At 38.9% G+C, this 144,179-nt stretch overlaps 2 protein-coding genes across 2 annotated transcripts in view; both read right to left on the bottom strand.

Annotated features, from left to right (window-relative positions):
- Window positions 1-12,418, bottom strand: part of CSGALNACT2 (chondroitin sulfate N-acetylgalactosaminyltransferase 2) — a gene marked incomplete at its 3' end in the record, with an annotated part of 14,691 nt that extends 2,273 nt beyond the window's left edge. The window contains exons 1-5 of the mRNA XM_080347940.1: window positions 11,746-12,418; window positions 4,410-4,626; window positions 3,769-3,870; window positions 1,913-2,091; window positions 228-322 (exon numbers count right to left, since the gene is read on the bottom strand). Coding sequence (XP_080204066.1) covers window positions 228-322; window positions 1,913-2,091; window positions 3,769-3,870; window positions 4,410-4,626; window positions 11,746-12,403 — 1,251 coding nt within the window. The 5' untranslated portion in view covers window positions 12,404-12,418. The remainder of the gene's footprint in view (window positions 1-227; window positions 323-1,912; window positions 2,092-3,768; window positions 3,871-4,409; window positions 4,627-11,745) is intronic.
- A 30,142-nt stretch (window positions 12,419-42,560) lies between these two features.
- On the bottom strand, window positions 42,561-124,367 carry RET (ret proto-oncogene; the record flags this gene model as incomplete). The annotated part of the gene is made up of 20 exons (XM_080348295.1): window positions 42,561-42,718; window positions 44,642-44,789; window positions 46,354-46,453; window positions 48,294-48,431; window positions 52,397-52,467; window positions 55,307-55,429; window positions 55,538-55,752; window positions 57,253-57,360; window positions 60,954-61,101; window positions 62,226-62,482; window positions 64,013-64,132; window positions 67,859-67,969; window positions 68,866-68,991; window positions 70,127-70,385; window positions 74,718-74,917; window positions 75,373-75,574; window positions 77,322-77,563; window positions 78,040-78,333; window positions 79,942-80,193; window positions 124,322-124,367. 20 exons carry the CDS (start codon window positions 124,365-124,367, stop codon window positions 42,561-42,563), a joined length of 3,318 nt encoding a protein of 1,105 aa, XP_080204421.1.
- Window positions 124,368-144,179: the final 19,812 nt, after the last annotated feature.

Raw genomic sequence — 144,179 nt, 5'->3', positions numbered from 1 at the left:
ACTATAGTTGCACCTTTTTTTAAATCTAAGTAGAACTCCAAGGTTACCTAAGAATGAGTTTTGTACAGTTTGATCAACTTTTAAGTGCTTTGCCCACAATGGACAGAAGTGCTCAGACATGCACTGCCAAAGGTCATAAGATATCCTCAAAGACTATTAAGTTACACTTAGTTTTGTTTTAATACAAAGAACAACTAATTATATCCAGAATAAATCATGCTGCTTACCAATTGTTGCTCCACAGGGGGTGGTATATCTTGGTTGGCATAGACAATAGCAGGATTATAAAGGCTGAATACCACAGGATAAAAAACCTTTTTCCCTGGAAGTCAAAAGGTAGTTGTTACTCACTGCGGGCATATTTTCCAAAGGCAAGAGAAAACTACAAATACTCTTTTTTTTTTTATGTAAAATATTAGCTATTAGCCATTTAGTGAAAACAAATATAAAGTCTAACTGCTAGGATTTCCCAGTTGGGTAGTTCATAACATCTAATGGGGCAGAGCTCACAGGATTTAAAAACAAAACATGTAAACAGATTAATATATCCTCCATAGGTATACATTTATATATAGTTATACATACTTAAATCCATATAAAATACTATACGTATATTACATATCACAATATCACATTAGATTACAGTGAAAAATCCTTGCAGTAATAGTATGCAGTAAAAGTAAAAAATAAGCAAGTCCAAGTAACTCCTTGCACAGCTTGAATTTTGAGCTTGCCCCTTTCCACAAGCATTTAAAGCACATGTATCCAGGGTGTCCTGCAAGCGCATTAAGCGATTATGCTGTGACACGTACTCTATGTCTACTACAGAAGGCAGATAAATTTTTCAAGGATCTCTTGCATTGCCAGTGGTGCAAAGCTATTGATAACAGCACAAGAATACTCAATACCTGATTTGGGCATGAACTCTGAACACATGAGAAGCTTTTTCAGATCTCACTTAAAGCGAGGTGACAAACTGTCCATATGAATTGTCAAGTAATCTCTCAAACTCCTTCCTAGTGAAAGCTCACAAGACATCCCTCTCCAAAGTTCCTCCAATTACTTATACAACTCATTTCATGAAGCACAGAGATAGAAATGAAAGAAAAAGCAAGAAACAGAATCTAAATATGTGGCTTATAGTTTTTTGCTTGTTTGTTTTTTAACGTGAAAAAGTAGTATTTATTTATTCATTCCAATTTGAGATTTGGAGAAAATGGTTTCTGGCTGAAATCTATTTAGAATAAGAGTAAGCATTAAAAACAAACAAAACAACAAGTAAACAAAATGTTTGACGGAGGTGGGTCTTAATTAGCATGCTTGTTAACTTAAAGCTTTAGCCTTCTTGGCAGAAGGTTGTAGAACAAGCAAGCTTCATACAAACTTGAGAAAAATAGTTCAGAAAATTTCAGAGCTTAGGATGTAAATGTGGAACATTAGCTCAGTCTCTGTAAGGAGCACATTTTGCAACACATTTGTATGTGATGTGTCTTGGCCACCCAAGTGTGAGAAGAGAAACAAAACTTGTTAGAGATTTCAGCATAACAAAAATCATCTTCCACCATGAAGTGCTGCATTGAGTTTTGTTACACAAATTTACAAGCAGTTTAACTGTTAAAGCAATTAAACTGTCCACCTTTGTTTTATGCAGCCAAATCTTAAGAAAATGTGAAAATTGTACTTAATGTACAAAAAAGACAATGCGTTCTCATAAAACAAGCTACATCAAGACAAAGTTACATCTCTGTCTAAATTCTAATGTCTTTTGTGAACATAGTATTTTTCATTTTCCTAGGTGCATGGTATTGAATAAGCTCCACCAGTCAAGTTAGTTTCCTATATGCTCAACACAGGTCAGCTTAAGCCAAACAAGATGATGAGACTTGGTTACCGCAACGGTAAATGGACATACCAGGCTCAGCATTTAAGCGACAACTGTTGAGGAACTCAGCTGTGAAATAAACATCAACATCACAGAAGAACATCAGGACCTCGCCCTTTTCCCAGGCTCTGGCGCCCATGTCAAGTCCCCGGCCTCGGTTAAATTCCTCATTCAAAGAGACGAGCGTGTAATTGTGGAAGTTAGTTTCTCTAGAAGAAAAAAAGCCAAAACCAAAATAAATCCATGGGGCAAGGGGAGGGACAGGGCAGGGCAGAAGGGTCCATTTATACTTTTTCAGCATTTTACAGTAGTTTCGTTCTGGAAATTTTTCAAACAGTTATATCATCAGGATGAGAAAGAAAAATATCTGTTCCACTTAGTTGTCTATTTTAAGCATCAGAGTTTAGACATGGTAGGAAGATGGACCCCAGCCTTAATTCATAACTTCACTTTGCATTTAATCATTCAGACAGATTAAAAAAGTCTGTCGGCAACTGATGTGAATTAAAGTGGTTTTTGAAGTTACAATGCCATATAAAATTTGCCCCCCACAAACTAAGAGATCCTGACTAATACAGAAATATCTCTGTCTTCACTAAGTAGAGATGAGGGCAAATGGGAAACCAGAGTTCTGGCACCACCAAACTTAGGAGGCAAAAATTCATCTGTCCAGTGATGCCACCATAACCCAGTTGGTTTGCTTCTCCTCATTATTTCATACCAGCAGCATACATGCCTGTACTCATCACAGAAGAGGGAAGAAGCAGCAAAGGGAGACTGGAAATACACCCAGGGTATATCCTCAAGCAAAGTGTCTACTTCAGAGACAATTCAGAGGGCAAAGCTTGCAGAGAACAGCAAAGATGCCCAGCAGTAGCACCACTAAGATGAAGAACCAGATAGATGCCCAGTGAGTTTGCAGCACTGAATCTGACTCAATGCTGTGAGAAGGACATCTCACAGGGTGCGTGGCAAGCAGCTGAGAGGCCTCAGCAACAGAGGTGGCCACGCTTGGCAAGCTGGGTGCCAGGGAGGCTCAGAGGGAGGAAGGCAGAAGCATTCCTCCCTTCCCAGATGTCTGTGCACATCAGGCCAACTCACCATCACATTTTAAGCCAGTGACAAAACAGCCTGTGCTTAACGCCTTCACTGAGCAGAGCCTTGGCTGTGCTGCAAGATGGGGCTACTCGGGGCCAGTTTGTCCTTGGCTAAGGAGGGTAACAGGCTCCCAGCTGAGGGATGAGTACAAGAGCTCAGGCAGAGAAGGAGCCACTTAGTATTCCCAAGCCTTTCTTCTGGAGCAAAAAAAGAGCAACATTTGGGCATTTTACATCCATGCTACTGTAGTGCTATTTACTCAGACAATCATGATGAAAGTGTGTTTAAAGCTCTCTTACAGCCCAGGGTTAAGCATGGGCCCAGTTACGTAGCACCTAGAGGACAGAAGGCAAACCTTAACTTCTCAGACTCAGCAGCGCACCAGCCTACTTTGACTACATTTCTTTTACTTATCATTAAATTGATTCTCCCGTGAAGGAACTATCAAAATGCACATCCCAGATCCAAAGAACTTTAATTCTGATCAATATGCTAGTATGACTGAATATTCACTGTAAAACTCACCCCTGTTGTTTTCTGGACTGTCAGATAGACACCTCAAAGCCAATACTGTTAGTCTTTTTTGGCCTATAAACTTGAATTTTAGTAGTTTTCAGGAGACTTTTGCAACATAGGCTGTAAAATGCCAACCAAAAAGTAGTGTGCTGTGAATGAAGCTTTCTTTTCCTGTTAACACGTAATGAACAATAAAATTATTCTTTTTAAACAACATTTTAATTGCCAATCAATATTGTTGGTACTAACCGACACTGGATTGACACACTTACCTAGCTACAGATTCTAGGATGCTTTTTACTTCTGATAGTCCATCTTGTCCAAAATACACCACTGTGAGGTGAACACGCTTATCCTGATGAATACACACATCCCTATAGGCACAAAGATAAGCTGATATTAACAATTACTTGCAACACAACAGAAGCTTCAGGTACTTAAAAGCTATTACATTTAAAAGTACTAGCAGATCTAAGTATTCTGGTCAGACTTCAACTAGCTTCTATAGAAAACAAGGAAAAAAAGGTTTTTCCCTCTTCTTTCCCCATCTTTCCCACTTGAATCAGAAGGTTCCAATACTGTGTGTCTCATTCCAACACCTTATTTTATAAACAGGAGCTAAAAAGATGATGTAAATACACAAATGATGTTCAAGATCACCTGCATCCAGGTTCACAGTGGCCCTGGCGTTTGGTTTAAAAGGGGTTTTGTGCAGTTTGATAATCTCCTAAATCCTTTTAGAAGGAGTATTTTCTCCATACAAAAGGTTCAATTACAAACATCCCAAGGCAGTTGCACATAATCTTGGAAATTAGTTCTGTCACAAATCCACAAGAACAGAAATTCATCTTGAAAAGGAAACAAAATACTGAAAATCAGCAATATAGCTCACTATATAATCTCATGCACCTACCTAAAGTTTTGCATAAATTGTGCAAATGCCTCGGTTCTTCCAGCAAGAGGGACAATAATGTTAATGATTGATCTAGAAATATCGACCGTTTCACTCTTCACTTTCATGAGAGGTCCAAAAGGTCGGAACAAGGTGACATGCCTGTATTCCATGCCATCCATCTTCTTATAAAACAGCTCATACTGTGTCCCTTTATCTCTTTCTGTACGATAGTAACCTGAAGAATAAGTCACACAAGTAATTTGTAAAGTCAAAGATGCCAGCAATTTTATTTCAGAAACACTGTTTTTCCTGAGAACTATAACAAAGTGAAAAATAAAGCTCTGGGGCAAATGTTTCTGGGTTTTTCCTAAAAAAAAAACCAAACCAACAACAAAACTCCCCCCAAACCACCACCACCTACCACAATCACCCTCCTACCCTCTTAGACCAGAACTAAAAGAACAAACCATCTCAAATATACTCATTTCCCCTGCTTCTTAAGATAGGTTTTATGGTCATACATCAGCTTCTCAGGCAGAATTAAAGTTGGGTCTTCCCAACAAAAAGGGAATTCAGCTATTCACTATGGAAAGGGATGGCTGAAATCTAACACTGCCCATTCTTAAGCCCTTCTTCAGTAAAGGTCTTCCCCTGAGATAACCCACAGTAAAAGCTGAGATAATCTGGCCAGCAATCGACACAACACAAGCTCTGGGCAGAACAAATGACACAATAACTTGCTTCACAAAGCTTGTAAAATCTGAAATGTGATCTCTAAATAAAAAAAAATCCATGCAATAAATGCTGGAATGCTTATAAACTCTTTTCACTGCTGACCACTAGCTACAGGGCTTTCTATCCCATAAATAAGGAAAGTAGCATTTTACTGCAGCTATGGTCCTCTGAGGACATAAGCAGAAGTTTCCTACAGAGCCGTTACACTGAGAAAACAATACCAGTTCTCTATAAAGAAGATTACCTATTTAGAGACATTTTACTCCCAATGAGTAGGGAAATCTATCCCATTCAGAACAAACATTTAAGTTGGCTGATCACTTTCATTTAAAGACCAATAAGGAAGCAAGGCAACAAGCTAATTTTGCACCACAAAGGAAAAGACCAAGACTCACCTGTGGCTTTGACTGAATTGAGCTGCATGTTGGTTATCCTGAGAGTATGAAATGATGACAGGAATGATGCCCCAACAGAACTGGTCTATGTTCATCCCACCTCAGCTCTCCTTTCTCCTCCACAAGAAAAATCTATATTACAGTGAAGCAGCATAAGCTACACTATAAACCAAACAATTGTGCTGGCAACCCAGACCATTAAGAATTATATGAACAGCTGCATATCCCAAAGTGTGATGAACACACCTGCCTGCACATGCAACTAGTGTGTTCCCTTCACTCAGATGGGCTGAACTAACTCTTCTCCTGCCAGCCAGCCTCCAGGGCAGTTCCTGTAGCCCCACTTCTGAAATCCACTACCAGCCTCCCACTAAGAAAGAAAGTGGCAGGGAATTAGATAAATGAACCGTCCTGGTGACACCGAGGATTGCCTCACGCTCAGTATTGATAGTGTCCTTTTTGTTACTGTCTTTTTAGCAACTGAAATCCGGAAGCCTCAAGGTATGTGAAAGGAGCAGCCCTCGAGAACACCTTGGATTTGTCTGTCTCGGGAATTAGAAAGAAGTGATCTTACAGCTTACAGGTGTGTACACCACCTTGCCCCAACTTTTTTCCTCTATATGCCAGGCTTCCCTTGCAAAGAGTCCTTTTCCCAAAATCTACCTAACTCCCTCCATGTTCCTCTGCTCCATCTGTCCTCCACAAACCAAATGCAGTTTCATTCACTGTCATCCCCTCCTTCTGCCCCGTCCTGTATCTGCCTCTCTTTTACAGCAAGCTCCCTGCCCAGTTCTCCTCCAATATTCAGGAACTTCTTGTGGGCACGTGCATTTGCAGACCTGACAGCAAACCTTGACAACCACCACACAGGGTCTGGGGGAGACAGAGTGTAGGAGAGCAAGCTGGTGCCACCACACTAAGTTAATAGCGACTGAATCTAACATTTCAATTTAAACTCTACTTTACCCTTTGAACAAAGTTTTGCCATGCACTCTTTTAAGAGATAGAAATATTTATTCCTTTGTAAACACAGAGCTACACAAAATACACACCACACTGTAACGCTCAGGAAAAGCATGACAGTTTCAAATCAGTATTAATTACAAGTACTGAAAGTGTTTCAGTCAAACAATGAGAGTCCACAGTGCTGACTGTTAGAAGCAGAAAAAGATCTTAAATCCTTCTCAATCCTTTTCACCTCAACTCTTTGTGATGTGTAGTTCAGCAGTGTAGATTGAAAACAGCTTCTTGGGTATGGGAGCAGCTGCTGCACCACAGTGTTTGCACACCATGCCCTCATGTGATATATAGCAAATACCTTGTGCCAGTACCCCTACACAAATTAACATTCAGTATTGTATGATATATTCCTTTCTCTAGTATCCAATACCTGTTTACAGATGAAGATACCACTTACAATACATGTGAAGTTTTTAGAAAGCACGTCACAATTGGCCAACTGCTTACCTTTAATCAAAGAATAAGCTTAGATGACAGTCTACAACAGAAGGCTGTGGTAAAGAATAAAATTTTCTAGATTAAAGTAACTGCAAACAACCCCGCTGCTGTGACTTCATAATGACCTTAACACGCAAGCCTGAATTTGGGTAGTGCCTTGCCAACATTCAGTTGCTGGAACATAAGATTCCAGACTTTTAAATCTCAACAATGTGCCAGTGCCACACTTCTTTTGAACAGTAAGCTTGTGCTCGAGTTGTTCTTGCTATGAGCTAACCTCCATAGGTGATCTAATTTGAATACTTTTATGGGATTAAAGCTTCTATACACAGAAACCAGAATTGAGAACAGCCAAAAAAAGAACCCACATCTGTTTTACTTCTTAGTGTATTCAAGTTTTTAACACTTGGACTGACTCATGCAATGAAAACTGGTATTGCACCTTCCAACTAGCATAGACTGGCTGTCATCCAAAACAGAGGTCTATAAGCAAAGAGGTAAAAAGCAACAGAAATAATTTATCAGCTGTTATTCCTGGTCCATGAAGCTTTACTCCCTTTGCAGAAGTTATATTTCTCACCAAAATAATAAAAAAAAAGAAGTAGTAATCTAGGAATAGCAGAGATCAATTAGTATCAAAGCAAAAAGGCCGTTCTTGTATTGCTTTGAATACTATTACTCTTTTTACAACTACCAAGAAAAATGTTTGGACTATGGAATTTAAGACATATGTCCTTTTCTTTTTGTGTATTAAAATTCTCTGTTGAAGTTCCCAGGACACTGGCCAGTTTCTGGTCTCATGCAGAACACAGTAAAGAGGGGGTGTGCATGACAAACAGTCCAGACTGTTTTGTAGATGGCAAGGACTCTTCCAGAGTTTTGACTTCGAGCTTCCAGCATTGGGATAAATAATTTTTACAAGCCAAGAATGGGTGGAGAGTCTTCCCTTGAGATGCAGACCTAAAGGTAGTTTCTGGCCTTTGCCCAGTTCCAACTGGAAACACAAGCAAGAGAAATGGACCCAAACAGCAGCACTTCAATTTAGTAACAAGACCTTCATTAGAGATTAGCTAACTGATAACTAACTTCTGAAAAATATGCTAATGCCTCTGCTTTCCAAAGGTTAATTTTAAATGTCTATCCAATGGAAGAGCTTTTAATCTCTTGATAAAAGAAACCCATTACACAGATAAATGTAACCCAAATAAACCAGTTACACTGATAGTAAAGTACAAATGTCCTTGAAGGCTCCTCAATGAGTTTTGCATCACTATTCAAGACTTAACAGGCTTCAGAAGAAAGGGGACAGACAGAGGTAGTACTATCACGCTCTTTCCATCTTATCTTGTTTCTCAATATTATCAAACACTGATCTCAAATTTATTTTTAGTCCAGGGCTACCTTAGAATGCCCAATTCAGCAACTAGATTCATTGTTTGTAATCCTAGACACCTTCATTTGTGAAATGTAATATCACAACTTTTATCCTCTCACGGGATGCTCTTCATCCAAGGGGAAGAGCATACTCCTGTTTCTCCTATGCTTAAATTGAATGGAAAAAATAAGAAAAAAAAACTTTGAAGTGTTTCTCAAACAGCAACTGCAGAACACGGCATTTTTAAGGTCAGATTTTTGTTCTGTTCATATTAGAACTCTGGAAGATACATTCTGGGTTGTAGCAAAACAAAAAAGATAACAACGCAGCAAATGGAGCCCTATAGTCCTAAGAAACTTGCTGGTTTTCTCCTCATCAGCAGAGCAAGTCAATTGAGCCTTGTGAAAAATAATATGGAGCTTTCAGAAAGTATCTTTGTAGTTGCAATGCATACTTGCAAACCTTTTTTTCACTTGGTGTTATTTCTCAAAGCCTGACAATAGCCATGATATGGCTGTGGCAGCTCTGCCTAATCACAACTCCAAAATAGATTTGGATCATTACTTTGTCTTGCAACACTAGAAAAATAACATCAGTTTGGATAACGCTCAAACAGGTTGCTCCCTACCATAGTTACAGCAGAAGGCAGATTACTTTAAAATTCATCTTGTTAGTCTTTGTTGTCACAAGTGACTCCAATATAGATAAATCCTAAAATACAATAAGAAAAAAACTTTGATGCTTCCACAAATCAAGAGAGTGATATTTCACTGACTGGGCATGGGCCATGTAAATGCTGGGGAAGAACTTCAGATGTATCCAGTGGAGATTAAGAGATAGCATTAGGTGAAATTGTCTATAAGAAATGAGATTCTAAACTTATTTAAACAGCCACAAAATTCTCTAAGGATTTACTAATTCCCCTAGAAGCACATACCACAAAATATTACATAGCTCAAGGTTTAGTCTAGTATTTCATAAGTCTAGGAACAGAGCTGAAATAATTCCCAGAACCAAACATCTACCTACATGAAAATTTACCCTGTTGTGATAGGAAGCTAGAACGCTTCTAGCATAATAATGTCTTTCTAGTTTAGCTTGTACTTGTAGCACAGTTTTGCAGGCAACCTTTTGCATATGCATATGCATTAGTTTTGAGAAAAAAAATTCCTGGAAGTAGGAACAAAAGCAAAATCATTTTATCTATATCAAGCACAAAATATGATGGTCATATATTATCTAATGCAGTATCATGTTTTCTCTTTTGCCCCAGAAAAAAAAAAGTATTCCACGCATCAAGTTTCTCAGCTTCCTGTTTCAAACTACATAAAACTCTGGTCTTAGTCCCAAATCACTTATTATAAAATAATCTATTAGCAATTGAAGAGGATATAGAACCTAAATAATTTTAGTTCAAGCCAACTTTAACAAACTGTTTCTCTAAATGAGCAATACTAATCCAGCAACAATTCAGTCGTGTTCTTAGAACAGTTATAGGACCTCCTGTGACTCCAGTAGATCCATCAAGCCTGCCATGAAACTTGAACCCATCAGCTTATGATAGCTTAAGGGAGCAGTATTTTGTAAATGGGAAGGCCTCAGGTTTCCAACTGGACTTCCATACAAACTGACAGAGGTAGAGAGCCCAGTGACAGGGCTGCAGGATGGGCACCTGCAGGTAGGGCTACTGCCAGTTCAATTTCTCACCTCTAAGTGTTAAAACAATAGGAAAGAAAAGGTGTTAAATGTTCAGAAGCAGCCTTTTTTTCACTGGCCCAGTGTCAATTAGCCAGTAGTATTTGCATATACAAAAACACAGAACACCAACACAACCCACAACTTTTGTGTGAAAAAAGACACTGCTTCTTATCACTATGGCTAGTTGCCAACACACCCATATGAGCTCCAGCATAAAAATAGTTTTCTTTTTCTATAGTTCCTGTATGCTTGAAGAGACTGCCTTTACAGTAAAAGGAAAACAGTTTTATTTCCAAAAGCAATTATCAATATACTGGTGTGAACAGCAAAGAAGTATGAAGTATTGTTCTAAGTTCCAGAAGCTGCTTTCTTGGAGGTCTGCAGTCGTTAAAGGCAGTACACTGAGAAAAATAAACAGCTATTCCCGTAATGGTAAAAAAAACAGTCCACTGGAGCATAAGCAGTATCCAAAATAGCAAAGGAAAAGCAGCTGCACAGTTAATTTAAAAAGAAAACAATTAAAAGGCTGCAAGAATGACTACCCCCAGACAAAATTACACGGTTTTCAGTTAAAACTGTACAAGGAGCCTAGCACAACACTGGCTGTGCTATACCACACAATTGAGTGGATGCTACACCCTGCCCCATCTTCTGGATTGAAGAGCAGCAATTACATTAAACTTTAAACACAGTAGCTGTTAAAAGCAAAGACTTCTTGCACTACAGACAAATTACATCATCTTAGACTGAAAGAACTGATTATTTCAAGGCCAATGGTACCTTTCTCCAGCATGTTTGCTTAACAGAGCAGACATCAGCACTGCTGAGATCCATAATCCCTTTTACAGTAATGATCTTATAACATGGTCCAACTTTTTTTTCAATGGCAGTATCAACTGTATTTAATACTGTAAATACAAAAGAGAGGTTCTAGGGCAGTTTTCGATAATACTTATCTCCATCAGCATTACACCCTACCTTAAGGGTGTCACTAAGTGTTGAAAGCATAACTGCTATATTTGCTTTTATAATAATATGTGTTCAGTAATTCAACTTGCACTGAGAGAGAACTGAAGCAAAAACAAGGGAATAGTTGCACATCTTACCACATCCCATAACTAGTAATACCACGAAGGGTCTGTTCAGGACACTAAGTTCTTCAGCTGGCATGACCAGAACACAGTAGCCTACTAATGCTCTCCCTCCAATATAAATATGCCAACTCCGAGAGAGTCAAAAGCCTGAATATTAACTAAAAGTAGCATAGAGATGAGCAAAGAAAAACTCTGTAGCTTCATACTTAATTGTTTAACTACACTGGAACAAAAGATGAACCAATTTCTCTCGCCCGCTGCCACCAAATTTCACTGGAAGTCTTTCAGTTATTTAGTACCATAACCAGTTGGATCACGCTGACTTCAGCTATAATTAGTTAGGAATGCCTCAGTATTTTAAGCAGATAGTTTCCCACAACCACTTGTGGTGAGCCCTTCTTCTGAAATGGATTTGCTTCCTACTCCAAACACAACATAATGAAGCAGTAATAATCTCATCATTAGAAATAAAGGCTCTTACTGTGTAATTACTGTTCAAGACTATACTCAAGTAGGTAAGACCCCTAAAAACACAAACACCATGAAATGCCTGTTAGTGACATTCTGTTAACGGGCTGGAAAGCATGTAAGGAACATACCTTCTATGAAATCATTTTCATTATACAGCTGCCTCTCTCCTACTCCATCATCTTCATCTTGTCCATCTTCTTCATCTGGATTATTGATAACTTCTAGGCCAGCCTCAATAACTTCCACCAATTCATCTCGTTTATCCTTTCTAACTGGTTTCTCTTCCGGATGCCGAGTGAGCCCCATTTCCAACTGGAATACTTTCATGGACGTAAAGCTTTCAAAAGGAATGACGCCATATTCACTAGGTAGTTTGGCCCCCATGCTCACCTCAGCTTTGTCAATCTGGGAATGAAGAAACTCTAAGAGATCATTGGATGCTTGCTCTTTGGTGCCCTGGTAGTTCACACCATTGACCTTGGGGCTCTTCTTTTCCTGCAGGGATTTCAATTTATCACTCATTTCCTGAAGCTCTTGCTTTAACTGCGCAATCTGACGCTTGAGACTGGTAGCTCGGTTTTGATAATGCTCTTCTTGTTCCTGCAAGAGAGCTTGGTAGTATTCTTTGCCCATGTTTTCACCTACAACACCAGGTAAAGATCCATTGCCATCAGTTTGTGGAGCACACTCGAGCAAATACATGAGCAAGACTAAACTGAACAGTAAAGCAAGGCCCACTAATAGCCAACGAGTCCTGGCTTGAATTACTAAGCCTCTCCTGGGCATTCTGATATTATTTCCGTTTCCAATCCAAAAAGATGACTTATCTGCTCATGCCTTCCAGGGAACATCACCCCCAGAGTTCAAATCTTAGAAAGAGAGAGAAAGCATGACCATAATATATACTACGAGTTTTGATAAACTAGCTGATGAGCAGTTTTCAACCTTTGCCTTAATCAAGTGTCATTATAGAGACCTAAATCTGAAGTTCCTATGTCATCCATAACCATCAACTGCAAGTTTGGTTGACGCCATACAATTTGTTCAGGATTTTCTACTCCAAACAAAAAACTCTGCAGAGGGGGAGGAAGATGGAATACACCAGCAAGGAGTCATATTTCCATTTCCTAATTCAACCCTAGGTGGGTTTTAGCCTATTTGAAGTTCAATGAGGAAAGTCTGAAAAAGTAATTTTATAAGCTTTGAATTGACAACAATTTTCCCCCATTCCCCACTATGTGGGAGAGCAGTCTACAGTTTAGGAACAGAGTGTGGCTTTTCCTCTGGCACTTCAGTGTTTTGTTCCATTTCCCCTCCTTTCCTTGGAATCTGTGGTTTGAGTCAGCAAAATGAAGACAGAACCTAAAATTAAAAGAAAGGTGCACATTAGAACAAGAAAGCAGCTGGTAATTTGAAATATACATGAACGAAGTTGTAACAGATGGATGGAAAAGGCTGCTGGGGAAAGTGGTGGGAAAAGAAGAGAAAACATTACTTCTTTCCATTGCATTACCCACCAGCAACTCCCTTTGACAGAGTGTCTGAAAAACAGTAATATGGACAGCCTAATGAAATACATTTTTCACATAGCTAGCAAAACAGCAAGGGTTTTTCCAGTCTCATCAAGTTTTATTTGTTTTAACTCCCCTGTTCCTTCTTGGTTTTGTGGGTTTTTTGGTTTTTTGTTGTTTGATTTTCCTCCGTGGGAGTAAAACACCACTACACCCAAACCTATGCCCTTGCTACTCCTCTAAACTAAAAAAAAATCCAATTGGAAGCAGCAGCTTGTGTTTCCAGTTGTTTTTACTTTAAGTGAATATATTTTAGGGAATAATTATTCATTTATGAATAAAGTATTACAGATTTAAATATCAAAGTTCACAGAAACAGCATTTCAGAATAGGTCAAATTAAACAGAAATTCAAATTCAAACCCCAAATCCTGATTGACGAAAGGGACCCTCAGACTATCCATTCACTAACATTTCCACCTTTTGATTTGGTTAGGCTAGCATGAAGAGGTGCCGACTGTTTGTACAAGTTATCCTCTTACGCCGCTGACCAAACCAGCTCAGAAGATCAGGGAAAAAGAACATTTAGGCAAGTGTGGGAGACCAAAAATCCTACTCAGCAATGACAGTCAACTAAACAGTTTATGGGCCTCTTCAATGACAGCATAAAGAGCTAAGTAGTAAGCTCAATGCATGTTAGTTTACTTTCTAACATCAATAAAATACTTGCATTTAAAACTTGATTGTAGCAAATAAGTGAAGCTCATTAAAATTTATCCGAGGATCTATTAGTTCTACACCCATTTCTACTGTGTTGTGTAATTATTGCTAGGAAGAAGTTCTGGAACTTGAATAACTTCAGTTTAGTTTCAGTTATGAGATTAGAAAAAAAATGACCCACTCCAATATTCCTTATACATGGGCTGGACAGATTGTTGTCTAAAACTGCCAGCAGCCACCTGCCCCATCTTCCTCCATCCTTGCAAATAAGTCACAGTATCATGATGCACTCCATGCACCTACAGACACCTTGCTATGTTTATTCCCCAGTTATATCCTTGCAGTATTTCTCCCTTCCTATCTGGCTTCCAGCATCAGGATGCTTCAGCAAGAACACCAGTATCATGCATCAGTGGTACTATGATATTCAGCATCCTCATTTGTGAGAAAGCTCCAACAACTGGGCCTGAAAGACTAAGTAATTTATTCTTACCACCAACACCAATGCCTGTGACAGCTGATCTTAAGTTTGCGTGAATGTCATACGCACTAAGTTTTGCCAGACTTGCAGAGCTTGGAGTTGTCCGGCTGAAGCCCACAGGACTGCTTGGAGCAGTTATTAGTTCTTCTAGTGCTGAAGTCCCTGCCTATGACTCTGTTCATGAATAAATTAAACCCATTATGTAGAAATTCTTAATACAGCAGCTTAAATGCAATTGTTACCTGAAACTGAAGCTTTTTGAACTCACATAAAACTAGTGGACACCTTGGTACAAAATAAGTAACAGTTTTATCAACTGAATTCCAGATGACATCTTTTTAAGTCCAAACGAGACAGAAGTTAGTCGCTCCTCACTGCACAAACACAACATCACATAAATGCAAGTTAAAAGCCTACAAAGAGTGATCAGCACCAGGTGTATCCTCAGACTATCAACCAGGGTCCAGATGTGGTGAATCAAGGGAAACAGAAGAAAATACAATCTACAGGATAAAACCTGTTCACAGAAATGATGTAATATAATCCCAAGCTTTCTTTAGTGCAAATTTGCCTATATGATGTTTTTCTACATTTCTTGTTGAATTCTTTTTCTGTTAGACCGCAAGAGGTGAAGCCATGATTAATAACAAAGAACCATATGTTTCTTTAAACCTAGAAAAATGCTAGACTGTACTAAAGCCACTCCATGCAGAAGCTGGCACATTTAGATCAGTTAAGGCACATTGAAAAAAATTATCAAACTACCTGACTTGCATAAAATATTGACAAATTCAGTCCCAACTATTTTTCACTGCAGTGTTATTACTGCTGTCAAGAACAGCAATATTTTCGCATCACTGTGTACACAAACACAGCTACCATATACACAAACACAGCTACAGTATCACTACCGAAATCAGCTTTCCAGGTTATGAAGAAATGCTTTTAGTACTGGGTATAGAGTAGGAAACAAAGCTGTCGGCAGGACACAAAGAAAAAAGCTTTGTGTTTTTCCTTCACCTTTTTCCTCACTGTTAACAAGATAATTAAAGAAAATGAAAGCATGTACTAGAAATGAGGAGCTAATATTTATAGTTAGGTCTGTCTTAATAGATTATATGGGCTACCATGGCACAGCTTGAAAATGGGCAGTACAGACAACTGCAAAACAGATTTGATTCATCACTGAACCTCCAACTTAGAGCCACCTAAATTAGGCAGCCTCCTACCACCATGGGTTTTAAACAATTGATTTTGAATTTGCTTTAAGCAAAAAATAGATAGGCCTGAAGCTGGGACATTAGCCTAGTAGGCCTTTATGCAATTCTTGCTCTACCAATAAATTGCCCTGTGTCTCACTGACATCTTAGAAGCAAGTGACAACAGATTTCCTGATGTGTCAAGATGACACAATGTACCAGGAGACTAAGATTCCCTCAGACAATAGCAGGCAGCAACAAAAGAACAACTCTGTTCTTAATAACTTTCCTAACCGTGGCCAAATGTACACCATGATGGTAAGCATGGATCAAGAAAGCCAGCGTGCCTCCCCAGGAACTCACCATTTGCACTGCACCACCAGGAGAAGAACAAAAGATTATGAATAAATAACTACAGATTTCTGAGCCTTTCTGCTGTCACTTTACCTGCTAACAGCAGAGGGCTGGTGTGTGGGGCACTGCCTTAAGGGTGCTTCAGGAGGAGAAACAATGAGCCATTTCTGAAGCAAAAGAGCTTGCTCGTTGTTTTCCTCCTAGGCTCTAATTATTCCTTCATTAGTTGAAACCCTTTTCTAGTGAGCTAGTGACAATCTTATGAGCAAGACAGCCTTTTTGCACAGAGATAGGCTTTGTCTATTTATCTTTGATGGTTTTAATGTGACACCATAAAAAAAAAAAAAAGACATTTTTCTCAAGACAGCTTCCCTATGAACTTTAAAGGCAAGGAATGTTTGTACAACCAGATATGTTAAACAACATTTAAAATTTAAATTACACATAGAGAGCTGAAGGGCTCCGTTTGCTTAAAGCAGTGAGGACTGAGCCAGTCTGGACATCCTTTTTTCTTCCCCTCCCCCAGTATTTCTTCTGCTGAGAAGAGTCATCATAAAGGAGACAGACATATTTCATCTTGCATCCTTCAAGGAGTGAGTGAAGCCAGAAAGAACCTTAGTTCTCATCACATCAGAAAAGGAGGGTTTACAAGCCCTCTATTTTCACTATCTTCTCTTTTCAGGAAAGCACTAGTTTTCGCATATTTACAACTCAAATTTGATATGAATTAGGTCTGGAACAGCACTATTTTAGGAATTTCAGCAACTACTGCCAGGCTATAGAAGGTGATTACTGGAGAAAGCAGACTGTGAAACCCCAGAATTAGCAAAAGCACATAGGATTGCAAGAATCACAAAAGAAAAACTAATTTAGCATCACATAGTACATTCTAAAGTTTATGAAAAAGAACAATAAGTTTACCTGGAAATAAGTAATCACACAGAAGTCTTTGGGATCAGCATTCCAGTATTTTTAAAGATTAAGTTCCAAAGCTTTAAATTGCACATGCTGATATTTCACTTTAAGTCTATTTGCACTACTCCCTATGATGTCCACAGAATGAGACATCTGAAGCGTATACAATGCTTATAAAGATTTGTAAGTTTTCCAGAAGCAACTGGTTGTTATTCTTCTCTGCATTTCCAGGGCCTTATGTATATTCAACTATGGAAATGTTTCTGTTCCTTACAAAAGAGCTCATTGATTCTCTAAGGACAAGGGAATAGACCAGCATGCTAATTGAAAATGCTTTTATATTTGTTTTTATTGTACTAGCATTCTGTTTTGGTTTCTTCTTGCAAAGGATGAGTACATGTTTCTAAAGAGGGGAAACATTCACACTTTCAGCAGTGACCTAATTCAGTATGCACTTGCTTCATGCCAGACCATACAGACATTCCTCGTTTTAGTACATTCTGCTAGACATGTCTTTTTCATTCAGCATGCCCTAGATGGTCATAGTTTAGCTGCTTATGAAATTCCAGCTGATTTTCATAGTTATTTTATTGTTCATAATTTCATCCAGATGCCACAGATATTCACTGTCTCCCCCCCCCGCATACACACATACTTCTCTCTTTGGCAAGAAAACACAATGTCCAATATCATGCCTTGAGTACTCCATCTTATTCTGAAGAAGAGTGTCACTGAAAACAGAATTGCTTGTGAACATTAGAGAAACATTGCACACACAGTTATTTTCTTGCTTGCTGAAAGCAACACAAAGCAAGTTGGCTGACTTTGCTGTCAGGGACAATCTTTGCATACACCCTCGAGTGAGAAACCTCAAACCATACCTTAAGTATGCAGAAACACATCATCTCTGCTTAGTTATACCTTCAGAAAAGACACAAATAAATTTGTGAAGGGCTTTATTATGCAATTCTATTCAAATGAGTACCAGACAGATTTTTCTGCTCTTGGGAAGGTTAATAGAAAGCGAAGAGCAAAGAAGAGGAAAAGTATCCAAGATAAGAGTTAAGGACCATAGCTCTCACTTTCTACAGAGAACTAATCATTAGTATCTCACTCTCACTGGACTGACAATAAACAACACGGATTTATCATAATTCCACCATCTGATCTGCTTTGAGCTACAGTTCTGCCTCCCGAACACATGTGCACGCACACACCCCCACTAGACAAGACAGAAGATGAAAGCTACTATCAATTTTTGGAATTACATTCAGGAAAACCAGCAAGAAAGTGAAAATAATCACAAAATATTTTAGACCTTACCCATTTAACAACAAATTCTGAAGAATTTGAAAGCTATGCTTATACACATCACAACTGCTCCTCTGGGTAAATCAACCACATCAGGCACAAGCAGCAGCTTATTTTCAAATTTTTGAAAGGCTAGAGCTTTCCAATTATATACACTGTTCCAATTCACCATCACATGCAAGTTCAGTTTGTAAGCACAGATCTTCACCTTTGCTACTCACATTATCTGACAGACACTAAAGCAAATTTTTCTTCCAGCTACCTCTAATCATTTTCATCAACATTTCCTTGTGTCCTCCTCTGCCTTCCCAGCATTCCCATCACATGGCATGCTACCTTGGCATGCTCACAGGGACAATATTTACAGGGCAAACCCCATACAACCACTCACCAGCACTCCGCAAACAGGACAGTGCAATTTGTATAGCAAGTTAATTTTCCAGACATTGTAGATCTAAACCAGAAGTCCAAGAGTTAAAAACAAAACAAAAAACAACCCACAAAATAAAACAAGGTTATAAGCTCATGCCCATCAGTCATGCAGCAAACTCAAAGCCATACGGGAAATGAAATCGTCTGTGTTCCTGCAGCCAGTCTCACCTGGCTGCTCATCACCCAACAACCCAGGATAGCACTCAACTATCAATTTAGCATTGCTCCTACTCACTCACAGGTTTGGGGGTTTCTGTTTCCCTCTGCTAATTTTGTTATAAACTCCTATAGGTAAACACTGCCAAGCCAGAGTCCCACAGGGAGAGGCAGGGGCACCACGATGACTGTATATTGATCACTGAGAATCTTACTTCATTTTTAACTGAAGACATGGAAACAAAAAACTCCACAAAAAAAACCACCAAAACAACTACAAAAAAACCCTCATCACGCTCAACACAAGAAGTACCATGTACATTATGAACAGCTTGTTATGAATTATGAAGTGCACAAGCATATCTGCAATAGGTAACTTCAGACATTTGTTTAGTTCTTAAATGAGAAGGAAAAAAAATCCATGCCTTTGGCACAAGGATCATAGTAGTACTTGTAGTACACCAGGGCATGGGAATCTGCAGAAAAAAGTTACTTCGGTGATGGGTGACAACAATCACAATATTTATTATTCAAAAAATAACCCCTATGCAAATAGTTTATTTTACAAAAGCAACATTGGTGTGGGGCTTTTTGGGGGAGGCCAGCAGAAGTGCTTTGCTCCAAAACAAAAACAAGGCTAACCTTCCACAAGTTTCCACTGTCACATTACAGACTCCAGTACACAGGAAAACATACAGGGTTTCCTATCTCCCCTGTTTCATGCAACAGATCAACTCACTCTCAACACTAGTGAGAGGCCTTATTGATATGAAAATTCTGTCTCCTTCCAGGCTTTGATCCTGTTTATTAATTGCATCTTTTCAGGAGATGCAACTGAAGCAGCACACTCTATACTAACCTTCTTAAAGAAGAAAACATAGAAAAGAGTAGGGTTTCATTTTAATAGTGGAGTTCAACCATTGCAAGATCAAATCTACTTTGGATTAGCCTATGAAGAACAACCTATCAGGTCTTGCTCTTCACATCCTTCCCAAACCCTCTCTTGAAATTTCTGCCTCAGTTTCAACAAGTTCACAGCGTGTTTTTACAAAAGCAACACAGATGATCTGGGCTATGTGAAGGACCCATCCTGCCCCTGCACCACATAGTCCTTCCCCACCCCATGAACGTGACCAAAAGACCGGTCAGCACGCCAAGCTGACAGAACAGGAAATAATACAGGTTTTATTGTCTCCGTTCCAGTGCTGCAGCTAACACAGCAGCGAAAGCAAGCAGAAGGTGATATCCAGCAACCTAGAAATGGTGATGTTTTGGCCACAAAAGTCCCTGGAAAAAGCAGTCACGCTGTCATGCTCAAATGAACATTAATTACTGAAACAGTTTAAATGCAATTATTACATAATCTATCTTGAAGTGACAAGGAAAAAAACATGGCTTTTGGCTGAAATGGTTTTATCTCTCAGAAGTTACAGAAGCAAGCAAATGATCGTCTATTCTGGCACTTGTTCCTACACAAAACTAAATCCATTACATAGTTAAGTGAACAAATGAAAGAACAACATTATTCATATTATTTACTTTATACCTAATCCAAAGTAAGCAATGAGTTTAAGAATAGGAGCCCTGCTTTGGCTTCAGTGAAGTCAGAGCAAGCCCATTTGTCTGGAAACTGCTGAACTGAAACTGGATCTTGAAACCCAACCTCCTACACTTCAACTACACTGGTCAGTATTATCCCATTTCAGATAAGGTCAGGAAATAAAAATCAACTCATAGTCACTTTACTGTTTTTATGAATAGAGGCATCTGCGTGGGAAGAAAGAAGTTAGATAAAATGTCCTAGGTAAGACTAGCTGAAAATGTTTTGGTTTGTTTGCTTGCTTATTTTAAAAATATTTTTATTGAATAGCTATCCTGAAAAACTCACTACCTTCAGCTTCTATAAGACAAATAAACTTCTGTATTTTACATACCTTTTCTATAGTTTGTACTATTTGGTTTCTGGGTTTTTGCACTGCTATAGGCACTTTTCCCCTTTTTAAATCTGACAAAAACCCCACAACATCCAAATTTAGAGACGCAGGTAGTCTTCTCCTTATTGTAAGGGAATTAAAGGAACAGCACTATTATATGACTAGTATCCAACATGGTAGCAAGTTCAACCTAGAAATGGGAACAAAAGCACAAGTGCCTTAGTAGAATTATCAGGGAAGTATTCCCTACTGATATTCCTAACATCTCCTATGCAATGTTATTTTCCACATGAACATCAGGCAAGAATCTGACCTACTTTTAACACATGCTTTGCAATACCCATATTAACAACATACTCTCTGTCAGGGACTGCATAAATTATATAGGCAACTGTACCATGGCAGCAAGGTGTGTTCTCAGTCCAGCGCACACCACCCAAGCAACCTTACCCAATTGGTGGCATTTGCTATAATTTTTAAATGATAAGAGCTATATTGTTTTAAAGGAGGTAAAAATCCAGATTACGATGAAGATGTAGCAGTAGAAGTGAAAGCAGTGAAAAGTTAAATTCTCAAATGCACTTGACTTTCTTAAAAAGACTTTCAGACTTCTATTAATATCAGCCTCAAAAGCATAAAAGGCAATTGATTTAAATTTCATAAAAAAGCTTCATGGGACAACTGTGCACCAAGTACTACCACAGCAATGTTTTCAAATACTGCTTAATTTTGTGGGGGGTACCCTAGACCAAGTAATATTTGCATAAAAAGCTCTTCATTGCAAGTTTGAAGAGCAATAAAACTCCTGAAGCAACTACTGGAAGATATTTCTGTGCATTTTGTCCAACTGATAGTTTGGCTTGAGAGCTTTAAAATATCTAAAACCAGTTTAAAATACAACTTGATACAGAAATCCTGAGAAAAAATGCTGCCTTGAACATCAATCACCCCAAAGTTTTTCTTACATAAACATAATCGGGCAGCTTAAGTTCACATGTGGTATTGAAAACTGGGCTCAGTTTGCTATTCTTCAGTTCATGAATCTAAGATGGCTGGAGTAATACAACATACAAATATTTTTAGAATGATTTAAAAAAATCAGTGTAGTAGTTTAGGTTCTGCTTTCAGCACAACAAATCAGCCACGAATATATCACCAGAAGTGAAAGCTGGATGCCAAACAATTGAGAAACATCTGGTGCATTCCAGAAGCTCAGCTAGATGCACTTATGTCATCTGTAATTTTTCAAATTAACATTATAACTAAGTATTAACTTACACTTAAAGGACTAGCAACAGCAGGCTCCACTGGAAGCAGAGAATCTACAAGCTTGACAGAACTATCTATCTTGATATTCGTGGGGGGTTTTGTTTGGGTTTTTTGTTTGTTTGTTTTGTGTGTGTGTGTGTGTGTGTGTGTGTGTGTGTGTGTGTGTGTGTTTTTGTTTTGCTTTTTTCAAAAGTTGCCTTGAATAAAAAACGACAAACAAACGAAAAAAACAACACATGTTGGAAGAAACAAGTCTTAGTGTCACTTAATCGCAGAATCTAATACAACATTTTGGATTATAAAATTCAGGCATGTTCCAGACACAGAATGCTGAGGCAGAGTTTGCCTTGTACAGCTGCCTTCCCGGAGCATGGCTTCCACACTGTGCTGGGAGCAGGCAGGCACTCCAGTCACACCAGTCTCTGTCCAGCTGGTACCAACTGCAACTGATACTCTCTTCCTCTAACTTTGCAAATTGTTCATCTCTTCTTCAGAAGACTTCTATCCATATCAGCAGCTTCCAGATCATACAGAAGATGGAATAAACTACTGTCACTCAGCAGTCTTAATTTCCACTCTAGCAGAGCACGAGGAAGACATGTAAGCCATCTGCTGCCCCCAGGGCCGTTAGTAGCATCAACAGTGCTGACAAGCATCTTTTTGACATCTCTGCTTGGGGAAACCTTTAAGAGACAGCATAAGTGCTAACACAAGTCATCTGAAAGCTATCATCCAAAACACTCTTCCAGGATAGGTCTAATAGAAACTAATGACCTAGCCCTCCATATAATTGCAGAGATTCTAGACTGTGCTCAAGACAAGCATTCTGTATTTTCAGAGTGTGCTCCAAAACACAAGCTCATTTACCTCACTTCCTCTGCTTTAATACATTTCCACTGCTTTAATGCAGCAGTGCTCCATACCAGCTTCATTTGCTTCCTGTGCACCACTGCTCAACACCTGCCCTTCCAACAGCAGGACAAATTCAACCCAGAAGAACCGTTGAAGTAAGTATTAGTTACACTGTTTCTACACAGAAGATACACATAGAAAACATCAGAGAGGGACACTGCAGCAGCAGAAAATCTGCCTGGTTAGCTGCCTTGCTACAATTAACTATCATGTCTTAAATGTCATAGGATATACTCGCACCATCTACAAACAGCATAATTTGCAGCGCCTCTGTACAGCAGCACCTCTCACGGCTTTCTGCAGCTACACACCTGCAAGACAGAAACTGTCCTTCCATGTCTTTCTCTTGCAACTCGCATCTGAAAAATTATCATGGCCCTTTTTCCTTACAAGATTATCTGGGACCAGTTACCCTGATTTCCAAATCCTAATACAGTAATACAAAACTAGCCTAGCTTTATATACAACTTTTTGGAGAACTCAGGTGTCCTAGAAGTCTGACCTTTTATGAAAGTGCTGATCTACTGTCTTGGCAAAAAATATGATGATTAACACTGCAGACACATTAACATCCTTTTGTGGTTGATGTTCATTTGTCAAATACAAGAAGCAGGTACCTATGTAGTGATAAAGAAACCCTGAGTTGTTTAGCAATTTTGCTTGGAAATACTTAATATGTGCAAGTATTGTATTTCTAAGCCTCCCTTTACCTGTTCTGCATTGTATTGTTTTACCTTTGAACACATAAGAACCAGTCTTGAGTTATGTTCAGCTCAGTAGAAGCAATCTGTTGCCTGTGATGGCCACTAAATCTGTGGCAGGACTCATCTCCAGAAGATTCATTAGCCATGAAAGAACTTCACTTCTGTTCTACAACTGGAATATCTGTTTCCTTTAACAAAAATACCCCACAGTACACCAGAGAAGAGTAAAATTAGTCCCACTAGCTTTTGGGAGAATAAGTACCAAGTGTGTCTGCTCTCTCAACGCCAGTTCAGTCATCCCTACGTTGCCGAGACAGCTGCACTACTTCAGCTCTGTGTGTTTTTTCTTTAGTCACCTATGGTGTACTTGCACTCAGACTCCCTGTGATAAACGCTCTTAACCCTCCATGTATTGAAGTAACACGTTAATTGACAACCTAGGTAATTTCTGGCCATATTATAGAAGCTGATGGGAAGACTCACCTTCGACACCAGAAGGACAAGTATGCTGGCTATGGGATGCTGATCTGGGCTTTCCAAACAGCTGCCCTAAGTGACATCCCTACCACAAAGCCCAGTACCATAAAGAAGAAGTATCCTCTTCCAGGAGCTGCTTCACCAGTGAAACAGCACCATTTAGTACAGCGCAGGAAGAATGGACAAGAAAAACAGCAAGAGAGACCTGCCCTTTATCACCCACCCACTCCACCAGAGAAAGATTTGTTTAATACAACACAGGAAGAAGGTGAAAGAACAATACAAGCAGACATGCCCTTTCTGTCACCCATCAACACAACTTCCAACAAGATCTTCAAATGCACCTACCAAGGAGACTTGCTCAAACTCCACTCAGGCTGGGGAGGCAGATGGGGTCCAGACCAAGAACTCCCCAGGATCACCAAGTGCTGGAGGGTGCTTGTACTGCAGGCAGACACTAATGAATAAACAGGCCAATCACTATGGTTATTTTTGATTACAGTTGGAGATGATTAAGAATGGCAGGAAATGGTTAGATAAAAAAAGAGTAAATGCAAGATTTCCTCACACGGTAGTTTCCGCTCCTCAAGTCATATTTGGATGCTCTGAACTTAGCTTTGAAATGCTGATGTTCCATTGATGCTCTTTCCAATGCTCACATTGGCACTCACAGCACCTGCAATGGCTTGGCAGCTTTACCAACTTGCTAATATGAGTTTTGGAGCAGTTGGTTTGTTAATGGGAAAAGCCTCTAGGAACAGCTAAGGTAGAGCAGAGATCATTCCACGATACTCTTCCCACCATACTGCATTACGAAATTGTGGAGCAAGCATCTCCTACCAGCCTTATCATAGACAAAACAGAGTAGAATGGACAGCCTGGTGCCAGCCCAGCCTGAGTACAAGTTTCTCACATGTATTTTAGTGTGCCATAATTTCACATGCAGCAAAATATTCCAATGTTGGGAAAAACGCTCATTTTTCTTTCTCCTTGAACCTCTGATCTTTAGCAATTATATCTAGCTCACAACGATTATCTGGTTTTTCTTACTTAAAAAAAAAAGTTGCTCAGCTAGCAGTGGCCATCAGCAACATCAGTTTAGATCAGACTCACAACAAGGTGTAAGATACCCAAGAACTATCAAGCTGTCTAACCTGCCTGTCTACATTTTTAGGTATATGCAAGACACCCGCAGCCTTACTATAAATGTTTCTAAACTGGCTTAGATGAAAGAGCAGCTAGAGGCATCTAGAAAAGGCCTCAGAAAGTATCCTGTCCCATTCCTTTTGCACCTGAAGACACTCATGACAAGGCCAACTGCAATTTGTAGTACTGTTCCTGCTCTCAGAAATGTGTTTTTTCATGGTTTTGGTGCTTGGTTTTTTTGTTTGTGTTTTTTTTTTTAAAAGAGCTTCATACAAAAGAAATTAAGAGTATTAAAGTCATTGTACACTTTCAGATTTTTCTACTAAATAATAATATTAATGGGAGTGCTAGGCTTTTCTAATTATTGCTCAATGAAACAGCCCCAGCAGACAGTGAGAAGTACCCTTCTGCAAATTCTTCTTACAAGCCGTGGCTATAACTCAGAAATAAAACTATATTCCCATTCCCTTACAAAAGCTTTATATTTCTTTATGAACATATTGGGAGTTACGATCTCTTTTTCCCATTTCCAGCACTAAGCTTGCAAGAACATAATTTATTGCATAGATAAAGCACAGTATTTTTTTTTCTTTTTTACAAAAGGTATCATGCTCCTGAAACATTTTCTTCCCATTGTGCCCTTTGAGAACTCTTTTTTTTTAAATACTTTTTTTTTTTTAAAAAAAAAAGGATGCCTTGTGCTTGAAATCCATATCTGCTATTTTATTTTTCCAGAAGCAAGATTATTGTGATATCTTTCCATACTTTTATTCTGCAGGGCTGACTCTTTAAGAAGATAGAAGACGGATGAGCTAACTGAAAGCAAAGCACATTATCAGTTCCAGTGTCACCTAAATCTTTATCCAAAGCCTGAGTTTCATCCCACCTCCATGTTCCTGCTTCAGCATTATTTAAAGAGAAAATACTGCAAGTCGTGGAGCTTGCTTCATAATGACAGACCGTTTCAGAGTTAAGAAAATATTGTGCAATTTGTTTTCTGCAATAAAAAAAACCAAAAACCAGGACATCATATTTCTCATACCCTGCCTCCTCAAAATTTATTTTTTTCTCACTTAAAAGTTCAGGTCATTCTGCTAATCCCTTTACAAAGAGGTCCACAGAACACTTCTGGCAAGTCTAAAAGTAGCAGACTGTGGTGTATGGGTAGAAATTGTTGTGCCAGATACACTTGTGGGTTTTCCTGGCAACAGACCACAGCTACTTATTTAACTATGCCCTCAGATGCTGTTTCTCAGAGACTTGGGAAGACACATATCCCAGGGTTGGAACTTAAAAGCAAAGAATTTAAATTCAAGAATAACTTGGTGCAACTTCTACCATGATGCAGCAGCCTTAACAATAAAGTTTGGGGTTTTCTGTTTTTTTGGTTTTTTTCAATTTTCTTCTCCCTTTAAGCCTAAGCAAGATACTGAAACAAAGTCACGGGATCAAGAAGGGAAAGAAACATTCATGTTCAACTGATCATAATCACGCCAAAGTTTTCATGGGTTTCCTCCAGGAACAGAAAAGCTAAACAATTTCTATTTGTGCCATACAGTCCTGTACTTCAAAAATCATTGTCCTTCCTTCCATTCTCAGCTTACTGATGATTTAGGACAGCAGTGCTGCAGCAACACTTCAGTGTGGGTCTCCTGATACTTATGATAAGAACTTACTGGCAAAGAGTCTCCCATAAAAGCCTCAGGGTATAATTGAGGCCCACAGCTAACACTTCATCCACAAAAAGCATCTACCTCCACTGACAGTTGCTGGGAACACTTCCAAGCCACCATCTTTGACAGTGTTTAGGGACTCACTATCTAACTAATAAATAAAGGGAAGCCAGAAGTTTCCTTCAAACACACTGAGGCAGGATAGGGATTTTCACATAGTTCAGGCCGGAAAAGAAGAAATAGTCTTACAGGCTCTGGCACTGACAGTCTCCAACACACACACAAAAAAAAAGAGAAACAACAATTTTTATTATCAGACCTTAGCGCGAGGGATATTCACTCTGCCTTACTACAACCTCATTCTTTTTCACAGCCCTTCTGAGTCACCCATCAGAGTAACAAAATACACTTGGTCCTTAGCCACCGTCTACAAGCTTAGCAGAAGAGATCGATGTCTCAATGTCTGCCTAATAGAGGGACTTGAAGAGGAAAAAAGAAACCTCAAAGAAACTACAAAAACGCAGAATAAAGTGAATATTAATTAAATAGATCTGGATTATATTTTACTGAAAATATGCAGTATCAAGTTTAACTCTTTGTATACTCAGCTTTAAAAACTGTCCTGCAAATTGCAACACTGCTGTTTCTGCTTTAGTATTCCTCCAATAAATTAGTTAATTTCAGGATTAACAGACTGATAACAATGATATAATTTTATTTTCAATGCTCAATATCAAAATGTACCAACTTCCACAATTTACAAGAACATAGAATTTACTGAGCAAGAATCTCACTGACAGAAAGGAGATGTAAACCATAGTTAAACAAGCCTAAATATCCCACTGAAAACAAGTGCCATCTTAGCATCATTTCCTCTAGTCTGGGGAAACTGGAGGAGTGTTGGTGGAAGGACTTCAGCTTTCGAGCTCTTTGGGCAAGTTAAAAACCCAAGCAGCCCATGCACCGAAACCGGGAGATGACATTCTGACCAGGCAGCTTCGCACCCGGTCGTAAGGAGATGGGGGAGCTCAGCGATGACGCCTTCTCCGGAGATGTTAAACCTCACCGCATCTCCAATCTGTCTCCAGATATGCGCATCTCCAAAAACGCACTCGCCAGCGCATTTAGCGCTGATTAATAGAGTGGAAACGCAAGCGCGAGGAAGCAGAGAGATAAATTTTATTGTTGAGACAGCGGTAAAATAAAAACCGAGTGATGCCTGCAGGGCCCCGTGAGATAAAACCCGAGAGCGGTCTGCAGGGCCGCGCCGCAAGCAGGACGCGGAGCAGCGCAGCCCGGGGGCTCCCCACCGCCCACCCGCCCCGGCCCCGCTCCGCCAGCTGGCGCCGGCCTGCGCCCCGCCCCGTGCTCCGGCCGGGACACCGGGACGGACCCACCGCGATGCCGCGACCCGGCCAGGCTCCCGGGGCGCTGCTGGGCACCAGCGCCCGGCGGCAGGGAGGCGGCCACGGGCCAGCCCTCTCGGCGGGCCGCGGCCGGGGGAAGGACCGTGGAGGCGGGCGAGGAGCGCAGCGAGCCGGGGAGGGGAGCGGGGCCATGGAGCTGAGGAGCGAGAGGACCCGGAGGGACGCAGGACGGCCGTACTCACCCACCGCGGAGCCGCGGCCCCACTTCCTGTGAGCTAGGAAATGAGCGGGCGAGCCGCCCCCTCCGCGGCCCTTAAAGGGGCGGGCGCCGGCCGCCCTCCACCGCCCTCCGCCGCCTCCGGGGCGGGACCCGGGCTGGCCGCGCGGGGGCTGCGCTCCCCGCACCCGCCGCGCCGCGTGGGGCCGTTGCCGAGCGGCCGTTAGAGTGGCGGGGCGGGGCCGCGCGCCAGCTCCTCGCCCCGAGGCACGGGCGCCCCACGCGCCGCTGCAGCCCCGGAGTGCCGGGGGTAGCGGGGGCGCCTCGTCCCCCGCCCTGCGCGCATCCCCGGGCTGGGGGCACGTTGGGCTGGGGTGCAGCCGGGGAAGGCGCGGAGCACGTGGGCTGATGCGAGGAGCGTGACACGCACAGCCGGAGGTGACTGGCCGTGGGCAACGTGCAGATCTGCCGGGGAGCGCTCGTCTGTGCGGGCCGGTTCGACCCTGCGGCAGCCCAGGCCGCCTAACGAGCACGGCAGCTTGGACATGCCGGGAGAAGCCCCAGTCTGACCCCAGGTACAGGGGCGAGCGCTGCCAGGGCCTCTCTCGGCAGGCATGGACCCGCAGCGAGCTCAGCATCCCATGATGGCAACTGCCACGGGGTATAACGCGGGAAGCGGCCGCCCTGCTGAGAGCCTGCTTGCTCTGAGCGGCGATGGACCTGCCACCCTCTGTCACGCACAGCTGCTCAGTCTGGACAGGTGTTTCTGACGCTGTGGCGCAGCGTGCTTGTGCTCTTCTTTGGGTACGACTGCTGCTCTATGTAAGCGCGGATGGCAGTGGCTGCTGTGCCAGCCATGGAGATCAAGGGCCAGCAGAGATCCAGCAGCCACACAGCGATGATGATTTATCAAATGTCAGCAAAACTGTAGAACTGTGAAGTAGCCTGTATGCTGGAGACACAGGGTCTACAACAAGGAAAATTTACTGATAATTATTTTCTACTTACTCAAATATTTATTTACAGTTCTGCATTTCAGGAAGAACGTTTCATCATATTGCTCTTTGTTTTTCTTCAGGGCTTGACTTGAACCTAGGCTTAGGATCTCATGCACTTTTGATCTCTGCATGAAGGGTGGCCTATAAGAGCTTAAAAGAGTAATGCCAAGAACAGCTCAGGAAGTGGGTGAGCTAGTAATGTTATTTCATATATCAAATGCTTTTGACCCTGCTTGTGAAAAATGGAGTCGCATGCACTCAAAAGCAAGTAAAGGCTTATTCTGTAAAGACTTGCACCCCCCACTTGATGTCACTCTGCAGGTTTGCCTGTGACTGCTCACTAGCCTGAAAGGCACCAAGAGCTTTGCACAGTGGAGTCCTCAATGGCGTCAGCAGCAGAGGCTGCCTCCTCTGTTACGAATCTGTGCTGTCGAGGTCTGCTCCCCATTTAGCACAGAGCAACCCTTTGTCTTCAGGAAGGCGGAAACCCATTTGTTCATAAATAGCTACACCACGCAGCCTGGAGGCAACTGAGTATCCAAAGACCTAGTCTGTTCAGTTTAGATTTCAAATCGTCAAACAACAAAGGTGTTTCCATGGAATACTTAAATAAATGGTGATTTTAAACAGTTTTTCCATATGGAGTGGGAGCCCTCTTACGACTCTTTGCTGTCAGGCCTCAATTCACTGCTGTGGTCCATTAGCAGGGAGGCACACTTGGCTGGTGTGACCAGCCATCTGCGTGGGCATTTTCCAGTCCTTTGAAGCTTGTCACGAGGCTGGATCATCAGTTAGGTATCAGTCAGAAATATATTTGAAGAGCCTCACAGAGAATAGAGTTATCAGGTTTTAGATTTCCATGGGTGCTCTCCTGAAACTAGGTAAACATGGGTTCATTATTTTTTTTTAAACAGTATGTAAATATACTACTATTTTAAACCTGACCTCACACGAAGTTTCAGTGTTGCATATTACAGATGGCTGTTGCACACCCTTCAGTTCCTGCTTGTCCTCTGTGTTGTGATAAAAGAGAAGGAGTTTACTAGACACCCATGTTATTTTACTGATACTGGAGCCGGTAGTGTTCTGTAGACATAATATTATTTGGAAGTACAAGGAGATAGCAGAATAGAAATAACTGAAATTACTGATTTCATTAACTAACGTTGCAGTGTAGATCTCAAACAAACTCTGGCAACCCAGCATCACCCACTGGCTGGTCTACAGAGAGCAACCAGACACTTCAGGCTTCCCAGGTACCACTTTTCTGTGCAAGAGCTGGTTGCCAGTACTTTTTTAAGTGCCAGTTTCCACTATTTACCAGAGTTCGTTCACTTCCAGAAAGATATTTTTTTTTTTTTTCAGATTGAGAGAGGCAAAGAATAGGTTTCTTAAACTCTAGTAACAACAACTTGGGGTTTCCTGGCCATCTCTATGTAAGAGGTCTGCCACGACAGGAAAAACTTTTTTTTGCAGTGATGTTCTGTACAACTTCCTGACTCTTCTATCAGAAAGATCTATTCCAAGACTAGACATTCCTCCATTCATACCTCAGATCTCTATTTACACAGACAGATGTTATAGTTCCTTTTTGGTGTTAGTCTCACAGCCCTACAGAGGAGTTACCAGCTTGTTTGCGAATAAAGCAAGCAGCAAAACATTCACCAAATGTCTGTGTTTTAAGACACAATTCATTTCAGGCTGGGGATTCTCCCTAGAGAAATATTTGCAGACCTCCTAGCATCTGAAAGCAATTGGTGTGTATGCATATAAGTGACACAGTTTTGAATTTTATTAAAATATTATGAGAGGATGATTATTTTAGAGACACGGAGACAGACTTCAAAAATGTTTTGCTAAACCTTGGTAAATGGTGTCCTTAAATTAGTACATTTAGGGAAAAAGAAGTGGCTGGCAATAGCTGATTCAAAAAAGAAGAGTTTTCCAGAACAGCATTAGCTCCAGCCTCTAGTGGTTTTTGGTGGGTTTTGGTGGTGTTTTTTTTTTTTCCTCTTTTTCTTGCCTTTTTTTTTTAAAAAAAAGAAAAAAAAAAAAAAGCACGTGTGTGGGCTGGAGGGGAAAAAACAATAAGAAAAAAGAGAGAGGAGCGCATGTGAGAACACGACAATGAAGTGAAGGGGTAAAGTAAATGAGACCAAAGGAGAAAAGAAAAAAAAAAAGCAATCCTTCAACAGTGGATATTTTTGTTCTCTTATCCTCTTGAGCCAAAAAGAAATGTGTATGTAGAATAAGAAAAATGGTCTGTTATTTTGCCTGAAAATTCAGAGCTTTAATTGCCAGACAATAGCCATTAGTTCGGCTTGACACAGGGCTTTTTGTCAAATACCACAGCTCAGCCTTACTGATGGCATTATTCCAACACGATCCCATGTGAAGCCGCTTTCTTTATCCTTGTTTTAATTGTTGCGAATTATTTATAACAGATACTAAACCACACAGAAGTATAAAGAACTTTTAATAGCCTGAAGTAAACCATCCTACAGTATTTTAATCATTTTCATTTACCTTTTCTTCCCTTAAAATCTTCATTTTGAATTTTTATTCCAAACCACATTCCATAACCCTTTGTCAGTGTTCATATCCAAACACATCTTGTTACTGTGGGCTACGAAATAAGGGGCCATAGGGGAGGTGATGCACTACAGCAGCGTTAACCTGATGTCTGGCCTGGGGACCACCGACCTCGGCCTCAGGCTCTGCTGATGATGCTGTAGCGTGAGCATCAACCAGGTCACCAAAAGGCTCGCTTTGTGTGTCCCTCCCCAAGTAAAAAGGACACCCTTACTGTCTTATCATTATTGTGGGGCATCTACAATGAGTGTTAAAGGTGCTTGGAAGGTCTGCAAATTTTACCTCACTGCTTTAGAGGCTGAAATAATCTCCAGACCTATGATAGGTTTAGGAGAGACAGGGCATATGTAAATTTACTTTGTACTAACATACCACAGGAACTCTACCATGCAGTAATCTTCCTGCATTTATTGTTACTCTTCCCTTTATTTTGCATTATTGCGACATTTTGATTTTGGCAATGCTTAGACTTTTGGCCTCTACGTCTTTGAATGTTAAAGGACTGCATTTATTCATGGAGGGGCTTGGTATCAAATAAATCCTATTTTTTTGGTTATATAATGTACTTTTGGATGCAGAAGCATATAATTTATGTAACGTGTGGGAAATGAACTGCTGTAGATTTTTTCTGCTGTTTTGGGATCGCAGTTGCTAAATTACATCCTTTCAGAAATTCCAGTAAGAAAACAGGCAGCAGAGACTGTATCAACCAACTTAAATTCATGAGAGTCCTTTCATACATTAAAGCAGGACTCAGTCATTTTTATACTCATTAATGAAAATAGAAGCCATTCCTCATTGTAAAGGACAATCAATACAATCATAACTATAAGTTAGTATACATTAGATTTATTACTTTACCTACTATCCAAAAAAAGCTTTCTTCTGGTGACAACAATACTTATTATAGTCCACTTGTTTTTACTTTGAATAGTGATAATTCAGTTTGATTGTTTCAATCAATACTATTGGTATCTGGAAAAGCATGTGGAAGGACATATCAGAATTGTTCAGATACAGTGTCTTAAACTAACTTTTTCTTTTTGAAATCAATGTATAGTTGCTGTTAACAAGTGTTTGCTGAGCACTTTGATGGTAACGGATGGATCCCAGAAGCATTGTTGTACAAGAGGTAGAGGCATCACTCGCATTTGTGCCACGGAGGAAGGGGAAGGCAGAAGAGGAGTTGCAAGGAGCCGAGTTAAGTCCCTGGGCCCTGCTCCCTGCTCAGCTGAGAGCAGAGACAACATTCTGCAGCGGAAGCTGACCATTTTTCCTGGCCACATGGCCTTATTTTTTCTGGCAGGCACAACGGGTTGTGCGCCCAGGGCTCCACCACTCACTTACAACTGCACCAGGGTATCACACCAGACTAACCAGTGACAAGACATATGGAAATTAATGCACATATGTAGTGCTCGAATTCTATATTGGTTTATTTCTGACTATTCCAAGACACCTTTACTATATAGTTTCTGTCTAATGACACTGAGAAGAAAAGACAATTTTGACACAAATATATTGACTGTAAAGCAGCTCTGAAACAAAGTCCAAGCAGCCCTGTTCTGAATGGAAAACAAATTAGGACTTTCACTAGAGGACTCAATATTATGCAAAACATACAAAAAAATATGACACATTCCAGTTTTTCTTTCCTTCTCTAGTATTGCAAAACACTAACCTGTTAAAACTATAAAGTAATGGATTTAAAAATCAATCGTACTAAATGACTTTTTAAACTGTAGATTTCACTGTCTAGGATGCAGAAAGATAAATAAGTTACATCATTCTATAGATGAGATTTAAGCCAGCCAGTCTTTCATGAGCATTCCTTTTCTGAGAAGATTACAGTATAAATTATCAAAGTCTTTTGGTTGGTTACCTGGTTGGATTCCTTTTCGTACTTGAAAACCTCATGCATAATATGTCTTACTGTATAATCTGTTGTACCCACTGGGCCTGTCCAGCAGTCAAAAAAAACACCACCACCTTCCACACAAAATAAAGACAAAGCTGAAGGGCAGTACAGTACAGACATGATCATCCATGCTGACTGATTAGCAAACAGTTAGTACAAAGGCAGTGTTCATTTCTTTATACAATAAACAGGACCAGAGACGAAGAAACTTATCATGCGTTCATTGTCTGCACTGCACTGGCCCATTTTTGGCAATATTTATCTCCTCCACTCCAGTTCTGGAGTTTATTTTGCCAGTGTTAGCTACAGGCTTGTCAGGAACTGCCCTCAAAATATCTCCCTCCGAGTCCAAACCGCAGTCAGTTAATTCGTAAAATAAGTTATGTTTGTTTCTTTCGTTTCTGGTACCACTCGTTGTGTCTACATGATTAAAATATTCTTAAATGCAACATTTTCCATATTTGTAAGCTGTTCTTCCCATAAAATGACATTGAAATAATAATAAAATCACGTTATGACTTAATTTTTAGTACTTCTCTATAAAGTATTTACAAATGTTCTCACAGCGTTGAAACAGTGTAAGACAGGGCTAAAGAAAGATGGAATGTACATTGTTCTCTTGTCAAGGGGGAAGCCTACTGAGTACCACAGAATATCAACAGACAAACAGGAAAAAAATGCCACACCTCAACTGAGCAGTTGAAAACACTGTGTTTAGATTTTTCATGGAAATTGGCATCTGTTCCTGTGGCGCATAAAAACTACAGCTGATTTTGAGAAACACGTGAAAGCATGCTGTTGGGACTTCACTATTATTGTTACAAAACCAGTGGGTAAAGATGAGCTGGTTTGCAAAGTCAGGATCAAACGTCACTGTGCTGCCTTCATAGTGGTCTCACAAGCTCCTCTTTAATTTTTGATTTGTAACAATTGTTTTATCTTTGTTAAGAAAAAGCTTTGCTAATAATCTTTCAATGGCTCTCATCTGTCAGTAGAATGGAGACCCAAATTGAATCAATTCAAAGCAAGATTTTGCATTAGCAATGCAATCATAGGACAGCTGAATAGCAAGACGCTTTGAAATTCACTTGAATTTGTTCCCATTTCTCAAGAGCAAGGAAAATTTGTTCCTGCTGCTCCTATTTTTAGAATGAGAATGATAAAGACCTGATCTGGCAGCCTGGGCCTCATTTAAATTAAGGAATATCAGGTTCATCAGTATTTACTAGAAAGAACTGAATAGTTATAAATGACACTTTTAGATAGTTTTCTTTCTCTTTAAATTTCAAGAATGTCAGTTACAAGTTCTTTGACTGTGCTAGACAAGCAGATTTGTATTATTTAAAAAAAACCAAAATCATATCTGTGACAAGATAAGGACAGAGATATGAAGTTTTAAAAACTGACTGTTTCTGCAATGCAGGCATCTCAGAAACTGTGTGCAGGCTGTGCTAAAGTTACTGAATATACTCAAAACATGAGGACCCTCATTACAAATGCAGACTGGTTTATTAAATTTGGCCTGATATAGCAAGTGAAAAAAATAGCTTAACCTGTGAAGGCAAACAGGCTGCTGATTATTTTGTGTGTGTTTGTGTGGAGCAAACATCTACAGTTTTGATCTCTTAGTTGCAAATAAATCTACTTGATTTATATATGTTTGTTTATATACGTTTGATGCCTTTTATAGCAATAAAGATAGTATGTGCTATTCACATGACTGCATTTCAAGGTCTAATGCCATGATTAGTATTCTGTTATGTGTTGCCTAATAAATATATAAGTATTATTTGAAATGCTAACTATTACAAGTAATCTTTAGTTTAAGGCCTAGCGTTTCAAAACATTCATTTCACATTTTGTAACATTAGTAAACCATAATGGAGACCCAGTAATAGCAAGTCAAAATGATTCAATAAACATTATTTCTGCTTGGTTAAAAAGTTGTCTCTGATGACAACTTGTTGCAATCTAGTTTGATTACTTCATTTATTTTTGTGCATGTAAAAATGGTGATGTCTTTCAGTATAAAATAAAATAGTAGTGTTTTTACAAAAACCCACATAATCTCTTTCTGCTCAGTATTCAGCAAGTTGTCACAGTTCATTTTAACAAACGATCCTGCAAGAGCAGCACTGGGTGAGACTTCCAACTGTCATGTTTTAAAATAAAAATCCTTATAATCAGCATAAAATTAATGCCTTTCGATTTGCTATGCCTGGACCAGGCCACTGTTCAGAAAGCCTCTCTGCACAGCAAAACCAGTTAATTAAGTGTTGGACCTATTTTTTCACTCAAGGCTAAAATCTCTCTCAATTATTTATACCCTGTAGCAGAAAGAATCATTCTTGTCTCCTGCTGTCAAATCAATCACTGACAGGCCTAACCAGACAAAAACTATATTGGAGAACAGTCAACTCTGCTTGCTTCTTGCTGGCTGGTTCTTAAAGCTGCATACACATTTAAAAACATATAATATAAATCTGGTCTTTATTTCCTGGATATTTCCATAGGCTTTTCCCACATCTCAGTCTTTACAATGTTCTTCCAAACTTTTTGATCATGTTAAGAAGATTACCCCTTAACCAGCTGTCTCAAGGAATGAGAGCAACCTTCTTGAGCAGCCTCCTCATCTGTCGTATCAGCCACCGCTTACTTGGGATTCCACCCTTCTGACATTTTCCAACTGCAGTAAGGTTGAAATGAAGTTACTTCAAGGCTTTTTGTTTGTTTGTGTGTGTGTGTGTGTGTGTGTGCGTGTGTGAAATACTCTTGAATAAATGGATACTGTTCTTGTTCTTGGTAGCAATTTGGTAAAGAGGTAGGATCAGTGCATCCTACTATTTTTTTTTATTTTCATTGGGCTATAGCTTACTTTTCCAAAAAATCTGACAGAGGAAGTGAAATTGTTATTTTTATCCCCAAAATAACATTAAATTTTCCCTAAATATAGGCAAGCAAGATTCTTAGCAAACTAAATGCTTATAATACAGGTTCATTTGATTTAGTTTTATTAAAAATATTTAAAATACTTCCACCCTTCAGCATAGTAAATTCAGACAGGAAATTGCATTGGCAGGGAGCTGTAAAAATGACACGTGTTGCAAATGGAAATCAGTGCTCATATTAAACTCTTCAACTACAATCATGTCAGGAGGAAAAGCCCTAAACAGTTGAAAAATTACATAAGGGCTTTAACAAGTACTTAAGCGACCTGTGAGATGCAGAAAGATCAAACTGCAACGTTTGATTGATACCAGGATCTAGGCTGAGTTTGTACAGGAATTCAAATCTGTGGCTCTATCATGGGCTAAAAAATTCAAGTCTATCAGTCCAAAGTTTCTTGGATTGTACTAAAAGAGACATCTATCGGCATCAGGCAAAAACTTAGGCAGATGCGTATGTGCTCCAAAGCTCTTTGCAGTCACCTGTTGACTCCTTGAGCAACAGACATAGTGCTAGTGTGGTGTGTAGTAACTCCACAACTACTTTGGGCACCAGTGTTGTGAATTATTAAAATCGTATGTCCTCACAGTATTCAATAACAACGTATTTTGCAAACATAATTCTAAACCTAAGGCCCTAGATATGTTGGCTTACAATCTCTTCTGTCCTCCACTAAGAGGAAATTATGAAATATATAAAAAATTAGTCATGCTACAATGGAGGTGCTTTTCAGCAGGAGACCTCTGTTTTTCTTTTGGTACATGCCAATACATTTCTGAAGTTAAGAAATAATCGTAATATCTGGTTCTGTTAATAACAAGGTCTTGCAAAGAGGGTGAGAAAATGAAGCTGATGTATCAGCTTCCCCCCCACCAAGTCTCTATGCTTTATTTGTATGTCACCTTGTAAATCCAAGAGGAAATTTACACAAAATGCTGGGCTAACCTCACTTCCCATAGGGACTTGTGCAGGTACCTAAGAGCTAGGCAAGAACAGTGACTGCTTTTACCTTCATACCCTACTCACATTTCAAAACACTGTTGTCTATACAGACATATTCAATTATTCTGACCATGCAACTAGTGGTTCTTTCCACTACATCAATATTGTGTTAAAATAAGCATCTTTTTATATTGAAATTTTGGTCCAGTATTTGCCCATTGGCTATACCTTCTCTCAATTAAAATGAGCAGAAGTTTATCAGGGAGGGGACCTAGGTCAAAGTTGAGTGCTTTGTGAAAACCCAATCCATTTGTATACTACAGAGAAAATAAACCCAAACAAACAGAAACACCTACTGCAAACATCACTATTTATTTAAAATATGCACATTACTTGCTATTAGTGTAATAGCTTGAACCTCTACAAAATTCTGTGCTTAGCTGATTAAATGGAAAGCTTTTTCTCCTGGCAAAGTAAAAATGCTCTTAATCCAGTTAAATGTTAATACACATTTGCTTGTATCAGCAAGGATAGAATCAAACTCTCAGTCTCATACCTAATGACAACACTCATTGCATTGTCATTGATTTCAAAAGTCACTAGTTTTTGACATGTAAAATACAACTGCAATGCTCTTAAATTGTTCATACTATTCTGGATTGGCCTGTAATCCATATGAAACAGCTTCCAGACAAGATGCAAGTTGGAGTATTATGAAACGTACCTTATTAGCCCAAAGTAAGGAGCTAAGTATTTCAGATGAGCTTAAGGGGAGGTGTACTTGGCTGTACTCAGGTAGGAAAATCGCTATATTTCATTTCAGAATGTTATCAGCAAAACTAACTTTTGTAACAGCTCAAAACAATTTGTTGTGCTGAGATACCACGCAACCCTTTATAAAACCAGGTAAAACTAAAAAAAACACACCATGAAAATAAAGGAGCTGTTAATCTTCTCAAAATGCATCAAGAATATATCTATATATATAGATAGATATAGATATAGATAGATATATCTATATTGCAACTGGAAGAGGCAGGTTGCTGTCCCAAAGAATTAGAAATACAAAACAAATATGAAAAGCAGCTTACAAGAACAACTCGTCTTTACTGAAGAACTCGATAAATACTGAAAAATATTTAATTCACCGTTTCTTCTAGGTATGCACTAGAGATGTATTTATGCTTACCTTCTAAATAACTGCTTCTAGATAGACAAGTTATAATATTGTGCTAGTGATGGGCAGACCTGGGTTATTGTTACTTTGTCCATATTTTGATAATATCTTTTGTACTCATGCTAGCAGACAGTTGGGATATTTTGTTTTAGGCCAAATATTTATGAATAAATTATTCGTGAATGATGTCACTAAATTCAGAGGGACTACTTAAATTATATGAAGCTAGATGCAGTCAACCTGAACAACTTAGGTTTCCTTATAGAGATTTTACATACTTTCACACAGTGTTAGGGAATCATAAGGTTCTATTTCAGCTTATGCTGAAAAAGAAGCCCTTCATCTAACTATGGACAATCTGCGCCTTGTTTAAGGGGAATGTTGCCTGGTGTAACCTAGGAGCTGATGCTGCTGAACAACATCTCTAGTATTCTGCTATAAATTTACCATTGTAGCTGCAGTGAGAGACACAGGGCTTTTAGGTAGCCTGAAGTTTGAAGGAAAGCATTTAAAATTCTAAGTGATTTTTTTTTTTTTGAATTTTCAAAAGTTATAGTAGAAATACGCTTTTTAGATATACTTTGAGGCTTATATTATTCATACAAGATAGATTATAAAACATCAAGGAATAGAAACTTGCTTTTACTGCACATTTTTGAAATTACTTAAAACCAGTCTGGTTGAGTGTACCACAGAGATCCATGCACATTTTGCATGAGAAATGGTAGATAAAACCACATGACTTAAGTATTATATGTCTCATATTCACAGGACAAGAGGTTTTGGGTTTTTTTATTTCACAGGCTAATGTCTGCAGATTAAAATCTGCAACCTCAGAGTAGATTTTTCTGAGTGTCACACCTCTGGAAAAGTTTGTAGAAATGAATATTACAATAACTTCCTTGCTCTGCTGTAATGACTAAAAGGACACATGAGATTCACTCCCTCCCCAATCTGTCACGACTCAAAGCACAGAGCAGGTAAACCGTGTCATCTCCGCAGATATTTAGAAACGGCCAGCAGAAATTTTTAGAAATATTCCTCCAACCTGTACATTTAGGTGAGTCATTGGTTCCTTTCAGATTCACTTTCCCCAGGGCAGCCAAGTGCATAAGTTTTTCTGGCACTGATGGAAATAATCATGTGCAGTATTACTTCTTCCCCACATGGGAAGTACATTTACTCTCTAATGGGGAACTGAAACAAGATTCTCACCATTCTGAATAGCTACAACGCAGAACAAACAGGAAACACTTCAAGGGAAATGTTTACAAACATAGTGTACACAGAAGACGTAAGAAGCTTTCACATGATGAATGAATACTTGAAAGTAATAATCTGGTTTTTACCAACATACATGAACAGGAAAGAAGTCAAAATTAGTCAGAATAGGAAAGACTTGTTAAGATTGTTTCATCAAGCTGCATTTAATGCAGGTAATTGCGTATGGCAACTATAATTATGAACTCTGTATGCAGAATCTATGCCTGGTAACATAGGTGACATGAACTCTTAGTGAAATTTTTCACAAGCATTAATGCCTGAAACAACATTGACTCATATTAGAAGTCTAAAATATACCTTTCTGCATCCACTAGCCATTTCAGCATAACTTACTATCCCACGCACCTACTGTACAGCAATGCTGTCGCAGGGCTTTTCAGGTTAGAGACTGGGGGCTTTGCATCTCCCAGTTGAATACTGTTGCTGAAGATAGCTGACAAAAAGAAATTCTTAATTTGAAGAGGAATTGGTTGCTCATGGCAAATAAAGAACTCCCATTTACAGACATAAAATATAAGAAAAGGACTGGACAAAGGAAAAAGCTATTACAAGTGCCATTTTTTCTCTCCTTTTTTTCATAGATCTCTCAATAGGAAAAAAAGCCCAATATAATGGGCTTATTTTTCAGTGCAATTTATTTTAAAAGTGTGCATTCTGACAGTTGTGTCATGCCAGTGAAGATCACCATTATATCACAACTGAACCCCTTCTGTGTAGACGGCTGTATCTGTTTACTGTACATAAGCAATACACAACACAGCAAATGTTTGTACAGAAAGAGTCGCTCTGCTTAGTGCTTGTCCAAAACTAGGACAGGATCAAGTATGATATCCAACAGTGAAGGTGTTTAAATTCCAACGCAGCACTTTATATCCCACTTTTTAAAAAATAAAAATCTGCGGCCAGGTTTTGGCAGTCTGACTCTCTTGTTTCTGAAATCACAGACTTTAATGGAAACATAAAGTTGATACACAAAACAACATCTGAAAACAGCTAAATTGAATTACGACAGGAGCAAGCTTTGGTAGAAGAACTGGATTATTTAGAATAACCATCACAATGCTAACAACGAGTCACTCGGGACTTATGTCCCAACATTTGGTAGCAAACAAAAAGTTATCTTTAACCATACTGGATTACAAATAAAGACAAAAATAGTGCTGATCATTTACTCTTCCACGTGGAACACATGGCCAACAATCTGATCGCTCTCCCAAATATCCAGTCAGTGTTGTAAGCTCAACATTGTTATATTTCACCTTAACAAATTTCAAAGACATCTTCCTTGTATAGTTTCATTAACAGAGTTTTAGACCAATTTTGCAGTACAAGTGTTGCTTACTCATGACTTCCAAGGTAATAGGTTTCTTTGGAGTTATGTCATGGCAGTGTCCTATGCATGGCAGTGTATCCAATTTGGAGCTGAGAGGAGGACTCCAACCCACCGAACGTGACTGCAAACAAAATCTCTTTACTTGAATTCAATCTAAAAATCCCATACACTCTATTTTGAACTCATAATAGGAATTATGATTGTACAACATTGTACGTTTTAACATTAGTAAGATGTAGGTGATGGAAAGTAAATTGGGTCAGATGAACACTCTTGATTGCCATCAGTCTAGACACCTTATCTTCTATCAAATTGATCTCCATTGTGCTAAAGGTAAGAGAAGTTAAGACTAATAAAACAAACTCTCTTCTCATTAAGACAAGGCAGTACATTTTGCAAGACTTCAAATGTTGAATCTCAAGTCCTCTATTGAGTTACTTAATGTTTTTTTCCAAACCAAGATACAGGCTTCTTTAGTGCCAAACTTATCATAACACTTCTCATTTGATAGCAACCTCAAGTAATTTTGGAGCCTATTTCCCCCCTCCCTTCCATATATTGTTTGTGCTTTCTGCTTAGAACAAGTGGTTGTACGCTAACAGCCACTATAAAAGTAGCAGTTCAAGTACATTTTCCCATCCAAGAAAGCTGTAACACGGGATGGTTAGTCTAAAAACCAGCAAAAATGCAGCGTGAGGCCATTTGCCATAAGAAGTTGCCAAATGGAACCATATGCAAAATGGCAATCTGTAGAAAGAAGTACTGGAACTGCAACTCTTATCCAGCTTGATATGTTTTTTGAAAGGGGAAATCACCGATTATAGTTTTCAGCATGAATAACACACTTCAGAAACTACCAATAAACGGGTTTGCCAATTTAAAAGTTAGTTGATTGTACAAAGAACGAGCCAATGGACTTTCCATTCTTTGCATCTTGGTTCCCCTCACGAGTCCATTACCTTTCACAAAGAAAATTTTAGCTATCAAACTTGTCCATAAATTTTGCCGCTGAGTGTGAAACCATCCAGTTAGCATATACACTATCATTTGCATATCTTGAAAACACAGAGTTAGTGCCATCGAATCTTGTGAGTGGAACGGGGCTCTCCTCAGGCCAGTTCGGGTATGACATGCCTAAAAATGAAAACAGATAATTTTTTCTGCACTGAAGAACCATAACTTCATGTGCAGACAGTAAGGCCCTTGGCAAAACTCCCTTCAATATTTTAAGCCACTCCACTGGATTTTGTCCCAAATCAATTCATATAAATGATGTTTCAAACTCCCTGAAGCACAAATTTAGATGCAGGCAAAAACCCTGAAAAAATAAAGTGCTTACTTGATAAAAAAAACTTGTGTGTGCACACGCACATGTGCATAATGAAAAGCTAATAATTTTTCTTTTGATGAGCCTCCAACTTTCCATAATTTTATTTCGTAACAATCATGTAGCAATATATTGCTTTGCAAGAGAAGTTCTTGCTGTACAGGAAGTGCTCCAAGATTTAATAAACCTATTTGGGACAGGATCCAAAGTCCATTCCAATGACTGAGAGTATTTCCATTTACTTAAATGGGCACCTTTCCTTTGGCTTCAGTGAGGTTTTGGGGATGCTTTCACACCCCCACCAGGGATCCCCTGCTTAATATTTTAGGAAATCCCAGGAGCACAACTGAGTTAAGTCCAACAAAGTCCTCAGCACTCTTGTCTTGATTCAGCATTTAAACATGTATTTCAGGCATGTAATTATTTGCATTGAGTACAGTAACTGCTTCTCAGTTTAGGCACAAGCGATCACCAAAATGGAAGCAGAGTGCTTAGCACCGTGCTGTACAAGCAGAGAACCATACCAGGGTAATTATTTGCAAAACCAGATATCTGATTTTGTTGCTTACTAAACTTTCAGCATCTGCCATTGACCTCAGTGGCAACTTTTTCTATTACTGCATTCTTTTAACAATCTGGCCACTAAGTGCCCCACAGTGAACATGTGTTAAGGGAACCTATTTAAAGAAAATTATAGCTAGGGCACAGATCAAAAATAGACTGAAAGCCATGTAGTAATGGCAACTTTTAAGCTAAAAGATCCAACTTTTCAAAAGTCATACTGCTTGAAGAATGGAAAAAAAAAAATCTGTGATGTTAGTAAATATCTAAAAATGTGTAGAATATTTAATCAGGAGACAAAATGTAGGAGTTTTGGCAAGAACCATTTTTACTGTCCATCTCACCATAACAATATGAAAGCATATGTTCTTTTTAAAAACACTTGCTACATCATTCAATCAGGGTTTAGTACTGACATTTTCATAATAAATCAAAGGACGTGAAAACAGCTGAGTGTATTTTCAAAATGTCCATTGTTACTTCAATTTTTAATTCAATCAACTTCACATGTTGATTTAGTCTGTATATAATACTTATATACAGTATTTCTAACTTCTGTATATAATACTCTGGTTTAACTCTATGATACATTAAATAGACAGTTCAGCTTATGCCTCCAGAACACATTAACAGCAGCTGAAATCTAGAAATCCAGCTTGAGAAATGAAAAATCTTGCAGATGGGTCCTACATTGAGCTATTGCAAAAACCAGTATTTTAAAAGAAAAAGTATTGCTTAAATTAGAGATGCAGATTCTAACATACTTTAAATGTTCTTCGCCCCCCCCAACAGAGTAGTTGAATTAGATATTCATTAACCTTTTATATTTCCCCTGAGAATACTTCCCTGATTTTTTTTTTTCTTTTACTGTATGATATCTAGTCATTTTACTTATTTTCACATCCTTTTAAAAACATTTATTTTAAACACAGCTGCAAAATGACTAAAGGATGATCCTGATGCAAACTTTGACATTTACGAAAAGAACAAAGAAACAAACTAACAAACAAACAAAAAAAACCAAACAAAAGAAGCTTCCAAGCAAATTTTGGTTGGCTTCATTCAGACAAGAAACACTGTAATGGGGTTACAGAGTCTGAGAACAGTGCAGAAGAAAAATCATTTTTTTGTGTGTTGCTAGAATCTAGTAAATGCATGTGAAATTCTACCATAGAGTTTGTTTTCAATCCATGTGGAAGGAAGGGTTCGAGGGAGGGGAGCATTATTACAGTCCACGAGTGGTGTCTCCTCTTCTGAGAGCCCATCATCATAAAGTAAGGAATCGGAAGGTGTGGAAGCTGCAAGATCTAAGTAGTCCTGAGAAGTGAACAGATAAAAAGCTGGGTTAACGTACGTGGCAATGTTGCTGGTTGGGTGTAAAAGGCTAAATGGTTTCTTTAAAACAAGTAGAGACATCACTGCATTTTTCTTTTGATAATACCTCTGGCACCTGAGCAGGCTCTCTCTTTCTGCAGCTATAGCTTCTTTGGAAGTATCTGATTTGCCAGAACACTAGACATGCTAGAGGAATAGTAATACTTTCCTTACTTAATTCTGCACATCAGTAAATTAACCAAGAAGTGAAAGGGCTGTGTTAACTGATTTGTTTGACCTCCAGTTTCTCTTATGCCTGATATATATGTATGACTGAAATATATATATAGGTACATATAGGTGCTTAAAGGAGAAAGGTACTCAAATCTCCTCATCATTTTACAAAAGCTATTACATAAGCATAGAATCATCTCAGTTGGAAGAGACCCTCAGAATTATCAAGTCCAACCAACCATAACCTAACTCTAGCACGAAACCATGTCCCTAAGAACCTCGTCTAAATACCTTTTAAACTACTCCAGGGATGGTGACTCCACCACTTCCCTGGGCAGCCTGTTCCAATGCCTGACAACCCCTTCTGAAAAGAATTTTTTCCTAATATCCAATCTAAACCTCCCCTGGTGCAACTTGAGGCCATTTCCTCTTGTCTTATCACTTGCTGCTTGGGAGAAGAGACCAACACCCTCCATGCTACAACCTCCCTTCAGGCAGTTGCAGACAGCGATAAGGTCTCCCCTCAGCCTCCTTTTCTCCAGGCTAAACAGCCCCAGTTCCCTCAACGGCACCTCATCAGACTTGTGCCCCAGACCCCTCACCAGCTTTGTCGCCCTCCTCTGCACTCTCTCTAGTATTTTAATGTCCTTCTTGTGATAAGGGGCCCAAAACTAAACACAGGATTCAAGGTAGGGCCTCAGCAGTGCTGAGTACAGTGGCACAATTACTCCTCTAATCAAATCTGATAACGGTCCCTTTATTTCCTCTGTTTTTCATTTGTAAATGCTCCCTTTCCTGTAACTAGACTTTTTAAAAAAAATCTGTGTTTACATGCAAGTAGATACATATACATTTCATAAAGATATGCAACTTGAACTTTTTTTTTAGATCTCAGCATCCATTCCTTTGAAGAAAGTCTATACAGGATTATAATAGTTCTAAAGTAACTCAGAATGGTGGAATCATACAGCTTGTATATCTGCTGCTATCATCATATAACTAAATCAGATTCAAGGAAATACTGTATTCTTCCAGTTCTAGGCTCACTAGGGTTATTTATTCAGAAGTGTGATTTAGGAATAACTTTTCACAGTTTGTTTGTTTGTTTTTAAATTTAAGAAAACTAGGCAGATTAAGGATAACTCATCTGCATTTAGAGTCGAACTCACCAAAGCCTCTATATTGAATAGTACTGGTTTTTAAAAAGCTGGATACTTCAACATTTGATGAAAAGTAAAGTACTTTCCTTTTTAAAAAAAACCCCATAATTTCTATATATTCACACTCCGTTTATGATGAAAACCTTCAAAAACTCATGCTTTCCCACACTTACCCTACTCTTCACCACCATTTTCTCTAGTTCCTTGCTGATCTCAGCAAATGTTGGTCTTTTATCCGGTTCTTGCTTCCAACAGCGCAGCATCAGGTTGTACCTGTCACCCGCCACCAGGGTGAAAAAGAAAATAAAATTGTTAAAAGTGGATCATGCTTCTGCTCAAATAATGTATAGTACTGAAGCTGAGCAGAAGCATGAAGGCCATCCACAAGTACATCCATAATTTTGTCATGTGTTCTGTTTAACATTCACAAGAACAGGCTTTTACTTTCCTGAGTCTTTATGTGTTTAAATGATGATGCCCTTAGCTGTCCTTAAAGGACTACAGTCATAGGTTTCTTTCAGTATTTTCACTTTCTCAAAGGACTACCTCGTGTATAGGAAGCATACCATGTTTCTAATTGATTTTGTTTGCACATGACTTCAAATAAATTAGTATATGGTCTTTAAATCTGGAAAACTCTGCTGTTATATCAGAAAGTAGGATTTTATTCTTTATTTGTACAAATTCTGAAAAGTTTCTGTAAACTTTTATTCAAAGTGAAGCTTAAACTAAGACTATTTGCACAAACTAACATTCTTTTAATGACTTCTGTTATTGTTATTTTGACTATATCTAGTCTTATTCTGTCTTTAACTGCTTTCTATAGTACATAGTGTTGAAACAAAAGAGAGCAGAATTGAAGTTTTATAGTTAAGTAACTATCATCAGACAGACATTGGCAAAGTTCTGGATGTGTAACTCTCCAACCTGTGCTGTTCATATTATTTTTCTAGCTCAAGTGTTGTTCAGCATAAAGTGCTCTAATTGTGGAAACAGTTGGCTACAAGAACTACAGCAACCTATTAAAATCACTGCATTTTTCCCCTCATCTATGACCCATCTCTTCCTTGACTGGAGAATGCAATTGAAGAAAAATGGTCCTTAAAGTGCTGGCTATCAAAGGCTGTCAGAAAAATTTCTGAGCAAAACAGAAGAAAATCTAAACCAGAATGCCATGATGTGTCTTGAATACAAAAAAGAAACTCAGACATGGTCAGTTTGCCTAACCTAATAATTATCAATGATATAACAAGTGTTTGAGGAATGAAGTCTGATTGCCTCTTGAGATGAAACAAACAAACAAAAAGAATAAGTATTTCCTAGAGGATATTTGCCAGTGACACTTGTAAACCTTTGATGTTTTTTCTCTGTATATGGTATTAGAAAAAAACCCAAATTATATGATTTATACTCAGCCGGATGTGGCCAAAGCATCCTTCAAAAGTGCTGTCACAGTGATTATAGCCTGGTAACTTTCTGAAAAAAAAAACCTGACCATCACCAGATTTATAGGCTGAACATAAAAATCATGCATCATCTCCAAATGCTGTGGAAGAACCACACAGAGAAGATACTTCACATTGATAGCATTTTAATAAATCAGCCAATAAAATGTGAACCGTCTCCAAATAGAAAAGAAATTGCCACAGAGCCAATCAAGTCACAGAAAATTTGTGTCTTCTAGAGTGTATGTTTCTGGGTCAAGGTATCCTTTCTCCTTTGGAATGCCAGGAAAACTAATAGACAATGACTGTGGATATAACACCTTTCTCATTTGGAGAAAAGTACTGAAACCTTTTCTTGAATATTATAGCTACCACTGTTTTAAGAAATTCTCCTCCTCACCCCACCCTCAAAAGTTTTAAATATTCAAACTCTTTTAATTGTTTGGCATCTGTGTTATTCGACATCCACAAATATTTTGGATAGATCTGCAAGCTTTTCCTGCACTTTACTGCTCACTAATTTCATCACATTCTTTTGAGTACTACATACTTTGATTATACGTCTGAGATACACAGAATAGTGTCTATGTGGTATTTATTTAAACCTTTTTTTAATATATTTTTTCAACAAATGTTTTATGAACGTAATCAGATCAAGAGCTACTTACATTTCTTCACTGCAGTTTTCTGGTCTCTCCATTCTATAGCCTGTTTTTAGGAGGTTAAAGAGTCTTTCAGGAGCAATACCTGGGTAGGGATTGCCTCCCAAAGTTACAATCTCCCATAGCAGAACTCCAAATGACCATCTGAAAAAGAGAAAACAAGCTTTTGAATGGTAGGTTTCAGGAACTTTGGCTTTCACCCAATGAATCCCTTTCTAGCGTTTTGAGTACCCAACCAAATTCAAGACATTGCTGAACCAGACGGGCCATACAGATGCATGTACGGCCATCCTCGTTACCAAATACTGTTCATTAATAAAGATCAGCAACCAAGACAGTAGAGATAAGGATGGCGCTCTTTTACCCACTAGCAAAAGCCAGTTGTATCCTGGGAAGGCCCATCTTCTCTCAACAGCAGAAGGAGAAAGCCCTTCCTATGGTGGCCCAGCCCAAAGGCTTGTTCCTCTTTTGTACAGTGCTCCTCTCTTGTTCCTTTGGCTACAGAGGGAGTCTAACCTCCTAATTAGTCCTTGCAGTCCTATTCAGAAATAATTGACTAAATTTACACAGGCTAGCTCAACCAAGGGACTGGTCTGCTCTCTTGACTATGACGTTGTGTTTCTTTATATGTACAATGCGTTTATTTCAATCATAAGCAACACCTTTGATTTCAGCTGGTCTGTTGGGCCATTTCAGTGATAGGACTTAATTTTCTTCTTACAGTTGATGAAAGAAGAGGAAAGAATTTATTCTGGAAATGCCAACAGATGACAAAATAACCTGTTTTCTGAAATGAACAAAAGAAATGGTGACTTTTTTAACCTACCTTTATTGATTTGTTATCAAACAAAAAGACCTCGCTCAATGGGTTGGAAATACTTAGATTAAATTAGTCCATTTTTGGAGGGTAGGCCAGGAGAAAAGAGACAAAAATGTTTTTCTTTCCTTAGTGGCAGGCTTTTTTGAGACATAAAGAAGCTACAAATTACTCTGAATCTGCTCAACTGACAGAACTGCCAAAATTTGGATGCTCAAAATGAAGGAAACCAGCCAACACTGTTTCACTACAAGGGGATACTCAAAGGGATGCATCTGGAAGCAAAAATGCATACAACTCAGGACAAATGTTAGTTTTTGTGTTCTCGCCATTGAGTAATTTCTGTGAAAACTCCACTTCTAAGATTTTAGGAAGTGTTACACATCTAATGCCAAAACAAACAGCAGTATATAATTCCCTTTGAAAATTCCATCTCAAAATGTTAGTCACAGACCTCACCTCCTGTCTGACTACATTCCACCCGTGCTTCTCACATGTTAAACAACAATTGTAACCCCAAAAGTACAGCAATAAAACTTCCAAAATGGGTCTTACACAGTCCTAAGCAGTATGCTGCAGTTTTTTTCCCTGATGCCATTCACTGAATTAATTTTTAATCACTCTGCACATTCTTGAAAGCTAATTAATATTTATAACATTTTCATATACTTTATTAATATACCTCCTCAGACCCTTTTTGAAGCCAATTATGCTCTGCCATCAGGTTCTAATTCTATCCATGATTAATTCAAATAAACTTTGTAGTGTGGCTGGTTTTATTTTTAAAATCCACCTCTTCTGCTTAAAACTCACTTATTTTACAGAATATGGGAGGAGGGATCAGATGAGTAATTTCTTCATTAAAGTTGTTTAGTAAATGAGCATATTAGAATAGAATGCTGTAGAATGCTGCAATGCTTTCAGATCATTATACAAATTAAGTACTATGGGAAGAGAAACAGGAGATGGAAAATTTCACATTGTGACATGTTTATTCTTGAATAAAAATCTGATCAGAAAAAGCCAGGAAAAAATAATGTACTCTATAGAGGAAGAGTAGACTAGCTGTCCTCTGATGTTATCAACCTCTGAAGCGAAAAGGAATTTTGTGAATGCTGGTAAGTAGTACCGCTAGTAAGCACTGCTACTCCATAACTATATAGAAAGGCTTTAGAAGGAAGAAGTTGGAAAACAGAAACACATTGTCAGAAAAAAAAAAAGGCATATTGGAATGGTTGTTGAGTATTTTAATATATATTTTCACCTAAAATGTAATTGCATCACCATAAACAACAAGGACTATTAACAAGATAGTGTTTTCAGTGACTCTAAGTATCTAAAAGAACCATCAGTGCTGAAAAAAAGTATTTCATTTATCTGTGTGGTGTTGTTGGAATGGCACTTGTGGAACAGTGCTGGAGAGGGTTTGCTCTGCAACTCTGTGTGTCTCAGTAGTGTTCTGCAGGGACTTGGCTAAATTAGGCTATATAACGCTCTTAGATTACTCCATGTGTAATGACGTGAATAGAGAAGGTGACCTCACCAGCCAGCCAAAGGCACTGAATAAGTCTGGCAGATATTTAGACCTTGTATGCCGCTGTGCTGGAGCAGACCTACCAAGCCCAGTGCGGTGCTCTGGTGAGAGCACTTGATGCACCTCGGGGAAAGCTGGTAAAGCAGCACGGCTCTGCACGGGGACACCGACCCGCTCTGGGAACAGCAACACTGCGCAGCGCCAGCGTGCTGCTGCTGCGCTGAGGCTGCTGCTCGCGGCCAGCTGTGCAACCTCTGCCGGGCATCACAGCAGGGGCACCAGAGAGGGCTTAACAGCAGCACGACAGCAAAACACACAGGGAGGAACAGTGGTGGATCCAGAAGAGCAATCAACAATCAAAGAAGAGGCAGTTACATGACAACACAATCTGTTCTGGCCCCAAACCATAGTGACAAATCTGTTTTGCAGAAAACGAAGAAATTAAAAATGTGCTGAGAAGTTTTTTAAAGAATTTTAATAATTATCTGGGAAAAAGTCATAGGGAAGTGAGTCAGCACAACAAATACTCTGAGGAGGATAAACAAGGCCCAGAAAAACCCGTAAACAGACCTAAGTAGAAGTGACATTCTCCTAAGAACCACCCCAATCTTTTTTTGTTTTCTTACACCAAATGAAACGAAGTAAATGAACCTATTTTGGAAATTCATTTTGTAAGGAATTTCCAAGGCAAGTAAAATATTTTACTTCACTAAAACTGCTCAAACTTGTAGAGAGAATAAAAAGTAAATGAAAGTAATTTTAGAAGTACAAATTGAAAGGTTCCTATTTGCACATACTGCTATTATCAAAGTGTTTTCCTCCAAAGTGAAATGTCATTGAGATTAGTATGTTTTAGTCATTTGAGTTTAATGAAAACATTATGTTACTCAGATTCTTTTTCAAGGGAAACCTGGAAGGTATCAATATGCTACCCAAAATGCTACCTAGCAGACAATCAGGCATAAGTACTACCGCTTTTGCAGTTCCTTAGAGGTTTTTTTCCTAAATAAAAAATACTTAGTTTTACATTGTCTGCCTGGTGACTAGTCACAAGCATCATTCATCTCAGAGAGAAAGAAATTAAAGGATCTGATTCCTCAGTTAAATGTATGTAAACACTTCTCTGCCTGGTTCGTTGCTGATCAGCCATGAAAGCAGCTTAGCTGTGGTTGCTTTGGCACCTCATCATCCCAGGTGGGGAAGAAGCATCTCCATCTTCAGGATCTCTGTTTCCCTAATCATACAAATTAACTTGCATCTTGGCACTGGAACTGGACTAAGGCCTAAGGTTTGAGCTGACTGTCATTAAAATTAATTGGAGTTTTGTAATTTATTTCAATAGTAGCGAGACAAGAAGTTAAATTCTTCTTTCCATCTTCCCACCCCATCCCTCATCTGCCAGCAAGTGTTACAGACAATTGATGAACAGGGACTGGGAGGTTTGGGTATAACCATTACCTTTAGCAAAGGCCAACAATTTCTGTCTATATATTCAAAGGCAACCATGTCACATCAACAGATCCAACCCTTGTTGATTACAATAGAAATTATGTGCTTAAATACCTCTGATAACCTTTTATTCAGATTTAATTCAACAGCAAAAAAATCTTATGTATCATTGCCAGCTGATGGTGCCATCCAGGCTGTGTTCTTCACATCCCTCTGTAAGAATAACAGCTTTGGCTACCTTGTTGTGCTTCATCCCTCATCTCCTTACACAAATACATAAACATAAAGAATGAAAGATTTTATACTTACACATCACTTTGTGTTGTATAGATATGATCAAATAGGGACTCTATGGCCATCCATTTAACAGGTATCCGGCCCTAGGTGAAAAAAACCCCACCAAAATATTAATAATTACTGGTCAGAAAGTTAAGTTTCCAAGCGGAAAAGCAAGCTATTTGTTTTCAAATACTCTATCCATACTCTAGTATTTTCCAATGGACTGAATTATTTGGCATTTCATAAGAAAAACAGCAAGGAGAACAATTGTCAGAGTGTTTAAAATCACTCATTCATTTCATTCCACACAATGTATAATAAAGTGGTGTGTTTTTTTTCCAGATGGTCACAATTTTAAGTCAGATAAACTCAACTCTCCTCTTAACAAAGAGTTTCATCCAAAGAGTTATATTCTTCAGACATGAATGTCTGTCTTCCCATTGCTGTTGGGAAATGTGCAAATGCAAAACCAATGGAGAATGGTGATTAAAAGAAAGAGCTATCACATTTATATCAGGGATGATGCATAAATGGAAGCACCTAGATGTTAAGATATCTTTGGTTTCAGAACTGTACCTGGACAGTCATATTTGGTTACTGGTTACTAAGCTGAATCTACAAGTTGCTACTTCTCAGTAGGAGAAATTCACTGATATAATCTGAGAAATTTGCCCCCGATACTCATGAAAATCTTTGCAAAATTTCTTAGATGTTTCATAACCTTCACAATATCATATGCGTTATTTCTTCTTCTCATGAATTTCAGATATATATGCAACAACTGTTTCAGTAGGATTTGAAACTTATCCTTCTTCCTTCCTCTCAATTTCTTGTTTTCCCTGTTTCCCTATGCAAGCAGACAGATGCTTGTTAGGCTCTGAATAAATAATACTACATGACTAGTGTCTCAGAAGTAAAGAGAAAACATCCATTCACTACATCAACACCCCGTCAAATAAAATTAAACTGCCTTTATGTAAATGCATCATACTTAAAATACAGAGCAACTGGTATTGATCCACATAAAACAGATCTATCAAAGATAAATAAATGAATGTGGCAAACCCCTTTTACACATGATCATGTCTTCCAAAATGGCTTTTTTTTTTGGTCTTTGCAACTTATTTTGACTTAAGAAACATTCACACAAACTGGCCTGAAAAAACAGGGAAAACTAAACTTTAAAATTCACTTTTCGTAAAATTCTAAAATTTTCACATGCAAAAAATTCTGCTGGCAACTCTTTCATATTAAGTCATAGAGGGAAGTGAACCAATGCTGCCCATCTTAGAAAGAGTCAATTGAAAGCTGTGTTAGTGAACGTCACAGTCTGGCCTGGGATTGACTTGTACAAGTTCTGCTGAGGTCAGTGACAGGTGGATGCAAACAGGCAGAAAGCAGGATTTGGCTTGCTATAGTTGGCAATATTTTCTACAAGCATAAATAAATGACAAGCCTTAACTTATCTTCTTAGTCACAAAGTTATTACACTGAAGCATTTCTTCTCAGGGAAGTAGTGATGTGACTCAACAACTCATCTTTTTATCAAATTTCCTTTGTAAAGTCCTACAGCTGAAACGTTACCGTATGCTGAATCCTGCATGAGCACTGCAAGCAGACAGAACTGTATCCAGGCACCTGTCAATAATTTACTGGGGCAGACAAAACAGAATTGCTTTAAATAACCTGCAGTAGGTAGCATTAGCTCCCAATCCACCTTGACCTTTTGATGAAGATTTGGTATCTTTCATTTTGGAAGTATTTGTAGGAGGCCTTTGCCTCCTGTTCTACACAGATGTGATCACTCCTGAAATTAGGATCTTTATAGAAATTGCATTTTTTTCAACTCCTTGGGATTTTTTTAAATTTTTAATTATAAACAGGAGAAAAGACAGAGAAAACTGATGGGGTTTTTTTTGTGTTTTAAAGCAGGTTGACAAGGAACTGCATAAATGAGAGGGCCCACCTTGTTTAAAAATGGGCTGCCCTCTACCTGTAAAAAGGTTAATAGTTAAAAGCTCCATCAATGAAAAAGGTGTCATTCTTTTGTATTTACATTAACAACACACATGCTATTTTTAAGCATTCTGTGTGAACTCTCTAGCCTTAAGAAAAAGAAATAATTTATTACAGGCTATTTGACATTGCTTTTAAAAAACCAGCAGGTCTCATCCTATTCTTTAAATATTGTCTTGTGACTTTTGACAGGATCCCAGAGCTGTCGAGGTGTGCAAGAACCTCACCCCTCAGCTCAGAGCAAGGGCAGCCACAGCAGGTTTCTTGAGACCATTTCCATACAGGTTTTGAATATCTCCCGGGACAGAGATTCTCTGGGCAGCCTGTTCCAGTGTTCAAGCACTGTGAGGGTAAAAAAGTTTTTCCTTTTCTGTAAATGGAATTTCTCATATTTAAAATAGCATCCATTGCCTCTGGTCCTGTCACTGGGCCACACTGAGAAGAGCCCGGCTCTGGTGGCTTCATTCCCTTCCACCAGGTATATCAGTAACATCCCCTCCAGCCTTCTTTACTCCAGGCTCAACAAACCCAGTTCTGTCAGCTTCTCCTTGTGTGTCAGATGCTCTAAGGCCTTAATCATCATAGTGACCCTTATTTTACTTTTATTAACTTTTATATATTAGCAATAAATTAGTTTTGTTGATGAGTCAACAAAAAGAGATGGAAGAGGTAGTCATGACTTAAATATGATATATTTTTAACACATAAATGTATTGCTGTCCAACTGATAAAGCTCATAGTTTTGCTTCATCTTCACTTCTATTTCTTTAAAATAGAGAATCATTCTAAGTTAACAAAAATAACCATATTTTATATTTTTTTATCTTATTTATTTTTTTTTTCTTCTATGCTCAATGCTTCAGTATAAATTAATTCTTTTAATTAGGCAATAATTCCCACTATGGCATTTAATATGCACTGTACCTTGCTCCTCTTGACATATGAATCTTCTTCATATACATCACGGGAGAGGCCAAAATCTGAAATCTTCATTTTGCGCCCTTCTGCCACCAATACATTTCTGGCTGCCAAATCGCGGTGGACGAGCTTTTGGAAGAAAACCACAATAGTGTTTATACTTCTTGTGGAGGGATCAACTGCTGACACATCCATCTATCACAAGGACATGCTCAGATCACTGTTATACTGCCCTACCTTCATTTCTGCGAGGTACTGCATTCCTCGGGATATCTGCCATGCAAATGATATCAGATCTCCCATTGTTAAGGCTCTCTCATCAGGATTGTCCAAATAACTTGAATTTCTGTTGCCATCACTACCCACATAGCTTGGTCCTACTTTTCGACTTTCCCTGAGAAAACTGCGCAAGGAGCCATATTTAGCATATTCCACAATTAAATACAGTGGGCCTGAAATAACAAACACACTGATAAGTAAACAATTAATAGATAATCATTTAATTTTTTCAAAAAAGTCTCCTCTAATCAACGCATTGCTTTGAACAGTCAGAGGCTCCAGACACCTCTGGCCTCTACATAAAAGGCACTGAATCAGACATGGAATCACAGAATATTTTTAGCTTACATCCTCTATGCAAATTTCAGCCTAAATCAAAGCAGAACTCAGGCTCATATATGCTCTCACCTAGAGACAGCCTTCTTACAAATCAGATTGGTGAAACAGCCCAACTTAGAGAAACTTAAGAAATAAAAAATCAAAATACTTTTCTGGAGTGCGTGATACTGAGCTCACAAATCATCGGCTAATTCCAGTGTTGTATGTGAGATGCCTTTTCATAGCACTAAGAAACATTCTGACATTTCAATCCATTAGTTTCTTTTCCCCATTACCCACATGAATAATATCCACTCAGTGCTTTTAACGCTAAATACATTTGTCTGCCATATCAAAGCCCTCCCATCCCATACACTAATGAATTAACTTGATATTTATTAAAAGCCTATGACTCAGAAACAATTCACTTCCTTCGAGATGGAAAAATACATTGTACTGAAAAGAAAAAAAAATACATCCTGCTCCACTGGTTCATTACTTTACTGAGACTCAGAGATGACTCAGTCCTGAGTTATATTTTCTGTCTACAAAATGGAACAGCACCAGCTGGGCAAAGGCAGCAGACCTTTGCCCAAGGTCACAACATGCATACTGTGACTTTAGGCTGCATAATTACAGATGCAAAAGGAAGAGGATGTTGCCATGCAACTTCATTTAATATGAACAGAAATTATTCAGATCAATTCCTATGCACAACAATGAAAAAAACTGACAGTTTATAATATGCATGTCTGAAAATCTCCCACCTTGAAATAAATGTTTCAATATCTGTGGCTTTTAGCAAATATTTCACAACAACAGGGAGATGATGGTTTTGTGACAAAGGAGGAGAACTGAATATCAATCTAACATCCAGCTATATTTTAACAAAAGGATCTGTAGTTGTCTTGTCTTTTTTCCCTTTTTTTTTCCAAGGGAGATCTCAGTCCCTGGTTCAGGCCTCAAAGCATTGTTTTAGTATGAATAACAACAATAATGAAAACCTCATTAATCTTTAAATATAACCCACATTTGGAAACAATAATGTAAATATAAATAACAATATAAAAATAAATATTGATTGGAAGAGAACTGGTAGTAGATTGGTTACATTTTGAATGGCTTCAGAATCAAAATGTATATTGAAGAAAATCACAGGAAGAATGCTTAGTTACACTGAATTGCATTTTCCTTTCCTTTTAAACATTGCTTTTCTTATAGGTCCCTCTTTTTTTCAGCCAGCAGCAAACTTAAAAGATGCTCAGCAATTATTAAGCAGTGGTCCAAACTCAATGACCTGCTTTTTATTTCTGTGGTTGATATTTTCATCTTAATAACAAGCTTCTAATATTTACCATCTTGACTGCAGGCTCCATAAAGTTTGATGACATGAGGATGGTTCACCTGTTTCAGAAGGTTGAACTCCGAAAGCAAATCTCGCAGCTCGCTCTGGGAAGCATTTTCTGCAGAAAGCATCCAAACACACAGTTGTGGTTAGGAAAGCATTACTCAAGAGTTCTCTATGTACCGCCTGACGTACAAGATCAACCATTTCTCCTGGAATTAGCAAGAGGTTGGAAAAGTCCAGACTTCTCCACTAGAGAGACAGTTCCCCACCTCCAGTCTCCTGCAGTCGTTCACATCGGAACCAAGCGACTGGGGCTGCTGCTGTTCTGGCTCAGTCACCTGCTCTAATAATCGCTCTGCCCTGATACAAATGACTAGAGGAGCAGGTCAGCTAAGAACCGAGACCATTGTCTGTAATGTCTTGAAGATGCCATGAAATTATTACAGACCTTTTCTAGTGTTCTAGAGTAACTTTTTAGGGTGAATTACTGCAGTGAAAGCTTCAGAAACATAAAAAGCCAAGGTTTTACATTTATCAAACAAAAAAGACTTGCTCAGTTAACTCTCTCCTCCTCCTGAATACTTTTTCCGACAGAATAAAAATCCACTAATCTACTGGCTTACACTTGTAGCACGCATCCTGATCTAGAAGCTAAACATACAGTTCAGATTGTTTTTACTGGGAGACATGTATGCAGACTTTGCTGATGTCAGTGGAATCGTGTGACTGTGTATCCCCTAGAGGCTTTCTCAGTCTTTCAGGCATTTTGGTTTTGCAGAATTCTTCTGACTAACAAACTTCTTCTTTGAACGCACTGGGGCTTGAAGGAGACCTTCAGTCATAAAGACACCATAGGTCAGAGAAAACCCTTTTTCTACCTCATTCTTAATCCCTCTGACATATGAACCTCTCTGGATAGTTCCTACAGAGTGTTATTAAGGGACAGTTGACAAGTATGTGGACACATTTACTTAAAGCTAATAAAAAACAAGTTCAGATTCTGATCTCTGGTACCACACTGTATGTTTTTCCATAAAAGCTGTAAGCACCAAATTATTTATTTACATATCCATTTAAAATACATGTGCTAATAGTTTGCCCTAGTCATGATATTTTTTTATTCTGTTCTATTATATGTTTGTATTAGTAATATATGTTTGTATCTGCCATATATTATTTATAGTGTGAACCTCCACTTTGACTTCAGAGTCTTCTACCCCAGGGAATGCAAGATTGAATGGTCTCTCACTAGTGATAGTGACTACCAAAAATACTCATTTAGGTAAAACAAAAATTAACATCAACTTAATGCCTGTGAGGAAGTCCTATATTTCTAGCTCTGAAACCGTATAGCATGTGCAACAACAGAACAAAGTTCCCCATGTACCCTACCTGTTTGTCTGATGAAAAAAATAACTTCGCTAGTGCACAAAGGGAGACAATTAGCTCTAAAGCTTTATGCCTCTTGTTTTTACAAATTTTGAATAGTGTCTGTTTACATGTAGGTTGGTGTTTTCCCCTTTAACTTTATTGTAATGACGGTATTCATATCATACAGGAGGTCAGATTTAATTTATATGAGAAAAGTGCCAATAATGGGCACTTTAAACCTCCAGCCATAGATCCAAGACTGTCTTGGCTCAGCTAATTACTTACTGTTCCTTGCTCCTTCCCCAATACTTACTGTCAAGTTGGCAAAGTAGGAAACATCCTACTCTGTTCTTAAGCACAGATCATGCCCATCTACACAGCTCAGGCAGGAGATAGCTTTTATGCAATAAGCAGGGGGCTTTCTCCATTATACATTGGTTCACATACCATTCCCTTTCAAAAATCAGGCAGAGTGAAGTCCCTAATACTTGGACAAATTACCTCTTTTGTATCTGTTATATGGAAAGAATGGGTGATGTTGGCCTGATCCAAAATAACTGTCCTGACAGCATTGTAAAGACCACTGTGGACTAACGCATTTCTTATATTTAGTCGTTATGTGTTAACAGTAAAGTTAAACTGATAGCAACTGATAGCAAATATATGCAGAATGACAAATGTTCTCCCCAGCCAAGCTGGAAAATAGAATTTCAGGTGACTATCTGCAATGTAATTTACATTACAAAGGGATTCATTAGAGCCTGAAGTATTACTGTAAATGTCAGATCAATTTATTAAAATAAGGTGCTTAAAATAAAGGGTGACTCCTTCGCATTATCAATTCTGTCAACTCTTTCCTTCTTAAGAGCTAGGGGAAGCTAAATGTTAAATTATCCGCAAGTAAAAGCAACATTTTAACCACTGCATCTTGGAATCTTAACTCTGTCGCATGTTGTTAGTGAAAATGTGTTAGAAAAATCAGTGACACAAGTACACAAATAAATATGAAATGAAATTATTACTAAGACTATTCTATTGATAATGGTATACCGGTCATTACTTGAGTATTACATGTTAACTAGTCTTCACTTCTGAACAGACTTAGTTCCTGGATTTCCTCCACATGACCTGTTCTCCACTGAACCTCTTGCAATGCAGACATGCACTTCATAATGCATTTATTTCTGTGGTAAAATAATTAGATGGGCAGCATCTTTGCTCGGAAGCAGCAGATGAGGTCCATAAGCCTTTCTGAAGCTTGTTTCTCTATTCTGTTTCATGTATCTCTAGGTGCCTGATATGTAGGGACTACATGCTCATATGAACGAGTACACAAGATGGTAGAGAAGGACACAATTTTCTTTTCATACCTATTTCATCTTTCAGAATGTGGTGAAAAAAAAGGCCTTCTGAAGGAACCGATTTAAGCACTGACCTCTTTCACTATCCTTGCATGTCTAGTGAATTCCTAATTAGAAACCAGGCTCAGATATTAGATATGTAAAATCTATACTCACATATATAATTGTAAAGGTGGCAAAAGCCATGCATTACAACAGCTTCCACCTGAAATGTGCAGTAATACTGGAGAATTCCTACTTCAGAGACCAAGCAAAAACATTGATTTCTTCATGGTTTTCTTTCAGAATAATTTATTTTCTATATGGGAAAGCAGCAGGTATATTTGGGGCTGAAGCTACTGAACAAAAACAGGAACAAATGGTCAAGGTCTAAATGTTATCATCTCAACATTATGTAGACATACTTTTTTTATCCGTGGCTTTAAAGTCTTAGGAAAAACTGAAGACCAGGAGACCGCAATGGGCTATTCAAGCCAGTTTGGCAGAGCTACTAGTAATTGAAAAGCAGATCAGAAAATATAAAAGTAGATGGAATTCTCAATCAGAAAAATAACTTAATAGTTCTACTATGTATCTTGACATTCTCACTTTCATTGAAAAAGTTTCATTTAAAAAGCTTTGTCAAAGAAAAAACTGGGTAGAGGAAAAAGGAAAAAAAAAATCAGAAAGCTTTAACAAGCCATTGCAATATTCCTATCAATGCCAAACAAAATTACATACATTTTCTATGTTAAGTTAGGGTCTCCTCACACATAATTAATTACGATTTGTGGAAACTACTTATATGGATCAATGTGATGCTGGCTCCTAAAGCAAGAAATCTGTTAGAATATAACAGAATGCTGGAAAAAAATGGAGGTTGTGACAATGGTTGGTTTTAGCTGACCTCTTACTTTCATGTGAGCCCCTCTTAAAATCCATTCAGAGATTACAAGAACTAGTTTTCAAATCATTTCAGACCCAAATGTGAATGTACCTTTTAGCATTTTTACTGCCACAGTGGTATAGCCAGCTCTTCCCTTGAGTCGGAATGCTGTTGCCTTGACAACCTTTCCAAATTCTCCTTCTCCAAGAGTCTTGCCCAAAACCAGGTTCTTCCGAGGGAACTCCCACTTTGGATCTTCCTGCAGGAGAGAAAAAGAACCCTATAAGATGAAGCAAGAAAAGGAGCAGCTAGCTGTACCCAAAGTGTTAATGTTCAATAGGAAAACATTCTTCAAGAATCGGTACACTTTGGTGTACAATGCTTGGTTGCTTTTTTGATCAGTATCAGTGTATTCCTACAAAAGCTTCTGAATCTTTAGGTATTTTGAAAGTATTTTTCCATTACCTTGAAATAATCTACTTCAAAACAAGCTGTACACGTAGTCTATGGATAATGGATTATATTTACAGGTCTGGAAAAATTGGATACAGATGAAAAATGAAAAAATAAAGGAGAAATGCTTGCTTTCAGAATAACTATGAATATGTGACCTTGGACTTCACATAGAAGTATATCACTTTTACTCACAGAATAAGGATTTCCCTTAAGAATTCATCAGAGAGAACAATCCTTCTCTTACAGAATTAGTGCTATTAAGCCTTACAGTTGCAAAAATGATGAGAGGTGGACAAACGACAAGAAATGAAAGAAAACGGAGCATAAGGTCTGTGAAGACCTCAATATCTAATATCCAAACAGATTTGATGTTGTCACATGTCTCATAAAGTGGCACTGCTTCTGTACCATGTCAGTCCATGAAAATCCACCAGCCAGCAGGCATCCTGGATAGTATGTGATAGATTAAATGTATGATCGCATGACTGGGAAAGGATCCTCAAGACGTGGGTAAGACTTGTACTTCAACCAACACCTACAGCCTGTTTTGTTTTAAACTTACCCTTGTTGTGATACTATGGTTCATCACAGAGACTACGAACCTACAGATTATTAGTATTTAATTGGACAAAGAAAACCACACTACTGTCAAATGCAGAGTTACATTTAGTTAAAAAAAAAAGGCTCAAATTAGGCCTAAGATGCTATATTGTATTAAAACATAACAAAAATATACGGCTTATACAATTATTCATTAATTATCTTCACTTCCCTGCCTGTACGCATGGTTTCTGGTTTATTATAGTTAGCTGAATCAGGTATTTCTTTGAATAGATTGCATTTCTCTAAGATTTTCTGCATGAATAAATATTCTTCAGGAACAATAAAGATATAGAAAAAGAGCATGCAAAATGACGTCAGACTTACTGGTATTTTAAAGGTGTCTACAGACACCTGGTTCTCCATGGAATCTAAAGAAGACCGGCGGACATTAGTGGAAGAATAACTGATGGGGTAGGACTGGGCTGGGCGTCGGAACGTCATTTCTGCAGAGGCAATAGGTGGCTTCGGAGAATTCTTGTGGTACCGATGGATGAAATAGGAAGAAAGCAGCACGGAGATGATGAAGGACAGCAGCACTGCCCCTGCTATCACAGTCTTGCACACATCATCACACAGTTGCTCTGTGGACCAAGAACAACTTCTTAGAACTTTGCTTGCTGCCTCCTACTTCCGATTTGGCAGCACACGCGACACACACATAGGTGTGACAGAAACAGAACTCAAAATCATTTACAAACTTAGGAAATCCTAATAGCTAATTCTCAATGAAATCTCAGAATTTGCAAATATGCCCACTGCACGTACCAATTTTGGACACCAACAGGTAATTGTTTGCCTAACTGTTTAAATGTAAGCGCAGGTAGCTTGACCCCATATTCCTGACCTTTGTAGACGTAAGCTACTTCTGTCACTATTCTTTAAGACCCAGCCTACCATATATTGATCCTCTGATGCCACTTACATCTCTGGAGACATGTAACTGAATTTTTCTTGTGGACAACAGTTTATGTTAGAGTCATCCAACTCATCAAATAAAATCTTTGAATGTGAATTTAATTCATTATTCCACTTATTAGACATTAAATAACATTTATCTTCAACTTTTTAGATTAGGAGACTTAGAATATTTCTGATTTGTATTTAACAAAATAATTATTTCTGAAAACACTGCCTAATGCTGCAACTGCTTCAAAAGCAATATGCCTTTTTTTCCTCCCCATTTCCTACTTTGCCTTTTGCAGAAGCACTTTTAGTGTCTTGCTTTGGAAACTGAGTTTACTTAAGTCCGTGTGCCACTAGACAGCATTCCTAAGGAGTCACTTCCTGAAGACACTGAGAGATCCAAAATACAGTCCTTGCACTGTTCGTAAGACAATCCTGACTTCAGATCCATAGTGACCTTAGCTACGTCTGCAACCTGTACCTCAGAAGTAGAAACAGCACAATATCCCTCCACAATTTCAAAAAAAGAAAGGCAAAAGCAAGAAGCTTTATGCTTCCTCTTTTTCTTCTTATGCCTTCCAAAAATTTACTCAAAAGAGTAAACTGAGATATATACCAAACAATTCAGCTGATGTGAAATATTTCATGTTATAAGCAATAATAAAATTTATTAAAAAACAAAAGAAAACAAACAAACCACCAGTACTTAATCCACATCAATCTTTTTTAAACAAATGTATAGAGCTTTTCTGTTTAAGCAAAGGTCAGTGAAAAAAGTAATCCACTAATCCACACCTCTTCCTAACACAATGGCTGCTGGCTGTCTCTGACATTTGGAAGCTGAGATTTTTGAGAAATGATTAGGAGGCTGGAATTACTTCAAAGTAATAGAAGTCATTATTCTAATTCTGCTAGCTGTCTTTGTAAACACCAGGTGAGTCTCACTAAAATGCAAATGCTGCTGGAAAGCAAAGGACAACCAACCTGTTTGTCATGTAGTAACAGATAAAAAGGATTCTTTAATCAAAGACAGAAATAACCTCCCTCTGGACATTTTCAGGCTCCAGAGTAGAAGGTGCCAGTTCTTAATTAATTTAGGTATTGCTTATTAACATGCTCACGCATTTAAATCATTGTATACATACAGAAGGTAGATATAAACAAAGGAAAAGACTAATATGAGAACAGCAGATAATGTTTAGACTTACCCTGGATATCATCTTTCTCACAGTAACAGTTCTGTCTTGGGAAGCAGTAACAAATCCCATGTCCTGACCTAATTCCAAGATTTCCAGTGCCTTTCCCATGACCACCAATAATGTTTGCACCTAATCAAACACAGACACAAGCCAAGATTCTCACATGTAGTCAAAGGAAAAAAAAAAGGCTCAAAGTTTTCCATGGGTTTATCCTAGTATGCATCTGAAATTTGACGGAGCAGTACAGTGATAATGACAGGGATTCCTGAGAATGAGGGGAGTGTCTAAATTCTGGAATTTCTGAGATCATGAGGTGAGGGGATCTTGGAATGCTTGAACATTAGACTTGATTAGCAGCTATTCCCATTATAGCAAACTCTGGATTAAAATATATCTATACTAAAAATACAATTATTCTCCTATTCTCCTTGCAACACATAGTTGAGATACTTTCCTTATTTCACATACCCATTAGAAGCTTCTATAGAATGCCATTATGTATGCCAAACACCTACTTAAATGATCATCTCATGGCTGTCATGGTTCAGTTAGCTCATAAAGCTTTATGATTCTGTATCATTGAGGTCTTATGTTTTAAAATTCTCTGTAAAATATCTTCCCTATTTTAGTTTTCTCTACCATCGTTTTATGGGTTTTTTTACACATGAGGTGATGTACCAGTTGTATTGACCTGCAGTCTACAGACTTCAATTCTATTCCTGGTATCAATGCCAATTTCCTCTTACCTTGGAAAAGTCCAATGTAGATAACTATACTTAATCACATCTCTAAAATGCCATGAGACAGTCTAGCAAAAGCACTAAGAGTAAGTGCCAAGTGTAATGATAAAAAAATGAATCTTTCATTATCTAATGTTGGGAAAAAAGTGCAGCAACTCATACAGAACTACTCTTGATTTCAAGCAGGAGTTCTTCATGCAGAGTGAATGCGACTGTGTTTCCAAGTAAGTCACTTTTTTTCCTGCATATATATTATAAAAATGACCATTAGTTGTGACATTTTCCATTCATAAATAGCCTTTAATCACAAGCAGAATTGTATAGACAGAAACCAACCAAGTTCTGCAAGCTTAGCTGCCTTTCAGAAAAATTGCCTACACCATGAAGGGACTCAAAAGACGAATGAGTTATTTTCAATATAGTCTTCTTTTTATTTCAACTAATTTTCCTCCATTATCTCTAATTTAGTAACAGACTGAATGACCATTTCTTTTACATTTCTTTGGATGTCTAACATGAATTGTGGAAGAGGATATTTTTTGACAACAGCAAGGCAAACATCCTTTTTTAGAAGAAGTGAAATGGGGACTTGAGTATTTATACAAAATAGACAAACTTGACCATCTTTCCAGAGAGGCCATATCTACTAAATTATGTGCAGCTCGGACGGTTAATTTTGGAAGAGACTGTGCTGAGCAGTGCTCTCTGAGCTGACACGTGTTTGAAGAAGCGTGGGTATTCCCAAAAATTCTTGGTTTTCCACCCACCAGCCAACTCTGTCTATCATGAAGAGGTGAAGAAATGAAGTTTCCATTAGCCTCAGAAAAATCATATGTATTTATGTATGTCTGGATATGTTTGACGACCTGGAAGAAGGGGGAAGTGGGAGATGAGCAGGTCCTATCTAAACTGTTCACAAGGGAGGGATTTGGGCACAAAGGGTTTTTACACAGCATGGAAAGGAGTACACATTCACTGCAGGTGTACATTAGAAACAAAGAGCTTCCTGTACACATCCCAGAGACTCAGAAACGTAATTTTTGCCAATGCATTGCTGGTAGGGAAATTCCAAGAGCTATCAATATTGGTTTGAATTATGTGGTCTTTCACATGCTCCTGCTTTAAATCATCAGCTGTTTCCATCGCCCTGTGGTGGGAAAGATCTTTCCCTGTTTCAAGACTGTTTGGAAAAAGGAAAAACAGAGGCCATATCCCACATCACATCAAAATTCAGAAAGTAAAAAGACTGGCTGTTGGACAAAACTAAATATCATGTCCAACTACCACTGAAAACAATGACATGCAAAGCAAGGGAGAAGCAGTATGGGGGCTTTTTTTTTCCATTATCAGAAAGCCAAAGTTCAGAGGAACCTACGAAGCTCATTTACAAATGTTTAGCTAGATTCTCACACTGCAAACAGAGCTGAAGCAGCAGTTACTTGCTAAAAGAAAGTCTCTGGCTTAGAATGCAGTTAGGTTGCCTCTATTTGACAGTCACAACCACAGATGTTTCAGCTGAGTGCCCTTAAATGCAATATTCATAATGTTAGTGTGAGAAAGCAATTCTGGAACTCAAGTACATAGCCATCATAATGATAGATTAACCGTAAAAATAAGTATTTCAGCAACTGTTTGTACTTAAAGAATATCCTTGAACTTAACATATCTGGGGTTTTTCTATGTATTGCCTTCCATTGCCAAAGAAATGTCCCCTGCCAGTAAAAGCCAATGTAATTGTACTCCTGCACCTCTGAGCTCCCAAAACACACTCATTTCTTTGTCTCTAAGTGTACTATTTTCGGGCATCAGCCCATGTTCTGAATTGCATCAAATCACATATAAAATTATCCAACTCTGGCATTAAAAAGGCATACATAACATCTTGAAAGCTTGTCTTACTTGCCCGCTTCTATTATCTAATAAGACAGTATTTCTTTCAGACTTCTGTTGAGCAAAACATCTGATGCTGCATATGTTGCGTATTACGTGTTTTAGCATTGCAGCCTCTGGCACAAATATTTCCACTTTTAGAATGACAACTGATTCTGGCTTTTACCAATAAAGAATTATTTCCAGATGATTAGAGAAGTTATTTGCATTCACTTCTAGCATTTCTGCCACTATGACTGCTTTTTATGCACTCTAATGAAATAATTAGCTTTGTGATAAAAGTCATTTACAATACACAATCTCATTCTTGCATGTAAGAAATGAAAAAAAACCCCTCTTTAATTCATTCCTTTTATAGAGGAACATAAGTTCTAGCCTGTAAGAATAACCTCTAAGATTCAACTTCAAAATGTAAACTTGGAGTATAGAATGCCAGACCCAGGAGAATTATTCAAGAAATGTCTATGCCTTTTTTCCTGAATTAGATACTGGATGCTGTATAAAGACATCCACTCAAAAATTGCTGTCTCATAGAAGACCGAAATTGCTCAGGTGCAATATGCTGTTTTTCTAACCTTTTTACCTTCTAGGGTGATTTGTGAACTTGCAGGTATGAGTGAATGCAATGTAGATAGATGTGCTCATGAAAACACACAAATGCATTTCAATTCTTCCTTCATGGATGCTGTTCATATGAATCTCTGCCTGTATCTTCAAATAGGTAAGGCATTGGATCATTTTGGTGGTCACCTGTCAAATAAGGCCAGGTGCATTTCCCCAAATGATCCTTTGCAAGCACATTTATTTTAAACCGAAGTTTGTTTCTTTTTATTTATTTAAATTTCAGTTCAAATAGGCGTGGTTTCTATCTTATTGTGCTCAAATTTGGAAATATGGCATTAACTTGTTTAAAACCTATACTTGTTTCAGTAAATACCTCCACTGAAAAGCACTACCTGTGAATTAACACAGGGAGCAGAACAAAAATTATTGAGAAAATGTTATCTTTCCACCACTGTCAGCCAATAGTTGTTGGCTGACTAGCTTAATAAAGAACGAGATTAGTCCCCATAACCTTAACTCTCTTGTATGATTCAAACCCCAGTATGGTAATGCAGAGATGGTAAATATGTTGAGCCTGTAAAATTATTTGGGATCAAGAAAGTGGAACTTGAACAGCCATCAGTGGTGACACAAAAAAGGCAATCCTAAAACACTTCCGTACTTGTGCAGTCTTGGGGGCACACGGCTGGGTCTTTGCTCTCAATCACGTCACAAGTGCCATCCGGACAAGTCTTGATACTCGGGGTACACGTCGAATAGTTTGTGGTGATCCCTGTGAACACAGGCACAGACAGCTGCACACACACCACAAGGCTTTGAAGGAAAGCTAACTGCATGTGTATGTTCACACACCGAAAACCGGTTGCTTTTCTTTTTAAAATAAACACTTATGAATATCTATAAATACAATCTGCTGAACTAACAGGCAAGAAAACAACTAAAAGCAACTGGAAGGACTATATTTTTCACTATGTTTTCTGCTTTGTGCCTTTGACAGCCCTTTGGGCATGTCACTTGCAGTTACAGTGAGTATTACTTGAAAAAGAGCTATTTGACCATTTTGAGTCTCAAGAGCGGCTTTCACAACTAAGGATGCCTCTACACAATTTCACACATATTTGAATACAAAATTACAAGTAGGCAAAGATAATTTATGATACTCATGCAGTTTGAAGGGATAAAGCATGAACACAGAGGCATTGTTCTGGAAGAGTTAAGACTACTGTCACCCATCAGATCTGTGCTACACACCACAGGAAACAGATACAACAGAGACACTGCATCTGTGCTCAGAGTCTGCTGGGGCATACCTGCTCAGTGCCTCACTGGTACATTTAAACTTGATTCACGATCACAGAGATTATCTTGCAAGCCACAAATCACCTGTTCCAGTTACACTGGTGCAAAACCAATTCAGTACCTTGCATTTTATGCATCCATGTTCAAGATCACCAGGGACAAGATCAAGAATGACCATCCCAATTTAACAGCATTTTCCTTCCTAATGCATGTTTCATTTGGGTATTATGATTAACTTTTTTTAGCCACATCTTCTGTGTAGTTTACAATACCACATTGTCCAGCCAGAATAAATCATCTTATATCCATGGAAGCCAAATGCACAATGATGACTAAGCAGAAGCTTGGTTTCACACAACAGAAAGGTACCTTTTCCACTGCCCTGTCTCCACTGGCATCGTCCTGTCAGCACTCCCAGGCCACCACACTCCTCGCATTCAGCGTGGTGCTTGCTCACAGCACACGAGTCAGGGCAGTCCTCCTCTTTCTTTAAAACTGTTGGGAAGAGTGTTTGCCATCAGTTCAGGACAAGAGAGATGAATACACAAGCAATTCAGCTCTAACCAGAAGGAAAACTCTGTTCTTAGGGGTAGATGGGGGAAAGATGAAGAAAGGAGAGAAAGACTGAACACTAACTGACCCAAGTATCAGGAAACTTAAATAACAATTGAAGAGAAGTCCAGATGTTTCTCTTCTGTGAAATAAAATATAAACATGATGACACAAGTTATCTCTGCTTGATAGCACACTGTCAATGCCTAGAACTGTAGAAACCTGCTAACATACCGGTAACAGAGAAATGGGGACCTTAAGTACTATAGCTTCATACAAAACTTTTAATTAAGCCAAAACACTCAGTACTTGGGCTAACGTGAGAGTAGCCCAAAGAGCAACAGCTAGAAATGTGTGATTTCAGACAGCACAAGGCTCTTGCAAGAAGCAAAGTCCACTGCAGACTTGTGTTTCTTCTTCCTCAGCCTGTTCGCTCTTGGCATAGGAGTTGTGATCCGACACAAGGAAAGGGAGGCAATTGTCTGGTAGAATTTTAGGATCCTCCACAAAGTGTGATATGGTTTGGAGAGAAATGATTATGTTTCCAGTGTAATCCTCCTCTGCTGTGGCTGTTGTAGAATATTTCTTACATTCTGCCCTTGTGAACTTTCCCATAAAATGAAATAAATGCAATTGCTACATGAATGTTAAGCAAAATTATTTTTTTTAAAAAGTAAAAATTGGAGAGAGAAGTGAGGAGAAAGATGATTGAACTATACTCAGGCCAGAGACTTGTGGTTTCATATACATGGGGTTTTTTTCCCCATAAGAATATGTGAAGTAGAAAATAGAAGTCACACATACACACAAAAAAGATTCATCTATGTCAAATGTCATCATGGTCATTAGGAGTTGCACATGATACACCACCTCTCTGTGCATTAATTCTTCAAATAAATATCTGCTACAGGCAGGTCTGAATCAGAACTCAGAATGCAATCTTTGCAATCTCTATCTTGTAGCTCAAGCTCATTTTCATTGTTAATGCCATCCTTTTATAGACCACCCTACTAATGCATCATCTAATACCAGTCACAGTTTTAAATAGTAAATAGCTTTAGTTGACTCAGGCACTTACGAGTTCCTTCCAATACAATAGTGAGGAGGGTTTTGGTGTGTTTCCTGCTCTGCTTGTCTGTAGCTTGAATGGTGTATTGTATTTCCTTGCATTCGGGTCTGCGTAGCACAGAGGAGTCATTCACATAAAGGCTTCCATATTTATCTTCTCGGCCTTGAAGTATGCCGACAGCATAGCAGCTTGTGTTGTGGGACTGTAACTTGTAGGAGATGTTCACACCACGGAATTTCATACAGTTTTCGATGCAGATTTTTCCTATCTAGGCTCAAACACCAACAAAGAAATCACAGACAACAGAAACAAAACTATACATCACAAATATTCGGTGCTTCCCAAAAATGTCTGAAGGAAAATTGAGCATATTACACCTCGCAGAGTTCAGCATTTACCTTGGGTTTGCAGAGTTGATGCTGAACTACTAATGCAGTACGTGAATGCTTCAAATGGGATTTATTCTCAGGAAAAATGAGAGGTAAAGCATTACTTTTGTCTTCAGTCTAACAGTGGAAATATGTAAGAAGCCTTGACCCAGAGACTCAGTGATTCTTGGTGCCTACTGTTGATAGTCAGCAGTATGAGAACAAGGCTCTGTGATTTGAGAAAGTCTGAGTTCAGTCCCTGCTCTGTCCCAGGCTGATCAGTGAGAAAAACTTTGGTTTTGCTGGAGAAAGCAAACAGCTCAGTGTGAACAAAGCTGAGACTCTTTTCAAATAAGACAGAAATAGAAATTGCTAATACATAATTTTCAAAATAATACAGTTGAAAAGTTTCTGGCCAGCAGAGTTCTCTGAAAGTCTTAAAAGAAATAAGAACCTCATTGTTTCCCATTAGCAATTCTTTGAACATTTTAATCTAAAAATGAAAATATCCTGGTTTGCCATATTTAACTTCTGCCTGCTAGAACATCTGTGCTAGAGCATTCTTCAGTCTGAAACAATTTATTTATGAAGCACGGGAATGTAAAGCCCTGTCTCCTGTCCAGCTCCTATAGGAACTGATCCAAAGCTCACTTTGGTTTTTCCATTTACAAGAGTGGGATTCGGATCAGGTCCAGAGGCACTGGCTTTCCTTGCAGGGAAAACCACAATGTGAAGGGCGGAGTGTTATTTTGGGAACTTGGTGATGAATTCTTTTCAAATGCTGCAGTTAAGATGTGTTTTCAAGTAACACCACTGCTGGTAAAAGCGTATCTGTGCATCTTGGTCTAGCATTCTTATTAAATAATGTTTAAAAAACCCAAAAGTTTATTTGTACTAAGACCTCTTCCTGTGAACCTGGATTATATAAAATCAGAAAGGAAGCTTTTGCAGTCCTAGAAGCATACTTCGTCATAGCATAGTCCCACTTCATCTAACTTATTCTCATTGACATCACTGACTGGTCACTTGGCACCATTTGCTGGGGTTTTTTGGTGAGATTTTGGTGGCAGGATAACATGCAAAGACTATTAAAGCAATCAGAAACTAGGCCATTTCTTCCATGCTGTCTCCTCTCCACAGCATGCTGGGACTGGCAGGAAGAAAAATAAAGACTTCAGCTGTTCACAAACTCTGTCTAGACACAAGGTCTAGACAGGTCCCTTCCAGAACCACGTCATCTTAGCTTGGGTGCTGTGTTGCAACTGGCAGTGTTTTGCAACTGCTTCAACGGTGTTTCTTTGAGGCAGGAGGAGAGGCAGGAGGATAAGATAATGACGTTCCACGGCATTAGCCTTTATACACACTAGATTAAACTGTCCTTTCTGCCTACTCTGTCATAACTGCTTTTTCCAGGCACCTTTTTGATCAACAGAAATTTCCTTCAAAGGGAATGGAGAATTCCCCATAAATTCATAGTCCCTAAAGAACAGGTTATCCTTAGAGAAGCACACAGGCCAGTTTTGCTTTCTCTGCATAATTTGAGGAGAAGCTAAAAATCCTCCCCTCAAGAAGTTTCTACAAGAAAGATGGGCTTTCTCTTTTTGGCTGATTCCACAAGGTGAAGTCCAAGCTTGTAAGCTGGCTCTGCACTGCAGGCTCTGGAGCCAGCACAGCTCTGGGATGCAGCAGAGCACAGCACCAAGGCAAGGACGTAGAAGGAGTAAGCTCCTCTTTCTCATGAGGAGGGTGAAAAAGAGGCTGGTAATCAGGATTAACATCAACCTACACAGGAGGAACCTACAAGGGTGCTTTTTGCAAGACACGCAATAGTTAACACAGAAAAAACATCATCAGAAATGAGAACGGAAAAATCCATCTTTTGAGCTCCAGAGTTTAATAAAGTCTGGATAATGATAATGTTCCTCTTCACTGAATTCCAGGGACATTTGGACATATAACCTCTCTAAAAATCTCAGCCAATGTTATTCATCATTTGTCTCAGTAAATGTCAATAGAGCTTTAAGTCCTTTGATAAGTTAAATGCCACTGGGCAAGCCTTTACCATCAGGCCATGCTTCTGTTATTCAATTCATTTAGCTGCTCAAATAGACAAATGGCATCAGCCCAGCAGTTAATAATTTCTTCACGATCTTGTGTTTTCCTTATGGCAAGAGACAGTTCAGCCTTCATATTGATTTGGCCCAGTACTTTTCCTCACTGCTCTGGCACATCACAGCTAATTATGCAGACGACTTTAATAATGTGAAGTGCTGGGGACTAAGCTCCTTCCGCTGACTTGTGCTCCAACCTGAGCACACTGTAAATTCAAACTCAGCCTCAGAAGTAAGTGGATGACACTAACTGATCAAGACCAGCTCCAGAGCCAGTCTGAGTTTTGCATTTTGCTGGTCAAAAACCAGAACAAAATCTCTATGTGAATTTGTGTTTAGGCAGCACAAAGAGAGATGTCTTCCCACAGACTTGGAGTTGTTCTTGCCAGATCAGTTTTCCCTGCTACTACTGCCACCCAGTGAAACTGTATCGTTAGTAGGAAGCGTCATTGTTTCCAGAAACCCTAAAATTCCCTTTCAGATGTTTGACTGTCCTGACAACATGCAAAATTGTTTAAAAGTTAACTATTTTTTGTTTGGTTTTGTTTTGGTTTTGCATTCTGGAACTAGAAAACTAGATACTCCCAGACTTCAAACAAATGCATTCAGGCAATCCAGCGTATGCACAGATAAACATGGTTTAACCCAATTTAATTTGGAATTAATTAATTATTTAGTTCAGAATATTATTACATGCATACATCAATATGTAAAATCTGTGTGTATATATATACACACACCCCCCAAAAAATTAATTCATATATATCCATACACAATTAACAGTAATGTTTCCACACTTTAACAATTACAGTAATGCTGTGACATAAATACAGTTGGGGACTGTTACTAGATGCTAAGAGCTAGACTACGAGTATCTTGCATATCCGTGCTGTTACTACTTTAAGGGGGAAGCCCACTGATTTCACCCTTTCTCCAGGCATGAGGTTTTTACACCACTGAGAACAGAGCTTTCACAATGTGGTGCTATAAAAACATCCAAACCTAACATCAAAAAATATAGTGATCTGCACAAAAGGCACAGAATGTGTTCCGAAGTATCTAATGGTCTGCACATTTCAAAGTTGCAGCCACAAGGCATCACAAAATGTGAAGTAGCTTTTTATAGGGAGCCCGCTGTGTGAGCACACTTGGTATCTTTTTCTTATTTGTGATATTCAGTGCAGACTAAGGGTAAAATGACCCTTGACTATATATTAGCATTTTTATTTGTTGTGTAAGGCCTGTTCCCTACTCTGAAGAGCTATCAGGCCACAGTGCATTTCATCAGATTAAATATAAGAACATGCAATATATCTAACTTCCCTTTTACTTTCTTTTTACAATTAGCCAGAGGCCTAAAGATTAATAAAACTGAATTCTTCCTTAGAAGTCTTCTAATGAATTGGTTTTCTCTGCAATTGAGATGATCATATTTTAGTCTCAGTCCTCTGTGCTACAAATACAGCGGCAGTTTTATAGCTTTATTTAGTTATGAAGTATACTTTCCAGCAGCTCTCCCAAAATGCCTCATCACTGATGTTTTTAATATTCACTTTTATAACATTAATTATATTGAACTAGTTCCTTATTAACGTACGTGTTCTGAAGGAATTACATTGTAATTTTCTCCTGATTAATGTCAACCTGTTGGAAAAGTGTTTCTGGAAGGCATTATTAATGGCAATGGTAGTGATTAAGCTAAAACGAAGGTTAAATTAGGAAACACATTAATTACTAACTAGCCATTATCTAGAGAAAATCCATTAACATGCTGGAATTTGTAGAGCTGAGACTCCAATATCTGGAACAAATTTCTTTTTTTGCCCTTAATATTTTTCCAATTACTTATGCCCAAGCAACCCCTGCTTGCAAGTCCTCTAGTCTCTATTTCTATTAGTACTTCCATGTGTAGCCCCTCTTCTTTTATTATGTGATGGGAGAGCTAGTGTCCAGTCTACCTGCTATCCACTGCATCCAGCAAGAGCCATATTGATATCACATTTTCCATTGATTCTACTTAAAACAGCAACCACCAATCCTCTACCACGTCTCTCCCCAGTGATCTATCTACTAGGTTCTGTCTCTAACAGACAGTGAAAGTACAATTAACACAGTTCTTACTTGTGCAAAACGTTCAGCGTTTCTGTTCACTGTGAACTGGTAAGTCATGTTTGGAAACTGAATGCTGACAGGCAGGATGGAGACATTGAAATGAAGCATCACCGATCTTTCTGGGCCATGAAATTCTGTGTCATTCACCAAAACATCCAACTGGAAGGAACGATGCTCGGTGACTGAAATACTTTTATTCAGTACCAGTTCTGCAAAGGAAAAGATTACTCTATTAATGACCCATGCTATCTGCAAATATTTTGATACTGCAATCCCAACAAAATTATACATATCAAGATTATATGTATCAAAATTATTCCCAACAGGAAACAGAAGATGAGTTAAATATGAGAATATGCTCCTATAGAGTTATGCTCTAATTCAAGATGTTTGGAGAGGTCTTCTTCCCTTCTACCTACCGTGCTGAGAACCCCACCATCAGAACCTCTTATCAGTTTACACAACATCATCCTGTACAGTCCCTATCCCAGAGATGCCACAAGCTCCAGTTTTCCAGTTCACGCTTAAAACTCAGCATTTGTTTAACTTCAAATTTCTCAGCTTTCTTTGGATCAATATCTACAAAATGTTGGGAAAAGTTCAAGAGCTTACTGGTCAATTACTAACAAGCAACTTCTACTTTATTTGAAGAAAGTGACCTTACTGTATTCATGTTGAGTTCCCCTCACTTGGCTGCCATTTGGGCTGAAGTGGATTTCATCAAAGATGTGCTCTACCCGAAATGTTTCACTTATCCAGGGATCATCGGTAATGATGGTTCCTGTGTATTTCTTTCTGCTGCTTTCAAGGGGATAAATAGGTGTCGTGTCTGCATCATATACAGTTAGCGTTGCAAGGACAGTTCCCTAGAAGGAAATATTAAATGACATTGCTGAATGACCTGAAGCATTCTTCCTCTGATATGTGCTTGGGAGATTGAAATATTGGTTAAATAAAACCTCACAACTTTCACTCAAGCCCACTTTCATTCGAATTCATTTTAAGCTTCAGGTTACCACAATTTCATAGATCTTTGAATCTGAGTTAGAAGCTCAAAAGATGATGGCAGTGAAAAAGAACTTGCCATATAATCATTTGAGTCTATATCTAAATACTATACTATGCTATACTTTTGAAGTAGGAAATGAGTGCACATGCATAGTGCTAGATATTTTTTTTTTTCATTTTTTAAAATCAATGTTATTCTACAACACTAATCAAAAAGCAGATAAATAATATGTGGACTTGGAAGCCAAGAAGTACACTCAGATGGGTCAAACTTGTTACCGAAATGACAGAAGTGGCCAGCTTGTCTGTCTTCTGCTTAGTCTACTAGATTGCTGTTCTGTACCTGTACACTGAAGCCACAAGGCCTTTAAGATTTTTATTAGTCATTTGGTTGTTTCAAGTTTGTTCATTTACTAGAAAAAGACTGAAAGTTTCCAAATGTAATGCTTTTTTTTACACTGCAAAATGGAAGCAAAATTCACTATGTTCTGGATGCTTTGTAGGCATGTAATTTCAAAGGGAATACTTTACTTTATACAGTTTTACGAGACATTAATTTTCTATCATCCAGAGCTAAACAAACTCCAAAATGTCAAAATTTTCAAAAGTAAAAAGGAATTCCTTTATGCCCAGGTAACTGCTGTGAGTTCATAGGTGCCTTGTTAATACTCGTTCTAGTCGGGAGGTGGCAGCAAACTCCCAAAATCATTCTTTTCCCGTCCAGACACAAAAATTAGCAAAATTTTATTTAAAAGGAAATTTGCCTATCAAAAAAAAAAAAAAAAAAAAAAAAAGGATGTTGCTGTAATGAAACAGAAGTACTCGAAACAGAAGTACTCTCATGAAAAATGCATCATTTAAGCCCCCAAAACAGTGTCTTCTCTATACCACTATCTTATAAAGGGTTGTTGCTCCAGTGGGAGGAGCCAAAGAGCCCACCTGTAAAGCAAGGGATGCACGTGTGCAGCAATCTCACCCAAAGACACCCAGAGGTTCAGACCTCTTGACAGATCACCTTGGGCCAGTAAGAGAAAAGTGGGAGGGCACCATTAAAGCAAGACCTTGGAGCACTCCCTTAACAGGCTGACACTGGAAACTTAAACACCTTTGCAGGTGCAATGTTTGTTGGCAGAGACAACCACTTCTCCTAACTTTCTGTTACTGTTACAGCATCCTAATAAATGTTCTGCATGTAGTTCTGATATCTTATATATTTGCACATATGGGAAGGACACACACATACATTTGCTCTAATAACATGCAATTTTAGTCAGCTAGTGGAAGCAAACCTGTAACAAATACAGGGGAGATACAGTGAGACCACAGTCTCAGCAATGGTCCATCCTGACCTCAGGAAATGCTCGCATTTCCTTACACTGTTGAATTCCTGACCCAAACTCTTGTTAATTTGGAGTCTGAATAAGATAGAACTTGGCAAGGAAAGGAATTCTACATACTCAACATCTTACAATCACAGCTCTGAAGGACACCGTGTGGCCATGTGCTTGATGCTGTGACCCATTACCCAGAGCGTTGTGTTTCCCAGTCATCATGCCTCCCACTGCTGCACTCCTGCTTCAGGGACTAGATAAAGGAGAACTTTACCTCTTTTCTGTTGAACTCCACGACAGCATCTGCAGTATCAGTGCCATTGGGAAGGAAGGGAGGGGAGTCGTCTTCATCTAACACATTCACCAGGAAGGGCACCTCCACCTGCATTTCCCTGAAGCCCTCTCTCACTGTACATTTGGCAATCAGCTCGTATCTCTCTCTCTCTTCTCGATCCAAGCGCTGCGTCACACTCACGCCAGTGGTGTTCTCGTTGTAGCGAAAGGGCATACCTTCAGCTGAAAAACAGACACAGTATAAAAAGGGGCAGTCACCTCCCATTATAGGACTCTGGTAGGTTTTTTACTTGTATACTCTTTTGCAATCAAGTAAATCCATTTGGACATGATGACGGCATGATAAAAGGCACACTCAGAAGTGAAACAGAAGAAAGTTGTGGGGCTATATTAGGGTAGGCAAAAAACATGGAACTGGTGGGAAGAATCTACAGTCTAGAAGCAGCACAATTTAAAGCTCAGGATACTCCCAATCTGCTCTTAGCAGGTGCAGACTTCTAAAACAGATCTTTTCCTTAGGGAAGGAGATAGTCCTTCTTCCCATCCTCTCTGTATATCTCAAAGGTAAAATCTTCAGGCTCAGTTCACATTTGCAAGAGAAATCCCTTCATAGGATCAGTTTAGAAGATCTACTACACAAGAGATCTTAACAGTGCAACGTTATTGTTGGTACGCGAGTGGTTCAGTTCCAGTTTTACCTGCTAGCAGTTTATAGGAAATGCTGAGATTCTGACATAGATGATGAACTGAGGGCAACTGGAGCTGATGAAATGTGCCAGGTGGTTTATTCTCTTTGATGTGAAAGGAGAGATCCATTTCTGTGAAGCAAAGCTGCCTTGCTGTCAGGGAACTGCAAGCTGGGGCAGTAGCATTGATTAAGGAGAGGAAAACTGTGGCACGCGTAGCAGAGTCACATTCCTTCTCTTGGAAAGGGTGGGATGAAAGGAAGACATACAGCATCACCTTTGATAACGGCATCCAGTTTCCTACAGCTTCAGAGAACAAAACAAGCCAGCATAAATATTTTATAGAAGACAAGCTAATGTTTCTTTTACCCATTTTGTGCTCCAGTCCGTTATTCCACAAAACAACCATATATAATCCTAATAACCCCATTAGGCCAAAAAACTGTAGGTGTTACCAGCAACTTTACATTGTAGAACCTCACAGAATAATATCAACATTCTGTCTGGAAGACACTAACATAAAATAAGCCACTGTTAGTAATCAGCTTTTTGATAGGACCGTTTTTTGGAGAGACTAAAGTACGGTGGCAGCAGGGAAAAAGAGTGCAGAAAATGGCAACAAATATTCAGGACAGAATCACGACAACTACTAACTGTCATTTAAGTCACAGCATTCCGGTAGTTTATACCAGTGGAGAACACAGGCCAAATTATTTACATTTAGAGGACAAATTGCTTCATCATTTCAAAATATAAAGAGCTGCTCAAAAGATAACACAGAAGTTAAAATCAACCTGTGGCATCTACTAATACAGCCTCAAGCCTTAATTGTCTTGATTACCTTGGTTTGACTACAGACAGAATGATAGCATCTCTGTAATAGATCTAATTCACTTGAAAAGATGCTCTAGGTCACTTTGATCCGCATGAACAAAACAAGACTCTCAAGTTCTGGATGGTTATTTGTAACTGAACAAAGAAAGAATAGCTATCTGATATTCATGAACAGAGACTACCCAAAATGCAGCAAAAACCGGTGAGATATCAAGGACTTAGCACTTAAAAAAATAAAGCAGAAAGTGTCTGAAGTTGAACATTCAAACATCAAGGCACCCAAGTCAAAGGGTAGTGTTGATATATGGCTCTTACAAACCCAAGACAGTTACTATGGACTCTCCAACAGCAGAATTTCTGCAACTGATCACAGCGGTATGCCATTAACTCCTCACCCATTTCCTCCTCCACCATCTAATGATACCTAATTTCCTCATAGATCAAAATCACCAAAACCAATTTACTGCTAGATCATAAAAGAAGGGGGAAAAAAACCTGTGATAATTCATTTCTGTACTTGAATAGTAAGCTTCTCTAACAAAGCCAAATCTCAAGAGAGGCTGAGAGGTACACTTATCCATTTCTTCCAAGAGCTGTTTGGTGTTACAATACAAACATACTTTGTGAATCCACATTACCAGAGTTTAAGGATCATTTATATAGAGTTTGAACTAATCTAACTGCATTAGTCTTGGCACTAAGCACCCAGCATTAACACAGCAGAATTGGTTTAATTTGCATCAGTAGATGAACAAACCGCAAATTTCAATGTAAAGCTGTGACTTATAAAGCTGTGAAATGCAAAAGAAAAAAGAACATTTCAAGTAATGCAACTGCCCCACTGTATTGAAGTCCACAGGGTGAGCATATGGATCTGTTCCAGGCCAGTGTTTGCTTTGGCATATGGGTCCCTTCATTTGCTGTGGGTTTTTTTGGGTCTGGTTTCCTGTTTTAAAAGGTTAGATGTGTTTTTTTTCTAAATTTGATGCTCATATGCTGATGGATAAATCTCATTATACGAATATACTTTGTTTTAACAACAGACACTTCAACAAGAAAAGCTAGGCTTCTCATACTTACACAGCATGTTAAAGTCTTCTCTGTCCAGACTTCTGCTGAGGTACAGAAGTCCTGCTTTTTCTCTGATTTGAAACCAATTATTTTCGTGGGATCTTGCTCGAGAAATGATGAGATTCTGGCACAGATGGAAGTGGGCCACTTCCCCATGTGAATCCCTCAAGGCATGGATGCGCAGGAGCGGCGTGCCTGCTGGCTGATCAACGTAGACGTTCTCCGAGTACTCCTTCCTGGGGAAGTAGAGGCCAAAGGCCACTGCAAAGGAAGGCACACAAGGGGAGAGGTGCTCCCCGTTAAATTATTTTTCACTGGCATTTTCTTAAGAGATGCATTTCCAAAGAAGCAAAGGCTTAATTCTCTAAGGATTAAAGAAGCATTCAAAAAGATGTGGAAAAAGGCAGATCCGTCATCTGGTGGAGATAAATGTGGTTTTACTGCACTCAAGCCAGGGACAGAGCCACCAAAAATTTGGCCTATCATTTATGTTGAAGTTATAAAATCTTCTGCTTTTTGAAAGCAAAACTACTTTGCTGTAAACATGGCCCAGCTTAAGCAGAACACTTAGTGAAGCTCTGCTTGCCAGATTTTAGTTAAGTTCATATCTGGAGCTCTCAGCTGTAATTCCATTGTCTCACAGATGATATTCAAAGAAGGAAAAAACCTTTGATGAAGTCACACACTTTAAAAGCCTAAACACACTCTCTGTTGTGAGAAAACACAGAAATGTATCAATGGCTCACACACTTTTCCTTGGATTACATAAAACCTCTCTTACATAGAAGTCTTTGGTGGCTCCCCTCCTTTCTAAACAGGCCTGCATGATACTTTTAGTACAGAAAATGAGAGTTGTTTGAACAAAACTGATATGAAAGTCTTGTAAGTATTTTAAATATGACAGATGGGAAAGCTGAGAATTGACTTGTCTGAAGTGAGGAGGGAAATGTACATTTCTTTTTAATACAATGGCTGTGACTAACCCATTGTTCTTCAATCTTTTCCCCCTCTGACAATACACACATTTACATTTAGCAGGACTCAACTGCCCCTTCACGCCAGTTTCTTCTGTTGATCTCATCTTACCAGGTCACTTTGCAATGGCCTCTCTACCTCTTCCCACTTCATCCCGTCCAATTCTACTGTTTGCAAACATGATCATCACAGTGGAATGGTCAATAAGCATGGAAGGTACGAAGTGATGCTCTTTGCACACACACTGAAATACTTAAACTGTCACTCTTGTACTTCACCTGTACTGACAGCCAGAAGTTGATCTCATACAAAAGAATAGTTGCATATTGCAAAATTTTGCATCATTTAATCTAATTTGATGGGGACTAAGGCATATAAAAGGCTCACACATCTGCTGAACAAATGAAAAAAAATAATGATTTCCATATGTTGCTAATACAAGACTATCTTAGCTTAAATCAAGCCAGATACAAATGGAAAGGATGGTAATACAGCAGTAAAATTAGAGATATAATGCCAAAACATCTTCAAAATAGCATCAGGCTATAGCACACATTTATTTATTTTTATTATTGGATCCATACACTGTTCTATTGAATGGAGGGGACCACAAACAAACTGTAAACAGGGGACCTCTAATTTAATTTGGAAATACCACAGAAACCACTGTACCTTGCAATAATTCATGACATCAGCAGTACCCCTGGATGCAATTCCAGCCATGAGATTTAAAGAGGCCCAGTATTTTTCATACATACACTTTGCAATACATAAAGTGGTAAAGTAACGGTAGGTGAATTTGCTCCAAAGTAAGTAATTCTCTAAGGGAAGCCAACAATAATTTTTTTGAGAGTTTTAGAAAAGCATTAACTCCTGATGTCCCCTGTCTGAAAGAAAACTATTCCTTCTGAATCTGGTGCTATCATCATCTTTTGTTTGTAAGTTAGATTCCTGGACATTAGTCATAATCTTCAAATATTTTTCCAATGTCTCTCTCTTTTTTGTAGTGCAGGAAAACCTGAACATGCAGGTTAATATGCATCACTAGAAGTCCTAACAAACTGGTCCATTAACAAGAAGGATAAGGTGTTATCCAAACAGCAAGGCCAGTCCCAGTGCAAGCAAATAGATTTCCTTGAGGTATTCTCTGTAAAATTTTGATTCTAGAATTATGAAAACTTCCTCATGAGAAATTCAACACTGAAAATTTACTACTTAAGGTCAAAAAATGACTTTTAACCCACTGATGCATACAAATGAGGCTTATACAACATTAGCGACAGGACAGAGGAATATTTACTTATTTCACGACCAGGGTAAATAGTTCTAATGTGAGTGATGCTGTGTGTTCGGCATCACCAACACATCACACAGTGCAAGAACCAGCACCATAGCACAGACATTAAATCACCTCCAGTAAAAGGAGCATATAGAAAGTAGAGTATATATAAACACTATGAACGTATAAAGTGTGAAATAGGAAAAGGAGTAACAGGGTATTTTGAGTTGTAATTATGTATTTCCTTGTCTTAAACAAATGTGTTAATCTTTTATGCTTTGCTTTACAAATCTGAGCCCACACTGCATGTCAGTATATACACAGTCACGTTTAACAAAACACATAAATAGTTATTACACACATTGCCAAATGTCTCAAACTTTGCATGTAACTACACCTCAGCAGAGGTCAGCATCCTAACTGCTCTGCATTTGAAAAAAGATAAAGATTGTATTTATGCTACAGACTCTGAAATCCTTTGGTATCAGTTCACAGGAACAGCCATCCATTCTCAGAAAAAAAACCAACCTGTAATATAAGAATTTTATTTCTCTATAGATAACAGAAATGCAAAACAATGCTTTGTGTTTTGAAAACAGAAGGACTCTTTCATAACATAATTTAGACTTTGCATCGCTAATTAACCTGAAATGTTCTTTACAAATATAAAAGCCACTTTAAAAAATTAGGGAAAGCTGCTCTAAGAAATTTAAGTAGAAGCATGACCTTTTTCTCCCTGATTCAATCCTAAAAGCTGATGAAAAGGAATTCTGTCCATCCAAAGCAGTAAGTTTTTAGTTCAGAGCATACTTCTGTATTAAGCCCAACACCTAAGGATAGTTTTATGCAACACCAGTGGATATGACATACTTTCATGCTTTACTTAGACAACAAGTATTCAATTGAAGAGACTATACAACATTGTAGAAAATTAGAAGTTAAAATTAAAAAAAAAAAAATCTATATATATATTTGCTTTAGCCATGTAACAAGATTCACCCAACGGGGCTGATCTTCAAATTACTGGGATTTTGTAAAGTGGTTTGTGTCACTCTCTAACTCCATTTCAAGCACTGAAGGAGATGAGAGGTAAGCAACAGACTGCCCAGGTCACAACCACACTCTGCATATAAATCTCTGGAGGCTGATTTTGAAGGAGACCTTTGAAGTAAAACGTAGCACCCACTTCTCTGAGCTGTGTTCATTCCTTTAAGCCCTAGTAAGTTAAAACCAGATTCAATAAAGTTGCCATCTGGCAAGTATGCTGCAGGAGGAAGAGGTTCTAATCCTGGCCACAGTTCTTTGTGTCCTGGAAAAAAAAAGAAAAATCAATTTCCAAAGACTTGTGCGAGCTTCCTATGGAAGCCAGATGGAGTTTTTATTGAATCTGCCATTTAAATAAAGAAGAATTGAGATGGTTACGCTCAAAACTGATGGTTAAAGTGCTTTTGCTTAGAAATTAAAAGCAGAGAAACATTTCACATTACAATCTTGAAATACACCACAAGAAGGTTGTGCTCTGTAGCATACAAGAGTAACATAATACACATATTACATACAGAGAGAGAGTTATCGAAATATTTTTGAATTTCTGAAATTTTTTTTAGGGGACACTTCAGCTTTCCTCTATTCTACAACCAGCACAGAAAATGCGTCAATCTCTGATCCATAAGCAATATTATGTGATAATAGCATATCAGTAACATATAAAAGAAAAGTGATCACGTTTAAGCGGATGTAGTGCCACCGACTAATAGCTCTCAAAGGAAATAGATACAGTTATGACAGCAGTTTTCCAGTTCAGGGAGAGAAGGCAGATAAAATGAGAGTGGAGAAATGAGATTATATATACTTTGGAGTCTTCATGATTGCCTTTTGAAATAAGGCCATTTTTCATGTGGCATTTTTCAGTCATGACTGATGAGGTAAATAATGCCTTTTTTGACACAATCTGATTTTTTTTTTAATTTCAAAATTTGTTGTAGAAAACTTTACATGATTTTAGTGCTTTTTAAGCTTGCCACTACCATCTTGAGTAGCATTGGTGAGAGGCACTGGTGGACTCCTGATGGAAAATGCTGAACTGACTATAGCAACATCATACTCTTACCATGAACCACGGTGATGAAAAACATACTTTAAATTTTTAGTCACAAAATGAAATGGCATGATATTTTTTATTAGTGTAGAAGATGACTTCACTGTAAGAAATTCTTTCAAACCATGTTTGCAACTATCTTTCAAGGTACAACTGCAGACTTTAGAAAACCTGTTTTGGAGCGAATTATCCCAGTCACGAGATCTACCTGGGGAAAGGATGCACTTAGATAACTGGAAAACCACCTCAGCTCTATGTGGATCACTTGCAGAGTCTCAAAGCACATTGGAGATGGGGAGAAGAGAGAACAAGACAAGAGACCCATCCACAACATCCTCTTCTGAAGAGGAGCCGGTGCAGGTTGCAGCAGCCAGCGAGCTGCCAGTCATTAGAATGCAGCAGCTCGCTCGCTCTTGAACCCAGGAACAAGAACCTAACAGCTAAACCTGCAGAAACAGTGAAAGCAGAGCACTGTTATAAGTTACACTTTTTTCCCAGTAGATCCCATCGTGCCTGCTGGGTGAACATGCATTTAAAAACACAAGGACTGGTTTGTGTTTTTAAAATAAATAATTAAAAAAAAAAAAATCAGCAAAATAGAAATGGAATGAGGGTTGTTTTTCATTCAGCAAGTAATACACATCTAACTAACCCACATCTGACAAAATTTGCTCAGAGTTCCCTACAATTTATTATGAATAGAATAGCCCTCGTGCAATCAAAATCCTTAATCAAGATTTGACATTGATCTCCGAGAAAAAGGGTCTGCTTTTAATGCAACGATAGCCCTATCATTGTAATATAGAGGATTTAATGACATAGGAGACAAACATGGGAGTCTGCTGTTAATAATCTCTCATTTGTTGCATGGCATCAGATTTCAACAAGAATTTATCTGCCAAGGTTAATTTTGTGTTCCAGAAATAATTATCTTTACTTTTGATGAGTAGCCATTATGTTCCATTACTAGTATTAATATAGCCAATGTATGACTCATCAGAGAGCAAGAGCAGCAATGCACTTGTATATTTTAAATTAAAGGACTTGCCCACTTAATGCCCTCCTAGCCCCTATAGAATTAAGAAATAAACTCACCCTCATAAACCAAAAAGTCAGTAATTTAGAAATAACACTGCCACTTAAGGGAAAGGTAGAATGGAACAGCATAGCTGGAAACAACGCTATGTGGATTCAACACCCTGCAAGGTATTTAAGACAATATCCACCATTTAACATAGGTTGATCCATCCCATAAGCATAAAAATGTTTTTACTAGCATTTAGATTAATGTTTCTTCAGTCAGAGACAAGTTAACAGCAAGAACAATCTCCACATTACACAGGGAGTCGCTCCAACCTCTCCTTTGGTTCAGCAGCAGGATTTTAAATGAAGAACTCCTCACTGAACTATCCATCATTACACTGGGACTCATTTAAAAGATTATCACAGAAGAACAACTATTTCCAATAGACCTGGCTGCACATCACCAGAGATAACCGTTCAAAGAACTAATATGCACCAGGGCAAAGCATGGATTAAACAGAGCAGGCTGAAAAGCTATTTGAACATCTCTGAAAGGGACCCCTCAATGAGGAATTGCTCTGGGCTCAGCTGGTGCCCATGGCTCACAGCAGAGCTCAAGCTGACACGTTCCTGTTTTAAGCCAGGGTGAGAAATCCCATACCAGAAACTGCAGGCTGAGGAAGAACTGGTGCCAGGCAGCACCACTCACCCGTCACCTCTCTCCATGGCCCTTGGCTGGCTGCAGCAGGAGACAGCCTGTGCCAGATGGGGACACCAGCGCTGGAGGGACCCCAGCTCTGCTGTGCTCCCCTCCTGGTGTCTGCACAGACCCTGCGCAGGGGAGAATGAAATTTCTCCTGGTTTTATACAGAGAAGTTGAGTCACATTCTGCCATCAGCTCATCCAGCTCAGGCTGCAGCATCAGTGCCCTGGGTATAACTCCCAGTGCGTTTCAGAGTCACCAGAACAATGACAAATAGAAGTAACTGCCATACACCTAAGTAACTAGCGAGCCATTAACATGACTCAGCAGCATGACATTATTTATTTTTAGGTGTGTTATTTTTAAGCTGATCATTACAGACATTGTAACAGATGTGATAAGAAACTGTATTGAAATGAAAATTAAATTAATTCATTTTTTTATAAAGCTGCTCCTCTGGACCCAAGGTTAGAGTGGACTGGGGTAGGATCACTGTAGAGATTCATACAGGATTTTCTGAAAGTATGCTCAGACTTTATGAAGCTGGATAATTACTAAGTTTCACCTCTTGTGTACATTTAAACGTAGCACCATTGTTAGAGAATGAATTTCAATAGCAGCAGTGTCAGTGGAGTACATGTGTTTTACAGAATATGACACTTCCAGAGGGAACAGGTCCTTACAAAGTGATGGTAAGCAGAAACAATACTTAACTAGAATATGTTCCAGACCTGTTAAAATAGTCTGCTTTAAGTTAATTGCCTCTCTTGTGATTTTCCTCACCAGATTCCAATGCTTATATTGAAAACAATCCTGATTTTCAGACTGAAAACACAGGAACTAAGTAGATACAAATATCAGACAAAAATCTTAGTCAACCACCAGTATTAACCCGCTATTAAGGAAAATGAGAATGAATTCCACAAGTCATTAGTAAGACAGACCTGGTAAAGCCAAAAGGTAGATCAGACAAAAAGAAAGTTAGCTTCCTGTATCAGGCATTTTGAAGATTGATTTTTAAAAAGTCAAGATCAAAGACAGAACCTATATTTGTAAATTAAAAAAAAAATAGTATTTGTGAGAACTGTCAAGATTTTAATTTTTCTCTCAATTCAAGAACGGAAAAATCTGTGCAGCACGGTACCTACCAGAGAATGGGACAAAGCTCCTACTAAAGCTCTACTACTAGTTCACTGATGCCCAATTCAGACCCAGGCCAAACCTATGCCTGCACTTCGCTTTCGGAGTGTGTACTTCCAGTTAACTGTACAAACTCACTTTTGAACTTCTGTAAGTCCAAAAAGGCTAGCAGCTTCCTTTTTCTTGCTTTCTTATGATTTTTTTTTAACTTTAGCAAGAAGCTTTTGAGGCTTCATTGTTCAAAACAGTAGTGTCACTAAAACTTAAACCATCCCTCATAGAACTTAAGATGCACAGAAAGCTTCTGTAAGAGACTGCAGAAGTTTCTGCAAATTCTTCAGATCCTGATTGCATCCCTCCTCCTGATTTGTGTGATTAAATACTCCTTCACTTTCAAAGTGTGGCTTAATGCTTGAGAATAACTGGATATAATTTTGCTTTGTATGAGTACAGAGCTGAAATGTAAGACAAGGAAACTGACTGACTATTGTATTGCAGCACAAAGTACACTAATCAATGTGTAATAGAATTAATCTACATCCGGGCCAAATGTAGGGTGTTTACAAGGGACCATACAACAACAACAACAAAAAAAGATGACATGATCTTTCATCTTTATGCCACTCCTATTCAGCTCTGTACAGACACAACTGATCATGTTCCATACTTCTGTATTTTGTTTTGACAACTAATCCTGAGTTTACAAACATCAGAGAAATGATCTTACAGAGCCCACGCTAAAAGCTGCAAAGCTTGAGACTTTGTTCAGGACTGCTTACGGTGGCTGACAAGTAAAAATCTTCACTTAAAACCTGTGAAGGCAGAGAGGGTGTGTGTGTACTCATATACCCCTATGTATGCATGAAGATTAAAATAAGATGCTAAAAAAAAAAAACAGCTGGATTATGAATGTGTGAAAATATACACGCATAGAACTGTATTTTCAGCAATTTCTTTAAATAGTGCAGCTAAAACAACCATCAGGACTACCTGGACTGTTTATGCAGAAGCAAAAGGAAAAGGTTACACTACAATGACCATATATAAGAAGCTTTCCATACATCTCAGTTCAACAGTCAACTGGCAGCATCATGAAGCCAATGGTTGTAAACATAAAAGTAATATTGATTCACAAATCCATAATGTCAAGACATTTTTTCTTGTATTACCTGATCCTGAAGTAGCATCTATGTAAGTGTCAAACAATTATACAAACAATAAAAGAAACAGGATTAATTATAGGTTCAAATTGTGTTTTCATGCACAAACTATGGAGCCTTTTCCAACCTTAATATGGAAGGTTGATTGTAAATATTTAACAATTATTTTTTATTTTTGCAGGAGATAACGTAAAACACATTTTTCTAATTAAATAGCACCTTATTCAGTGTGAATCCGTCTAAAGCAAAAGGAACATGAGGAATAAATGAAATTTATTTTTAGAAATAGTAGCTAAATCTTTGGAGATAGATACATGTTTCAGCAGTTTCAGCATCAGAAACCAGGAAGCATCTCTAAAGTGATTGCTAAAAGTATGTCCATATCACTGGAAACATCTTGTACAATTCTGTGTACCATTTTTCATTATTTTTTGAAGATAAATTGGAATAATAATGGTTCACGACATGTATTCGCTCAACATATCCCCTCCAGCAGGAACCAGATAGGGCTAGGGGCTAACCTAGCACTGCTGAAGACGTACAAATAAGAGACTGAAGTAATCAAAGGTTCATCTTACATTTTAAACAATGCTCTCTTTTCTGTATTATAGAGGTTTGTACAAAGGGGCTGAGATTATCAAGAAAAAAGGCAAAACCACATTTATAAAACTTGCAGCTCTGTCGCAGGCCAGCTCTGCAACCGCTGGGTCACCCTGATCTACCATTTCTTTTTGGTCATTTTCTTTTGCTTTCACTAGTTTCAATGAACCCTGACAACTCAACACGTTTGAGGTACATCTGTGCTGCACATATCACTGGCAAGTGGAATTATTCTACATTTTATGACAAGAGATGCCAACACAAAAAAGTGGACTCAGTCTGCTGTTTTATTTCTAATTTTTAAATTAAAACCTATTTTTCTAGTCACCCTCCATGTACACTCTCTCTGTACTTTATTCTAGAATATTTATTTATTACGTATATGCAGAAACTGTGATACATGACAAGCCAGAGAAGACCAGCAATGTGTCTATCACTGTTCTGTGCTAAAACTGACACACTAGTTGTAAATCTCAAAACCATAAAATCCTCAATTAATAGTGACATACAAGTGCTCTAAACTTTTGTTATACTTCAATTAGCTTTCACATATATTTACTCCAACAGTGCTGAGCTCATATGCAAGCTAAACATTATAGCAGTGATTTGGAGAACACAGTTTTGGCAACTAAATATATTTATATCTCACAAAAAAATAAAAATAAATCATGAGGCACTCATCTACGGAAATTGTTCAGCGTACTTGATAAGATGAAAGGATCTTTAAAGGTAAAGACAAGCTTAAATTCATTATCTTAGTCAAAGGGACATCAGTATCACCATGCATTTTGTACATTAAGATGCGGATTTAGATCAGCATGCTGCTTCCCTAATAAATATAAAGTACTAAAATTTCACAATCTCAATTCATGAAAATAAATTGAAAACAATTAATTGTTGATTTATGACAAAGATTTGTATATACACAAACTCCTGTGTTCCGTTACTACTTTAGCTCAAGTTTCCCTATTTCCTTTGCTCCAGCTGCACTTGATTCTGCATCATTAAAACAAGCACGAGCCTTCCTGTCAATTATAAGCAGACAGAGTCAGACATCAGGGATCACTTTCTGACAGCTCAGTGCAATTCTGATGCTAATGACCACAAACACCTGCATTGATTTCCTATGCCTAAGCCATCTTCGTAGGGCAAACACACTCAGGTTAAATGTGTACTAATATTTCTCACAAATAGCTTTTTGTCCCTCTCATCAGCATTGAAGTGGAAAAATTAACAAAATGGTAAACCTTGGCCAAATGGTAACACAGTATCAGTTTGGAATAATTCCACAATGTCCAATTCTTCTTGATGAACAAGAGCAGTTTCTCTACCTGAGTCATGGCAAGAGAAGTCTGACTTTCAGAGAAAAGGCACAAGTGGCACCTTGGCGTTTTCTAGGGACTGAATGACTTTAGTGTATCTTCATCAATTTTTATTTTGTATCCTCCACTGTTGCACTGGAAAACCTATTTTCTATATTTAGTGCAGATGTGTAAAAATTAACCTGCTACACTTTGCATAGTGACATAGTAAATAGCTCAGCCTGAATTGTTTTTTATCCGCATCTGTTATCTCCAGCTTCCCTCATTTTCTCCAGTTCCTGCAGTTCATGAAAGAAAGAGACAGCAGTATCATTACCGCCTTACAGTAGGAGGCAATCAATGAAAACTTTTGCTGCTGGTGGTTGAAAATTTGCCAGACAAATGTTAATGACATGAACATCCACCTCTAACAGGAAAGTGTTCTATTATTAAGAGCTGCTATTCTCTTTCCAAACACTCAAGGGAGCTATGAGCCCGCAATTCAATTTTTCAATCCAGGAAGTGAAATCTCAGTGAAATTGTGAGCTTATTTGTTTATTTAAAGTTTTGTCATGAATTAGCAAAGCGTTTTGGTTTAGATTATTATATTTAAGGTGCAATTTATTATATTTTATGGGATCTATGAAGTGAAATGCAGGAGATAAGATCTTGCTATTTTGGTGGAGGGATTTTGTTTGTTTGTTTGTTTTTAAAATGTATTCATCTCCTAAGAAATATATGTATATGCTTCAAATGAAAATCTATGAGAAGACCTAAAATAGTATTGTAACACATCTGCATTTGACCCTCTAATTCCTTAAGACGCCCTGGCAAATAACGCGTTTTCTTAAGTGCTCTTACAATACAAATCTGCTTTTAAAATATTTTCATAAAAATCTATATTACACTTGCCATCATTAAAAAAAAAAGAAAAAAAGAAAAAGACAAGAAACCCCCCATCCCAGCTGTGAACATCATTCTTTAATAAAACAGAAGAGCTTTTCCTTTGGGGACTTTTAGTCATTACTGCACAGTAGCTACTCATTATGCTGTTGTCTTAAAGCATAAATGTTGTCAGTAAAATGGCAGATATTGTATTGACAAGGCTTGGGAACAGGCTGACATAAGACTAATGATATGCATTTGACACTGACAGCTTTTCTAGACAGCTCTTCCCCACTAGCTTTAAGACAGACATGAACTACATTGTATTCCTGACAAGCTATAAGAATGAACTAGAGCAGTCAAAAAGAAATAGTAATAAAAGCAGCAATAAAACCTGGAATAGCAGGGGCCATAACAGGAGTTCACAGAAGTTTTATTTCCTTTAAGCGAACTTCTGGGTTCTGGCCCAGTCCCTGGCTACAGGGCACACCAAACAACCACAGATACAAAACAATCCTCCTCGGATTATTGAAGACTGAATTTGTTTAACATATTTCATAGCTATTTCAACACTTCAGATATGTCTTTACGAGAAAGTTAAATCTTTGCCCTCTGTTTATATCCTCTACTGCCAATAGAAGAGAAGGCAATTCCTTCAGATCTCTCAGTCAGTCACTTTTGATAAAAGTTTCACTAATCAGAAAGCAGCAGCATTTCTGTTGGGTAACTTCTGATCATCTACTGCCTTTAATTGCTAGCAATCTCTACTACATCGAGGTCTGTACTGAGTCCTGGGTTGCACTGATGCACACAAATAGTCCTTGATGTTGTCATTTATTCTGAATTGGAAGACTACCAGAGAAGCCATTCCGATCACATGTTTTTGATGTATCAACAAAGTCTGACAGTCCCAGAGTCAAAGTACTGTCCTTGTGCAGTAACTAGCCCCTGGGCAACCCAGCCCCAAAAGAATATCAAAGTACAAAGTTTATACATTTACATTTTTCTCAGACAGTTAAATTGATGCTTCCTCTCTGATGCTTTCTGCTCTGTTTACGAGCTGAAAACACCTCCAGTGCCATCTCCAGTTGCAAAGTAATCAGGTCTTGTTCCAGCACACTATCTCCATGCACATTTTATCAAAGCATTTTGATTTTTCAGCTCCTCCACAAAGGTGCTTGCTGCATCATTTCACCAAGACTTCATGTTTTAAATTCAAGTGTCAGCAAAAAAACTCATTTCCGCTGCTTCTCCTCTTTCCTTATCGAGGCAGTAATATTCACAGGCAAAAAGACTATAATGCATAATGAAAATAGAAGTTCTGAGTTTAATTTAATACCACATAAATGTAAACTCAAAATTTTAGGCTTAGTCTCTCTGCTCAGAAACTCTTAGCTGTGCCTTAAAAACAAACAAACAAAGAAAACCACCACCGCTAACACACTGGTGTCAACAAACCAAGCAGGGCTTTATGTCATGGCTAAGACTCAAGTGCATTGACTTTTCCATGAGTGCTATTCATGAAATAGAGCTTCCCTGGAGCAGTAATAAATAGCTGCCTGGCTTAGTATTTTTTGTTGTAAAAACTTAACAGAGCTCAAACTTAAGGCATACACTTATTTATTTCCATTTTATCATTAATGATAAATACTGCATTTCATGCCAAAAAGAGACCACGACATACAAACCTTTATAACTATCAGATTGCTTTCTATGCTACAGCTGACAATAAAATACTCACAGTAGGGTGTACTCTTCGTTTCATAAATCTTCTCTGCTGACAGGTTCAGGACTCAAGACTGAAGTTAACTTTCCTTGAGTTTGTGAAGTCAGTGTGACAGAAAGAAATGTAAAACTAATCCAGCTCGCTGGACTAAACTCCTGGGATTCTCATGCTACATGCGATTAAAAAAGGCTGGATTAGGAAATTCCAGATCAATGTTCCAATTTGCAGTTGCAATTTTAGGAAAAAAAAAAAAAAAAAGAAAAAAGGAATAAGAAGGGAATACAACATGATCCCTGTAACATAATGAAATGTCCATAACAACATGTTATCTGTATATCTTTGTATTCAAACCTGAGCAAAACTCCAGAGATTATTCTTTTTGAAAAAAAAAACGTGACCTAAAGAATTGTTTGGTAACCCAGGCCTTACTGAAAATCAGAAATTCAGTTTTAACATGGATCCACATTGACTCTAAACACTACTGCTACATGTATGATGCAAAATGCATATAACTATCGACTAAGCCAGATACCTAGGAACTCTATTGAATAATATTCTCCCAGTTTCAGGCTGCAGGATAAGAGGTTCAGTGTATAAACCAATCTTCATGTCTCAGAGGTTCTCTGATGAGCACTAATGCTACTTCCCAGACCATTAACCAACCACAGGTGCCAGTTTTTACATAAATTGGGTGCACACTTCTTTTGCTGATGCACTAACACTTTTCTGACTGAAGCACAGCAAAATGTACTGGACAACTGCTCACTTTTCTAATGAGACTTCAGTGTGAGAAAAGCAATGGCAGAAGTGCTTAAAAATATAATATTTTGTGGCTTTCCTGTTGCTCTGGTCTGAAATGAATATTGACAAGTTCCACTGGCACTCTCTGTGAGTTCCCATACACTGGCTGGCAAGGTTGAAAGTGGTCAGGAGGAAAATAAATATCAGTCCCCAGCATATTTCGCCACTTCTAAAGCAATTGCCAATTTAATAAACATTGATTTCAAGGAACAAGATAAGATTCTGGCTTTAGGCTTGCAGGAATCAGTCTGAAGGCACTGTTGTTTCCAGTCATTATTCCCTGGTTTTTATGTGTTATTAGAAAGGGTCTGACCTCCCATATTTTTCCATGCAGTGGAGAAGACTTTCCTCAGCTAGCTACCTCAATTGACTTGTGCAATTGGAACACAATGTACAGTTAAAAAACCCCTTGGTTTCTGGTACAAAGTAACTGCCAGTGAAACCGGGCACCCTCACGCCCCACTGCCCATTCCTCTGGAGGTACTTGACATGGATCCAAGTATTTCAGCCCACCAGTTCCATTTAATGCTGCAAATACAGTAGTCCACTGAGATGAGAGAATTGTGGGAAGCAATTTAGGTGAAAACTATCTGATCTGTTCCAAAGGTATCCTCCCCACTAATATTGTTAGGGATAGCATCACACACACAACATTTTTATACTATGAAAAGTCAAGGGCGCTGGGAGCACTCAGCCTGTCGTCCCATTCCCTGTGATGCAAATGCAATTTACCTCCCCCACTGACTGCGTGGCCTTCCACATACGCTTGCGTACAGAACAGGGTGTTTCAAAAAGACAAAAAACAACTAACAGGCATCAGATGCTTAGTTACGTAGGCTATAGTTAGTGTTGAACTGAGGATGGAAGTTTGGGTAACAATATATAGGAGTAATAATCCTAAAATTAGAGCTGCTATTTGCCAACGCTTTTGACTAACTTTCAAGCCCACTATTTCAGCAGTCTTGCTGGAAGAGGAGAACCTTGAAAACACAGGCTGCCGACTGTCTCATTAAAGGATGCACAGTGGGCTCACAAGTTGCCTTAAATACTTTTGAGTTTCCATCAGCAGCCTTGGCTCTTAGATTGGAACCAGTTTGCGAAGGGCTGGGTGGAAGGCAGAGGCTGGGAGATGGCACTGCTGGCACTGCTGTGCCGAGCCTGCCCAAACCTCGCAGCACAAAGCCTGGACAGAGAGCCCTTCAGCTCTCCTCCTCGGACAACGCAAGTTAAATGCACATCTGTAAATAATGCTGCTGTGTAAATAATGCTGAGCCTGTACCAGACTACAGACTCAGATCAACTGAAAGTGCAAGCACACATTGCAAAAATATGTATTTTAAATACAATCACTGGCCTCATCTGAACTGGCTGAGGTCAAGAACCCCGTAGACTTCACCAGGTTTGAGACCAGAGGCAACACTTAGCAAGGACTTGCAGACAGCATAAGACAAATTTTAGTGTATTCACAAAGACATAAATGTGTGAGAGTATGGGTTACACCTCAGGAGAGAAAGATGCATGCCTGGGGACTTGTGCATAAAAATGTTCAGTCCATGAGAAAATGAAAAAATTAAGAATGAGAAAGTGCTGCGTTTCAAGAACTTATACTAAGTACAACATACTTTAAAGTCTCAGTGCCTACTCGCTGAGCAATGTCATATGTTGCTTTAAACGTCTTTGTCCAGAATTTAGGTTCAAAATAGTATTCAGACTATTAGCACTATCCTAAGAGTTTAATGTGTTTAATGTGTTTCTCTGTAGCTATAATTCAGTAATATTTTGTTTTTAAGGTTGGACAATATTCCCTTTTAAACCAAAATTAATGCAGCATATCAACTGTAATTCTTCAATGATCCTCATCCATTTCAATGAATGCTACTTCACCAAAAAGCTCAGTGGAGTCAGTCAGTCTACATATCACTAAATCCACTATTTTTTATTGGATGCCGTAAGGATGTTATGGACCTATCCAACTCAAAGCTCTTTGGCTGGCCCGATTTTGCTAAAATACAACTTTTTACAAAGATCACATTGCTTTCTCAAAATGGGAATGCCTAGCTGCATATCTTTTATTTTGTATTGCACTTTGTGTATTGGATTGGCGAACCTCAGAAAGGATCTCACATGCTGCTGCGGTGATGATCAACAATGTAATTTTAAAATTAGATTTATTCATTATGGGTTTAATTCACTTTTCTCTGAATAAAGGCAGAGTAAATCAACTTATATAGCTGTATGAGCAAAATATAACTCTCTTCTGGAGCAACAGACAGCGAGTAGAGTTATACAGCAGACCTCTACGGTCATCAGGCTGAGGTCCAAAATAGACTGGGCAACTTCCGTAGCCACAGGGCTCGGATCCAGAGTAAAGTGGCTTCCTCACCTGCAGACTATATTTCCGTTTCCTCAGCATTACCCCAGTCATGGTAGATGGTTCAATTTTTGAGACACCTTGTCTGTCTCTCAAGCATATCCAATTATCAATATCTTTTCCACTTTTAAAGGAAAATTGAGAAGGCACAAACAGATGGCACTTATTCAGAAATTGTTCTCTTCTGCTATAGATTTTTTGAAAAACAGTGCAGTACAGCACAACAGAATCGCAGAATGGTTGAGGTTGGAAGGGACCTCTGGAGATCATCTGGGCCAAACTCTTGCTCAAGCAGGACCACCCAATACAGTTGCCCTGTTACTTAAGATAATTTATTTTATGCTGAAACCAAAAGAATGCTAGCCCAAAAGACATTTTAATCACAGGAATTTACAGTCTCAATATTATTTCCTAGATTCTACTTTTGATTCAAGAAAATTTTAAAAGTTGTACACAAGTGAAAGATGACCTTCCTGGAAATGTTTCATTTTACAAAACGAGAACCATCTGCCAAAGATGCAGCAGCATCGTGCTAAAAGATTAGAAGTAGCAACTTCGTAATGCAGCTATGGATTTGATATTTATAAAAGCAGACATATATAAATAAAATCCACACTTAATAAATAGATATGCTAATACAAACAGCAATGCATAGATCTTAATTATAATCAGAAAAAAAAAAATTGCTTCTTTAAACGGTAATCATGTTTCTACTGGAGCAGTCTGGATTAAATCTGTTTCTTCTTACTTATGCAGAATACCCTGTTTTCTAAAACAATTAATTTACCCTGGAAAGTTCATAAGTGAAGCTGCTGGCTAACATTCAGCACATCAATCAGTACATAGTCTGACATGTAAATTATGGAAACAAAGCAAGGACAAGACCGATACTGCTCATATTTCTATTCTGATTCAAACAATTTCTATCTCACACATATTTCATATTGGTTACCCACAGACTAGACTATGTATTAGTACATGCTCATTCATGAGCATGAATACACATCTGGGGAAATCAAACAAAAGTCATAATACGGATACACACAGACTTTGAACCCTAGTCTTTGGCTACAATCAAGAGCTGTTGAGCATAACTGCTCATATGCTGGTTTTAGATAGAGCATTCATCTAGTGTGAACAGATTTTATATCTGAATACATGACTACATCCAGTGAACCTTATAAAATCATAATTAGTTTTTCCAATGTTAACTTTATAGAAGCCTTATTTTTCTTATAGTTTCATACCACTCCGAAACTCCTACATGACTTCTCATGTTTTCTTTGAAATGGCACAAGATTGATACCTGCAGAGCTCCAGAGCTCAGGCAAGCAGAAATCCTTCTATTTCCATCTGAACTAGGCTTCTAGTTATCGATGGACAAAAGTGAGTGAAACTGGATTGTTTCCCAAAATAACGCACCACTGCGAAGTTTCCAGTCCTGGAAATACAGTTCATGTGGCCAAATATAGGCACATGAGTGGCTCCCCTGACATCAAGAAAGTTATTGAGATGCTCTGTGCTGAGCTTGCGCCTCAGGGTTCTGGGAACTCAGTGCCATAGACCTGTGCTGCTATTGACAACCCCAGCAAAAGCAGTTCTCACTCGTGTTTCGTCTTTTTTCCTCCCGCACCACCACCTCAGCTGTGCCAACGTGTTGCGGAACTGTGTATAACTAAAGGAGCGAGCTGGATTTAAATCAACTCTGCCCAGACGAAAGGTTGTACGGACAACCCAGCTGTGTGGTGCCCAGCCCTGGACCAAGGCGCTACAGCGCAAGTGAGAAGAGCAGTTAACCATTCTTTCTTTTCTCCCTAGCCAAAGCCAGGAAAACAACTCTTTCCAAAATCCTGCCTACAACCCAGTCTGTTATAGTACAATAAGCCAAAATATCCTGAACTGAAGACTATCATGGTTCAAAGGGATTTTCCAGAAGTTTTTCAGTTGCCACGTGTTCCCTGGGACAGGCCAGGCCAGCAGCTGCAGGAAGCACACAGCACACTACGAGGCGCTGCCAGCTGCGAGTTCATGCTTTATGGTTTCCCAGGCTCAAGCTCTCTGGGCAGCACTTCCCTGCAGCAGCAACCAAGAGACTCCAGTTTGTTGGCACAACTGACAGAGTTGATGAGATAGCAGTGCCGAGTTATTTGTTTGGGAGATATGTGTGACTTGGCCATCTGCATGGAAAACGTATGCTGTGGTCTTCTAATGAGGACTACATGCAATGTCTGATAAGAGAACAGATTGCTGTGTTACCTTTTCCGTGATAATCCAGACAGATTGCCGAGCACTGGCTGGGTCAACTGCATGTATTTTTATTTTTTTGCAATTCCTCCGAAAACTAACAAAAAACCACAGCAAAACACAGGCTGATGGCTTCTGCATTGTGACATTACTTTGTTCTGCCTTTGGGATGATGAACTTTCTCACACATTTGATTGATGTAACTAGTTTAACTGATTAATCACTTTGCCTCCTAGCAGTTCCTTCCTGCTTATATCCAAGGAAACAGTCAATTAGGACTATAATTAATTCTTCCTCTCATGATGGGGTGAATTTGGAAGGTTGTGACCACATGAATGAAGGCAGTGCAGCTGGTTAATCTGCAACCCTGAGCCTCATGCTCCTAATGAACAAAGTACAGCTCTTGTACTTCAAACAACAAGACAAAATACTCAAATCCTCTATTCTGCAGTCTGTTTGGATACCTACAAAGCAGCACATGGAGGAAATGGAACATTTAACCAGTCAACTGCACTGAAAAACTATGAATGTGCTTTTATGTCAAAGATATACTAATGGATAACTCAACAGAAGCCATCACAAACTACAAGACAACAAAATACTGGAAACTAGTAAACAAAGATGAAGCACATACAAGGGGGTGTGCACAGTTAGAGAAATAAGATTAAAACTTTTAGCATAAAAATAACAATGGAAAGCCTTATCTGGGTATAATGTAAATTGTCCATCATGAATATTTAAAAATCTAAACTAGTTGTTCTTCTAAAACAAACTCCACCATAACAATGAGCCTTGAAAAGTAGAAATTCATTCAGAGAAACTGCAACCACAGGCTGTTCAAAAGTCAGGCTACACAGCTACCGCATGCCTTTCTCACCCTAAAGTGGAAGTGTTCACCAAACCTCTAAGGAGGAATTCACAGAATATTTTAGTAGGTTGACTGCACTCTTATAATTTCTGTATTACAGAACTATCTGTATTACAGTCCAATAACACTGTCTCTACAAAATACAGAATGCTCTGCTCCAAAGTATCACAAGTTCGGAGATTGTTTGGCGTTTTTCTGTGAAGCAGTTTTTGAAAACATGTTCTAAGAATCTAAAATTATTCTGGCTGGTCAGATGATGTGACATTTATAATACTTCAAGTGATTTAGTACATTTTTATATTGAGTGTAATTTGCTACAAAAATCTGGTAAGGGCAAGATACGGAGGCAGATTAGCAAACTAGTAGGAATAAACTTCTGGAATTACAAGTGAGCTAAAAAAGATGCCTTAATTAAAAATGTTTGGAATGAGTAAAGAGGTGATACTGACTTCATGCACACAAATTTGCTCTGAGAGTTACAGATCTGGATCAGACTTCAGACTGAGAGGTTTGGTTTCCTGCCCAGATCAGCTGCAGAGCAATTTCATGAAATTACCACAATTCAAGAGAGAGAAATGAAAAAATCTTAACTCTGTTTTGCTTCAGCCTTAAAAAAGGCTGAATTTACATACAGTTTAGTTTGGGTCTGTACTTCACTCCTTGGAACATTCCAAATGGAAATATCGTTATTAACTTAACCCAAGTCAGTATTACCTCCAGACATTCAACTCCTCCCCCACACACACTTATTTTTCAGTCAAGGTGAAAGGAAAAATTGCTAACAAACGTGCTAAGTAACATACCAGTTCCCTATTGCTCATCATTATTTACATGGAAACAGCAAATGGGTACTTAAAATACTGATAATAGTGGGTTGGTAATTTGATCACAGATTCCAGATGATTTCCAATGTTTGAGGCATTAACCACAATAAAGTTTGATTTATTATTACATTTTCTCTATTTCTTCTCCCATGAATGGAATAAAACTGTGTCACAAAGGAACAGCTAAGTAAGACAACCATGACCTTTTATTACCCTGCATGTACATGTGCACCCAGAAAAGCACTGGATGTATTTTTAATTAAAATCCAAAATATTTATTTTCAAACAAATAATATTTTAAATAACCATGCTGAAAAAAAAATCAAGTGAACTTAATGCCTTTTTTTTTTTTTTTTTCAAATAACCAAACAGATGTCCCAATGAAATTTGCCATTATTCTTTCCAGGAGGAGAGCAGTCCTGATTTTTCCAATAACTTTAACAGAATTCATTCCAATTCTGTTTTCCTGGACAACAAACTAGGAAAAAAAAAAGGAAACTGCTTTCCTGAATGTTTCTTATGAGGAAAATACCATTAAATCCATCTTCAATTATACTACAATATCGGACTGTGCAGGCAAGTGCTATATTCTGCACGCTACTCAATGAATTTGCTCCTTCTTTAAACCTTTTAGGTGGTTGCAAAGATCACAGTTTTAGCAGGGTATCATACGAAAGATACTGCTGTACTGTTAGGTGCTTGCAAATACAAATCATCACTTAATCCACATAAATAGAAAAGTGTCTCTCTGTCTAATTAGTATGTACTACTTCAATATAACCGTTCCCCAATTTTTCTTTCTATATTTTCCTATACATTCTTAAAAACATGAGGTGCTGAACTTTTCCCTTTTGTTAGGTTTTGATCACTGAACTAAATTTGTAATGACTACAAATTTGCCATTTTTCCATGTAAGGACAAATACTACAGTTGTTCATAGAACTGGGGGAAAAAATGCCAAAACAAAACAACAAAATCAACCAACAGTGAAACTGAATTACTAAGATAATCTGTTGCTATTGGTTAGATATTAAGGGGGGGGGGGGGGGGGGGGGAGTAAAGGTCAAAGTACATGAGTAGTTTATTAGGATTATTGTCAAGAAGATATGTGAGGTGCACTGGACACATTCTAGTGTCACCCTAAAAACACCTTAGAAAATGAAGGTGTCCCACTAATACGTGGCTGTCACGGGATGCAGGCTGGGAGCCCAGCAATGGAGTCCTGATTTTATCAGCACTTAGAAATAAAGGAATCTACCGCCTGCAAAGAAACCACGCAAATGAGAAGCCCACTGCACTGATCACTGGTCCACATCACTGATCTAACAGAGGAGGCTTCAACAGCTGGGGAAGCAAAGCCTGGACCTCTAAAAACTGGTTGAAAAACCACCCACTTAGATGGGCCTCCCGGATCATTCCGCACTGTCGGCTAGATCATTTCCGCTTCCTTTGGTTGTGTACATTGTCAGGTGTTTGGAAAAAAGGTAAATCTGAGCTGAAATGTCATTCCTGGCACGAGAATCTCCTGTAAGTATTCAGTATGTTAGTTCTATTCTCAAAGAAGCAGCATTCATTGAAAGATGGCTTTCAGGTTTCTGAAAGAATAAGGTTTCTGACAAGTGTCTGATAGGGTACTGCCACTTGGAGGACCAAAACATCGACAAAGGATCTCAGTATCCAAGATCACCCAGTCCACATTTCCTCCTGCCTGACCCCCAACAGCATAAAATCATCAAATACTTTTCATGCCAACTGAACGAGGATTCCTATGGTTTAATAACACATGAACAGTAAGAAAAAAAGTCGCCACATCCGTTTATGCATTCTTGTTTGTTTGGTAGTGTAAGCAGAGTTTTAAAATCCCAAACATATTTCTTTTACCCCTTTTTACAGACCTTATACTCTTTTCGGAACATCTGACTTAGGACAAGAAAAGGCATTTCCCACAGTAGGTTGATAAATATTTACTTGCCCAAACAGAAAAGCAAGGACAGTTTGAATGTGCAGTTCTACAACAGCTATACGCTATTCTAAGATGCAAAAGGTTTCTTCCTTGCAGAAGGTTTTCATAGAATAATGAACACAAATTACAGCGTGTGGTTGCTGTGTGGCTTAGTGTTCCCAAGCCCTTAAAAACAGAAACGTGAAATAATACCTCCTCATTAGAGAATCCCTCCTCGCCACTGTAGTACTAAGTGGTCTCACCACATTTAAATGTATTCCCACTCCCTCCTTGAGTTGTCAAGAATATTTCCATTTTACACCTGGAGAACTGGGGCACAGAGAGCTTAAGGACCATATCTAAATAGGTTGTGCTGGCAAAACTATGTCCATCAGGTAAAATCTCTAACACAGATGTGTTTTCAGTACAGACCTAATCCATCTACAATCTGTGCCTTTAAGGATATAATTTCCTTTGCAAAGAGGAGCTGGAAGTAGTAAGGGGGGTTATGATCCAAATACAAAGTTCCTCTCTAAAAGTACTTTGCATTGACAGTCCTAATATACTGCATACCAGTGGACCCACGGGACTTAACCAAAACCACACACCCTGCTTTGTCACAGGCAGCTCATTTAACCGAGGACTAATAAATTATAGATTAAAGCCCTGGCCACAATATCATCTCTTCTCTTGCTGTGATTCTTGTAAAATTGTACGAAAAGTATTTTTTTTTTTAAAGTCTCTTTATGAAAGCAGATAAAAATATTTTAAACTAACAAAAAATCAGAGCATTAGAGCAGGACATTGCTCAGATGATATCTGCTAATGGCCAAGGCACATTCTGCCCTGAGCACTGCAGGTGCCTCCTGAGAAGCTGGAGCTGTGAGCACCCTGCTCCCACTCAGTGCATGGAAGTAACCTGGGGTCTGCAGGGTGCTGAGGGGCCCCAGATGCTCCTTTGGTCTCTGTGACCTGAGACCAGGGCTACAGCAGGAGATACTAAAGGACAAGGACTGCAGGACATACTGCTCAGCTCCCTATCATGTAGGGAACATCATCCAATACTGCTTTTCATGGATTAAGGGAAGGCAGCAGTGGTGTAACTGAAACAGTTTTGAGTTTGGCTCTTAGGTGTCCTTGAGTTCCAAGATCTTAACTGATTTTTTTGATCCTTATCCAGCAAAATAAGAAGGGTCTAATTGGAAATGATCATTGCAAACATCAGCAGCTGCTATGCATAGATGCTACTGATATGGAGACAGCTGGGTACACATTTCTGTGGTCATTTCCTTGATGAATAGAGAGTGCACTGTTGCAAATAAAAATGGCATTGTTAGCCTCTCTGAAAATGCTGTAGGTTTGATTCTGATTTATATGACCAAGACTTGTCTTTAAGAGACAGAACGACTCCAAAGTCCTTGTCCTGCTTACATTCCACTCCTAGGAAGACAACAACTTTCACCAGCAACTCTCAAACCTGTAAGACATTCATCTGATTCTGTAGGTCACAACCGACATGTCACTCGAGTGCACAGAGAACAGAGGTTTTACAAAGGATACCTGTCCAGCCAGCGACATCCTTGCTCCAGCAGGACCCAGAAAAACGTGTTGCAAACCCTCTGGGAACACTGAACTGCTCAGTGCTCTGGGCAGACAACCCAGGACAGTTGGCAAAACATGTATGAGAGTAAAAGGAAATGTTCTCCCCTCCCAGGCTAACAGGGAATGGGGCAAAACATGGGCATGCTGCAGCCTGCTCCTAAAATGTCATTAATTGAGAGGAAGTTAATGACTCTTCCCCTCATCCACAGGATGTGTTTTTCCCCTAGAAGCTATCATTTAAAGAATCAACTAGTACTAACTAAGCACGCTATTAGCTGTTGATATTTAATAATACAAGAACAGAAGCTGCAGTCCTGGCCTTACCAGGCTTCTTGATTAAGGGCAGCATTGTAAGTAACAGTGCCTTTGGCACTTGGACAGTTGCAGGAGGTTAGTGCAAATTTCTGACAGGGTTTGCACATTGATGCTTTACTGAATCACTGACCAATCATTCTTGAAAAAAACAAAACCAAACAAATTCTGTGGTTTCAGAAATAAATCAGCAAAATTATGAAATTTTCTCACAAGGTATTGGTCCTGACCTTTAGATGTGGTAAAGGGCAGAGCAGCGGCTGCAAATCTCAGATAATTGAATTTCTCCACCATATCAGCAAAACGAATATTCAGTAATTGACATACTGGTGCCCCAATCATAATGACTGATACCCCATGGCAGAAAGAAGAAAACTGTCAATAACACAGAGAGCTGATGAAGAAAAACTTAGAGGTGCTTCTAAATTAAAGCAATCTATGTCAGTAAACAGCAAAAGCTCAGAGCAAGGACTCAGCAATTTCCTTCTGTATAAACTATATTTATACCTGTAACACACTGAAAAATTAAATCAGTTATGGATGTGTCAACCCTCACAAAACAAATCAAATCAAAACAAACAAACAAAAACCCCTCACAATCCTACAAAACCATTTCCACAAAAGCAACAATCCAAGCCACAAACATTCTGGAATAAGACACCACCTGCATTAACCAACTACAAGCTTTTAAAGGTTGTAAAAATACAAGAGCAGATACAGAAGAAAATGTATAAGCAGATGTAAAAAACAAGACTAAAACTTAGGAAAATCATTTTCCAAGCTTCCTTCTAGTGAGATGTGGAACAGAACCCCATCGCTGGGACAGGTTGAACTAATTTGGACAGAATGGTGGAAATGCCTACTGTAGGGAAACTTTGAGACCAGACACTTGCAAAAGTCCTTTCCATCTTTAATATTTATTATTCTATTATTACTCTACAACTAACAGTTCTAAATTTTTGTACAACTATGTAGTTTCCACATTTTCACTAAAACAAGGACAAGATATTTGTCACTGCAAAGCTGCTTCTTACAGGCAAGCCACAGTAGCTCAAAGAAACAAGATAAGCCAGGCAGATGTCAGAGCTCTCCCGCTGAGTGCCTTAGTCTGAGCGCTCAGTTTAGCAACACGAAGATGTTTATGCTGGCTGCAAGAGGACTTCAAATGGCTTGTCTACAGAAATTACTTTAGAGGAATATTATACATGACATCATCCAACTACATTAAGTCAGTTCAATTACTGCTAATCAACTTAGAATATAACTGTGTAGTTATTTTTAGAAGTTTTACTGAGGTTTATTAGGAGAACATATTCTAGCACTCCCTTTATTAAGATGCCATGGTGTTCAGCTATTTTGAAAAAGGACAATTTGATTTTTATGCCTTTTGTATAACATTTAGATTTCTCAACAGTTTTATCCTTTCTTACTCTCCCCAGGGTCAGTTTCCTCTGAGGACAAATGTCCATTGATTAACAATGAAAACACACTGGTAGAAGATAATTTAATTAGAGGATACACCACAGATTGCCAGGTCTAACTATCCAGGAATTTGCTTCTCCCTTCGCATTGGAAGCGCGAGGGAAAAACTCAAAATCCTGACAGCATCCATTGCAGTTATGTTTCTTGTTTAGAGTTCAAAATAGCACCTACTATGCAAAGGACAGTAAAGCTCACAATAATACACCAGGATAGACAGTCTTACATATTGGATGCTGGATGCTACTGCTTTAAGTTTTCACTCGTGACTTAGAGAGGCAGAGCAAGGCCCTGTGCTGGAGCGGGGCGCACAGCCGGGTGCCCACGGACGCTCACGCTCCTTCCCTGCGGTCACGCTGGGAACGCCGGTGCCAGCAGCCCGGGGCTGCGGGGGCTCCGTGCAGCCCGGCTGTGCACAGAGCCTCAGCACTATGGATCCAGCACCGCTATCTGCTGCTGCGAAAAAGACATTGAGCAGCGCCCCAGCATGGCAGACTCTTCTACGGTACAACCGCTACATGGGAAAACTTGTAATTCTTTTGGGAGCAGGGAAGGGGAAACCTTTTCCAGCCTCCTTAGTTTTCCCTCTCATTCTCTTTAGAGTAAATATATTTTAAAGTCATCTTCTGCTTACCTATTCCACATGGATCTCATCTTACCTCTCACACCATAATAAATCAGGAGTGGATCCATAAAAATAATATTAAACTAACATTAGTTGAGTGAGGATAAGTTAAAGAGAAGACAAGTTTAAAAAAAAGTCACCCTCCCAGTCCCTACTTCCACACTCTCTTTAAACTATCTTTTATTACTTGACCAACATTTTTTAAGGGTCTGTTTTGCTTTCAATACACATGTAACTCCCATTACTGTCAGTGGAAATTATGTACGCACATCAGTAGCAAACCAGACTGCAGGATATTTAGCTCTCCAAGGTATCCATGTCCTTGTTAGTCATGTTTCAGGAGAAAAGCCAACAAATGTATTTGGAATTCTGCCTTTAAACAAACATTGTATTACAACAGACACAAGTACTGCCTGATTCTTCCGAATGGAAGAAATACCCAAGAGAGAATCCTACTTAAACCAACCAAGGAGTGAATGAACAGCATTTATCTTTTTCCACCATTCCCACAATGTTGCAGTCTCTCACATAATGAGATCGATAAGAAATATCTCTGTAAGAGAAACAAAGACAAGGTTTTCCACTAAGCTGCATGCTGAAATGGTTAAAAATTGACAACAATGCTTGCAAATAGCAAACCAGAAAACTGTAATATTTAGTTACTAGAACTAAGAGTACTTTTCCATTCGTAGAGCACAGAGAGCTTCTACAATATTGGACCTCTATTGCCATAAACTGAAGGAGGAAATAAAGGGTGAAATGGAAGAGATTTGGTCAAGAACCGAAATGACAAGGAAACCATTTTTTCCTAACTCCTTATCTAACATTTGCACCCCTGCAGCCTGTCAAGCGCTCTTTGACAAGGCAGTGTGATGCCCCTTCAGCAACAAGAATTCCATGAGATCGTGTGGGTTATTCTTTTCCACATAAAGAATCCTGATATGCAAAAGCTCTGACCATAAAGTTCTTAGGAACAAACCTCCTTTCAGATACCTATGTCAGTTTTCTTTCTAAGGCATTTATATTCACATGGCTCTTAAGTGTTCCTCTTCTTCTAAAGGCTAAGAGTGAAAAATGCAAATTAGCAGCATCATATTCATCATGGTATGCCTTAAAATCAGACGAAAGCACTTGATTTCCAGTAAGAGCATGTCTTTTCATTCCACCACTAATCATCTGACACCACAGTGTTTTCCCTAAACCACACTTAATGTCTTTGTTAAGAAATTAAATCTAATCACGAACACAGGCATATGAACTACAGCGTCTTTGGGCACAGATGCTTGTCCTGCCAGGTTGCATACATGGGACAACAAAAACAATAATGGTTTCTAAAACCCTGTATTTCCTCAATGAATCTACTACTCGCTCTGTGCCAAATGGAATTCTGACAGGGTCTCAAAACCAACACAAAAGGTGAAATTGAACTTAATGAGAGTTTTGCGGCTGAAATACACAAAGCTTGATCCTATCCAAAGTTATTTCATTTCTATCACAAGGGGAAAATTCATAATAGACCTTAAGTTCCCTTTGAACACCTCTGTTTGAAAAAACAGGCCCATATTAGCAGTGTATTAGAAGTCACGAATGCTAGTCTAGACATTACAGCTACAGCCTCCTTCTTTAATCTTCTCTGAGTCATGCATATCTGTATGCACCAGGTTGTGTTTGTCCACATGGTTTTCGTGTTAATTTGAATATCTCAAAGACCTCGGCCTGAAAATTGCTCTATAAATATCCAGTGCATCACTTTTACTTATAAAAGTGATTAATTGAAGAATCTGATCTGTTACTACCTTGAATAAGAAATAAAATGTCACTCAGCAAGCCATAAATCACAAAAGCTGCCAATAAAAGAGGTCTGAACCATACTACAAGTCAGACGTATGCAAGCGTACTATCTGGAAAAAAAAACAAGTAAGGCCTTCAATAAAAATGTACCATTTACTTGTTTTATGAAACAGCTACAAACTTTTCAGACAATAGCCAACTTTGTGAAAAATATCCTTTCCTGATTAATCATAAAACAGATTATAAGTTTGTGGATGAAAACATTCAGGTTTTCTTTTGGGAGGGAAGGTGAGTCATAAGGATGGATCCAAGCCCTTGAAAGGCAGCAGAGCCTGTCACAATATTTGGAAAAAACCTCTTTTTGGTGGATGGGTATCGTATTTACTACCAGTTCATTTATTTATCTATTTGTTCCTTATCATTTAACATTGAGGCATCAAAGAACTTCCTGATTCTCAAGTAACATATTGACTTTGTAAGAAATAAGTAAAACAAATTAATTCATTTAGGAAAATTTACTTGCAATAGAAATACATCTATCATAACAAGATTAATTTTATCAAGAACACTGTTGATTAGCATGTAAATAAAATACTGGAAAATGAAAGCAGCTTTGCTGGCATATTGTATTGTTTTCCATAAGGCATTTTTTAAACAGTGTGGCTATATTGTGATAATGGTTTTCACTGTACATCTGTTTATTTCATTAGTGTTTTTTTCTCTGTTTTCAATAAATCTCTTTTGCGTGTGGTAGCACTGGAAGAAAGATCACTTTAGTAAGACAACTCCTATTCTGCTTTACAATGACTATGGAGGAATGGCATTGAAAATTTGCTTTGTTTATCTTTGACAGAGCTGATAGAGATGTATAGCATGTTAAAATGTACATTCATATTTTAACACACACAAGCTACCACGTTTTTCACTTTTCCACAGTGGGGATGATACACAACAATTATTATCAGAGTTTTCAATACAGGGATCTAGCAGTTTGCTAATAAATCAAACAGCCTGATGAAGAAAGGTATCTTAAGTTGCACTATTCTCAGGAAATTAAAAATGGTTCACAGTACAATACATTTCAAGAGTCGTGAGTAATTATAATCATAACCTAGCAAAAACAATCTATTTCATAATTTTCATACGGTTCGTGACTGTCATACCTAAAAGCTACCTAAGTAAATAACTTCTATACTCAAAGATTAAGAGTGGCTATAATAGAGGAATCGGGTCTTTGCCTGTCTTTAAACAGAGCCTCTCAGAACAGGTGGCTCTTTTTAGGGTTTCCGAGGTTCTCAGGAGTGTTTGGAGTGGGTTGCTCCTGTCTAAAAGCACTCTTTTCACCACTGTGCTTCCCCATGAACAAACAGTCTGATTCTCAGTTTTCACACACTTCACTCTAGGTCTTGCAAGGTGCCTTGCTTCAGAAAGGCACAGTAAACCAATAGGTAATGCTCTTGATCTAGACTGGGTCCAAACTTAGCAGGAAAGTTTTCTTGATCTACCCCCACATCTGCAGTAAATGACATAATTTCTCTGAAGCAGCTAATGACAACAGCAACAATGTAGCTGTCAAACAAAACAACCAGCCTTTGCAGATCATAAGCAACCCTAGGTGATGAACAAGGAAGTATGGATGGAACTGTCAGATGAAGGGAGCTAGATACAGTTTGTTTCTAAAGAAATTACTTCTCTGAAATATCCTTCTATGGCTTGTTATTACATTAGATTTTCTTGTTCCTTCACAGCAGCTGTCTCTAAAATAAAAAATCTTAAAAAAGCAAACACAGGTGTTTACTCAAGGATCAATTCACCTGCTGTTCTGCTGCTCCACCTGCCCCTGTCGCCTCACTACCTGGTCCAGCCGTTCAGCTGGGATGACTCATCTCTGCACGAGTACATTGTTAAATGATGTATTTTCAGGGGGTTGCTTCTGCAAAAGGAGAAGGAAGGATAAAGACCTTTCCTTAATACCACATCACTTACTTTGTTTGCCTCCCTCCTTTGTCTTTTTTGAAGCAGAAAAAGCACAGTGGCTGAATCCTTCAGGCTTCTGAATGCCAGGCTAATGTGCAATTCCCCGCTTCGTAATGAAAGGCATCATAATTCAAGGGCATCTGCATCATCCTCCCCCAGATAACAATTTACTGAAGCAGCGAAAGGGAAAGAGCTTTCAAAGTTTGTTGCAAAAATTTCAGATCTGTGTTTGAACAGAGCTGATGGATTTCCAGAAGCAGAGTGAAGTGATCTGCTTTGAATTAGCCATTATCTTTTACATCCCTCCATGTTTCCTGTCATCACAAAAGAAGATGAGTTACCCTTTAACTTACTGTGGAATAATCTCTGACTACCAGCAAAGGGGTAGTTAATGCTATTGGCAAGGATGATTTAGAAGACAATTTCAAAGCCCAGTTAACTATAAAAACAGAAGACATTAAAACAGCCTCACTCATTCGGCATATCAAGTGAAGCGGGGCTTAATACCACAACTGTTGGGAGATGTGACAGTATGATGAGAAATGGTGGTTTCTCACTTTCTCACTGGACAAATGTATCCAGCTTTCCTGACATTAATAGGTGTTAATCAACCATTGCTAAAGTATGACATCAGTGCCCAGAACTGTCCTGGCCCAGATCTGAGAGGCCTAAGAGTACAAAGAGGATATCCTCACCTTGCAGATCAATGGGATTAATCCTTGATTTACAGATTTCCTATTTAAACAAAACAAGTAACCTGACAACTGCAGGTAGACCAGACAAACCTTTACTATTTGGAAGAAAGCTTGATTCTAAATTTATTTTTAAATATATATTTAAGCCTCCTGTAATGAAAATGTCAGTTGTTTCAGAAAGTTACTTTACAGCCCTTTTTGTATGCCTTAAGAATAGCAGCAAATGCCCTCAAATCATTTGATAGTCATAAGTTATTGTTTGCTTTGAATTTTTTTCATCAATTAGCTTGTTATTCTTAAATATGTACACTTAAGTTTTTTCCGCACAAAACCAGCACCATCCCCCCCCAAAACAAAAAACAAAACAAAACAAAACAAAACAACCAAAAAAAAAGAAAAAAGAGGAGGGGCAGCTCTGCATTCAAAACTATCAAAAATTTTGTAATGTAATGTCATCACCTATAAAATGCTGGGAACCCATTTTGTATCCCTACATGTCCCTCAATCCTCATCCTCTCTTTTACAACAATACGCATGTTTATCATCATGGATTTAATTGCAAGCACTGCAAAAATAGTAGTTTAATATGACTCCTTGGATCTTTACTATGGTTGACAGACCATCAGTAGGATGGAGCCCACACGTCAAGAACCAGTGATGAAAACGTAACACATTTTCCCATGGATATCCCGCTGCTGGAGGCACTACACAGAACACTGACATAAAGACCACCAACATCTCTGGATCAGGTATTGAACTAAACCATAACTTAAGAAACCGTATAAACCAAATAAACTTGCAGATATTTCTCCATGTACTTGACAACAGGTTGACACTTAATTTTATAATGAGAAATCCAGACTCCTCCAAATGCAAAGCACCTTAAATGCACCTGATTCTCCTCCAGCATTTTCAAAATAGCAGTAACATCATTTAGTGAGATAAAATCAGCAAAACAGTCCATGTGCTGTATTTAATTTCTAGTATACTCATTTCATGTCAGTCTGCAACCTCCCACTTCATCTATTAACACACAACATCTTGTTATTGAAAAACAACCATAGGTATTTAAAAAAGAGAGACACTGCAAAACTTCTGTGTCATACTCCATTGATATGATTGCTAGATGGTCTTTGCCAAGGGCTTGAAGACCCTGCTAAATATGCACCTAACTCTGGCCATTTGTTTCCTACAACAATCCAAATGGATAACTTGTTTATCCAGACAGTTCTGCTAAAACAATCAGCAATGAGAGAGCTGCCAATGGCCACATTTAAATGGCTTTTTAAGTCTTCAGTGTTAATGTCTCATTGACATAAACGGAGCAAACCCTTCCCTTTTACAGCTTTTATTCCAAAGTAATGTGCAAACTCTGGAAGTTGTCACCAAATTGAATTTGGCTTTCATCACTTGATGATGGGAAAAGTTACCCTGGCAGAAAGAATGGAAACTCCTCTCAATGTGCTCTTCCGAAGCAACTATAGCAAGTTGAAAAGAAAAAACACGCTATAATTAACAGTGGCACTTTCATTCTTGTCTTAATTATTTGGCAGTCTACAGGTTACCTGAAATCTAGGGAAAAAAACATTCTTCTTTAAGTGAAGCTAGAAAAGACTATGACCCCATTAAATGCACTGGAGAACCATTACAGTAAAATCTTGTCTGTTCTGCTGCATTGACAGTTTCCCAATTTCCTCTACAGTTTGGTCTGTTTTCCCTCATTAAGTAGATCTGACATTAGCAAAAGAAAAGAAACATGCATTTTAACACTAACTTAGCTGGAATTTTTCCAAGCTCGTAAGACAGATGTAGAAGGTGGAGTGTGGTACCTGAATTGATTTATCTTTTTTTCCTTCATCATTTTTAATTTCTTATTTCATTGACAACTTGGTTTTTTTAAAGCTCATTCTTTCTAAGCAGCACTACATTTGGGGGCTCTGGTCAACCCCAGCTACGTATGGACTTCTAACAAAAAAAAGATACAGGTAGATCTTTGCACAAATCACTTCAGTGATGTTAACAGTTTAGGCAATATACTCAATGATATATGGCTGTATCTGCATCTATTATCTAGGGATATCTAAGGGCAGTCATAATAAGTGTTGCTAAGAGGAGGTATCTGTTGTGAGAAGGGAAAGATGAGGTGCTCTGCAGTTTCTCCAAGCCAACTCTGTAATGATAATGCACCTTCCTATCTTTTTAATTAATGAAAAAATAGTTAAGGCTTAAGGTTTTCTTTCTATTGTGAAACTGATGGTACTCACAAGCTATTCAAAAGTGAGATGTGAAAAAAAAAATCCAAACAAAACATTCCTCCCAGACAAAAATCACACGTCTAAAGAATCACAGATGCTGTGATAGTGTCTGCACTCTTTTTCAGGATGTTTGGAAAGGTGATCAGGTAGCCCAATGCAATTTCATTTTCAATGGTAGTTCCACACGTTTGAAGGTTTCTGTCCAAATGCCAGAAAAGGTGACAAGGTAACAATTCTGCTTTAAATCAAGACTAACCAGGGTTGAATTCAGTCCTTGGGAAGGAGGAATAATAGTCTGTTTCTTCTTCATAGTGATTTCCTACATCTATCTTGCACTCAGAATGGGATACAACCTATTGTCATGCCATCCTGGCACATACAGGGTAATGGAAAATGTTCTCCACCAAATAAGAAATAGGATAACGTTATAGGATTGCACTGTTTTCCCCCACAGTTTTATCTATAAAACAACTTATCAGTTCCTTCCATGAGATCAGTACTGCAAACCAACAGCAGTTAAGAAACTCATGCCTTAAACCCCACTTTAAGCACATTTAAACATAAACACTTATGGAAATGTTGTGGAATTACAATGAAAGCATTATGGCAGAAGCAGAAACCATTAGAAAGCATTACTAACTGGGAAGCAAAACCAACAATGAAGAAATGCAAGCTACAGTTCTTCCAAGATTAAAATCTAACAAAGCATTGCATTGATAAAAAGGAAAACTAGAGGAGAGCTATCAGCAGCAGAAGTCAAAGACAGATCCTGGCAATTACAATTTAGGATTCATGGTGAAAAATACTGACAGCAGAGTTATAATCTCAGTGCTGATTTTTTCATGGTCTTTCTGCTGCCATTAAATTCTCATTTAATAAGAACTGCCTACCAAACTGTAAATCCAGTTTAAGTCTTAAGAAAATGGATCCTCAAATCCTCTGTCTACTTCAATAAATATTATCCCTCCAATGCATTTCCCTTTCTGTCTGAAGAAAACAGCACTGTGTCTATTCTTCTGGGTGACAAGGTCAGGCCATACGTACATAGACTTTTTCAAGGCCCTAACTGGAAATGCTCAGTGCCAGTGTGAGGTCCTCAGTTCATTGCCCGTGACTTGAGAATGTTGAGCGTGGTATTAAAACTTGATATTTTAAAAGACAAAGACTACCATATAGCAAATATATCCCCGGGGATACTCTGGAAACCAGAAACTCCAGAAGCTCATCTTGACATCAAAGGCATCTAGCTCCTGTCTATTCAGCTGTTGATGACTAACAATATAAGTATTTTGATATCAACTCTCAAGTTGCATTGACCACAGACTCATCATCACGATCTCTTAAAGAGCCCTGATTGATCAAACAGCAGGCATTAACTTCAGCAGACATACAAAGGCTCCATTTGTCCTATTTCTTGCACACTACGCAGAAAACCATACGAAGATGAAGTCAAAGGTTTCCAACACAGGTCATCTAACTCACTGAAGGTAGGGCCGATTATACATAACCCACACCAATACACTGCTGTCCCAGCTGTTCTTCAGCTACTTCCAGTGATAGAAATCCCACAGTGATGGCACACAACTGATTTCTGTAGCTCTGTTACCAAAATGCTGCCTGAATCTTGCTTGCTGTGATACAAGTCTCAGGTGTGTTGTTTCCACCATTACTCCATTTTCACTATTACATCCATCTTTACAATACTTCTGCATAAACCAAAAAATTTGAACAGTGCTTTCTCAGTTGTCTTTATGAATAAATATTGCCAAACATTTCTATTTTTCTTTAAGAACAGCATTTCCTAAACTTCTTATTATTATCCTTCCCATTCCAAGAGTTACGAAGGCTAAAATGCACCATTCAGAACTGGATACTCTCAGTTATCATCAGGAAATAGGCTACTAGGCCAGATGGACTTTCAGTGTGAATCCATGTAGTAATTCTTACATTATCACTACCACCAAGGATTAACCAAAGGAACAAAACAACAACAAACAAAACACACTAACACATTTTGTCAAGTCCTTGTTACTAGTCTCCTTGTTACTTTGCCATATCTAACTATTACATTCAAGCTACTTTCAGCTTGTGATTACCAACAGAAACATTTAAATAAGGTGTCTTTCCCTTATTGTCTCCTAGAAGTTGTGTTGTGGACAAACAAATTCTGAAAGGCTAAAGTAGAGGCTTGTATAGCTTCTTCTAATTTGTTTTCTAATTGTCAGGTACTTAAGATGTCTATGCCATAATGGCAAGATTTCCTGTGCTGAGACAAAGGACAGAATTGTTTTAATTAAGTGAAAAAATCCCACCTAACTGCATGATACCAAGAGATGAGGCTTTAATGAAGTACTGGAAAATGTGTAAAAACACAGAAAAAACAGAGTCTATGGCAGCCAAATAATTAAAAAAAAAAAAAGGCAAGAAGTAAAACCTTGGTCTTTCTGACCTTAATTATTTTCTTTAGGCATTTTCTGCCCTGAAAATTTTGCTTCAATCTTCACTGAAAATTTAATTTAGATTAAAATCTAAGAAGAGAAAGAGTTAAAGACCCTTTCCCCAACAACAATAAGCTCACTTTGCCTCAATATTATGGGACAAAGGTGGTTTTATAAATGTTTCCCTTCTTACAGAGGTTTTGTGGGTGACTTTCCCCAGTCTCTTAAGATGATCTTGCTTGCTGTTGAATTTAGAGAAATTAATTTTAAATATTTGGATTATTTTCTCCTTTTTTTAAAAAACAGAAAGTAATCTGGAAAATTCATATTCTAAACTTGCTCATTATCCAAAAAATCCTTAGCGAAGCAATTTAGGACAAGTCTGATCTTCACAAAGGCACAAGTTTATCAAAGCAATAAAACTGTTTAAAATGCTTTCTCATTCAGAGCATGTCAGCAATGCTGCATTGAAATGTGCAATAAAATTTATATTACATCCATATTGTTCCCCCCTCATTACTTTAAAACTTATATGTTCAAACCCCAAATTTAAACACTTTCATTGCTGCTGCTTTTTTTTTTTTGTTTCATAATTGGGACTGGGATGAGCCACTGTATAGAAATAATCTTCCTCAGTCCTTTCCATTTCAATGACATCCACAGGCTCAGCCAGAGAAACCTCTACTCTGAATTGCTCTAAGAGGCAATCATGATTTCTTTATATTTGTTACTGTATTTCCTTCCAAAGACACTGTGACTATCAAAATACAAATGGCGTACCCAGCATATAACTCACAGTTCAAAAGCAGCACAAGTGATCCCAGGTACAAGAGCACCAGAAACTGTTGCCAAACATCTTTAGTTCAAGGAAACTACAGGTCTATAGAAAGGTTTAAGGGCAGATCTTACGTGGTCTAACTCAGGGAAGTTAGTTATACTATTACGAAGGCAGTAAAACTACCCAGTTAAATACATAAACACATACACACACACCTAGAGAGAACTTTGTCCATGCTGTCAGTGAAAAGTATCTCAAATAGGTGTATTACTCGCCTTGAGAAAGTGGTCAGGAGCTTTCTGTTGAACTCTTAGGTGACATGGCAGGACAAGATATCCAAATTAGCTCTAAACATACAAGCCCAGCTACTGTAAAGTAAGGCAACATGGAGCTCAAGGCAAGCTAATCTCACCTACCTCTGAGCAATAAAATATGCTGCCTCCAAATTAGCTGGATCTTTGTTCTGCGGGAAGCAAAAGAAGTTTGAGGTCTTACACTTACTTGTAACGTGTTTCTCACACAACAGCACAACCCACATTTTGGAGCCACGACAATCACTAGTCTGGATACACACCAGGAAAGGGGAACTTCACAGCAAAGAGTAACAGAGAAATCTGCCACCTGAATGTACTGACATAGTTTTAACTTTAGGAACTTGTGCATAATTCTTTACAGCGCTTTGACTTGGCCGTCCCAGCCTAAAATTCTTTATATGGGATAAACCTAAGCATATGCCTAAGTACTCAGAGATGTGAGAAAGTTCCACTGAAGTGCTTTACAAAGTGATGTTCTTCATACTGGAGGCACCAAAGCAGCACTTTTTTGTTGTTAATAGCAAGCATTGGATTCTTTCTCCAAAGGTCATAGCAGAACTTCTCCATTACCACGGTGTGATTTCACATGACAGCATCAAAGCAGCCAAAGACCTCTACTCAAATCCACTCTCATTCTCCTACTCCTAATTTGAATTTTTACTTCTCCTTTTCCTAGAAAAATAAGAACTTTAAACCTTTCCCTGATGAGATTTTGTATCCTCTCCTTTCGTCTTCCTGTTATTTAGATTTCACCAACAGCATCCTTTTGTCTTGCAGACCACAAAGCAATGGCAACATAATTTAGAAATATTTTCATAGAATTTGCCGGTATCTGATTTTATTCTTTAAAAAAAGAAAGCTTGATTTCAGCCCTAGAGCACATGCACATTTCAAAGCCTCTTATGCTTTCAGATTATCAACTATCATAAATGTATGTATTAATTATTCTGTAGTGGGTTTTCCCATCCAAATAGACATTAATTCATTTAACAGAAAAAGTCAGCTGTTTAAAGCCACAGATGACTGTTGGGGACTCAATTTCAGTAAGCATAGCCTTTGACTTCATCCCATTTTATCTGTATTAAGCCAAATTCTTTCTCCCCTCGCCACTTCTCTGCAGAACTGGTGGTCAGTGTCTTCCACTCAAACACACAGCAGCAACACAAAGAGCCGCTTTCAACCTGATAGGTAATTTTTGGGGAACACAGTGGCGAGCATGGAGAAGACAATCAAATCCATTCTCACTAACACTTTGTAAACTATTCATATTTCTTACATCCTCATTTCTCTTTGCACAGAAATACTTTTCAATGTCTACTTTAGATAATAGAATATGGAAGGCCACCATACCAACAAAGGCGAAAAAATCCAGAAGCTAATCAGTGCAGAAGGACCCTCTTAAGGGAGATGCTCTGCAACGTCCTCATTAGAGGGAACAATCTGAAAGTCTCAGCTGTTGATGTAGGAACAGTGGGGCAAAGAACTACCCAAAACTATGCATCTATTCCTCACAAAACCAGAGAAACTTCTCTGTGTCTTTAAGCCCTGGGGAGATTTAGTCTCAGCTCCAGGTCAGCTTTGGAATGCACTGACAGGACTACGGGATGCCTGCTCTAATTCAGTGGCACATGAAAAGAACAGATAATGGAATTGTCCATATCACAAAACTTGGTGTCTCTGAATTAGGAGAAAAACCTAGATTTAATTTTATTATCTGAGAGATTTGTCTCAGATAATTTGTCTCACTTAGAAGAAGGCCATAATGGACACAAAAAAAAGCAAAACACCCATTACAGTAACATAAGCAACTTTGTATATACCAGTTAAATATAATGTTTAATTAGTTTCCTAAATGCATACACAGAAAAACCATTAGATAACCATTAGGAATAATATACTCATTTTCTTTTTACAATCACCTGATTTTGTTAGGCAAATTTCTAATGCAGTTCAGTCAAAAACATTTTTGGCAGTCTTATCCCAGTAAAGTTTCCAATTTCCCTTTTTCACTGTGATCGCTGTAATTTTCCCGTAAGCTCTAAAGCGCTGATGATCATCTTCATTTCCGCAGATTCACAGAGCACCTCTTTAGGTAAAAATGTGCCTGCTATATTTGTGGTCCCACATCAAGATCCAGAAATCTGAAACTATGCAGTTATTTTTATAAAGCAATCTTTAAGAAAAGCTTTGTGTTCTTCTGGGGAGAGGGGGAAGATAAAACATCTGACAAATAAGATGGCTTTAGGTACCCTTTTTGTCCTTTTAAAAACAACAGGGCTCCAAAAGGAGCAAAATCCATCTGACTATTCACTTCTCAGCAGAATTAACTATTTTATTAACAAAAACTTTCTTAATAATGTTATTAAGTAGCAACATATCTACATAAAAGTTCTCAAAAAATTGTGGAAGTGGCCAATATCTCTTACTGATGAAGGGCAACATACCATTGTAAAAATAAAGCCTGTGAACAGATCTTGTTCTACAGCTACCTACAGCTTCCCTGATAAGTGTTTTTTTTTTTCATGATGCATCATCACTCCAGAGATTCGGTGAAGTTTTCCAGTGTATTTTCCCCACTTTGTGTCGGCTCCAGTATGGGGTTATGTGATACGCAATCAACATATGACATGCGAAGGAGAATGTTCCTGATGGTACTATTTTACAGAAAACTAAGAGAGAGTGTGAGACAGTGAGCAAATCTGTAGCACAGCTGTTAACTGAACTTGAATCCTGATCTAACCAAACTAATATGCAAACCTCAAATCTATCTTTCTCCTATGGTAATTGCTTTATTTATCCTTGCAATGCTTCGGTTGTTTGCTTTCCAAAAATGTAATAGACAGTTTAAAAAAAAAAATCATCTGGAAAATAAACAATTCCAAAGTTTCTTTTGAATAATTTGGTGAATTTTTAAGCTCTGCTTCTGCCAAACCAAGCAAAAGTAAAAACAGCCAAGAACAGATTCTGCACCATGAACGTGCCTCAGTCCCGAAAGGGCACATTCTTAATATACGCCTTGTTCGGATACGGAATCAGCACTTGTGGTAAAGTTTTGAAACATCACTAACAGAAACACAGACACCCAATAAGAAGTGTCGGGCAGTTCATTACGTTTCAAAATCAAGAGACAATTCCAGTCAATCACCAGCTGGCACCACTCTCAGTTCTGCGGGAAAGCTGAAGGATGCCAACGCATGAATAAAGCAAACCTTCTCACCGCAGACGGGCTCTAAGTGACCTTTACACAAAAAGGCTCTCTAAAAATCACTGAGCTCCTATAGCATGGATTTTTGCCAGCCCATGGCATATTTGTGTTTGCTAGTTTGCATCATGAGGGAGACAGCAACCTAGGAAGAGCAGGAGCTATGAATTCTTGTTTACTGTTAGTATATCTCCTTTAAATACACAGCATGCATGAAACAGTACAGTTGCCAAATGAGGTACTGAGGAGAGAGCTACTATTTGGTTTCCCTCAAACCAGTTACCTCAGTTCAAATTCTAAAAAGCTCAGAATTAGTACTCGCCTCATTACCAGCCTGAGCAGCGGTGCCAAGAATGCAAGTACAGCAGCAAGCAAGGAAATCCTTTCCCTCCTGCCAGAGGCCAAAGTGGGGGAGAGAGGAAGAAACTGAGATTAATAAAATACAGGTTTTCACACTAGTCATGTCTGTTGTTTTAGTTACATTAAAAAAAAATAAAACCACGAAACACTCAAAGACTATAATATGACATATAGATGGGAAACTAAATATTGGCATGCTACTGAATGTACATCTTGTTTAGAGGTGCTGAACCAATGCTGTCATACAAACTGACTGCTTATGTTAATATTACAAGAAATCTTGTCTGTTAATCAAAGCCCAATGCATGAATTTTTAAGCATTAAAATGCTGGCTTTTTGTAATCTTCATATAAATTTCCTTTATAATGTATGATAGTAACAAAACCCGTGAATGAAGCTGAAGACCAACAAGCTGACTGGCAGAACTAATCAAGCCAATACTGAGTATTGCCCTGACACATACCCTGAGAATACAGGCAGATAGGCAAATACAGGCATCGAAGATATGGAAGATACAGCAAAAATAACGATGAGAAGTAAAGGGAATTAAATATAACACAAATACAGATGCTATGGGCACAAGTTAAGAAAACCCAACACGGTACATTACTTTTCGTGAAATGGAAAACGCTGCAGGTTGTGAACTTCAGTGAAAAAGTTCATTTGTTGAGGAACTGGAAGGGGAAGGACCTGGGAATAGGAATAAAGTGAGGAAAGACACTGAGCCTGGAGGGCCCAGGCACGTTCCCTGGGAGTTTGCAGGAGCGCTGGGATGAGCCCCATGATGGGTCTGCACCAGCAGAGCGGCCGCGTCCCGGTCCAGGATGGAGCAGGTGAGCGGTGCGAGGGAAAGGGCTGGCCCCAGCAGGGCTGGGAGCTGCCTGCGGAAGAGCCAGTGCACGAGATGCTGAACCTCTGGCCAGAGAAAACCAGCAAAGTAGGAGAGAACAAACTGTCATAATTAATACTCTTTTTACAACCAATAGGAGCAGGGAGATTTGAATTTTACCTCAGAATAACACTCGGACCCTCCCTAAACAAGACACATAGGATCTAATGAAGTGCCTCTCACGTGTCTCCACAGATTCCCTTTGCCCTTGCCCTACAGCCAGGGTTATAATCTAACAAAATAAAATGAAAATCACTTGTTGTCAAACCAGAACATTGCCAAAATGACAGGTATGTGCAGAAAAATTGTGGCTGTCTTTAGCCTTGTTCCTGACTCAAGTCAATGGTCTGTGCCCCACCATTTGATCTCATTAGCACTGTTTTAATCTAAAGACATTTGTGTACAGGGGATCTTTTTTTGGAAGAATCACATAGGTGTTCTTTTCCTAGGGAAAACACCCATTTTCTATCATGAAATACAAATATTACACAAAATACATAAACTTTGAGAAGAATGTCAATATTTACACAGTTGGTTTCTGAACTCTGTCTTTGACCTGGATGCATGAGTTGAGCCAGGACTTGTAAATTGTAACTAGTGAAAATAAAATATTAACAGTAACCATAGCAGCAGGAAAATGCACCGTAAGAATTGATGCCCTGCTTAAATGAATATCAGAACTACTATGTTCATCACTAGTTTCATGCCACAGCCAATAGAAAAAGAAGAAGGTTTGAATAGTCTATATTCAAGAGCACATTTGTTAAAGTAGCATCTCTTATTATTTCCATGTAGAAGCAGGTTTCTCTTCGGATTTTACAAAATATGCATATTGTAATACTTATAAAATTTATTTTATTAACTGAACATCTATTATATCTTCAGAAGTATTCCCTTTAATAACAAAAATTACTTTCCAGATAAGACAATCCTCCCAAGTTTTTCCCATAGGCACTCTTTTCTATACTTAACTGAACAATGTTCTTCTCCTATACCAATGAGCTTTCCGAAATGAATCAAACTCCAGTGTCAAACAGCCACGCAGCATGGAGTGCAAGTAAACACCTTGAAGCTCTACAACTGACAAGATGTAAAACTTTTGAAAAATCCATGTGCACACTCCATAATAAAAATCTGCATTTCTTTTAACTGATATTGATGAAAAATAATGTTTCATTTGAGAAGAAACATTCCTTTTACTTTCTCTATTTCTAGGCTGCAGCATGTTGATACCAGTGCCTGCAGGAGATTCATGCACTGCTTATAGGGCAAAAGCAGCAAGACTGCAGCCTTTCTGCTCCAGAACAAATGCTCCAGTGTGCTTTTGGAAGCCTACCAATACAAAAGAACCAGACCTAACCCCTTCAGCTAACAGCACACTCATGAGGTTGATTAACACAGCTCACTTGGTAAAAGGCAATCTCTTTCTAAGTTAGAGATAACATTAGGGTTAGTTCTGAGCACCTGTTTCAAGAACCACTGCAGTTTTAAGCTTTCAAAACCCACCATTAGATAAATCAAAGATGCACCAACAGGAGCATATCACTGCATGTTAACTTCGGGTGGTGAATCCTCTATGGCAAGGTCTTGCCCAGGTGTGAGAGACTCCTTCACAACACCCAGCAAGAGCTTGACACAGTTCCCATTGAACAATCTCTGGCTTTCCCGTGGGATGGAGCCCCACTGAAGTTTCACTGCGTTCCTCCTCCTGCCAGTGCTCCGCAGCATCACACATCAGGTAGCTCTGTTTCTAAACAGGGACTCTAAGCACGCTGGGATTTTGCTAGTACCTCCAAGACATAACGACTCACCTTACCCCTGTTATCAACTCAGCTTTTAATACATAAATAGGAATTAGTGTCACACATGTAAACAATGTGAAACAGTGATTCTCCAGCAACAGTCACCCATATGACATTGTTAATATGCTAGACTTCTTGAAATAACTATGAATACAATTACCCTGAAGTGTGATTCTAAATGTATACACCTTTTCTTCCCCATAGTTTTAGTAAAAATTAAAGGAAATCAAATGTTAAGCTCACCAGTCAAAGCTGAGAACATAAACAAAATTACTATTTGCAATTATAAGTATAAGCAAGTGGTATTAAAAAAAAAAAAGTCTACTTGGCAGTCTATCCTGCTCAAATAAATCAACTCCTATAATATTCCTCCAAGCTATGGACAGATCCAAGAGTTAACAATTTATGGTCACATTTAATAATAAAAAGTCTTTCAAACTGATTTCCAACTGCCTAGGTCTGATACTTAAAGAAGGAGGCTTTAGATATCTATCTTGAGTGGGGAGAACACACAGAGACAATTCCCTTTCCCATACATTACTTTCAGAGTGAAATTCATATAAAGTGATACAACTAAAAGTAAAATCAAATAACAGTCCAACTGAAACGGAAACAATTAAGGAAAAAAAAAAAAGAACAAGAAAGCAACTCAGGATTTCCAAGCACCCGTTAGTTCAATACACACAATATTCTGGGGCATCACAGCATTAATAGCAGTAAGCATCTGTCCAGCTTAAATGGAAATCACTGAAAATAATTTTCAAGCAAATGCATGTGACTCATTTTGGCTAATGAAAACATAACCCTCAAACTGAAGGACTTCGGTAAATTACGTTTCTCCCAATTCTGCCAAAAACATTAAAGGAAATGGATTTGCCAAAGATAAAAGCAAAGGAGGAGTGATAGATCATCCATTAGCAATAAAAGTGCGGCTAATTCTTCTGGACAGTGAAATGAACTGGGATGCAATCCATTCTGGGTTTTGTGTGTTCGTTTTTTGTTGTTCTTGTTGTTTGGGGAGTTTTGTTTGTTTGTTTTTAAATAAATGGTTAGATGTAGTATAATCCACATATTTTATTCTCAAACATCCCAGGTTTGAGTACCAGTGAGTTTTTATGAAGATCAGGCCTTAACAATAATGTACCAGGAAGAGAAAGAATAAGGGCAACTTGAAGTATTTTAGCATACTAAAGAAAAAATACAATAAAATAGATGCTTTATAGTCTCTGCAAGTTAGAGAGAGTAGTTTAAGCCACTGTGAACTAAAACCAATTAATTTGAAACAATAACGAGAAAGAACAAGTTGCACTGTTTACGGAGAACCATAAGTACAGAATTAATATTGCACTTTACTCTTATACAAACTAATGAACTACTGGACTGGTTTGGAACTTGCTTTTTTTCATAAATACATTTTTGGCGTGCAAGGTTGTACTGCATTCTCGAGCAAACAACAACTTTGATTTATTCATGTAAACATCAGAAATGCATTGGCAAACAAAGCCATATGGAAGAAAAAGAGATAGAATGGATTTTCTGTTTGCTTTAGAAACTTGACATCTGTGGAGAGCATCATCTAAGTTACGATCCAATAACTTTTCATATTTTGGGTCATTTTCATTTATTAATCCAAACCCCATTTAATCTGATGATGCAAAAAGCTCTGGGAGAAGGAATAATGTTTTAGAAACTTAAAACAGGAATACGCTTGAAAGTATTCTTCCCTTTCACATAATAAATTTAAAGAACAAGGAAACTCACATCTGTTCTGACTTAACCTTAGAACTTAAAAAGCAAAGAAAAAGTATTAAGGTTATTTATATCTTGTTTGTGTTTTGAGAAAGGTTTTCGAAGCCGGACCCAGCCGCCGGTGCCATCGATCACCAAAGCCCGGCAAACGTCCCGCAAGGCCGGTCTCGGCGGTACTTACCCCCGCAGAGGAGGAGAAATCCCGCCGTCCGCCCCGCCGAGGGCATCTTCCCCCGTGCCGGGACTCCTGCGGCCCCGCCTCGGCCGCCGGCGCTTCGGGCAGCACTGGGCGCGCTGCGGGTCCAGCGGGCTCTCAGTCAGGCCGGCCCATGGCCCAGGGCGGCGGCAGCGGGCCGCGATGGGACGCACCACACCGAGCAGGGACGGGACGGACAGCGCCGGGATGCTTCTTGGGGATGCCGCTCCGCTGGCTCCTTCCGTCGGTCCTCCCGGGTCCCGCCCCGCTGCCACCGGCCGGGAGAACGCGCCCTTGTGCTCTCAGCGGTGCCGGCGCCCCTCGGGCTCTGCGGGAAAAAGCCGAAGTCACAGGCGAAGCCCCGCTCTGCCGCGCCGCGCCTGCCGCTAAGCCCCCCGCGCTGCCCGGGCGGCGGCACCACCCGGCTCGGGCCAGCCCCCGGCCCCTCCTCCGCGCCCGGCCGCCGGTGCGCGCTACCCGGGCCACTCGGGGCCGCCCCGCCCGGCGGCAGCCCCCGCCCCGCCCGCAGAGCCGCCGCGCAGGGGAGCGGAGGGGGCGCGGCGGCGGCTCCGCCCCGAGCATCCCCGCGGACAAGGTGCGGGACGCCGGGCGGCTCGGAGCGACAGCGCGGAGCCACCTCCCGTGGGGTGCCGGTGCAGCGGACCGAGTCCCCCAGCCCCCGCAGGGAGGTAGCGGGGCGCGGGCGGGAGGAGGAGGAGGAGGCTGGGGGGAAGGAAGACCCGAGAGCCGCGCAAACACACCAGGTGCGAGACAAAGCAGGGACAGGCGCTGCGGCACCAGGATGTATCCAAGTGGCCGCCTCCCCCCCCCGCCCCAAACACATTAAACGTGTTGAATAATTAATCCTTGGGAGAGGAGACGATTTTTGCTTGATGGTAGGAGGATGCTGTAAGAGATGAGCTCTACCTGGCAGGCAACCAAAGTAACCCGGAACGCAAGCATCCCGCTTAGCCGCGAAGCGCCACTTCTAAACCGCAAGCGGGGGAAGGAAATTTAAAAATTAAAAAATAATTTTTAAAAAAGGAGAAAGATAACAATCTAACCAAGGCAGACCAAAACTACGCTTTAACAACAGGTCAGGCTTGCTGAGAAAAGCCGTCCGAAAAAGCCGCCGCTAACAAACACCGCCCAGTGCATTTGGTGCGGCGCTGCCGGACCTGCCTCCGCCCGGCAAACCCTCTCCGCAGGGCCGGCACTCGCCCCTCGCCGCGCTACCCAGCTCCGCTCTGCCCGGCCGCGGCAGACGGGAGGACTCCGCCGCGAAGCCCCGGGACGGGGCGGGCACAGCCCCCCAGCCGCCACCGCGCCCGCGCAAGCTCCGCGCTGCCCAGCGCCAGACAGCGGCCTCCGCCCGCCCGCGGGGGCACACTGACCTCTCGGCTGAGGGAAAACCCTGTCCCTCTCTCTCCACCTCTCTTCCCAGGCCACTTCGACCTGCTGGGGATGTAACTGCTCTCCCTCCCTCCCCAAAGCTGGTGTCACCTCCACACAGCCGCGCTGCTCTGGCGATCTGGACGTCAGGATTCAGACACAGATCAGCAGCTACAGCTCTGATCTTGCTCAGCCACTTTGAAACGCCCAAGCAAGAGCAAGGAGACACACACAGTAGAATGATACTCAGTGCAAGTTCACTTAGCAAGAACTGCCATAGATTACTTCAATACAAATCAAATAGGAAATTCTCTCTCTAGTCCAGTAAGTACTCTGCTTAAAATATCCAACACTGTGAGAGGCAACATAAAAGAAGTGACCTTACAGAACTGATGAAAGAGCCAGCCTATTTTAACTTTTCTGTTAGATCTCCATCAAGCATTCCTGTGTTCTTCATCAGGCTTAGGAAAACAATAAGCCAAGTGCAAGCACCTGAAGGGGTAATAATGAATTTGAGATGAACGCTAGTGACTATCATAAATTGACTGCATTTGAAGCTGCCTGACAGATAATATAAATTAAACGTTTGAATACTTACATTCACAAGTGTTTGTGGGGCTTTCACAAATGCCTGATAATAGAGGGAACCAAGAAGCATATTTGGGTTGTCTCCATAAACCAAGGGAAAGGCTACAGCAAAGAAAGGAACATAAAAAACATTAACATTAAATCAATGCTTTGTGGAGAAATGTCTTAACGTTAAGCTGAGCTTTAGCTTAAATCATATTTAAAAGCTCGCACAGTATACAAATCAATATTGATGCCATCTATACACCACTATCATCTGCACTGATAAATGCCAGTTTCCATCCAGGACAAAGTGACTTCTTGGAAGAATTTCAAGGACTTCCAATCTCTTCTGGCATCTCAGGAACTGAAGCCAAAGCTGTACTCTTCTGCCAACTTCAGGCTCTGCTCCAGTGCATTAAAACTGGTTTTAGATGCCATCATGTTCGTCATACAAGGAGCAGAAGTAAGGTCACCAGAATAATTTTTTTCATTTGATTTCCTGGCTTTTAAGTTAAGCAGATTTATATGTTTTCAGGGGATTATAGCTTATGCACAGCACACATGGAAAAAAGTTGCCAACTTGGATGGGAAAGGAACTAAACACTGGTGTCTTTGGTGTTCCAGCTGCTGTGATCATCACTCTAATGTTAATGTAGTCACCATCCTTCCTGGAGCTGTTCTCCTTTATAGTCTCCAGTGTACTTTAAGCCTTCAACAAGGAAAAGTGATGGTATATTGAGGAAATGTTGTTCATACAGGAACATAGCCTACCATACAGAAGACAAAAATAACTGCAGCATCTCCTGAAACCCTGCAAAAGCCAATCAAAATGGAGACATTTCAAATTTTCATTCAGAATTCAGAATTTAGGGGGAAAACCAGAAACACTTCCTGCCATGTTTCCACACCCCTAAAGAGGCCTCAGACAGACTGTGAAGCATCTGCCCTTGAGTTACTAGAGGAATGCAAGCCTACTACCACCTCCTCTTTCCAACAGCTAACTTCTGCTCCAATACGCATAAAACACACGCTCATGTCATTCACTTGGTTTCTTTGTCTGAAGGCCTTTTGAAAACTGAATGAAAATCAGTGCTAGTAAATGGGGAACAAAAACCTAGGTGTCCTTAATTCTCCAGACAAGCTCAAGCTTTATGGTGACATGTCCCATCACTCTCCTAACAAAATGCTTTAGAAATTAATTGGCGCTTTCCTGTAGGCTGGTGCAATTGTGAAACTATAGCTCATACTCTTTTTTTTCTTTTTATTTTTTTTTTTTCTGCTTTGAGTCATTCATTTGGCACAGCAGACTGAGCTATTAAATTATTGTATTTTTTCTCTTTTATAAAGGCACCCTGAGATGTCTTGATATGATGATGCTTCCTGAAACTGATGCTAATTGATAACTGTTTCTTGGTTTCATCAGAAGTCTTAGGTCGTGTTAACTTAGCATCAGGGCAGGACACTTAAGGACTGTTTCACCTTCCCATGTTTTCCAGACATTCACACACGAATGCCAAAATATTTTCATAGACAAAACTCCTCCTAGAACATTGTGATTGAAATCCAATTGTTGATCAGTACAGGAGTTAAACACTTTTTTCCCCATGCTATGAGATTGGTTGTTGTAGAGTCTCAGAATCTGAAGTGCTATTGATGATCATGTTAGGAAAATTGATTTTAAAATCATAAAAATTGCTTATTAACACTTAACACTACTTTGTGATCAAACTGTCGAGTCATAGTTATGACTAGGATGACACTGAACAGATATCATTTCTGAGGTAGATCTAGTGGTAAAAAGACTGATCAACGACAATTACAGAGAATTTATGTGTTTGGCATACTTGATTCAAGTTGTTATATTCATGGTTTTCCACAATCCATAGGCTTTGTTTTCTTATCCTTTTGGCTGCTCCTTTCTTCTCCACTTGTTACATACAAGCTAACATTTAAACTGCACAATATCCACATAATCTATTTAATTTTTGTCCATTTGAGAGCACTGAACGAGCTAAGAGCAGCATGTTTTCCTGAATTACTCATCCAAGAGTGTTATGAAATGGTCAGAAACACCTGTTACTATGAGAAAGCAGCAAAACTATGTTATGGATGTCTACATCACAGCACCAAGATAAGAGAACCAAGAAGATATTGCTTTTGTGTCAGGAGGAAAAAAATCATTCTTGTGGAGAAAGAATGCCACTAAATGTCCCGATCACAAGAAGTTTGAACAAGGGCTCAGCATTGTCCAATACATAGAATCCATGGTAAAACCAGGATTACTGCAAAACAGTGACAAGGGACTGACATAAGTGAAGATGCTGTGCAAGGGAAAGCAGAACAGCAGATCACGAACCAGGGCAAGACCAGGAAGAACCGAAATCCTCTGATGACCTGACAAGGTTGCCCTTCCTGTGAGGTGACTGCCTTCATCAGACCCCAGTGCTGCTTCTTGGCAATAAGATTCTAAGTTCCTCCAACAAAGGGTAGCTAGTGTCACTGTAAAGTATAATACAGAGCTTTTGAAAATATATTAATCCAGACAATGCCTGATTAATGGCCATTGGATTATTTCACTGAAAACATAAACTTAACTATGAAAACCATCATGAAATCATAAATTATAGCCATCTGTTTTTTGGGGGGCAGAACAGACCTCCATGACTGATACCACCAAAACATTGATCTATCTGAAATTTTCACCTGCTTGATTTTATTGCTGCAGGTTGATGTGAAGCATGGGATGACGATGCTAGAATGTTTCCATGCAAGGAGGAAACAAGTTCTCCCAATACTCGGGAACAGCAGGTGTTTTCTTGATTCATTTCCACTAAGAAGGTCATGTTGTCTTGCACCTGTCTGTTTACTTTAGCCCTCAAAACTGACTGAAAACTACAGCTCAGTTCTTTTATCATTGTTCTAAGAGTAGTCCTGGGAGTGCCATGGATGCTTCCCATTACAAGGCGCGTAGACTATGTGTTCACCATGATACACACCGACGCTCAGCTATTGTACTTCCAGCAGGCATAAGTTTCCAAACTCAGAGCCAAATCCAGTTCTTCCTTTTGTATACTGTTGTGGACCAGCTGGGTTACAGGAGTGTGATTAAAACAGGATGTGAGCTTCTCACTGTGATGATGTGCGCTGCCCCACGCAAGAGAGTCCACAGTACCACCAGGGTGATGTGCACGGTGTGGGGCATCCATCAGAGCTGTGCCAGCTGCTGCCATTCCATCACTGCAGGAATGTCCCCCAGCTAGCATCAGGGACAGTAACAGGGCTGATGACTCAGTACTAACTCATTTGCACAGACAATCCTTTTTGCCTGGACCCATACTATGATATAATCCCAACAGTTGTAACCAACAGGCACCTTGGCATTGAGGCTCAATATTTATTCCATTATTCAAGAAGCAATAATTTCCCTGAGGTATTAACAGACAAGAGTATGATAAATCTCTCCACATCAGTATGAGCAATACAGTTCTTCTGAACTTTGAAGACCAGATTTTTCTAGCTTTTAAACAAACATTTTGAATCTGCCTGGAAACATTATGAACACACACAAGCACGTTTACACATCCCCCATCAGAACTAGAATGGCAGGGGGTAGATATTTTTCCAAAAGTTACAGTACAACTAGTTAGAGAATTATATTGAAACTGGCAGCTGATAAATTAAAACCAGCTAACAAAATATAAAACATCCTTTGTTGACTCTTCTCCAGGTCCATTTCCAGTAGATAATGTACTACTATGATCATAATAAAAAGGTTATTTTCATCCTTGTTTCTTAGAATTTGGTGTCAAATATAATAGTCCACCTGAGAGATGTGAAACCTCAATTCCCTACTTATTCATAAAGAATTTACACAGCCCGGGTCATGGCCAAGGCTTCCTGCTCACTGCCTGGCTAAAGTACCCCTACAGCGACCTGTGGGATGTGAATGTGTTAGAGAGTGATTCTGTTATATGTACAGTCAGATCCACCCACCATGTTTTACAGCTCACCAAAACCATGTCTGAAGTATGTAAATGACCCTAAAAAATACTCCATTACCAGCTTGAATAAAAATAGTAACAACCAGATAAAGCTATGATAACTTTCTAAATGTCCAGTAAATATTTGTGAACCTCAGCTTTTTTAATTTCTTCATTAAATAGTGCCCTTGCCTGCTGAGAACTTGAAAATGTGACCACAGCATGCCCTAAAGGTTTAAAACCTGAAAAGCAAATCCAAGGAGTTTCAAATACGATAATTTAAAAAATAACTAGTAATGTAGAAAAACTAACCCAAAATATACAAATTATTTGAGTTCAATATGAAATGTAATTAAATTGGACTGACAAAACCATACCTTCCTTGAGAAGTATAAAATCTGATTAGCTTTAAGTTCAGTAACAAAGCTCTGAAGCGTTTTCAGTCTTACCCTTGCCACACTGCTCCTGAGAAGAGGCCTCACCTTGATTGCACAGACATCTCTGCATGGGGGAGTTAAGAGAGAGTTTCCAGCCATGCTACTGTTCCTGCAGCCCACAGTAGGTTTTGGTACATGCCATAGCACCATTGGCAATGTCACCCGTAATCACAGATGGGGTTCTGTAAGAGTCAGCATTCTTCAGTCCTCACAGGATACATCAGTGGGAACCAGATGCTTGGAAAAACATGGTGGCTGCTGGCTCAGCACCTTACAGAGCTCCCATACAAATTGAACAAAATCCATGACAGAGCTTCTACAGAGCCCGGGGCCAAGGGTGCGAGGCATATACGCTCAAATCATTCTGTCCTCCACAAAAGAAGCCACTGGCAGCAGAAGTGCTAGACACTGCTGTTCCTATGTATGATCAGAAGAAAAAAAAAATTAAAAAGGCACATCTTTTATATGGTAATAACAGGCAAGGTCCTCCGTTGTTGTAAACTTTCAGAGGTTCAGAGTAAACTTACAATAACTTATGTTACTTGGGCATTTGTCCCAATACTGGAAGGAGGAACAGTGACCTGATCGTTTTCAGTCTCTTACATCATCAGGTCTAATTCTGCCAGGGAAGAGATGACAAAATCACGACCATTATTCAGTTATGAATATAAGCATGAAGGCACAATAAAGTTAATGAAGAGAAGATCACATTCAATGGAATAACAATTAATTTTGTCTGTATAGGAATTAGTATAAAAATATCAGATTCAGGACTTATAAGGGACTTCACCTCTAAGTTAACCTGTATTGGGTTAAATGATCTACATAATCTGATTTACTTTCAGCACCATATGTTACTAAATTGTAATCATTAGAAACCAGGAAATATGATCTTAGGCTAACTCAAGAGATCTGGATTAATACTAAAATGTATCTTTAAATATATGGTATCACGGACATAAAAGAAAGCACTCAGTTAATCAGGTCACACATCTTCATTCACACCATGGTTTATAGAGGCACATTGGCCCCTGCATTCTATCGATCTAATAGGATGTATTTTTCTATTACAGTGTACACAGTCTGTACATTTAAAGAACATTACATTAAAAATGAAATCAAGATCTTGCCTGTGAGGAAATGTGAGAAGGGAGATTGCCCCATACATTTTTTATTTGCTCACTAATATGCCTTCTCAGTCTCATTCAGGAACAGCTAGAAATCAGCGTCAGAAGTAGTGCCGGAACTTGTAAATTCCTGTGGTCCAACCCAAAGATGTAACCTCAAAATAATATACCAGTGATGAACAGAGGACCCTGCTTTGGTGTTCCTGTGCACTGAGTGGGGCCTGAGTCCTGTAAATGCAAAATATACAATGACACATACTCTAACAAATGCTTTGCACAAAGGTGGTGAACTCAGATGGAAAAGTTAAGTTTTGTTACTATTTTGAGTGCTTAATACTATAACACTGTCTTTGAGTTTAATCTTTTGCAGTATGTAATTTCCTAAAATATTTTTTAAAAATCAAAGTTTCAGGATAGCATCACATAAGCCACACTGAGTGCTATGTAAGTTACTACAAGAGTTTAAATGGCTGAAAACAATCATTTCAAAGGAAAATAGCCATCTGTTGGACCAGTTACTGTAGCTAAACGTTCCATATTATAAATATGCAAGATGCTAAGTATATTAGTATAACCCAGTTTTCGTTAAAAACAAAGCAGCCCCCAAAACAACAACTACCATAAAAGGAACAAGAAAGTGCTGTGATTTATGTCTGCCACTGAACTTTGGAATTTGATCATAATTTGAGCTTTAAAAGGACTAGAAAGTTCTTAAAATCATCATGACCAATGAAAGGAGAAACAGATGCTAAGTCATGACCAGCCCAGTAGAGATTCACCTCAAGACAAGAGGTCCCTGACCCTCTGACATCCTGCATGTCCCTAAAGCTCTGTAGAGTGAAGAACACATTACAGACAAATGGACCACTCTGGGATTTTAGCAGAAAGTCTTCAGAAAGTGCTGAGTGTGCAAGTTCCTTTAGTTTCGAGGCTTAACACACAGGCAGATGTGGATTGATTTTCAAGGACATGGGAAAAACCCAGTCCTCACTTCCCTCAGGTCCCTACTCAAAATGCCAGGTCATGATAGGTTTTCAGAGTATATACTGGAAGAGCATTTCATGCCATTTCTTTTAGAAAAGCCACATGTATATGAAAGTACAAAATACTGTCCAAGTTGTGGTTTTGACAAGGTCTTCATCACAGTGACCCATTATCTACCACAAGGCTCTGACTGCAGTTTCTCTAGTACAAACAGCAACAACAGCACAAGATAATTTTAAACTAGACTCTGTCTGTAATACATAGATGATAAAAATATTATAAAACTGTAAGTATTTTTTTGTCTTGGTGTTGCAAATTGAATCACTGAGGACAGTTTCACATTTATTCTTCTTGTTTACAGATAGCAAATGTTTCTGGTTTAGTGAAATTATGCCTACCTTTACACACATGCATAGAAATAATATAAGCCCTTAGAAGTTCGTTCTACTGTTCCTTTGTGTCTTGACTTCCATGAACTTAAAGAGCAGGAATCAGAGCCCAGGGGAGACAGACAAGAGGAACTTTCAATGCCTAAAGCAGATAACCAAAAGTAGGTTACCTTCATATTTTTAATTTATGCATATTACAAGATGAGATGACAGTCATATATGTGTTTCCTATTATCAATGGTTAGGCAGCTTCTCTTTGCAAGTTAGCACAGTCAGTTCAGCTACTTAAAGTCTATTTGTTTGGGCTGTGGACCATCCTGTATTTTAGGTCAGAGAAATTTGCCTTGCTCGGAATGACTCTGAAGCAGCATATATGAAGGAAATAGTTTCTTGTTTCTACCTCACAACTACATGGTAACTCAGAGCAATCAACACAGCAGGCACAGCAACATTTAACTAAGAGCTTAGTGAACACAAGTGAGGCCACACACATGATGTTTGATGCAGAACGATTGTTACGGAGCAGGCGCACCACTCATTAATTGGAAGAGAAATTTTTCAAATATTGGCTATAGTTCCTTAAACTCTAGCAAACAAAATTAATGAGTTACAATCTGAAATTATCTTTTTTTCCATTACACTTACCACACTGGAACATTACTCAGTTAACACCTGGGAAAAACTGGTTTGGCTGATCCAGGTAAACAGAAATCAGGTAAATCAATCCTCTATCAACTTGCAATCAACATTTTTACAGCTCCAATATTTCTAAGTTAAACCAGACCTTTTCAGCCCTCCTACAATACATCTCATGTAAACTAGGCACAGCTGGTCTCTCCCCCAATAAATCAACTGTTGAAGGAGTAACACAATATGTACAACTAAGGCACAGACAGGACAAGATTGCAATTGAAAGAGAAACCGTGCAATGAACCTAAGAAGTCAATTTAGAGAGTCTTGACATGTTTCATCAACATGTACTGAGGAAGTGCTCCCATGGGGAAGGTGGTTTTGTCTTAATTTTTTTTATGTTGGTTCCTCAGCAAATGCTTTGCATAAGGCATCTCTGAATGAAAGGGATGTCTGGTTTACAAAAAAAAAAAACCTGCAATCCCTTTAATTACTGATGATGGAAACTGTAAGAAATAAAATCCTAGAGCAGAGTTGTAGGGATGTTGACATGCAGGATGTAGACTTCAGCAGACAGGGAATGCAGCCCCTGTCACACTAGCAGGCTCCTTCTCCTGGGGGAGGCCCCAAGTTGCAGTGGGACCACAGAAGCAGCCTGAACTGACAAGGACTCCCTATATAATACAGTTTGACTCCCTATATAGTAGTAACTATTTTAATATTTTTTGAATGGAGTTTTAATTGCACTCTGCTGACCACAATCCCAGCTCTATCAGGAAAATTGTAGAGGTGTTGTACTTGCTTTTTTTCAAGGGGTGCTGTATGTCTATATTGAAAAGATGCCTAATGTCAAACCAAATTAAACAAAAAAAATTACATATCGATGGCACACAGAAAAACTACCAGTCTGAAACAAAGCTTACATACCTTTCTATACCACTGGCCAGAAAACACAGAAGAGTACGGGCTAGTGCACCTGACTGGCTTGATAGGATCTTCTAAGAAGACAAACGGGAAAATGCCTTTGGTGAATCCACTTTTATTATTTTACACACCTAACACAATAATTCTTAAGGAGATTCCACAGATAAGAAGACACAAAACTAAGCAGTTCGCATGGAAGTAGAACATTAGACATGAAGCTGACAGTCCTCAATACCCACTGTCTGAGAGGATAGTAGGAAACAGAATAATAAGACATTCATAAGAAAAGGCCATAGATTAAGACCCTTTAACCTTGTTAACTACACTAAGGTAACACCGGTTGTCACCTGCTGACATTTTGTTCAGCAGAAAACTGAAAACAACAATGCCTGCTCTGTCAGAAGTAATTTCCAAGTCACTAGGGACTTGAAGAAGTTTAAATAGACAGAAAATGACAAAAAGGTCTAGCACAAATGAACTGGAACCATACTATCAGAGCGTGAGGTACATAATATTCGGTGCTGATGAGTTTCTGTTTAATAGCTTCTTCTAAGCTATTAAAACAACAACAACAAAATCACAAACCAGAAATCATCTTAAAAGATCTACTGCCTTGAACATCTTCCATCTTGGATTTCAAGGGTTTAACATCACCTAATAGTGTTCCACAGATCCTGAATTTGTTGGTGTTAGTTTAGGAGTCTTGCTCTAGAATAAGAATCGAACTATCTGCTAGATGCTTTCAGACAAATTTATTGTGTGCTCTGTATTCATTGTGAATCCAATCCAGTCTTTTTAAATACCCTGAAATGCCATTGTCCCTGGGTCAGAAACATGTTTATCCCTTTCAACTTCCTGTGAATACATGTAAGATAGAACTCCTGAGAATAGTTTTCCCCCCAGGAAATGCTTGAAACAAGACTGAAAATAAGTTTCTATTGATTACTGCCATGAGAAACCTGCAGTGACTTCATATAAGATGATTCAGGCCTTAGCTTTGGCAGTGTGACTTAATGTCTCTATGAAAGCCTACATGAACAGGAATTCAAAATATCTCTACTGCGTGATCACACTAAAAGATTGTCCTCTGAACTTTTCTTTTTCATAGTCCCAGCTTCCTCCCTGAACTTCAAGATACTCTTTCTGCTTGTCTACATCTTCTTGTACCTCTTCGCTTTATGAGTCTTCTGCTAACAACTGTTCAAACGCTTGCCTGAGAACTGCATACTACAAACAGAAGGCCACTAAGGCTGACATGAGGCACAGTGAAAGGACCGGAACTAAGGATACGCAGTGTGGAATAATGAAATGGTGAATGTCATTCAACTGGATAAGCTCAGTCTTTGCCAACATCCTGTCCAACAGCCACATTCCTAGCACCAATTTTGAGTGAAACATCAGGACTGACTTAAGGCTTCTTTCCTGTATAGGACCCGCCATCCTGATAAGTTAGAGTCCCAAGTCCAAGTTGTCTCCTAGACTGTAGAACTGGGTGGCTACAGACCAGCTGCAATTCGCAGAGCTGTAACAGAGCAGCCCAGAGCCTGCTGACAGAGCCCACAAGAGTGGCCTTGTTGCTCCAAGCTGCTCAGCAAGCCAGGGAAGGTGGTTTTGCTGCCATCCCTGTCCCAGTACAAATTGGCAAGCATCTCACATATGGCTCACATCAGCCTGCAATCCACGTAGTCAGCATCTAAAACCAGCCACAGGTGTTAGCGCCTGCAGCACTTGGGATAGGAGTGACAATCAAGTTTAAACGCAAAGGGAACAGAGTCAAGAAATTTGTTTTCCAAGCAGAATGTTTCACCCGTTCAAATGCTTTAGCAAGGGCAGAATACTTCTCATTTACATAGTTGCTGTGGCAAAAACATTTCTACTACTTCCTGTCTAGATGCCAGAAAAAGAGCTCACTACAAGTATTAGAACAACGTATTTTGCTTTGGTTACTAAGTGAAAAAGCTTATAATTTATCTTTCTGTAATACAAATACCATATTGTTCATGGAAATAACTCACATGTCCGTTGCTTTTAGTGTTTCATGAACATTAACCACATTACTCTCTGTTCACAGAATTATATTCCCACCTCAAAATGGATTCAGTCAAAAAGACATTTACTATTAGAAACCACAAAGGAGGCCTGTGATATAAAGTGAGTTGCCCAGACTCAGTAGCATAGCTGGGAACAGAGCTCAAAGTCACTATCTACAGACCTGTTGAGCAGACCACAGTGTTTGGCAGGCAGGAGGAGACAAAGGAAACTTTCACCTGTCTGCTGAAAGTTGGCAGGGAGCCCCAGGTTAACTTTGCTGTGTACATTCCTCCTTTCCTGCGACTTACAGTCCTCAAAAATCACCCACTACTCGACATGGCTGAAAATCAGTTATCAGGCTGCTTCATCTTGAGTCACTTTGATGTCTTCTCCTTAAGCCTCCATCCCTTGAAAATCATAAAGATGTAATTCCTTCTGATGCTACAGGAGTTAATCAAATTGCTAGGCCTGTGAATGAACTGACAATAATCTTTGGAGGACCTCAGTCACATTACTGTGTTAATGTTCTGGGTCACTAGTCTAATGAAATGCATGTCTCAGGACAGAAACAAGTAAGCATGATCATTTTCTCAATCACAAATAACAGCTAACATGGCCAGTGACAGACATTGGAATATAAAATAAAAAGGTGTTCAATGTTAGAACAGCATAAGCCACAGAGATGAAGAAAAATAAGATTGCATCCTGGTCCATATGCCAGGAGAAATTGCTTTGCTTATCTGATTTACTTAGACTCTGTTTTATTCAAGGCTCACTCTTTAAAGCCTACCATCCAAGAGTGCTACAAGTCTACGTGTAGCACAGCTCAGTCCCTTCCCTCTGGAAGGCTTAGTTTAACAGGTTACTTTCTAAGTATGCATTTAGATTGCTAATATTAATGGCAACTTAACTACTCCATACAAGATGGGTTGTTGCTCTTTCAGTATTTCCAGACATTCTGCAAACTTGTTTCTGAGATATATCTATACATCTATACATGTATATATATACACATACTTGATACTCCATACACTGCCACAAGATATAATGACATACATGTGTGGTTAATCAGGATCTTGTGGGCCAAGTCAATGTCATCGGTTCTTCACTGTAATGGGTCCTGCTAGCTGCAGCAAAGCCTGCCTCAGATAGAATATGTGCAAATTCACATGCACATAACTACCCTCGATAACACAATTCGCCTATTCAAAACAGCGAGGATGTTTGTGCGTATATATAACTGTGTTTGAGCTGAGGTGCTAAGAAAACTGTAAATAAGCACTAGCATTATTATTTAGTACACAGAAGAGTATGGATGATGACACGATCAGTGTTATTACATAAGCATAAGAAAAGTATTATAATATTAAACCTTATCTCTTTCGTCATTACAAAAATGTTGATTTGTGGCAAATGGCAGTAGGTTTCAAAGAAATGTGTGGACCCTCGCACCTATTTCACAGAGCCTCCAAGTAATTTTTATCATGTTATCAGTAGTACCTTTAATATATTTTTTCCCTCTGCACCCTTTTACTCCTTCACTCTCTCAGAAATCATAAAAACCCTCTGCATTTTGATAATAAAGTTTTTAGTTCAAATGAAAAATCACCTCATAATAAAGTGTTAGCAGATTAAAAAAAAAAAATCAATCAGTGAGGATTTTTATTAGTCAATCGTGTAACTAATTAAAACCATTGACTGATAACAGACAACACTGAAACAAAGTTATCTTACTCCTAACCCAGCAAAATGATCTGTCTGTTGCACATAGATAGCGTGGGGTGACCTGCTTACAGATAAGTCTGCAACTGCTGACCAATCTGTTTTTACTTAGTGGTAGTCTTTCCCGAGCTCAGCAGTTCTGACAGATCACAGCTTTGAGTCTTGAGACATTTGTGAACCATCTCTTTGTTAGTCACAAATAGCAAAGTGCACATCGATAAATCACACTCTTTGTCTCTTTCTTTTCCCTCCCCCACGCAGTTGCTGCTTTTTCTTGTCAAACCAATTCAGGGTGAACACTCCTGAATCATCTCTATTAACCTGTAAGAAATTCTAAAGAACAGATCCTATGTAATAGAAAATGACCTCAAATAATTAACATTTTTGAAGTGGTTCTTATCTGAATTTTGTCCAAGGTACATAAATCATAATTTATCTTTCCTTTTCCTGGCAGTGCACTTAGATGTAGCAAGTCTTAAAATGATGACATCACCATCCCATGATCCTTCGTTATAAGTAATTAAAGCAGTAATATACTTTTTTTCATGCACTAGTCATCAAGCAGACATACTCATGTGAAATCTCAGGCATAGTGCACCTGAGGTGAATCAAGAGAGCACAGAACTCAATGTTTTTGGTGAACTGCTGATATTTTTGTGTGAATTTATTGCTGCTGAGAGAATAGTGCATGTTAACATGCAGGGAGACTAAATTCTGCTATTAATCCATGAGACAGGCACTGCAGAGGTAATATTAGGTTTCCTATTCACATACAGTATCAAGGCCTTGACAAGGAAGGAAGGAAGGATTTAGTTTAGTCTGTGCCTCTTCAGATTTTGGCCTTTCTCATAAACACACTGGCAAAGCTATCAGCATTAACGTCTGGATAATATGTTCAGTGACAAGGACAGTAACCAGTAGGAACTCTGTTAGACACTCTAACACCTTTCTGCAAAGACTAATGATGATGAACGTTTTCTTATGCTGCTCAATAAGCTTTAGTCTGAAATCAGTAAGCTGGATCAGCTACTCAATAGTAGAATACCATTCCAACAACATAGTCATTATGGGGTTTTAATCTGTTATTGCATTAAATCCAAATTATTATTTTTACTCATTACAAATTTTCAAAATATGCACTACTATTTTCTACATAGCAAACAATAAAGCATTTGTCTTCTATGGGCAATAGCAACACCATACATCACTTTATATTTTAATTCAGATCCCACTTGGTGATCTCATCTATGAATTTCTCTTTAGTAGTGACTCCAAAATATGGTCTAGTTTGGAGGACTCCTTGAAAAGCCCCACTACACCTTTAGTTTCTTCCATATATACAACAGTTTATAGTCCTACGACCATAGCCATATTCATACTACAGTTTGCTCTGTGTATCTGTGTTTTTCTACCCCATTCTGGATTCCACTGTCCTGACATCATCAACATTACTCTTGTTACTGAGCTTACTTAGATGACTATTATGGTTAGATCAAAAATTTCTTGCAAGTAGACCAATCTGCACTGGCATTTGTAATAAGCACGATAGATAAGCAAGAAAAAAAAAAAGGCATCTAGGAAAAGAGAAGAATGCTGTCAGCTTTGTTCTTTATCTAGTGTTTTGCTTGTGAAAAACAAAAGTTGGATTACAATTAAATGCTTTTATGGCTTCTGCAATTGTCTGGATTAAATGATGCCCAGTATCCAAGAAATCTGAAGGACTGACTGTTCAGAAGCTGATAATCTGGAACAACACCTTGATTTCTTTGGCTGTGGTGATGTGAACTACCTGCACACCTGCCCCACACCTATTTTATCTTTCAAGCTTATCTCCTCCCTCTACCCGTCCTGAATCCACACGATGGCACTACACCACACCTGCATCAAAAACTGCCCAAACACCAGAGTTTATTGCTCAGCATAAGAAAGAGGAGAAACCTCGCCAAAAACTAAATGTCAGCTAGAATTTACCTTGCATCACTAAGTATAAATCTTCATTTTAACCTTCTCTCCAGCTGGGAACCGCAAACAGAGTCAAATCTGAGAGTACAGGGAGGATCCAAAGGCTGGGGTCATGGTTCTGCAGGTATGATGATCAAATGTTGGCAAAACCCATGGTATGCTTTCAGGAAAAGCTGTTCTATTTCACCTGGAAACAATGAAACGAAAGAGGAAAAAATAATTGCAGATACCATTCCATATGGTGAAAAAGGATGAAGTGCATACTGACTTTCTCATCAGTCTTTTTCATAGGTAGTGCACAATTCCTTCCACACTCATTCTTCTACAAAGGTTACACAGTCTGTTCCCCTGTTTCAGAGAAAGATCAGACATGACTATAATTTCTAACTAACTATTCCTTTAAAAATTGAAATTCCAGAACCTGGCTAGGCTTTCTGTTCTAATGTTTTATATCCTCAATATTGGAAGACAGAAGATGTTTTTCCTTATACCAAATATAAACTTTCCTTGATGCAGCTTCATCTGTCTTGCTTTACCAACTGTATTTGCACCTACCTGCAGTAGGCAAAAGGTACAGTTTTCCTTTGTATAATATCTACATTGCACTGATTAGGAGATCTGTCATTATTTTGAATGTATTTTGCAGGTAAAAAGAACAGAGAAAAATTTACTTCAGTATTTTAAGAGTAGAGAGAGAACTGTAATCAGAAGAGTGAGTGAGCAAACCAACTTGTCAGCAGTTTTCAAGTTTAAAAATCCCCACAAAACCCAAAACACATAACCCACCCTCTCCCCCGCCCCCCTCCCCCAAGATTGTCATAGGAATAATACAACCCAGAAAGATAATAGGTTATATCTAATCTAGGGTTCAAGATCTAATAATGGGATCTTTAAGAGCAGATATTATTAGTCGCCCTTCAGTCTCATCATCCAGTATTCAGAAAAATATATTTCCCTAGATAGCTGTATTTCACCACTATCAGCAAGAAAAGGTTGGGTAAAGAGCATTTTATATTTCTGATCAAAATGGCACATGATTGGCTTTTTGCCTTGATACAAAAAATATATTTTATTTCTTCCTGTCATTGTCATATCTTAATTAATCCAATAGAAAGGGTTGCTTAATTAGTTAACTCTTCCATTTATTTAATCTATTTACCAAGCAACATTTTTCATTTAAAAAAATTTGGACTGCAGGCCTTAAAGTGTGATCACATCTGTAAGATTATAGTATAATGCATATTCAAGTATGTACTCAATCTTATAGGTAATATTTAGAAGAATATATATTTCCTAATTATAATTCTAATCCGTTTCATCTCTGTGTGAAGCACATTAATAAAAAAAGGGTTTATATTTCTTTGTTTGAATGACCATTCAGTTACAATTCCGGTTTATTTGTTCAGAGTGCTGACATTTCCATGGTCTTTTATTAAAGACCTGATTAACCTGCAGAAAGAGCACGATGTTTGTACAAAGCTTATGTTCCCTAAGCCTTCTTTGCAGCCACATATTGCCTTCTGCTAGGGGAACACCAGTAATGTCAGCATCCCCTATTGTATGACAAGACCTTCAGAGGACTGATCCCTCTGTCGATACAGCATGTTGTATAGTGCTGGGAACCAGAATACGAGTAACATCAACATCAGCCCGAGCTGTCGGTCAGCTGCAGCATTGCCGCTGGTCTCCAGCCACACAGGTAGCAATTGGCCATGTAGCTCTGCTGACACCTTGATCCACATTGCTGGCCACTGTGCTGGCATCCAGTTGCTGGAATAATCAACTTTCTCACAGCAGGTTTAATATTTCCAGACAAAAGTACTGGCTTAAAATAACCATTGGCTTAAAATAACCAAACCCCTCTGCTACTCTCAGATGGGCTGAGGATAATATTCTCCATTAGCTCATCACTCTTTCCCTGTTTGAGGTGTATTTGAAAGTTAAAGTACTGTCTGCACGGACATGGGGAAAATGAACACAACTAAGAAAATTTACCTACGTGCATATTAAAGTCAGCTGTTGGAAAGGTCTTGCATCAAATAATAATAATAATTAAAAAAAAGTGGCATCCAAGATGTTTAACAAAACCAAATGATTTATAGCCTCAGTATCTGTTTTGCTGCTACCTGATGACTCAGGTTATGACACTCAAGAAGAGCAGCATAGTCTAACTAACAGATCAGCAATTCCTTTTTTGTCTAAGCCAAGTATTCAACAGTTAGAGATTCTAAATTCAAAGTGAATTTATTAACGTTACACAGTACCATGACGTCCACACTTGAGATGCAAAATTGGTACCAGGTAATAAAATGCAAGATATGACCCTACAAAAATCATTATCAACTAATTTAAGATATGACGTGGTGACACTAAAGGGAAATAAAGTAATTGTGAGGGGATGTAACAGAGAGAAGGGATCCAGAGTTATGTAATTACAGAGTCAAAGGCAATTGCAAATCTGACCTGATTAAGCTTTCTCTGAACAACGTCTTTTCAATTTATCGATCTATTTTGCACAGGCTAAACCACCACAAATATCTCATAATTTACAAAATTGATCATTATCGGGAGTTTTGTTTTTCTGGACTGGCTGCATGCTGTTTCCCTTGATTTGTATATGAGGATTATATTATTTCCTAACTTCGTATTTTCTAGAAAAATGAAGCTGACTACATACTCAGCCCCAAATAAAAATTTGCAGAAGCAAAAAATATATACCTAGGCTTATGTTCCTCTGTGCATCTTTTCTCAGTGCTTCCTTGTACACAGACAAGATTTAATATTCAGTAACTTAGCCAGGTGTTCAAGGAAGGCACGGACTTGCATTCCTTGTGTAGGTCTTTGCCATGTTAACAACGCCTGCTGAATATTACATTGTTTGTAGAGAAAACCTCCAAGAAAAAAATCTGTGAAAATCTCTCTTATGCGATGGGAATATAAACATGAAATTCTGCTTGTATATCGATGCCTACCCTTTAAGGTACACTGCAAATTCATGCGTCAGTAAACTCTGGTTCTTTTTTGGCTGAGATAAATCGACGTTATGCCTCTACTCTCTCCAGATAGCTACAGGTTCCACTAAAGGGGCTGCCAAATCCACGCAGCAAAGGCTCCACATGACAGAAACATGAGACTTGGAGGATGAGAAGAGTTTTAATGCATTTTCTGTCTCTCTGTACATTTCCTCTTTAAACTCCTGTTATTCCCTTTTATTTCCTCTGTGCCTATTAGCACCTCAGCTCAGCCTGCTTCCTGAGCATCAGCAATCCCAGGAAACAGGAGACAGCATTTTCCAACCAGCAAGGTACATATTGACAATCCAAATCTTCACAGTGCTCTGGGTGTGAAGATTATACACACTGAAAATAGCACGGTAGAAGGAGAAGGTTTGTCTTTCAGAGTCGGCAGGATAGCAACCTGTATTACTATGCAACTTTTTAAAGACTGATGAGTGCTGGAGTAGTTTGGGGTGAAATTTTGAGTGTATTGTAAAAGTGTTCCACTTCCAGTGAATAAGTACACCTAAAGACATTACAAAAATTGGATCCTGTGTCTTTAAGAGTATACAATTGCAAAACAAAAAGTTAATGGAAATTACATACCATTTTTTTAAAGCATGACCCTTGAAAATGCTAGATGTAAGATATATCAGATATCAAACCAGAGCTAAATTTGATCTTAGCCAAAAGGGCACT

The sequence above is a fragment of the Nesoenas mayeri genome, assembly GCF_963082525.1.
Source record: "Nesoenas mayeri genome assembly, chromosome: 7".
Taxonomy (NCBI): domain Eukaryota; kingdom Metazoa; phylum Chordata; class Aves; order Columbiformes; family Columbidae; genus Nesoenas; species Nesoenas mayeri.
This window is presented reverse-complemented; position numbering and strand designations above follow the sequence as displayed.